Source organism: Sciurus carolinensis, chromosome 1 (genome assembly GCF_902686445.1).
Source record: "Sciurus carolinensis chromosome 1, mSciCar1.2, whole genome shotgun sequence".
In the NCBI taxonomy this organism is placed as follows: Eukaryota; Metazoa; Chordata; class Mammalia; order Rodentia; family Sciuridae; genus Sciurus; species Sciurus carolinensis.
The window spans coordinates 115,046,393-115,190,571 of record NC_062213.1 but is presented as its reverse complement, the minus strand read 5'-3'; positions in this window follow the sequence as shown (position 1 = coordinate 115,190,571).

Genomic DNA, 144,179 nt, shown 5'->3' with positions numbered 1-144,179 from the left:
AATATTCTCCTATCTGTGATGGGCTGAGAGATCTGGTTCCATGAGAACCAGACTCTAAGGGAAATGACTAAACAGACTCCATTTTGCTCTGAGACTCCATGTTATGTAGGAAATAAGTTTTTTCCATGGGAACACCCTGCCTCTGTACCCATCATCAGGTACTTAGTGTGACATGTTTAACAATACAGAATGATAATTCCTATGTAAAGAAAAATTGCTCTCTTTTGATTCCTATTGCTCCTAAACAATGTACCATGTGAACAGTGAGTGTGTGGATGTTAGTAACCCTTCTTTAGTTTGTACCTAGGTAAGTGTCATTTTGACCTACTTCTCCCTCTGTTGATGATCTCATGATGTTAGTTTGTAATTTTGATTCATAGCAACAGACACTTATGATTGATGTGATTTTTGGTATAAGAACCCCTACAACCCTGTAGTCGCGGCTGTTCTCCCAATAACCATTTTTTGGGGCATTGTGTGAGACAGTCAGCTGACCAGCTTAATAAAGACTCTCAAATTTGGACTTCTCAGTGGCGATGGGTCTGTTCTTAAGTTGTGCCTCATAACACTATCAAAATTTAAAATGTTTTTATTGGTGAAATAGACTAGTTTCTTTACTAGGAATCATATGTGAGAAAAATAACTAGTAATTCAGCCAAAATCTAAGCAAAATATCTTCATGTAACACCTTTTTGAAAACAAAAATAATGGGACCCAAGTCTAAACACAAAAGTCATTTACGTTTTATTATCACTTTATACTCATAACACAAAGGTAATTTTATACAACACTTTAATAATTTTGCACATGAAATAAGTTTCATTTTGTGGGACACTGATGGTATAAAGTGTAAAAATTAATCCAACATAGAAACAAAAAAAAATCTTTATAATGATAATTTGTCTGGATTTACCAAAACCCATAACAAAATTCATATTTTCTATTGAGTTGTTTTACTTGGATTATCTATGAGAAAAGTAAATAATAATCCAGCAAAAATATAAGCAAAAGAAATTGACATAGCACTTCTTTAGAATAAAAATTGTAAGCCAGGTGCAGTGGTACATACCTGTAATACCAGTGGCTCAGGAGGCTAAGGCAGGAGAATTGTAAGTTCAAAGCCAACTCAGCAACTAATTGAGGCCTTAAGCAACTCAGCAAGACCCTGTCTCAAAATAATTAAAAAAAAAAGGGCTAGGAATGTTGCTTAGTGTTGAAGCACTCACAGGTTCAATCTCTGGTACCACAAAATAAATAAATTAAATAAAATAAAATTACATAAAATTTAATTGACCAATAATAGAATCATAACTATGATATAGAAAACAGCATCAATGCATCAATACTTCAAATAATGGTAATATCAGTACTCATGAAGTTTCTTACCTCCTTATTTAACATTATAAACCATTTATAGAAAATATTTTCTGAGCAAATGTAAACTACGTTATGAACACTGCATTTATGCAAATCGTTTCCAATTTATTAATTATGACAAATCTACCTCTCCCTTTCTCTTTCCTAGTTGAGGATATACTGTCTTTTCTTTCCTAACCATGGTCACAAGGCTCTCCCGACGTCTTAAAGAAGAGGTCTAAGAGGAGGTCACTCATTTTTAAATAATTTTTATATGGGAAGAAGTTGGACTACTGCTGCTTAATGAATGCTCTGATTCTTCCTTTTAATAATTTATTTCTTATAAAAGACAAGGTTCTGTTTTATTTCTTAATCGAGGATATTATTTTTACAATACTGACGAAATTAGATTTCAAAGTACTTAGATAATTTGAGAATCGTTTTTCCAAAACTTTTGGAACTAGAAATGTTTCAGATTTCAGATGTCTCCCAGATTTTGGAAGATTTGTGTGTGTGTGTGTGTGTGTGTGTGTGTGTGTATATAACAAGGTAGCTCAATAATAGGACCCAAGTTCAAACACAAAATCAACTTGTGTTTCATAATCACCCTATATTCATAGCCCAAAGGCAATCTTATGTAATATTTTTAATAATTTTGTACATAAAAATGAGTTTCATATTGTTGAATTTCCTACCCATGAGCACATGAAAATGCTCAAAAAGTTTGATATTTTGGTGTATTTTTAATTTTGGATTTTTGAATTAGGGACACTGCATCTCTATAATATTATGGATGATACTTTATTAATAGTTTCATGTAGCTTAAGTGTAAGAAGTACTTTGGATATATAATGATAAGTTGAACAGGCAGAGCATAGTTGTAAGTATAGCCTAACCAGGGAAAATGAATATTAATTGAATACTGAATTAAGAAGTAAATACAATTAAAATTTTGAATTGTCAAACATGTGTGCAGACAACAAAAGAAAAATAGGTAACTGGAATATGTTAAAATAAAATATTCTTTATTACAAAGGAGACAACAGAATGAAGAGGTAATCTATGAATTGAAAGATATTTGCAAACCATGTATCTGATACAGGTTTAACAGAAGAACATATAAAAAAACTCAAACAACTTTATGGAGAGAAAATTTATACGATTTTTAAAATGTTCCAGTAAACGGACCAGACTTTCCTCAAAAGAAGACATACATATGGCTCACAATTAAATGAAAAAAATATTCAACATGACTAGTCATTAGGGAAATGAAATTAAAACCACAATGAAATGCTGCCTTACACTTTCAGAGTGACCATTAGAAAAAAAATGGAATAGAGTAAGCATTGGTAAGCATCTGGAGAAAGACAACCCTTGGGAACTGTCGATGGGAATATGAATTAGTATAGTCGTTATGGAAAACTGGCACCTCCAAAAACTATAAATGGAATGAAGAGTTGAAGCAGCAATCTCACCTCTGGATTTTCACCCAAAAGATTTGAAAATAGTGTGACGAAGAGGAAATGCCTCTTTCCCATGTCCATTTCAGCACTATTTATAATGGACCATTTATAGTACCATCCTAAGTTTCCATCAAGAAGTGAATGGATAAGTACATGTGTTGCAAACACACAATGGAATACTATTTGGCTTAAAAAAATCATTAGTGATGATGTGGCTGGAACTAGAGAACATTATGCCATGTAAGATCTGCCAGGCACAAGATGATCAATGCCACAAGAATTCAATATATCTAGAATCTTAAACTCAGAAAAGCAGAAAGTAAAATGGAGGTTCTCAGAGTTTGAGGGATGGGGAACAGGAGATGTTGGTCAAAGGATATAAGTCTTCCATTAGACAGGAGAAATAAGTTGTTTTCTTTGAGATATTTCACAAATACAGTAATAGTAATATACTGTGCATTTCAAAATCTCATCGTAAATTACCAATTTTCTCACCACAAAAAATAAGTATACCAGATGATGGGCATGTTGATTAGCTTGATTTAATTATTCCATATTATATTGATAAATCATAATATCACTTTATCCCCCATAAATATGCACAACTATAGTTTGTCCATTTATAATTAAAAATAAAATTGTAAACAAGAAAATAGAAGCATATACAACCAAAAGGCATTTTTGAAAGAACTACATATTTGTAATTATATTTCTGAGTTACCCATGTGCTTGCTGTCTCCCTTTATTTTTAATTTTTTTAACATTTGCTTTTTAGCACACATGAAATGTTGAGTAATGTTTAGTGTCTTCTTGTTTTATTTAATACAGTTCTCCTTCCCCTATTCAGAATCCAATTCTGCTGCTTCTTACTGCTGATGTGTGTCTTTCATCATAAGTTGCTTTTATCGACAGCTTTATTATTCTTCACATAATTGATGGGTTCCTAGAGAGACCAAAATCACTCCAGTAAAGACTTATCAAGAAACAACTATGTTCAACAAGCTATGCAGAAAAATTCTGAAAATTCTGAAATAAAATCCAGACTAACAGAGTTTATAAGCTAGTTAAGAAGTAATTACACAATTTTAATACATTATGGAAATGCTTTAAATAAGTAAAAATTCTTTGATATTGGGGCCATAGAATGTATAAAATATAGATGGAGTAGGGAAGGTTAATAACATTTTATGGGTGAATGAGTTTTGAAAGATGAGTTTAATTTTACTGTTCAAGAATACAATATAATGGGCAAATTAAGTATAATGTGCAAAGACATTCTCACAGAAAGAATGAGTATATTTAATGAGATACAAACTGTTCCTAAAACATAAAATTGAAGATGACAAACAAACAGGAAACTGTCAACTTATAGGGAACACAAATCTTATAAAAATAATTTTGACCTCTTGAGGAATACTGAGAAAACTGAATAATTTTAATCACATGATATAACTACTAGGGCTTGTTTGAAAAATGTCATGCCAGGTCACAGTGGCAATTATGAATGAACTTGAGGTGAATGAAGATTGGAGGAAAATATTATATAGGAGGCACTTACAAGAATTTAAATGGAAGATGATTCAAATTTGATTAAGATATCAATGGGATGACTAAACCAGAGTAGAGTGTAAAGATTGCAATAATAATAGTTAATATGTATAAAGTAATCACTGTACCAGGGTTTGTTCTAGGTATGTATGTGTATGTGTATATTATAAGTAAGTGAATGTGTGTATACACATACATATTTACAATATATGCATTAGATATGATTATTCTTCCCAAGATATGGATGAGAATGATACAGCATGTGTACATTAATTAGTTTGTTCAGGATCCCACAGCTGTAACATTCTGGAAATTTGATGACAGGCATTTTTGCTCCAGAGTCCTTATTCAATTACACCCTGCCACATTGACTTGCTGTTGCAGTTTGAATCTGGAATGTCCCCCAGAAGCTTGTGCTTTGAAGGTGTGGTCCCCAACTGGTGGTGCTATTTGGAAGAAGTAGAAACTTTAGGAGGTAGGGCCTATTTGGAGGAGGTAGGACGCTGGAGTTGTGGTGCCCTAGCCCTTCCTCTCTCTTTGTTTCCCCACGGTCCATGAGGGGAGCAACCTTGCTCTCCTACAGCCTGACCTTCATGATATTCTGCTTCATCCCAGGCCCAGAAACAATGGAGCCAAATGACCATGAACTGAAACCTTGAAAAGTATGACCCAAAATGAATCTTTCCTCCTTTTAAATTATTTTTGTCAGGTATTGTGTCACAGCAGCAGAAAGCTGAATAACACACTTGCTTAATAGACGAGATAAAGAATAGAGTCCAATCACTAATTAGAGTTAACTGTAAGGATCAGAGACAATGTGTCACACACATTGAGCATTGCAGAAAAAAATTATTCCATTTATTTAAGATTAGTTCATTTGTGAAGGGAAAGTCTTTTTACTTAAGAGTCATAGATCATAAATAGGGTATGAACCCTCTGGAGGCAATTTACTCCAACACCTAAAAAGTATGTGTGATAATAAAAGAAATACTCAAAGACTTGTTTTACACATTGAAATCTATTCATGTAAATACCCTTATTGCCTGACAAGTGACTATTAAATATTCATACTTTTTCATGAAAACTCTGAAAATAATTTACTCCTTCAAACTCTATATTTGCTATTGATTCCCAGAGAAATGACTCAAAAATGAAAAAAAATTATTTTTGTCATACTCTTGTTTTAATTCCTATAACCAATTGATGGCTAAAGGCTAGCACAAGTTTAATTTTCTGGTAAATCCACTTGTTCAAACCTGGCACAGATACATTTCAAATTTATGTTCTGTTTGCTGATGTTCTCACAGGTGTTTTATTTTAGCCTAAAGTGCTAATGTTAGACATCATCAACACCTACAATTGAAGACCAGCAAATGTGAAGTTCACCAAAGTACAAGATTTCTTGTAGTAATTTTTTTAAATGTCCAAATTCTTAAAATAGGTTGAGAACAAACTGGGCTATATTTGTACAACTGTCATCTATGCTATAAACAATGATGTCATAACCTGTTTCCAGAGGCCTCTGATTCTACACCCTACCTGTGGGCTGACCTAGATTTCCTGAGCATGTCTCCTGTGTGCTGGTTCCGCTTGCTGCTCCTCCCAAGTCTCTGAGCTCCTTGTTTATTACAATTGCCTACCTGCTTATACTGTTTTCTCTTCCCAGGTCAGTACTTTTTAGAGCGCTGGACTGGACGTAACATGTGTTATCAACTCTCTATGCAGAGAGCAGCAAAAAACACTAGTTTCCCACTGGTAGTAACTGTTTGCCATTTAATTTTAAATCTACCTCTGGCCTTCAGGACCTGTCTAAATCTGTCTGCCACAAAGAACATTATCACCTCTTCACAGCCTTCGTCACAGTCAGGAGCTGGAGGCCATGTGGATGTCGTACCCTCTCAGCCTGTCTCCTCCAAACCTAGTCTGCCTTTCTTGATTCCATTTTTTTCTACTTATTTATCTATCAGAGCAGTGTTGTACAGCATGTGGTTTGTGAGAGATCCAAGCCTGGGGCTTCAATTAGAAAAGGTTGAATGAAACTAAAAGCCCTGATAACTGTAATCTTCTCTACCATTCACATCTTAGGCTCCGAGTGTGTTCAGTGTTGAATAGGTGAGGGGCCTACAGGGGAAAATAAAAAGATTTGTTTAATCATTGTTAGTATGTAAAGTTAGGCAAATTCAACTACTGCCCGGCTTGCTTCACAAACAAGCTTGGGAGCAGAGCCTCCCTCACTGCTACAGTACTGCAAATGGATCTTTTGCTGTACTTCTTTCTTTTCATTACCAGTTTTATTTTATTTTTTAAAATTTCCTACAGTAATATCAATAAGGACATTTACTGGATGATGCAACACCTTGAGAACAATGGGAGACTTGAGTTTTATGAAAATGAACCCAAGTGAAACCTACTTAGACACTTTCAATTGTAATCTTCAAACTACACAGTAAGATGCGCAGACCAGGGTAATGTTTATTTTTATCTTTTCATTATTCTTTGTTCCCATGATTTTCTAAATTTCATGGTTATAATGCCTTAATATGATACTGAGCTGCCACTGTTACAGTCCAATTTCCTCTCTACCAGAAATGAAGGGAAAAAATGTAAAAACTTATTTAGTCAAGGCTTCTCCAGAAAAACAGAACCAATGGGATGTGTGCATGCGTGTGTGCGTGTGTGTGTGTGTGTGTGTGTGTGTTTGTGTGTGTGTGTGTAAGGACAGAGAGAAAGATTTATTTTAAGGAAATGGCCACATGCAGAGACACTTGACCAGAAGAATTCCTTCCTGCTCAGAGTGACAAGGCTCTCCTGAGATCTTCAACTGATTGAGATCCGCCCACATTATGGAGGACAATCTGCTACTCAGACTCTATTAACTTTATGATTATTTGCCTCCTCAAAACGTCTGCACAGACTGATCTAGAATGATGATTGACCAACTATTTGGTTACCGTGGCCCAGATGAATTGACACAAAATTAAGCATCTTACCAACATATACAATTTGAACATAAAAATAGCACCCATTAATTTGCCAGGAACCTTAATTACATTTATTGAAACATATGGTGCACTTAGCTTCCCCTTTAACTTATAGCCTTTTATCTGTATGGAGACATTTTTTGGTTATTTTATATTCTGTGGCTGTTTCAGTTCAATTCAACTAAATTAAACACATGCCCACAAGCAATATAGGGCAAAGTCAGAGCTAATATTATTCATTATCAGGAAGAAAGAAGATGTCTTTCTCTCTTTTTTTTTTTTTTGTAATTTTCAACAATTTGCCAAATTGCAAAATGCATTAAAACATACTTAGATACTGTCAAAAATCCCTAACTTACTTAGACCTACTAACTTTAGCTGAATCTTGATAATTTAAGTAAACTGGGGAGTAAAGCAGTTTCTTCTATGAGATAAATAAATTTCAAACACCTACCCCTTTTCATTTTCTGGAGACGTAATGTATATTGTCTGTGAACTTTTATCTTAACAAGGAATTTATAGAGAAATAAATGCATTAACTAAACATATATTCTTTAAACAAAACTTTTTCAATTCCATTTCATACTTTTCCTGAAAAGGAAAGGTTAAAATGGTATGTCTGGGGTCCTTTATACTCCTAGCATTTTGTGATTCCCTCAATACCATTAAATCACATGTCAGGTCAGAGAGAAAAACTGTGAGTCAGTCTGAGGTGTATGTGACAACACATCCTTTTTTTTTTTTTTTTGAGGACTTTAATAAATGTTTTAAATATGTGTCTGTGATAATCTGTTAAGAAAATTAACAAAGTACATATTATTCCCACTATCCAGTTCAGGACACTGAGGTATAGAATCCAGCATCATCACTCGGTTACCACTTTTGACGTAAAGCCATAATTAGTATCAAAGGTAAGTTTCATCTCTGAGGTTATTAAAACTATAGAATGTTTAGTTACTCTGACAGTGTGAGATTATTTATATAAGCTCTTTCTTCATATTGACACTGAATGGTTTGAATATTTAAGATATCGCCAAAGTGACTTCTCCTTTATCATTGCTAAACTATCAATTACATTGTGTAACAACATTATTTTTAGCTATTCTCAAAAAGATTAGTCACTGATGGATATTCAAGATTTTTAAAAATATGTAACATTTTATTTTGTCATGTTCTCTTACCCCTGACATAGTCAGATTGACATCTGCAAAATTAAGGAATATTAGGACCACATTTTATAAAAGAATTGAGGGTTATGAAATACATAGTAGTGAATATTCACTTGAACATTTAGACCAAGGTACATGGAATAAATTAAGTTTTAAACAATGATTATTCTTAGCTTAATAATTTTTTTACTAATAGAAAATGTAACAAGTTGAGAACTCACTTTTAAGCAGATCAACAAATTATACTTAGGGTTAAAGCACTTCAGAAAATGATAATATTTGGTTATATGGGACCCTTAGTTAGTAGAGTATCCTCTTATAAGGAAATACCCATTAAAGTTTTTTACCTTTTATCCAGAACCATATAACATCAGTTATCTATATTGATTGTTCTTGTATCTTCTACAAGGACTTAGATTTATATTTTCATCTAAAAAGAGAATAGAAATAAAAGAACTAGAATTTCCTGAAATCTTGCATTTAGAGATCATAATATGTCTTTAAATATAATTTAAAGAGAGTATGTATCATATCAAGTAAAAAATTCGAGTATATTCTAAATCATTCTTCCAGTGTCAAAGCACTACTTTCGGCTCAATCGCTAATGCCTCTGCTAAATCAGAATCCATATGTTCACTTCCTTAGAATACACTCACAAATCCTATAAACCACACATTTAAAATGGTCATCAAAATTATTTATGAAACACCCAGATTTACAGAAAACCCAATAATATCAGGTCATCATTCATCCTCATGCCTCATTACCTAGACACTCACCATCACTGGGCTTCCTATAGACTTAATATCAGACCCTCCTCAACCTGAAACCTTCCAGAATGGAGTGCACAATTTCTGATCAGTGAAATCTCTTCACTCACTAATTTCTATTTTTGTATTTATTTTTTTATTTTTACAGACTGCATTTTGATTCACTGTACACAAATGGAGTACAACTTTTCATTTCTATGGTTTTACATGATGAGCAGTCACATCATTTGTGTAATCATACATGTACATAGGGTAATTATGTCTGTCTCATTCCACCATCTTTCCTACTCCCATCCCCTCCCCCCTCCTAATTTTCCTCTATACAATCCAAAGTTCCTCCATTCTTCTTTTACTGGCCACCCCCCACCCCCATTATGTATCATTTTTCATTTATCAGGAAAACATTCAGCCTTTGGATTTGGGGATTTTTTTTTTTTTTTTTTTTGCTTACCGTGATATTCTCCAATTCTATCCATTTACCTGCAAATGCCATAATTTTATTCTTCTTATTGGCTGAATGCTATTCCTTTGTGTATATATACCATGTTTCTTTATCCAGTCATCTACTGAAGGGAATCTAAGGTTTGTTCCACAATCTAGCTATTGTGAATTGAGCTCTATAAACATTGAAGTGGCTGCATTACTCTAGTATGCTGATTTTAGTCCTTTGGGTATAAACTGAGGAGTGGGATAACTGGGTCAAAACGTGGGTCTATTCCAAGTTTTCTGAGGAATCTCCATACTGCTTTCCAGACTGGCTGCACCAATTTCCATCTCTATCAACAGTGTACAAGGGTGCCTTTTTCCCCACATCCACTCCAACATCTATTATTGTTTGTGTTCTTGAAAATAGCCATTCTAATAGGAGTGAGATAAAATCTTAGGGTGGTTTTAATTTGCATTTCTCTAATTATTAGAGATATTGACCATTTTTTCATATATTTGTTAATCTGTTGGGACTAATGACATGTTAACTAACTCAGACTGACTCCTTACTCCCTGGCAAGTGAGCAAGATCAAGGCCTCAAAGGTGGTTTCAAAAGCTAATGACGATAAATTGGACCACCATCAGGGATTGGTTAACAACAGTTCCGCAAACGTGATCAGCTCGTACTTGCCATATAGTCCTATGGGACTCTCGCCTGTGTGAACTCCCCGCACCTTGCTGACTTTTAAGCTGATTGGTTCCCACCTAGCCTTCACCCTACATAAAAGCTGTGTGACTTCCTCAATAAATGAGTTCCTGCTGTGACTGGTCTCCCTGACCTGTCTGATTGTCCTCCGCCTGGAGGGTTGGGGGGCAGTCAGTCAGCCCTACCTTTCCCAGTCTGACCTTATTGCGGAGTGTCCCCTTCCCTTGCCGCTAGTTGAGAAGAGCAAGGGGGTTTAAGACCCCGACATCTGGTGCCCAACGGGGGCCCCTCAAGGCTGATCCACAGCCAAAGCGAAGAGGCAGCTTTGAAACCGAAAGTACTGGCAGATCAGGCTACGCGAGTTCCAAGGTAAGGGAATCCCTGAAAAGATGGGGCAAACACACACCGCACATGGTGCTCTCAGCTCTTAGACTCATCCTGAAGAGTAGGGGCCTTGAGTTGTCTGATACACAGGCGGAAAAAGCCTGGGACAACTTTACTCGGGTGGCCTGTTGGCTTCTTGCCACTAATCTTTTTGACTGGTCCACATGGAATCATGTAAAACAACTAGTTAGGAAGAGGGAAATCAATTTAGGGGAGGGTCCCCCATTGGGAGTCTACCTTACATTATCTGCCCTTAAGTCCTGCTTCTCTCCAGGACCTCCCAAAGGGGACTCCAAGTTTCTCCCCAAAGAACTGATACCTAAAGATCATACTGGGAGAGAACTCACCGACTCTAACCTCTCCCCTCCCTGTATGGCCTTCCTGGTAAATGTTAAAATGTTAATTTGGGAAGGATTGACCACTGATCACAAATTGGCCTGTGCAGGGATGAAAGATTGCTCCATGGGAAGGTGGATTGTGGCTACTAAAGATATTGGCACACAGCTTCCGTGAGCGAGTGGGCAGATGGAAAGGGATTCCTTATCTTTAAGTCTCTTCTTTCTTGCACTTCTATGATCTTCCTCCAAACTTGAATGCCTCCTTCTTCTCCCCCTCTTAATCCCTCCTCCTCCTCCAACTTCGACTCAGTTGTTTCTGCTTCCATTCCCCAGCCCAGCCCACCTAGTCCTCCTGCCACGAGGTCCCACATACACCAGTGTGGAGGGAGTAACCAGCCCAACCATCAGTGGCATGTCCCAGTAAGAAGTATGATAAAAGCAGCCCCATTCCCAAGTAGTGGGAGATAATTGTTTGACAATTTTCTGTGTCCAAACCTAAATTGATTACTAACCAGGAAAAATGGTTAAAATGCCCTAGGTATCAAGTTTCTGCTAGAACATTTTAGCCCCTTTCAGATCCAGATCTCAGTCAAGGCTTACATTGAAATGTAAATGGAGGAACCAGAATGCTCAGTGGGAAACCAGTCTCAACCCAAGGAAAAAAGTGTCCATTTTAAATTTCTCCTGGGCTGCAACTCAGAATACTTTTTCTCTCCCTTTACCTCTTCTCTCTTTCTCATTTTCTCATGCTATAATTAATGACCATTATCATTTTTCTTCTAGGACTTTTGTTTTCTTAAATGCTTTATTTTTGAGCTCACAATTTTGATCCTACATACCTAGATTAATGATTTTTGATCAGTTATTTTTATCCAACTCTAGAACTATTTTTGAACATCTGTTACATTGCAATGAAGATTCACCTATAAAGTTACAAGGCCTTTGATTTTATGTTATTTGTATGTCATGCTGTCTGATGTCATATTTTGTCTGTATCAAAACTGAGCACTCCTAAAATTAAAATTTAAAAATGGATCCAGATACTTTTAATTCACATGATTTAAAAAGGTTTAATTTAAATTAGGTAAACTAATAGAAGTAAAATGTCTTGAAAATAACTTGCAAGTCTCTAGGAAGTCAAACTAATAAAATGTTGATGTTAATAAAATGTCTAATATCAATTGTTTCTAGGACTTTTCTTCAACAGGAAAGAGATAGCAAATACTGTTGGTACACTTGTCTGATATCTTGTTTTTTTTTTTTTACATTTGTCTGATATCTTGGTTGTTTTAAAATAAGATGAGTGAATTAGAGTTGACATGTATGGGATTACTCAAATGTGTTTGTTAGAGACATCTGATTAATTTACAGTTATTCCATGGAGTAATATACTTAAAAACATTATTCTATGTATATTAAATGTGTTCATATTTTCCAGGTATACAAACCTTTAAAGCAGAAAATTTATCAAGCTGCTATTCTTCAAATTAAACTTGTCCGTAATGGTAAACCTATTGTTTAATGTTCTATATAGAACCTGTCATCAATAGGGTATATGTAAAATTTGTTAAATGTATTTCTAAAAGTTATTGAGAGCCTGATTTGTTTAAAGGTTAAGCATGAAAGCATTTTACCACTTTGCCACACAAAAGGAAACTTAAAAGCTCTCTCAGTCTTTCTTTAATTCATGTTTTAGATATAATGCTAAATTGTGTTAACTAATGTTCATATAGACTCAGGAGTCAATATATGTAAACTTCTTAAAATGACATTTAAGAAAGAGTGTAATGTGCAGTAACAAAAATGGGACAACAGTGATTGAGATTGGGGTCTCTGACCTCATGACTTTGGACAGTGGACTTCCTTGAGAGCTACACAGAGCTCCTAACATTGCACTTTACAGCTCTACCATCTTAGATGTACAGGCTCAACTTGATTCCTTGGCCACTGTCATCCTGCAAAATCATCATGGTTTGGATCTGCTAATGGCGAAGGAAGGAAGGCTTTGCCTGTTCCTTGGTGAAGAGTGCTGTTTCTATGCCAACCACTCTAGCATTGTACAAGATAAAATCAAAAACCTACAAGAAGATCTGGAATGTCATAGGAGCAAGCTCCACTCTAACTTCCTCTGGACTGGGTTACACGGTTGGCTCCCCTACCTTCTCCCGCTTATGGGATTGTTAATCACCATTATCCTTGTGTTCACCTTTGGGCCTTGCATAATCAATAAGTTCATCCATTTCCTGGAAAGCCAGGCTAAGTCTGTGCAGCTAATGGTGGTCTGACAGCATTATACCGCCCTTCATAATGATGATTGGGAGCCCTATAGGATCATGGATCACTCATATCAGGACACTGGGGTCTAAGTGTCTCTCCCTTAAGCCCTGCTCCTCCTGAGGGGCCCGCCTGAAGCACTAAGGTGGTAGTCAATGGTGGGTAAGATCCTCAGAGGAGGACAACCTAAGACAGGCACACCTTTGAGTAAGGCGTACCCCGAAACTGCTAGGGTGATGTTCCATAACGGGTAAGACCCTCCCAGGGGCAACCTAAGACAGACACACCCTTAATATAAAACAAAAAAAGGGAAAATGTTGGGACTAATGATACGTTAACTAACTCAGGCTGACTCCTTACTCCCTGGTGGGTGAGCAAGATCAAGACCTCAAAGGCGGTTTCAAAAGTTAATGACGATAAATTGGACCACCATCAGGGATTGGTTAACAACAGTTCTGCGAACGTGATCAGCTCGTGCTTGCCATACAGTCCTATGGGACTCTCACCTGCACGAACCCCCCATGTCTTGCAGACCTTTAAGTTGATTGGTTCCTGCCTAGCCTTCACCCTACATAAAAGCTGTGTGACTTGCTGTGACTGGTCTCCCTGACCCATCTGATTGTCCTCCGCCTGGAGGGCTGGGGGGCAGTCATTCAGCCCTACCTTTCCCAGTCTGACCTTATTGGGGAGTGTCCCCTTCCCTTGTCACTGGTTGAGAAGAGCAAGGGGGCTTAAGACCCCGACATTTATCACCTGAATATCTTCTATGAAGTGTCTGCCCAGTTCCTTAGACAATTTATTGATCATGTTCTTTGTACTTTTAGTGTAAAGTTTTATAAGTTCTTTATAAATTTTGGAGAATAGTGCTGCAGCTGAAGTTCAAGTGGGAAAGATTTTCTCCCACTCTGTAGGCTATCTTTTCACATAATTGATTGTTTCCTTTGCTGAGAAAAAGTTTTAAATTTGAATTCATCCCATTTATTGATCCTTGCTTTCATGTCTTGACCTTTAAGAGTCTTATTATGGAAGTCTGGTTCTAAGACAACATGATGAAAATTTGGGCCTACTTTGTCTTCTACTTTGCAGGGTCTCTGGTCTAATTCCTAGGTCCTTGAACTGTTTTGAGTTGAGTTTTGATCGGGTGAGAGATACAGGTTTAATTTCATTTTACTGCATATGGATTTTTAGTTTTGCCAGCACCATTTATTGAACAGGCTATCTTTTCTCCATTGTATATTTTTAGCTCCTTTGTCTAGTATGAGGTGACTGTATTCATGTGGGTTTGTCTCTGTGTCTTCTATTCTTTACCATTGGTCTGCCTGTCTATTTTGGTGCCAATACCATGCCATTTTTGTTAGTATTGCTGTGAAGTATAATTTATGGTCTGGTATTGTGATACCCCCTGCTTCACTATTCCTGCTCAGGATTGCTTTGGCTATTCCAGGTCTCTTATTCTTCCAGATGAATTTCATGATTACTTTCTCTATTTATATGAGGAATATCTTTGGGATTTTAATTGGAATTGCATTGTCTGTATAGTGGTTTTGGTACTATGGCCATTTTGAAAATATTAATTCAACCAATCCAAGAACATGGGAGATCTTTTCATCTTCTAAGATTTTCTTAATTCCCTTGTTTAGTGTTCTGTAATTTTCATTGTAGAGGTCTTTCACTTTGTTAGATTGATTTCCAAGTTTTTTTTTTTTTTTTTAGGCTATTGTGAATGGAGTGGTTTTCCTAACTTCTCCTTAAGAGGATTTATCAATTATGAATAGAAATGCATTATATTTATGAGTGTGGAATTTACATCCAGCTAGTTTGCTGAATTCATCCATTAGTTCTTGAAGTTTTCTGGTGGAGACTTTTAGATCCTCTAAATATAGAATCATGTCATCATTGAATACTGATAGCTTGAGTTCTTCTTTTCCTATTTATATCCCTTTAATTTATTTGGTCTGTCTGATTGCTCTAGCTAGTGTTTTAAGGACAGTGCTGAACAGAAGTAGTGTAAGAGGGCATCCCTGTCTTGTTTCAGTTTTTAAAGAGAATACTTTCAGTTTTTTTCCATTTAGAAGGATGTTGGCTGTGGGCTTAGCATAGATGGCCTTTACAATGTTGAGGTATGTTCCCACTATTCCTATATTTTCCAGTTTTTTGAGCATGAAGGGGTGCTGTATTTTATCAAACAGTTCCTCAGCATCTATTGAAATAATTATATGATTCTTAAGTTTAAGTCTATTGATGTGCTGAATTACTTTTATTGATTTCCGTATGTTGAACCAAACTTGCATCCCTGGGATAAACCCCACTTGATCATGGTGCACTGTCTTTTTAACATGTTTTTGCATGTGATTTGCCAGTATTTTGTTAAGAATTTTTGTGTCAATGTTCATTAGGGATATTGGCCTAAAGTTTTCTTTCCTTGATGCGTCTTTGTCTGATTTTGTTGGTGGACTTTTCATGGCTTCTTCAATTTCATTGCTTGGAAATGATCTCTTTAAATTGTGTATGTCCTCCTGATTCAGTTTAGGAGAATCACATGTCCCTAAAAATTTGTCAATGTCTTTGAGATTTTCTAGTTTGTTGAAGTATAGATTTTCAAAGTGACTTCTAATTATGTTACGTATTTCAATGGTGTCTGCCGTGATATTTCCTTTTTCATCATGAATTCTACTAATTTGATTTTTCTCTCCTTCTCTTTGTTAGTGTGGCTAAGGATCTATCAATTTTGTTCCTTTTTAAAAGAACAAACTTTTTGTTTTGTTAATTTTTTGAATTGTTTCTCTTGTTCCAATTTCATTGATTTCGGCTCTGATTTTAATCATTTCCTGTCTCCTACTATTTTTGGTGTTGATCTCTTCTTCTTTTTCTAGGGCTTTGAGATATAATGTTAGGTCATTTAGTTGTTGGCTTTTTATATTTTTAATGTATGAGGTCAATGCAATGAATTGCCCTCTTAGTACTGCTTTCATAGTGTCCCAGTGATTTTGATGTGTTGTATCATTGCTCTCATTTGCCTCTAAGATTATTTTTATCTTCTCCCTGATGTCTTCTGTTATCATTGCATCATTCAACAACATATTATTTAGTCTCCATTTGTAGGAGTAGTTTCTGTTTTTTATTTTATCGTTGATTTCTAAGTTCACACCATTATGATCTGATAGAATACAAGATAGTGTATCGATTTTTTTATATTTACTAGGAGCTGCTTTGTGGCATAACACATTGTCTACTTTAGAGAAGTATACATGAGCTGCTGAGAAGAAAGTAATTTGCTTAATGATGAATGAAATATTCTATATATGTCTGTTAAGTCTAAATCATTGATTTTATCATTTAATTCTATAATTTCTTTGTTTGTTTTTGTTTGGAGGCTCTATCCACTGGTGAGAGCAGTGTTAAAGTCACCCAGTAATATTGTATTGTGGTCTATTTGTTCCCTGAAATTGAGAAGGATTTGTTTGACGTACATGGATGTGCCATTGTTTGGGGCATAAATATTTACAATCATTATGTCTTGCTGGTTCATGATTCCTTGGGGCAGTATGAAATGTCCTTCTTTTTCCCTTCTGACTAACTTAGACTTTCAGTCCACTTTTCCTGATATGGGGATGGAGACCTCTGCTTTTTAACTGAGTCCATGTGCATGGTATGTTTTCCCCCATCCTTTCACCTTTAGTCTGTGGATGTCTTTTTCTATTAGATGAGTCTCTTGAAGACAGCATGTTGTTGGGTCTTTTTTTAAATCCAGTATGCCAGTCTATATCTTTTGATTAATGAGTTTAGGATATTAACATTCAGGGCTTTTATTGAGGTATGATTTGTATTCCTGGTCATTTTGGCTTATTTTCAGTTTTTAACTTGATTTTGTTTCCCCTTTGATTAACTTTTCCTTTAGGGTATTTCCTCCCTTTGCTGTTTGCATTGCTGCTTTTCACTTCCTCCTCATGGAATATTTTGGTGAGAATGTTCTGTAGTGCAGGCTTTCTATTTGTAAATTCTTTTAACTTTTGTTTATCATGGAAGGATTTTATTTTATCATCATATCTGAAGGTAAGTTTTGCTGGGTATAAGATTCTTGGTTGGCATTCACATTTTTTCAGAGCTTGAAATATGTTGTTCCAGGTCCTTCTTGCTTTTATGGTCTGGGCTGAGAAATCAGTTGATATTCATATTGGTTTCCCTCATATGTAATCTGATGTTTTTCTCTGGCAGCCATTAAAATCCTATCTTTATTTTGTATGTTAGGTATTTTCTTTATAATTTGCCTTGGTGTGGATCTGTTGTAATTTCATGCATTGGGTGTTCTGTTAGTCTCTTGTATTTAATTTTCCATTTCATTTATTAGATTTGTGAAATTTTCTGATATTATTTCATTGAACAGGTTGTTTAATCCCTCTGTTCATATCTCTTCATTCCTCAATCCCAATAATTCTTAAATTTGATCTTTTCATGATATCTTATAATTCTTGGAGGTTCCATTCATGATTTCTTACTATCTTCCCAGTTTGATCAACTTTATTATTAAGATCAAATATTTTTTCTTTATTGTCTGAGATTCTATCTTCCAAGTGATCTATCAAGTGATCTATTCTGTTGGTGATGCTTTCTATTAAGTTTTTAATTTGGTTTATTGTTTCCTGCATTTCAAGGATTTCTTTTTTTTTTTTTTTCAGAATCTCTATCTCTTTATTGAAATGCTCTTTTGCCTCCTTCATTTGCTCTTTTAACTGTTTATTGAAGTGACCATGACCATACACTGCATGCATTTGTTCTCTTATCTCATCCTTTGCTTCATAGATTATTTTAATTATGTACATTCTAAACTCCTTTTCTGACATTTCTACTGCCATACTGTCATTTGATTCTATTAAAATAGCATCTTGATTTGATTGGGACACCTTCTTCCCTCATTTTTTCATGTTGTGCCTGTATCTTCCCCTCTAGTAGTGAGGATAGGAGGTATTGCAGTTCCCTCCATAGGTTTATTGTGACCCTGCAGATCTCCAATATGTCTCCTTAAAGGAGAAGCACCCAATAAAAACAATATGTAGCCCTAAACCAGATAGCCCCTATGAAGACATTAACAGTATTGTAATGAACCGGATGAGTTCAAATATTATCTACAGTATAGCCAATAGGTTTGCAATGGGATCTATAATTTCTAATGATGGACAAAGAGGATGGAGAAGGGCATAGGATGTATCTGCTAATGGGATAAGAAGTGAGTATACAGAGATACTAGATCATGGGAAGTGTGAGAGCAGGATCAAAAGAAGTTGGTTGTTAGCATGAGAAAAGGGAGAAAGAGACTCTGAGGAAACAGGTAAATAAAAGGAAAATAATGGAAGAAAAAATAAAGAAATTAAAAATTAAAAATTAAAAAAAATCTATGGTATAACATTCATATACTATTCAAACCTCCCAGGCTTCAGTATCTTGATGTAAGAGAGGTACCTGACAAAGAAGTTCCAGTCTCCAGCAGGCATCTCAGGATGGGAGTTGCCCCACCTAAAAGTAGTTTCTTCCCCTTTGGGGATAACCCAAGATGACTGCACTGGCTTCTGAACAGATTGGGAGATGGGAACCTCAGTGCAGACCCAGGGTTCTGAAGCTGGGCATGGTTTCAGGTGGGCCAGGGTCTGAAAGTACCACTTGGCCTTGGGCCAGGGGTCTCACTAATTTCTTTACTGATGTTTCACCTACTGTCTTTAAGTGAAAGCAAATTATGTCTTCTAAGAACTATTGATTCCCCCTTCCACTGTGGTATTCCTCAGGTCAACTTTTTTTCCCAGAGATAGAGGGTGGAGGTTTACTTTGTTCCCATGGACACTTCCCAATAATTTTTTCTGAGCTTCTCTAAAACCTTTCCATGTATTTGAAGTTCAGAATAGTAAACAAACTTACCAAGTTTTGGAGTCCTTTGCAAAATTCTAAATTCAACCCCATTTCTTCAATTTTATAGCAAATATTTTTTAAATCCTTTTTTCTTTCTTTCTTTCTTTTTTTTTTTTTGGTACTAGATGTTGAACTCAGGAATGCTAAATCACTGACCACACCCATAGCCATTTTATTTTTTATTTTGAGGCAGGGTCCTATTATGTTGCTTAGGGCCTCACTAAATTTCTGAGGCTGGCCTTGAACTTGCAATCCTCCTGCCTCAATCTCCCAAACTACTGAGATTATAGGCATGCATCACCATGCTCAGCTACTTTTCCTTTTTTTTTTTTTCCAAGCATCACTACCATCTTTTTTTATGATTTTCATAACTTGGTAGATGACACTTCCATTACCATCTATCTTCTCAACTCAGTCACTTTACTAATGAAACTCCAAATAATTTTAATCCACTACAATCTTTAATCCATTGGCTATACCAATTTCTCATTGACTATTTTCCTCCCATGACTTTAATTCATTCTGTATCTCTTTATATTGGCTTGAATGAAGCATTGTTTAGCATTCTATTATATACTATTTCATCTCTTTAGAGACTCATTCTTTCTTTTGTTTGTACTGACAAAACTCTAATTCTCTATTTCACATCTTCATCTAAAAAGTTTATTATGTGTGTATAAAGATAGGACTACATTGACTACTGTCAATTTTAATTGATAATCACTAATGTCAAGTGGACCCTTGGTGTTGACTTGTAAAACTGTTAATTTTACCCTCCCAGTTTACTCTCCCTCTCTTCTCAGTGACTATTTTGTACCTTCTTTCTTCTTAGAACTCACATTCTTTTCCTTCTCTCTCAAGCAATGATCTCACTTTCACTGGGAAAATAAGCTAACAGAAGAAAACACATACCACTCCCACCAATAAAACTGTCAACTGCCCCACACCTGTCTTCTCCTATTTTTCAGAACTCCTATCTAGGGACTCACTTTCCTTGTATTCTCTGTATTACCTTTTCTCTCACCTATTCATGCACTTCACTAGAAATTGTCTGCTTTTCCACCTAAATCATTACTTATCCCTCTCTGCACTCATCAGCATACACCAAATTTCCTCACAATTTCACATTCTACATTGCTCTCAATTCACCTCTAATTTTTTTCACAGATCTTCCAAAACAAAATGTATACATACCCACTTTTATGAAGTAGCTTGATATAAACAAAATAATCTGTATTTATATCCTAATACTGTAATGTCCTATAGAATAACAGTTCCATTTTGCCTATTGCTCAAGCACCAAATTCTGAATTCTTTGTCGCACTCCACGGGCAAGCTTTCAGCAAGTATTTTGGATTTAATTTTACAAATATCTAAAATCTGACAATTTCTCTCCAGTATCACTACTAAGCAAATTCAAGCCATCAGTATTTATCATATAGATGATTGCCATAATCTCTTCCCCTCCACAATTCACACAAGAATAATGACCTTTAAAACCTGTGTTAGATAATGACTTCTTGAATCTATTTAATGGTTTCTCATCTCAGGTAGACTAAATTTCAAAATTTCATGTGATCTAGCTGATCCCTGATTCTTCTTTATCTCTTTGACCCCATTTCCTATCAGTGTCCTTATTCAGTCATAGTAGTTTTCTTTCTGTTCCTTGAATGTATACATATAAACACAGTTCACCTTACAACTCTTGCATATTTTTAATCTGATTGAACTACTCCTCCAACCTATAGGAATTTAACTCACTTCTTTATTTTGTACTTGTTACCAAACACTTCAGGAAAAAAAACAAAAACAGACATTTGCTTACTACCCATCTAAAGCAATATTCCACTCATTACTCACCTTTTTCTTACTCTGATTTTTCTTCACTTATCTCCATTTATCACCACACAAAATAGCACATATATAGACTACAAGTATTTATCATCTATTGCTCTTTGTCACTCCACGAAGAATGAAACTCTTCTGAAAGCAATGTTTTACTACTATATCCTGATAAATATTAAATTTCCAATAGAAATTTAATTGCATGAATAAATATACAAATAAATGAATTTATTGAAAACTATTCTGAGGCCACATTGTGATTTAGTAAAAGAAGGCTATGGGTGTTGATTAGAAATGCAACAAAATGTCAGTTTTTCTTCTATTGGAGGATAGGAATGAAACTTATTTTGAGTATACTAAGTATTTTACAAAAGGGAGATTCAAGATGACAGATTTATGGCTACATTTCCAGTTTCTCGGTAGCTTAGGATCCTAGCAGTAGGAGTACTGCTTCTCAGTAAGGTAAGTGAAAGAGGGAATTCACTGAAATTCAATATCAGAGAGTCAGAGGCTCTTGGAAACTAAGAAATTTGTACATTGACTAAAGGACAAGATAGAAACATCAGAGCCAAGCCAGTTGAAGTACCAACAATGATGCTGGTTAACCAGAGAGTAATGATAACACAAACAGAAAGAGAAACACAATGGAAAAATTTGTCATGGCAAAATCTACAGAACTGAAAAGCAAACTGAACTTAACTGATCCAGATTCTGCATAGCTAAAGGGTGTTTGAAAAATGTTCTGTATTTCTTAACTAGTAAGTGGAGAGCTGAGATCAGAGCCAACTTGAAGAGGTCATACTGCAGTTTGCTGCTGCAGGAGCCTGGGATATCATAGCAAACATTGTCATGCTGTACTGGAAAGTGCTTATGATGTGACCTGGGGTATACCTAGCAGAACATGATGAAAATAGGCGTGGAGATTAGTGTTCCTATGTGGATTCAAGTCAGAGATATGGAGGAAAGTACAACTTGCTTTCCCTTTGAGTTTGACATCTCACATGACCAGCTAAAGATGGTTAGGAAACTGAACATGCAGGTATGATTACATTCAGGGAATAAACCTGGGAAGGCCATATTCATTGGTAGCTGAGTATGTGAGACATATGGAGGGTTGGTTCCTCTGCCCAAGGAACAGACTTCTCAGGAAGCTCCTCAGGTCCTGAATCCCAGCACAGATTGACATTTTCTTGGCCCTAGAGGTGTGCTAAACTAGTCTCTCCAGAGAAGATATCACCAAAGATCCTAAGGCCTGATTAGAGCTAAGTCCTAGCAATGGAAATAGCTTCAACACGTGGTAGTACATGTTGGTACCGTGGATGGCATAGTCAACACCTGACGTTTACTCTAACACCAGATCTACTTCATGACAATTTGCTGGTTTTATTGTTTGTAATTGCTGACCTCCCTTATAACTCTGAAGCAGCTCCATGTTGGGAATGTGTAGATTTCTTCCGTTTGGGCAAAACTCCAATTAACAGTACTTCACACTCCATCATACCTCATGCTGGTGAGAAATTGAGAGCTATTTCAATCAGTTTTAATTTTAGGCTACTACAGTTGGCAGCTTGGTGAGTAACATAAAATGTGTTTAACTACCACCAGCCCTGTGTGTATACTTGCTGTGTGGATTGGTTATTGGTTTATGTATATATATATATATATATATATATATGTGTGTGTGTGTGTGTGTGTGTGTATATGTATATATATATACACACACACATACACAAATATCTCATATATATAATATATACACTTTCTTATTATATATATACATATATAGGTATAGTTTCTTGTTTTATAATGGTTATTTTTCTTTGTCTTGTATTTTGAAAGTAAGGGTTTTTTGGTTTGTTGATTTGGGTTTTATTTTATTTTGTTTTGGTTTGCTCTTTCTCTCTTTTCCTCTCATGCTAATAGTCAAATACTCTTGTTTTTGTCACTCCCTTTACTTTGTGTTATAATTTTTATCCTCCTTCTTTATAGCTATCACTTGCTACATCTCTTATTTCTCTCAGTTCTCATTTTGAACATTCTAAACTTCCTCTACCTTCCTATGACATTTTCATTTCTCTTAATGAACTACATTTTTGCCATCTTTTAGAATTATTTGTTTTACATAACTCCTGTCCACACCATTCATGTCGTGGTAGTTATTAGTACTGTGGATGGCATTATTGACATCTGTGGTTTACTTTACTAGTTCATAATTACTTTTTGTTTTTGCTTTTCACAATTGTTTACCCCATCATTCCTGTCATTGTGATAATTAGGTTTGTAGATCTCATAGTAGGCACTGAGTATTTATTTCAATGCTGTATATTACTTGCTTTTGTGGTTGCTATTGTTTGTTTTCCCTTTTTTGGGTGGTTCTGAGAATCTTCCAGCACAATACAAGTTTACAGGATGGGGACTCTGCTGTTGAACTTAATCTAGCCAAAAGGTAGAACACCTTCTGCCACCCACAAACTATTCGTGCTCAAACTTCAGCAATATGTTAATGTAGAGCATAGTAGACCCTAAAACTAATGACCAAGCCTCAAGTAAGAAGAGTTAAGGATGGGGGCTGATATCCACAGATGGACATCTACTCTTACAATAAAAGTGAGTGCTCTCAATCTAGAACATTCACATATTACTTAACATTATACATAATTATTAAATAAAGAAGAGCAATAACAGTTTTAAACAACATACTTGCCAAATCTACAAGGAGAACACCATTATTTTGAGGCCTACAAGAAAAGTGGAATACTTAAGACCTAATACAATGTGTATTGTATCAAAATATACTAAACATAACCAAAGGGAAAAGTATACTACAAAACCCAATTGGATATACATTTAAAAACTCACAAAACCTGATGCTCCAGAATGCTTTGCCAAGAGAAAATTATGCTTTAAAAAGGTCCACACATAAGAGTGGAAGAAAAATGCACCCCCAATAGATACAAATAACTCAGTACAAGAATATAAAAATATGAAAAAATGGGGTAATATGAAAGTTCATGATTCACAAGTACCTAACTTCAGAGATACTTGAGTGAATAAAATATTAGATAAAGAATTCAAAAGAATAATTATGGAAACTATCAATAAATTCCAAGAGAAAAGAGATAAACAACTGAATGAATTAAAGAAGTCAGTACAGGATATAAAATAAAAAATTAAAGAACTAGAGGTGTTGAAAAAATATAGAATTCCTTGATGGAATACATAATACATTAAGTAAAATGTTGAATTGAAAGTATCTTTTACAGAATAGACCAAGCTGAAGATAGAATATCATAGCAGGAAGACAAAGTGACTGACCTGGGAAATTCAGACAGTATTAAAAAGGAAAATATGTAACTACTTATGCAAATATACTAGAACCCTAAGATAACATTAAGAGACAAATTTCATAATTATTAGAATCAAAGTAGGTTATGAGATGCAAACTAATGAAATGGAAAACCTTTATGGAAGTAATAATAAAACATTTTGATCAGTAAGGATGAGATGGACATCCAGATACAGGTGACATTCAGAACCCCAAATAGGCAAAATAAAAAAAAAAAAAGGTTCATGAGAAGTTATAATTAAAGTGCTTTAACATATAGAATAGGTATAGAATTGTAAAAATTCAAGAGAAAAATGTCAGGTCACATTTAGAAGTAAGTTAATCAGAATTACATCTAATTTCTCAGCATAAACTCTAAAAGCCAGGAGGTTTGAAATTATGTGTTCCAAGCCGTGAAATAAAATAAACATCAAAAATTGTTGCCATATCCATCAAAGCTACCCTTCAAATTCAGAAAAGAAATAGAAACATTCCGAGATGAATAGTATCTAAAAGAATTTATGACTTATACCCAGCACTATATAAAATACCTAAGAAATACTACACATAGAAGTACTAAAAAATCCAACCCAAGAATTCAGAAATGGAAAAAATATCATTTGAAGAGTAGCTAAGCAAATGAGAATCAGGACCAAATCAAACATTAGAAATAAACCAAAATGGTAATAATTAATAAACCTCTCTTTATAACAGCTTTAATACAAAAGGTCTCAACTCTCCAAGTAAAAGATGTAGGCTGGCAGAATGACTTCAAAAAAATGGACAACTTTATGGGGTTTATAAGACTAACCTTACAAGCAAAGACAGAAACAGGTTGATAGTAAAAGAATGACAATTGATGTACTATGCAAATGGAGCCCAAGAAACAGAAGTCTTATATCTGACAATGCAGACCCAAGTCAAAATTAATCATAAGAAACAAAACGGTCACTTCATACTTATAAACAGAACCATCAAATAAGAAGATATAATGCTAGTAATATTTTTGTCCCAAACTTTGGTGCGTCTAATTACATAAAACAGACACCTTTCAAATTAAGGACTCAGAGAGACCCTAGTAAAATAATGCTGGGTGATTTTAACACAACATTCTCACCAATAAATATGTCATCCATACATAAATTCATAAAGACTCTTCAGGCATAAAAAATATTATAAATCAAATGAACTTAATAGACATCCATAGGATAGCTCATCAAACAACACCTGAATTCACATTCTTCTCAACTCTTGATGGAACTTTATCTAAAATAGACCATATTTTAGACCACAAAGAAACTCAACAAAAGCAAATGATAATAATAATAATAATAATAATAATAATTCCTTACAACTCATTTGATCATAATGGAATGAAATTAGAAATAAACACCAAAAACCCTACAGAAATTATATGAACACATGAAGATAGAACCATATATTTTTAAATGATGAATGGGTGATAGAGCAGTTCAGTGGAGAAATTTAAAAATTATTACACTTAACAAAAATAGTGAGACATCATACCAGAATATCTGAGACACTATGAAGGTGGTTCTAAGAAAAAAAGTTTATAGTTATGAGTGTCTACGTAAGAAAATCAGAAGGATCCCCAATAAATAATCTAATAATGGATCTCAAAAAAATAGGAATAAACCAATTCCAAAGCCAGTGACAGGAAGAAAATAAGATTACAGACAACATCAATGTAACAGAGAAAAACAATAACAAAAATCAATACAAAGAATCAATGAAGCAGTGTTTTTTTAAAAAGATAGGATTAATAAATTCTTAGCTGAACTAAACAAAGAAAAATAAACAAAAATGAAATCAATAAAATTAGAGAAGAAAAAGGAGAAACCATCACAGACATCACAGAAATACAGGGGATCATCATGGACTATTTTGAAAACTCATACTCCAATAAGTTAGAAAGCCTAAAATAAATTAGCACATTTCTAGACAAATATTACCTGCCAAAATTGAATCAAGAGGTCATAGAAAACCTAAATAGACCATAGCTAACAATGGTATAGAAGAACTAATTATAAACCTTCCAAACAAGATGGATTCTCAGTTGAATTCCACCAGACCTTGAGAGAATTAATGCCAACCTGTTCTCATTAGTCAATGAAATAGAAAGGAATGGAGCAGTTTCAAATTCATTCTATGAAGCCAGTATCAACCTCATACTAAAACCAGATAATGGTGCATGAAGGAAAGAACACTACAGACTAATGTCCCTGATATACTTAGATGCAAAAATATTCTTTTTTTTTTTTTTTTTTTTTTTTTTTTTTGCAGTGCTGGGGATTGAACCCAGGGCCATGTGTTTGTGAGGTAAGCACTCTACCAACTGAGCTACATCCCCAGCCCAAATATTCTTAATAAAATATTAGCAAATTGTATTCAGCAACATAAGAGGATGGTACATCATGACCAAGTTGGTTTCATCCCAGTGTTGAAAGGATGACTTAACATTCAAAAATTAATAAATGTAATTCACTACATTAATAGAATTAAGAAAAAATGTTACATAATCATCTTAACAGAGGCAGAGGAAACCTTTGAAAAAATTCAGCACACATTCATGATGAAAATATTGAAGAAACTAGGGCTAAAAGGCACTTACTTCAACATCATAAAGGTTATATATGACAACCCAAAGTCAGAATCAGTTAATGGACAAAAACTGAAAGTATTTACTTTAAAATTTGAAACAAGGCAAAGATGATCATTCTCACCACTCCTGTTCAATATAATACTAGAAATTCTAGTCATAGCAATTAGACAAGAAAAGGAAATAAAAGGAATAAAAATAGGAAAGAAAGAAGTTAAATTATCACTGTCTGTAGATGATATAATCCTACATTTAGAAGATACCTAAAGCTCCTCTGGTAGACTACTAGAGCTAAAAAACAAATTTGGCAAAATAACCGGTTAAAAAAAACCAACATAATAAAGTAAAATCTTTCCTATACACTGATAATGAATCTACTGATGAAATAGGAAAATGCTGCCATTCACAATAGCAAAATAAAAGAAAATAAATCTAACCAATGAGGTGAAAGGGCCTCTGCAATGAAAATTATAGAGCAATGAAGAAAGAATTTGAAGACAACACAAGAAGATGGAAACACTCCTATGTTCTTGGATAGGCAGAAGTAGTATTGCTAATATAGACATACTACCAAAAGCAATGTACAGATACAATGCAATCCCCATTAAAATAACAATGACAATTTTCACCAAACTAGAAAAAATCTCCTAAAGTTCATTTGGAAGAATAAAAAACCCACAATAGTGAAAGCAATTCTAAAATAGCAAAAAGCAATGTTTGAGGGAACATAATTCCTGACTTCAAATTATAATACAGAGGTGTGGTAACAAAAACTGCATGGTACTGGAATAAAAAACAGACACAGACCAATGGAACAGAATAGAAGATGGTGGGGGGGGACCACATCAATACAATCATCAGGTCCTTGACAAAGTTGTCAAAAATATACATTGGAAAATAAATAAGTTCTTCAACAAATGGTCTGGAAAAACTGGTTATTCATATGCAAAAGAATGAGACTAGATCCTTATCTCTCACCATGCACAAAAATCAACTCAAAATGGATTAAGTACCTAGGAATTAGAATAAAAACTATGGAACTCCTTGAAGTAAATATAGGGTCAACACTCCAACATAAAAGTGCAGGCAACAACTTTCTCAATAGGACGCTTAAAATTCAGGAAATAATACCAAAAGTTAGTAAGTGGGATAGTATTAAATCATACAGTTTTTGCACTAAAAGGAAACAAGATTGTGAAGAGATAACCTACAGAATGGGAGGAGAATTTTGCTAGCTGCTTTTGTGATAGGGAATTAATATCCAGAATATATTAAGAACTCAAAAACTTAGCCCAGAAAAATAATGCTCAATTAGTAAATGTCCAAATGAACTAAACTGACAGTTCTCAAAAGAGGAAATACAAATGGTAAACAAATATATGAAAAAAACTATTCAACATTATTAGAAATTAGGGAAATGCCAATCAGTACTACATTGAGACTTCATCTCACTCCAGTTAGGATGTTAACCATCAGGAATACAAACAATAATATATGCTCCAGAGGATGTGGAGAAAAAGAAATACTTTTGCACTGTTAATGGGATTGTAAATTGTTACAACAACTATGGACATCAGAGTTTCTCAAAAGATTAAGAGTGGAAATAGCATATACCAGTCCTTGTTATTTTCCCTAAAGAATTAAAGTCAGCATACTATAGCAATACATGCATACCCACATTAAAGGTAGCATAATTCATCATAACCAAACTATGGAACCAGTCTAGGTTTCCATCAGTGGGCGAATGAATAAAGAAAATATGGTATAAATGCACAATAGAATTTTATTCAGTCATGAAGAATGAAATTATGTCATTTGTTGGAAAATGCATGAAACTTGAGAACATTATGTTAAGTGAAATAAGTTAAATTCAGAGTCAAGGGTTGTATATTTCCTTATGTATTTGGAAACTAGAGAAGAAAACACAAAGAAAGAGATATGGGGATCTCGGGAGAATTAAATGGAGATCAATAGGCTAGGGGAAAGGAAAGAGAGTAAGGAAGGAGAGGAGGTCAAAGTGAAATACTAGGGAATGATATTAGCCAAAATATATTGCTCTCTTGTGTGCATGTACAAATATGTAACATCAAATCTCACCATTATGTACAATTATAGTGCATCCATAAAAACAAGGGAAGTATTTTAAATTAGAATTCTTCAAAGTAAATCAAGTGGTCAATCAAGTTATACTATTGACAGTTACATGAAAGAAATTATACTCAGAATTGCTTTACTGGAGCATAAATTTGAAGTTGAGCAGTGACAAAGTTGAGGTGTAAAAAATCAACCAACGTCATAAATAGCTTCATAACTTCCATAACTTTAATTGCAGTTAGTTCAATGCAAATGCTTTCAAGGAAATCTAATTCCAGGTTTCCACAAGTAGTTCAGGACAACTCCTTTCACTAGTCAGGCTGAATTGAGAATGCGGGTACATGTGATTATAAGTAATGCTAATATAGATATCTCCCATTCGAATGCCAATGAACTTAGAGGAATTATGTTTCCTATTATTTTTATGAAAAACTGCATACAGCAAGCTTACCAATTATTCTGATGGGTAATTAAGCTTTTCATTCCCACAATTAACAATGCATAACATTCTTGGTAATGTGTTTTCATGATCATGGCTAATTGTAACCATCTGCTAATTTTTAATGAATTTGATGGCACATATGTAGAAATAAATTGGTAATAAAACATGTAAATTTATTATCTGAATTCAATTCAACTCTATTAGTTTACTATGCAAATGCATTTAAAACAAAATTGTTACTATTTTACCTACAGGTAGGCTCATACATCTTAACATTTCAAAGTAATATTATAAAGGAAATATTAAATTAAATACTAATAATATCAGCTTAAAAATCATGTAATGTCAAAAGGGTAATAAATATATTAAAACATGGTCCACCTAACCAGATAATAGGAAATGTAAATTAAAGTACTGATACACACATGCACTATTAATAGAACGCATTGCATAATTTGGGGAGTGAAATATGTCTGGTCACTCAATACAAATTTTAAGTTGTTCTTTTGAATCAAGCTTGTCAGTCCAAGGAAAGAAAAGGAGGCAAAACTGTTCCACTTAATAAGCCTATGTCTTGGGACATAACTACATCAACATAGAGAAATAAAGTGTGCTTTCTAAATTCCCATAAATGTCTATGTGGGATAGTGGGAACCCTGTGAATTTGAAAATATTGATCAACATTTTAAAATTTCTCTAATTTAGACAAGGACTTCCAAAAATATGCTTGCTGCAGGATATTTGAAAAAGAAATATTTTAAACAAAAACTTAAGGTGCAATTAAATTGCTCATTAAAAGAGGAATAATTTAAAAAGCTATGTAATACACTTGTGAAACACTATACTTTTAAAATAATAAGATAATTCTGAAAGTATTGTCAACAACAGTAAATGATATAATTATATATAAATTGATAAAAACCAGTTTCACATACATTGAGCAATAGTAAATTATATACAAATATACGTGTAAGAATTATTTTTCCTGTTCTAAAGAATCTTCAGTTATGCAGTCTAAGGTAATTTTAGAAAAAAAAGAAAAAGAAAAAGAATGAAGCACAATATACAACATTAAACTTCTCTAGGTAAATAAAATTTAATTAAGGTAAATATTTACTTATGGATATGTTTAATCTTTTAAATAATGTAAGATATAAAAATGGGTCTATGCAATTTTTATAGTCTGATAGAAATAAATAATAAAATAGAAGCCTGAATATGGTGAGTAATTATACTTGGACCTGGGCCCAAGATGATAAGAGATTAATGCTTACATATTGATACACTTACATATTGGATAAGCCTTCTGCACTTTTCACATATAGATTTCTAAATCATTTTATGTTAATAAATAATTGCAAATTGCTTAACAGTTTTAAAGGACTTTAAAATACATTCTTATAACCTTATAAGTAATGGAAATAAAAGTAATAATTAGTGTATTCTAAAACAATTTAGGTTAATGATGATAGGTTAATATTAGTATTGTACCGCTTATTCACAATTAAGTATATGAATATTATTTTATGAGTTATGATAATCTAAGCTCTCTCTTGAGCAGTGTAACCTAATGATGGATATGATTTAAACTTTTTTTATACTCATAAGTTTATCTATTACACACATAGTTATAAATTTTGTACAATTTTACTTCAAGAATTTATGACCTCCCAACAAAATAAGTGCTATATTATGCTTTCATGAGATCTTCAATGAATTTCCCAACGTAGCAGATGTTGAAATAAAATTAAAAATATAACAGTCAATTGAGAAATCAGTTCTATATTGCTGAAATTTTTCTGTAAAACAACTTACAAATATGGGTTGCTTCTGAAAAGAAACAATGCTTTTAGAACAGAATTTATACAGGAGTTAATAAAATGAGTATCTTAATTAGAGAGAACAGAGCTATAATGAAAATAATCCACTTATCAAATGATTTTTTAAATAAGACAGAATGAAAGTTAATGAATTAGAGAACACAATAGTCAGAAAAATTAAACAAAGCAAATCCTTACTCTCACATCATGACAAAAAAAAAAGTAGTAAAGTGGAAAGAAGGAAAAGAAGGGAGGGAAGGGAGGGAAGGGAGGATGGATGCAGGAAGGAATGAAGGAAGAAGAGAAGGAAGGGGAAGAGAGAAAATTAAGTATATGATCCTGTGAAGAAAAGGAAATAATAGCATTTTAAAATAGATTCAAGGATTAATTTATTGAAATGACAAGAACTTTTTGACATACTGTGAAAATTATACTGTAACTTTGTGTAGAATCAGAATAGTTATATAACTAGAGTTAAGAAAATTTTAGAAGGGAGAGAAAAACAGAATAAGAGATATAAAAATTACCACCAATATAAGTATCATGCATATGTTATGGAGTATGGATGGGCAATTTAAATAAAATGAATATTAGAATTTAAATATAATAAATAAATACACACACAAATCTTAGAGATGAAAAAGAATTTGAAATTGGAAAATAAGGCAATTTAATCTATCGACAGGTCAATATCACATGAATGTCTATATAAACACTAGTAGATCATTTGAAATTATGAATTATAAAATAAAATAAATTCCTGGGCTGGGGTTGTAGCTCAGTAGGAGAGTGAATGCTTGCCTCGTATATGTGAGGCACTGGGTTTGATCCTAAGCACCACATAAAAATAAATAAATAATATAAACGTTTAAAAAATATTAACAAATTTTCTTAAATGTTATGTTCTTAAAACATAGAAAATATCTTTAATAGGGTCACATTAAAGAATCATGTAAATATGTAAGTCAAAAATAACTTCACAATTATCACAGTATTTTCTGAAAGTTAGTCAAATGCAGTACATGACAAAATGTTATATATACATTTACATATATACATTTATATGCATATTTATCAGTATTATGTCTACAAACACACACAAAATAGAATATGTGGATGAGTATAGGAAATTAAATTATTATAATTTAGAAATGATTTCACAATTATCCTATAAAATATCTAACTGAAAAAAAAATTCAAAGAATTGAAAGAATTCAGGATGATTACCAGTTACAAAATAAATAGGCCAAAACCAGTAACTCCAATATTACAGTAAATATTGGTCAGAATATATGATACATTTTTTTAATATTAAACATAAAAAATAAAAATTAAGTAGAAATAAAATTATAAAGAATGATCTTGATTAGGATGATGAAAATTATAAATTTTACTGAGGTGCATTAATAAGAATTTATAAACAAAATACTTAATAATTTGAAGAATCTATATTTTAAAAATGTTAGGGAGTGATTTTGCCAAATTATAGCATTATCTTGATTGCATGTACAAATATGTAATAACGAATCCCAACAATATGTACAATTATAATGCCCCAATAAAAATGTGGAAAAATGTCAACTCCTTTAAATAAATTTATAAATTATAGTACATTCTTAATAAAATTCAGCAGAGGTTCTTGTCTTTTTAAAATTTTTTTTTGTTCACAAATGGGATACATATTGTTTCTCTGTACATGAAGTAGAGGCATACCATTTGTGTAGTCATACATTTACATAGGGTAGTAGTGTTTGATTCATTCTGCTATTTTTTTCCTTCCCCCCACCACTGCCACCCCTCTTTTCCCTCTGTACAGTCCCTCCTTCCTCCATTCTTGCCTCCCATCCCCCCTTCCACTATGTGTCATCATCTGCTTATCAGCGAGATCATTCATCTTTTGTTTTTTTGAGATTGGCTTATCTCACTTAGCAAGATATTCTGCAATTTCATGTATTTGCCTGCAAATGCCAAAATTTTATTATTCTTTATGGCTCAGTAATATTCCATTGTATATATACTACAGTTTCTTTATCCATTGGGCAATTGAAGGGCATGTAGGTTGGTTCCACAATCTGGCTATTGTGAATTGAGCAGCTATGAACATTGATGTGGCTGCATCACTGTAGTATGCTGATTTTAAGTCCTATGGGTATAGGCCAAGGAGTAGGATAGCTGGGTCAAATAGTGGTTCCATTCCAAGTTTTCTAAGGAATCTCCACACTGCTTTCCAGAGTGACTGTACTAATTTGCAACCCCACCAGCAATGTATGAGTGTACCTTTTTCCCCCACATCCTCGCATCCTCGCCAACACCTATCTTTGCTTGTATTCTTGATAATCGCCATTCTAATTGGGGTGAGATGGAATCTTAGGGTACTTTTGATTTGCATTTCTCTTATTACTAGAGATGTTGAACATATTTTCAGATATCTGTTGATTGCTTGTAGATCTTCTGTGAACTGTCTGTTCCTTAGCGCATTTGTTGATTGGGTTATTTGTATTCTTGGTGTAGACTTTTTTGAGTTCTTTATATATTCTGGAAATTAGTGCTCTATCTGAAGTATGAGTGGCAAAGATTATCTCCCACTCTGTAGCCTCTCTCTTCACATTGCTGATAGTTTCCTTTGCTGAGAGAAAGCTTTTTAGTTTGAATCTATCCCAGGTATTGACTCTTGCTTTTATTTCTTGTGCTATAGGAGTCCTGTTAAGGAAGTTTGATGCTAAGCCAACATGTTCAAGATTTGGACCTACTTTTTCTTCTAGAAGATGCAGTGTCTCTGGTCTGATTTCAATGTCCTTGATCCATTTTGAGTTGAGTTTTGTGCAGGGTGAGACTTAGGGGTTTAGTTTCATTCTGTTGCATATGGATTTCCAGTTTTTCCAGCACCATTTGTTGAAGAGGCTATCTTTTCTCCATTGTATGTTTTTGGCACCTTTGTCTAGAATGAGAAAACTGTATTTATTTGGGTTTGTGTCTGTGTCCTCTATTCTGTACCATTGATCTACCTGTCTATTTTGGTACCAATACCATGCTGTTTTTGTTACTATTGCTTTGTAGTATAGTTGAAGGTCTGGTATTGCGATACCTCCTGCTTCACTCTTCCTGCTAAGGATTGCTTTAGCTATTCTGGTTTCTTATTCTTCCAGATGAATTTCATGATTGCTTGCTCTATTTCTGTAAGGTACATCATTGGGATTTTAATTGGAATTGCATTGAATCTGTATAGCACTTTTAGTCATATGGCCATTTTGACAATATCAATTCTGACTATCCAAGAACATGGGGGATTTTTCCATTTTCTTTAATGTTCTGTAGTTCTTGTTGGAGAGGTCTTTCACCTCTTTTGTGAGATTGATTCCCAAGTATTTTATTTTTTTCAAGACTATTGTGAATGGGGTAGTTTTCCTAACTTCTCTTTCTGAGGATTCATCATTTATGTATAAAAATGCATTAGATTTATGAGAATTGATCTTATATTGTGCTACTTTACTGAATTCATTATGAGTTCTAAAAGTTTTTTGGTGGAATTTCCCAGTTCCTGTAAATATATAATCACGTCATCAGCAAATAGGGATAGTTTGAGTTCTTCTTTTCCTATTCATTTCCCTTTAATTTCTTTGGTCTGTCTAAGTGCTCTGGCTAGAGTTTCGAGGACAATGTTCATTAGAAGTGGTGAAAGAGTGCATCCCTGCCTTGTTCTAGGTTTTAGGGGGAATGCTTTCAGTTTTTCACCATTTAGAATGATATTGGCCATGGGCTTAGCATAGATGACCTTTGCAATGTTAAAGAATGTTCTCACTATCACTATTTTTTCTAGTGTTTTCAGCATGAAGGGAAGTTGTATTTTATCAAATGCTTTCTCTGCATTTATCGAAATGATCATGTGATTCTTGACTTTAAGTCTATTGATATGGTGAAATACATTTATTGATTTCTGGATGTTGAATTAACCTTGCATCCCTGGGATAAAACCCACTTGATCATGGTGCACTATCATTTTAATATATTTTAGTATGTGATTTGCTAAGGTTTTGTTGAGAATTTTTGCATCAATGTTCATTAAGGATATTGGTCTGATTTTCTTTCTTTGATGTGTCTCTGTCTAGTTTAGGTATCACGGTGATCCTGGCTTCAAAGAATGAGTTTGGGAGGGTTCCTGCCTCTTCTATTTCATGGAATACTTTGAGAAGTCTTGGAATGAGTTCTTCTTTAAAGGTTTTGTAGAACTCGGCTAAGAACCCATCTGGTCCTGGACTTTTCTTTGTTGGTAGGCTTTTGATGACTTCTTCTATTTTATTACTTGAAATTAATCTATTTAAATTGTGTTGTCCTCCTGGTTCAGTTTAGGTAATTCATATGTCTCTAAAAATCTATTTATATCTTCGATATTTTGTATTTTGTTGGAGTATAGATTATCAAAATACTTCTAATTAAGTTTTGTATTTTACTTGTATCTGTTGTGATATTTACTTGTTCATTCTTAATTTTATTAATTTGAGTTTTCTCTGTCCTTCTCTTAGTGTGGCTAAGGGTTTATCAATTTTGTTTATTTTTTCAAAGACCAACTACTTATTTTGTCAATTATTTTCAATTGCTTCTTCTGTTTCAATTTCATTGATTTCTGCTCTGATTTTAACTATTTCCTGTCTTCTACTCCTTTTGGTGTTGCTCTGTTTTTCTTTTTCTAGGACTTTGAGCTGTAGTATTAGGTCATTTATTTGTTGATTTTTTTCTTCTTTTATTGAATACACTCCATGAAGTAAATTTTTCTCTAAGTACTGCTTTCATAGTGTCCCAGAGATTTTGATATGATGTATCTTTGTTCTTGTTTATCTCTAAGAATTTTTTTATTTCCCTCCTGATGTCTTCTGTTATCCATTCATCCTGCAATATCATATTATTTAATCTCCAGGTGTTGGAGTAGTTTCTGTTTTTTATTCTGTCATTTATTTCTTATTTCAATCCATTATGATCTGATAGAATACAAGGTAGTATATATTCTTGTATTTGCTAACATTAGCTTTGTGGCATAAAATATGGTCTATTTTAGAGAAGGATCAATGTTCTGCTGAGAAGAAAGTGTATTTGCTCTTTGTTGGATGGTATATTCTATAAATGTTCGTTAAGTCTAAATTATTGATTGTGTTATTGAGATCTATGGTTTCTTTGTTCAATTTTTCTTTGGAGGACCTGTCCAGTGGTGAGAGAGATGTGTTAAAATCAGCTAGTATTATTGTGTTGTGGTCTATTTGATTTCTGGAATTGAGAAGGATTTGTTTGACATATATGGTTGAGCCACTGTTTGGGGCATAGATATTTATGATTGTTATGTCTTGCTGATTTATGCTTCCCTTAAGCAATATGAAATGTCCTTATTTATCCCTTCTGACTAGTTTTGGCTTGAAGTCCACTTATCTGCTATGAGGATGGATACTCCAGCTTTTTTGCTGAGTCCATGTGCATGGTATGTTTATCCCATCATTTCACCTTTAGTCTGTGGGTATCTTTCTATGAGATGAGTCTCTTGTAGGCAGCTTATTGTTGGATCTTTCTTTTTAATCCAATCTGCCAGTCTATGTCTTTTGATTGATGAGTTCAGGCCATTAACATTCAGGGTTATTATTGAAATATGATTTGTATTCCTGGTCATTTGACTCATTTTTGTTATTTGACACGACTTGGTTTCTCCTTTATTTGGGTATTCCTTTATGATTGTTCCTCCCTTTGCTGATTTGTATCGTTGTTTTTCATCTCTTCCTCATGGAATATTTTGCTGAGAATGTTCTGTAATGCCGGCTTTCCTTTTGTAAATTCTTTTAGCTTTTGTTTATCATGGACAGATTTTATTTCATCATCAAATCTGAAAGTAAGTTTTGCTGGGGGTAAGATTCTTGGTTGGTATCCATTTTCTTTCAGGGCTTGAAAAATGTTGTTCTAGGCCCTTTTAGCTTTTAGGGGCTGGGTTGAAAAATCTGCTGATATCCATATTGGTTTCCCCTGAATGTAATTTGATTCTTTTCTCTTGTGGCCTTTAAAATTCTGTCTTCATTTTGTATGTTAGGTAGTTTCATTATAATGTGCCTTGGTGTGGGTCTATTGTAATTTTGTATATTTGGTGTCCTATAAGCCTCTTGTACTTGATTTTCCATTTCATTCTTCAGATTTGGGAAATTTTCTGATATTATTTCATTGAATAGATTGTTCATTCCTTTGGTTTGTTTCTCTGTGCCTTCCTTAGTCCCAATAATTCTTAAATTTGGTCTTTTCATGATATCCCATAGTTCTTGTAGTTTCTGTTCATAATTTCTTACCATCTTCTCTGTTTGGTCAACTTTATTTTGAAGATTAAATATTTTGTCTTCAATGTGAGGTTCTGTCTTTCAGGTGTTCTATCCTATTGCTTATGCTTTCTATGGAGTTTTTAATTTGGTTTGTTGTTTCCTTCATTTCAAGTATTTCTGGTTGGTTTTTTTTTTCAATATCTCTAACTCTTTATTGAAATGATCTTTTGCTTCCTGTATTTGCTCTTTTAACTGTTGATTGGTGCGATCATTCAATGCCTGCATTTGCTCTTTCATCTCATTGTTTGCTTCCCTGATCATTTTAATTATGTACATTCTGAACTCCCTTTCTGACATTTCTTCTGCCATGCTGTCATTGGATTTTATTGATGTAACATCTAGGTTTGTTTGGGACATTTTCTTCCCTTCTTTTCTCATATTGCTCAGGTATCAGTGGAATGCTGAGATAGTGCTGATTTCCTCTATTGACTTATAGTGTCCCTGTAGATTTCCAATGTATCACCTCCTAGCCTTCAGTAGCCTGAAGTCTTGGAGGAACTTGATAATGCAGTGCTCCACAAGAAAGCTGTCCCTCTAGGGGTGGTGGCCTTCAGGTGGGATATATTCCCTGCTGGTGGGAAGAGACGCCTCCACTTGCTGACTGATGGTCAACCAAAGGGGAACTAGACTGCAGGCTGAGGCAAGTCTTGTTTGGGTCTGTGTCTCTGGTTCTATCGCCCTTGTGGGAAAGACTTGCCCATCAGGGGAGACTCACCTGGTGGGGATGTCTCGCTGGTCAGCTCCCCTCCTAGAAGTTCCCCTTAATCCAGAACTACTGCCTGGGCTGGGCAGCCCTCCTCTGCAACATTCCCAGGGTCCCAGACCTACCTCCTGGGCCTGGGAACCTCTCCTTGTGCCAAAGCATCTCGCTGGGCTGCCCCTCCTCCAAAAAGCTCCCCGGGTCCTGGAACCTTCACTCCACCCCTAAGTGTCTGGCTGGGCAGCTCCTCCTCCGAGAAGTCACCTAAGGTCCCGGCACTTTCGCTCCATGCCCCAGCGTCTTGCTGAGAGGCCCTCCTCTACAATGCTCCTGGTGTCCAAGTTCACCGTCCAACAGGGGTGGAGGTAGGGTCTCTTTGGGCAACTCTACTCCACAAAGTTCCCTGTGTTCCGGGACTACCCCCCTTTGGGGTGCCTCCCCAATGGGAGAGACTCACCTGGCGACTCTGAGTTGATTCCGAGTCCCTCAAAACCTCATATTCTTGAATCCTGAGTCCTGGGAAAGTCAGAGATCTTCTCTTATATTTTGCGTGATCAAAATTTAAAAAATCATACTGACTGGAGAAGCTGCCTCTGAGTCTCTATCAGCTTTTGAGACGCTCTACTATTAAATCCTGCCCTGGTGGCTTCATGACCTGGGGCTCCACGGCCTCCCCGGGAAATACGCTCAAACCTGTTCTGAAACTTTGTAGGTTCATGTCTTAAAATGTCTCTACAGTTTCACTATATAAAAAAAAATGTAGCTAAGATGCTATTAAAAGTAGAAATCATTTACATTACAAAATAACAAAATGTACTTTAGGATTTCACTAATGAAAATAAAGGAGGTCTTAGTTGTCTGGATTACACAGACTCTTAGTTGGGCTCAAAGTTGGAATTGATTCAACGTTTAACTGAATTGAATTTAGCTAAGGGTCTTTGGCGGGAAATTTTATTTTTGGATCGCAAGTTTTTTTTTTTTTTAATAATCTTAGTGATTAGCTCCTCAGAATTCAGACTATAGTTCTTCACCATCTGGGTTGCCAACTAGATTCATGTATCAGAATAATGGCATAGAATAAGTACAATTTTGGGGGGGAGATGGGGTAACTTAACTAGAAATAGCTTAGAAATGCAGTAACCACAATGGAGAAATTTTTATTTTGCCAATTAAATAAATTATGAGACATTTTAGGAAAAAAAGGGACCAGAAACCCTAAAACATCAGGTATTTTCATTTGGTACCTGGAAGTGTGTGAAATTCTGAATTAATACAAATTGACTCATTAAAAGATTCTTTAAAAGAAAGCCAAATGAAAAACTTAAGCAACAGACTAAGGACAAAGCAAAACAATACTACACTTTATTGCATTGAACTGATTATGTTTCTCTATAACCATTGTTTAATTTGATTCTTTGAGTCTGTAAGTTTTACCAAAATAGAGCCAGAATAATGGCTGGAAATCTTTTGAATCTAATTGGTATTTCCAAGGATTTCTGTAATAAGTTGATTTGTTTGTTATAAGATTTTGCAGACAAAAGAAGAGTGAGCCATTTTTAGATTGCACAGTGTATTTGAAAACATTGTCTGTGGGACATTCTGAGATAAAGAAGTAACAAGGAGAATTTCCTGCAGGAACTGAAACATTATCAACTTTCATACTTGAATTAGACACAGTAGCCAAGGTATAAACTAATTGTTTAAAAGCTGTTTCAATAACAGCCAACTTAATAAAGTTCTTATCTGAATTGAATTTGATGAATGAGATTTTTTTTTTTTTTGAGTTCCATATGCTGTGAAAGTCTATTGAATTCCAGTCAAACTCAGCATCTTTCAGTAAGCAGACTAACATTTTATGACATTCTTATTTTGTCCCCTTCTAATTTCCATCTAAAATTCTGAAGATTTCTTAAACCTACCACTTTGCAACTTCTGGCAGATGACAATGAGGCCCATCATTGTGTGAATGCAGTGTAAGAATTAGTGAACTTTAATATTGGTTTATAAGATATTCCAGTGGATAGTTACAAGCTAATACTTCCTGCTAATGGGTTTTATGTCAAAGACTCAGAAAGAAAATGAAAGGCAAGTTATGTGGTTATAGGGTGGATAGGAAGCACTAAGCATTTCTCTCTCTCTCTCTCTCTCTCTCTCTCTCTCTCTCTCTCTCTCTCTCTCCCTACCCCTTCTCTCTCATTCTCTCTCATGTAGGAGTGCTTGCATCTGCATGTGGTGAATGTGCCATTGCTCTACATGTCCTTTGCTCCCCTCCAGCTTCTTTCACTCCACAGAGTCAAGGTTCAACTTTGACCAAGAGCCCTATCTTCTATAGCATGTTCTTATCATGACATCAGAGGCAACAAGAATGGTAATGGGAATGGTTGGTTTCAGTTTAGGGTTCTGGCTCATCCCGAGATTGGACCTGCCTTTACGGTTCTCTTCTTAAAAGAGATCTCTTAATAAGACATTATTAGCTAGCTGCCCTGAGACTTCAAGGTGCCACGTCAGAAATGGAGGCAAAAGCCTTATAAACACTTCATAACTACAACCTTTAGTTGTATGAGACCAGTGTCCTGTAACAGAAATATATGTCTCAGTGGTGTTGCTTCTTTTGTTGAACACTAACTGATGGTAGATACAGTAGGATGTTGTTATTTTTGCCATAATGCTTTATTATGTAAAAAAAAAATGAAAAATGGCACAAAACAAAAACAGAATCGATGACTTTTTCATGTTTTTTTTAAAGAAAAAGCTGATATAACTTCAATTATCATATTGCATTTCAAGAATTTTCTTTGTCATGTTTCATTCTTGTAGTTTTTGGTAATAGGCACACACTATTTATAGGCATAAACAATAAGCCAGAAAAGTTACATTGCATTGAAACTGTGAAATACCAATGTCCACAACCAGATGAAGGTGACAATTCATTTAATATCAGGTACACTGCTCTTCTGTCACTCTTAAAATTTTCTTCAAAAATAGATTTAGCAATCTTTCACTGAAGATATACATATTCCCCTAAAGACTGTTCTTTAGTAACTTCTAAAATATGTAAGCAAAGAGAGAGAGAGAGAGAGAGAGAGAAAGAGAGAGAGAGAGAGAGAAATTAATACATTGAATTCAGGCAGAGGTTTTTTCCCTCTCTTTGTATCTGAAGAATATTTTAAACCCCAAAGAAGGAGTGAAGAAAACACTTCTAATTTATTTCTAACATCAAAGACTTCAAGGATTATTATGATGTTCCCCTATGGAGTATCTTTCCACTATTAATAATTAAAGAAGTGACAAGTTTTATTTTTAGAGCTCTTTACAATGTATAACACATTGTAATAAATATTCCCCATTCTAAAGTTTAGGAATGGAAGCCAAGATAATAACTTGTCCAAGTGTATACAGTGACATCAAAGTCAGAACCCTATCTATTACAGCATGTTTATAAAGTCCATTGGAATCTATTTTGGCTCTTTAGATTTTAATACAACATTATTCATCTAATGTTTGTGATGGTGAAAAACGCATTACCACATCTCAAAATCACCTTCTTGGACTATTTTTTTGAGCCATGTTTGTGCAGAGTGCTGGAGGGACACAGGAGGAACCAGGGGCTTTCTTCTACTGGTGTGCTTTATCCTGCACTTTGCTTCTGAAACTGCAGTTTTCTCCACCTGTGGGCTACTGCAAATCACACTTTCTCCAAAACTTGACTTGTGAAAGTGCATGGTTTTCTGCTCTCCTGAGTTGTAGAAGGCAGAACTTTCTCCAGCATCTGACTTCAGCTCAGTGTCAAGCATTTGGCCCCTGCAGATCTACCTTTACTGCTTTGTTGACAGCAGCAAGAAGTACCCACCAAACAGCAAATACTTGATGCAACTGCATTGGAAGCTTTGCCATGAAATACCATGGATAAAGTATTTTTCCATGGGCAGATTCCCCAACATCCCTGAGTTAACTATACATTAATATTTAAGGTATAGTCTCTGTGTGTGATTTGTTCTGGAAACCTAAAATATGGATTTTTACCAAGTCTTAAAATAAATTACCTCAACAATGTGTGTGCCATCCAGTGATTCACATACATGCCACCTCCAACAGAGTGTGAATTCCAGATTTCTTGTAGTGGGAAATTTGCTTCCTTAGGCCATCCTACCTCAACCTCATGGAAAGTGGCCAATCCCTGTATTTGTAATTGCTGTATTCTTTAAAGATCATTTTAGGACTCTCACCATCCAGTTCACTATTCCTTCATCTCGTTTCCATTATTCATCATAGTAAATGTTCTGAATTCAAATTACTTCATGTTTTTTCCTCCTAAATTAGTATCAATTTTTTGAACTCTGATAAAAAATTGATACAATCCCAGTTTATGGATTTACAAAGGTGGAAATTTGGGAATATTTGTGTTGTGTTCTTAAGTTTAGTGGAATGCTACACTTCACACCAGTGGAAAACGAGATACTAATTATCATGATACGTAATACTATCACAGTCCATCAAGTTACAATCTGTGATTGATTGTAATAATATACCAACTGAAGCACATGCTTCGGATGCCCAAATAGGTGCTTTCACTTAACCTTTATGATGGTACTACAGCCATCCTCCAGGTGGCATGGGATATACTCTTTGGATTGCACCTGAACACTTACAGAAATAAAATAACAAAATCAGGTCCATTAATGTTTAACTGCAGTCACAGTCTGAGTAGCTGAGGACTTTTATGACAACCAAAAGAAATCTTTGATTTCTTGTTAGCTGTAGAGCTAACAGTGCTAAAAATCATAAACAAAATTTAATGTCCATTCCAATTATTTACCACATTTAATTTCATAGTTTTTCCAAATCAACAATGAAAGTTAAGGCATAGGTTGCTTAAGAATGTGATCTTGAAACCTGGAATGGGACATCTGATTTTAAAAAATAAAATGCATACATAGATACTAATTTAGAGTGTTTCATGGTTTGTTTAGAGTTCATGCTTCCACCACAAATTTCAATCACAAATATGAAGTCATAAAATGTGAAAAGACTTGTGCATCATCAGCACCCTCTAATTGCACTGTCTCCTGCAAACCCTGATTCTCCTTCATGTGCTAAGGTACTCTCAGTTTATCTCCATTCAAAATTATTGCATATTTTATATAAGCACATGCTAAACATAGCAAATTTCTAAATTTTTACGTTGCTTTGACACCCATTTTTAATACAAGTTTAATTTTCTCATAGCCAAAACAGAGTTCAGTTACTCTCTTTACAGTTTCCAAGTTTATTCCACATCCAAAATGCCCAAGCTAGTAGTCAGAGATAAGAAATAAGGGACAATTCCCCTGCTTAGCAGGTAATACTACTTATTTTTATCTTTTCCATTAAATAACCATTGAACATTGAGGCATTTCCCTGGGAACTTAAAGTGACTCATAGCCGCTGCCTTCGCCTTCTTCTTCTTCTTCTTCTTCTTCTTCTTCTTCTTCTTCTTCTTCTTCTTCTTCCTTCTCCTTCTCCTTCTCCTTCTCCTTCTCCTTCTCCTTCTCCTTCTCCTTCTCCTTCTCCTTCTCCTTCTCCTTCTCCTTCTCCTTCTCCTTCTCCTTCTCCTTCTCCTTCTCCTTCTCCTTCTCCTTCTCCTTCTCCTTCTCCTTCTCCTTCTCCTTCTGAAAAAGGAAAAAGAAGGTTTATTGCTTTGCTAGCTAAAGAGAAACCCAGGGACTTCTGTCCAAAAGGCTGTAATTCTGCCTATCTATAGGAACAGGGGACTTTTAAAGAGGTGACTCAAAGACTACCTTCCATGTGTTCTCTGTTAGTAATTCACTTGTTAATTTGGGAGACAGTCATTTCTGAGATCTTCTGGAACTATCTCCAAAGTCTAGATTACTTTGTTCCTATGGTGTCTGTGTACTTGGGGACAGATAAATCTGCCTAGGATGGGGAAGAAAGATAATCCTGTTTCCCTTGCACTTAGGGAGGGGAAGAGATTAAGGAGAAGCAGGGAGAGAGGAAGAGAAAGAAACATGTCCGTATTAAAAATAAGTTGCAGTGGCAGAGCAGCAAGGGCTGTATTCAAAGCATAAAGTGGACCACTGTTACATTTCCCCACTGTCAACTTATACATTCCATTTCTATGGAAAAATGGGTGATAATATGTCCAAGCTGCTTCCTGCTGAAAGATGGCAAAGTTTGGGAAAGTAACCCAAAATCCTTGTTGTCTGTCAAGTGGGGTATGGACAGTTAATGGTATTCAGCATGAGAGCAGTCCAGAGGTCCACAGTGGTAGATGGAAGGTGACTGGACAAGGCATATATACGGCAGGGATTCTGCTCAGTCAACAAGAAAGACAGCAAAGAATTACTTTTTTTGTAAATAATTAATGTAAAAACAATTAGTATTTTAGCCAGTCTCTGAAAACCATGAGGACAGTAACTCATAATCTTATCAGTGAAGAACAGATCAAGTTCATCAATGTAGGAGGTAAGGAAGATTTGAAGGTCTATGAAATTAATCTCAAATTAACCGAGGACAAATTTGTGACTCTTGGGATCATTAGTAAGAACACTTCCTTCATAGCCCCCAGCTTTACTTACTTTGGTAGGGCTGACACAAGAGTACATTTTAAGTTACATTAAAAAAAAAAAAAAGAAACATTTTTTTTCTTTTTAAATGTCCATGTAGAACTGTGCTTTTAGTCTCTACTCTCCTGCCAGGTGTTTAAGACCAAGTTAGTCAAAACTGACCTTGTTCCTATCTACCCTTAAGAGTCAACTGAGATTCTTCAGAGCTCACTCTTGGAGTCATGTGCAAAGCCTCCTGGCTCCTTTAGCTTTCCTCTACCTGTGGTGCCATTTCATAGCCTACTCAATATATACCTATAGTCTCTCTGCCTAACTCTTCATTATTGAGTCTGTAGCTCAGAGACAGAACTGCTCTTCTGACATGTTATGTCCTCTATCTTTCCTGCCCAGGATCTGTAAATAATAAATATTTGAACTTATTAATTATTGGAGTGTATTGGATTCATGTCTTACCTTTGAAGCAGGGCATCCCCAGGCTATTTTTGCTTGTTTGTTGCCACAGTTTGGGAAACAGATGGTGCCAGAGTGATGGTCAGGCAGACATAATCTACTCACAGTCACAGATCAGACAAGAGCCACAAGCACGTACACCAGTGTAAATAAGTTTGTCATGCAAGCTATCTCCTGGTCCCTGTGTAGAAAACTAGGAATTAGGTCATTTGTCAGGTACTGTGAAAGGCACACTGTAAACACCCATGGCCTCCTCCCATCCATTTCCCACCAGGGCAGGTTGCTAGCTGCTCAGGCACTAGAACCCCAATTACCTGGGGATCTTAAAATCACTGAGTTTCAAGACTAATATATATATAAACACATGAAACTGTGGGAAATAGAAGGAAATGAGGAAAAAAAAACATGTAATAAAGAAAGATTAGTTAAATATATATGGGCCCTTGATTATATAACAAGTGAACTTGCTTTATAATTGACTAGAATCTTTGGGTATATGTAATTGATTTAGTTCACATTCTGACCAGAAGGCTTGACCTTATTCCAAGCCACAAGTCATACAGACAAGTAAATGTACACTGGCATAGTTTGGTTGTAGGTCTACATGATTTCAAATGGATGATAACTAGTGTGAACAAAACCACAAACAACTGGAACCACTCAAACTCCATAGAAGTATATCAAAAGTGCTAAGATTGGTATTTTCCAATTCCAATTTTGTATGAGTTAGTGTGATAAATGCTCTATTTTAATTGTAACTAATTTTGATGACATATTACACAATCTTAGTTCAGTCTTCAAAGGGCTGTTACCCTTTGTTTTCCAGAAACATATATTTCTGACCTTTGAATATTTAAAAATTATTCTCCAACCCCAATCTATTTAAAATTCTGTTTGAAAACAAGAGTAAGTGTATATTATGTAGGAACAAAGAGAAAGCTGAAATAGTTATTATAAACAAAGATGTAAATGTATCAAAGAATGAAAAATTATGTTCTTCATAAGGCAATATAGACCATATACAGAAACTAATAATAGCAATGTCATATTTTGTACACCTCATGCTCTTGAATAAATATGAATTATCCAGTGGTTATAAAATCAAGCATGTACTCAAATTTAATCTCCCTTTACAAGAATACTTGTGCATTTCCAAGAAAGATTTTCCAGAAACATACTAATATTCACAAATTAATGTTGTATGGCTTCCCGACCTCTATCCTTGTCATAAGATTATGAAAGCTTGATTATATAACCAGGGAGGGATGAGGTGGAGGAGGGATTTAATCTGAGCACTCTCAGAGAAAACACTGCCTTCACTTCTAATAACTTGAAATTTCCTCTAAGAACCATATATTCTTGGTGTATTTTCAAATACTAGAAGAGCTCCAAGGTGAATGTACTAAGGACATTTAGGAAAAGAAAAAGATAAAGGAAAAGAATCAGCGAATCAGCAACACATGAAACAAAGGGCATCAGGAGTGGGAAGCAAAGCCGACCTTCTGCTGTGGCTCTCATGCCCCTCTGCACTTTGGCCGGTATTCTTCAGGGCTGTCCCAAGTGCTCCCTTTACAGTGGAGCAGGTCTGAACCAGTGGCACATGAGGTTTCTTCTCTAAGTGAATTTTCTGGTCACCAAGCAGGTGACCTTTGAGACTGGTCTCAGCAGGTCGTTTTCTTTAATATGCAACAGATACTGGAAATGCGAAATGTGAGGAAGGGAAAACTTGGGTTTATTTACTCGAGTGACAAAAATAATTCACAACAAAATTAGTTCTTCTTTTTATATCTTCTCTTCGTTGACCACATTTCAAATATAAAAGTCATCATTTTATTCCTAAAAGCACCTTCTCTTATCTTCCTTTTCATTTACTCTCTACTTTTTGTTTCTTCTCTTTAATAGTCAGCACATAAATATACCATATAGTTGGGTCTGCTTCTGATCTGACCCAGAAGGTTTTTAATGAATGTTATTCAGAAATCTATAAAGAAATAAGAAGCTTAATAAGTCAATTAATTGATTGGATCGCTATATGCCAAATTCATGCATGGTATGTGCCTAAATAATGATAAAAAGAGAAACACAGCTTATGAGCCATCCTAGAGTTCAGAGATTGAAGGAAGGACAGACTAGTCAAATACTTATTTAAGGAAATGCAAGGTTACAAAGGTAACTATTGAGTACCACAAAGCATTTATTAGGATACAATGGCCACAGGGAAGGCAAGGAGGATTTCTTTTGGGAAGTGATGATTGAATTAGGATATGACTATAAAGATATTCATTTGAAGAAGACAGGCTAGAGACCCAGAGCTAACCACAAGTGCACTGTACCTGTAGTGAAAGGGACCTGAAGTGAAAAGAGAGAGCTTGGAGAAACCAGTAAATGCGAGCTCTTGCAGAGATTTTTTGAGTTGTATTTTTGAAAGTTCTTTTTCTTCCAAAAAGGAAATGGAAAACCATGGGTGACTTTTAATAAAGTACCAAATGATTTTGCATGTGTCTAAGAAAGATGTCTCTAGCTTCAGTGAGGATGAAAAATTGAAAACAGCAAGAATTGATACTATTTGATCACTTAGAAACTGTGAGGTAGTCTTAGAAAAGTGATGGTAACTTGCAGAACATTGAATTACAAAAATGGAGAGAGATACAGATTTGAAAAATTTCTTTATGTGTGACTACAGTATTGATATTTTATTAATTCGAGTAGAATTCACTTATTTATTATCATATGTGGCTTCCTTCTACAGGTATAATCCATATTCTGAATTAGATGATGCGTGAAGTCAAGTCAAAAGCAAAACTCTTTGCTTCACTCTAAGAGGTAGTTACAGAACTACCTGTGTCAGAAGACAAATCCATTCAGAGAATCCACATGAAAACCAAGCAAACCTGCCTAATACACCATCAGAACAATTCCTGTCAGGTTTCCTAAGTAGTTTATCATCCCTAGACCTTTACACATGCTAATCTGTCTCCAGTTCTCTCTTTCCAGATCCCTCTGGAATTCACAGTCTATCTTTAGCCTGCTATCTCCAATATCTTCAGACTTTTCTCTGAAAATTTCCAACTTGTCTAATTGAAACATGAACAACTGAACAAACTGTCCTTCAGCCCTATGGGTCCCTTGCCCTTGATCTTGACATTGGAGAAGGTATCCTATTTGTTGTTCCTCCTGTTTATTGTTCTTTCCTTCTCTCTAAAATTCAGGAGATTTGAAATTCATAACTTCCCATTATTTTCAAGGTGAATTTAATTATAACTCTTTCCGTATTGATTAAGAAGAAGTCCCCCAAAGGTGCATATATTAAGGGCTTAGTTTGTAGGGTGATAGTACTGGGAAATGATGTGGAACTTTTAGAGGTGGGACTTAGTGGGAAGTCCTTAAGTCAAAGTTAGTGTGCCCTCAAAGGAGATTGTGGGACCCTGAAACAGCTCCCCCCATCTTTCTCTCCCCCTCTTTCTCTCTCCCTCTCTCTCTCCCCCCTTTCTCTCTCTCTCTCTCTCTCTCTCTCTCTCTCTCTCTCTCTCTCTCTCTCTCTCTCCTTTTGGGCTAGATTATGAATATGAAAATATCAATTTGATATATCCACCCATTCCAACATGTACTCCTACTATTACCATCCACCGCCCTCGAGCAAAGGCCAAACAAATGGACTTCTGATCTTTGATTTGAACCTCCAAACTGTGAACTCAATAAACCTTTTCTCTTTATAAGCTAATTGCCTCAGGTACTTATTTGTAGTAACTCCAAGCTGACTAATACAAGTACTGTGCAAAATAACATTTCAATAGTCTGACCTCTTGAAAATTTAATCTCTCTTTTGGTCTTATATCTATTTTCTCTCTCCTTGGTTATAATGTAGACTTATTTCTTACAATTAAAAACATTCCCTCAAAAATATAATATCTAATGATTTCTTCCACTGAAACCTTTCTGGTGTAGCTGTGTCCTTACCCTTCGATCACTTGCAATTTTCATCCTTACCTTCTTAATATCACTTGTATTTTCCATCTGTTGACTTGGTGTTCCAGGGTTCCTTTGCCCCTTCATATCCTCACTTTTATCCTTATCCAATCTATATCAATGGCTATTATTACTATAATTTTTTTCTTTGTTTTGTTTGCGAAAAATATTCAACTATTTAAATCTATATCCTCCTATTTCCTACTCAAGATCCCAGGAGCAATTTTTGTTTTTCTATCTCCTTTGTAATTAATTTATATTTTCTACTGGATTATTTTGATCATCACATAAATAGTTTATAATATATGTCTTCTTTAAGAACAGCTTCTATACCTTATGTAGTTATTGCTTCAATTCTGTACTTTCTAAAAAAAATTTTGTACTGCATATTGAACCCAGGAGTTCTTTATCATTAAGCTACATCCCCAGAACACCCCCCACCACACACACACATACACACACACACTGTTAAAATTTTTAGACAGGGGCTTATTAAGCTACTCTGGGTAACCTCAAATTTGCAATCCTCTTGCCTCAGCTCCCAAGTCACTGGAGATACATACATTGGCCACCATTCCCAGCCCATATTAACTATTAATACCTGTGTGATCATGAGGAAATTTTTAACTTTTAGGAGACTGATATATCTTATAAGTAAACTATGAATACTTGTGTTTCATGGTAATTATGAGAATTATAATACACAAAATTTTACTGAGACACAATTTTAATGCCTGCCATGTAATGAAGACTAAATAAAAGTAATCATTATTATCAGTATGATACTTTGATAATTTGTCCGATATTTTTCCAAACTATACATTATATGGTTGTTCAATATTGTCATCATTGTTGTGAAGTGTAAAATGAACATACAAAATGTCCATTGACACACTGGAAATACTAGAGCACCAGGCAAGATCTTGACTGCAAACTCATACAAAACCTGAACTAGAGAAAATAAACACAGCCATTCCAGTATAAAACAATAAACGATTGTAGTTTTTAAGTCACTAAGTTCTGAGGTAATTTCTTATGCACCAATAACTAAAATTTTGGGTTCTAGGGGAAAGGGTCAGAGGTCAGAGTTTTGCTTTCAACAATGTAGCAGAGGTGAGTGACCCACCTCATCTTGACCCAAGTTACTTTAGTGCAGCTGTAGTGAATTTTGGTACCAGGGTACCATTCAAGAATACACCAGAACATTATTTCACTGCTTCTCTTAGTAGTTTTCCTGATGCAGCTAAAGCATTCCCAGTTCTTTTTTATTTGTGTATTTGTTTTTAAATTTTTGAGACAGGATTTTTGAAGGTGCTGAAGTCCTCCTAAGTTGCTGAGGCTGGCTTTGAACTTGCAATTCTCCTATCTCAACCTTCCCAGTCACTGGGATTAAATGGGTGCTCCAACACACCCAAGAACTTAATTAACAAATGATGTAGACAAAGTTCAAAAATACAAAAACTAAGAGTTTACTTCGGACTGTGTTTTTAAAAGTACACAAATTAAAATATTATGTGTGAAGTGCTAGATAGATATATAAGTCGTAATGATGAACAGGAAGTTGGGATACATTTGTAATTTAAGAAAAAGATTTGGGTTATGGATAAATTTGACAGTTGTTGACTAATATCTATTTTAAGTAATAAAACTGAATACTTCCCAAACAAGTAATTCTAGGTAAATGATATCAAAGTTTAAGAACTTAGTTATGAGATACTCCACAATATAGATTAATCCATTTTTGCTTCTTAATAAGCTAGAAACTCTAATATACTTATTGATTCAGCACTGTCAAATAATTTGCATTACATTAGTGTATAATAAAAAATTAGAGCTCTCTAGAGAAACAGACCAGAAAGTTGGGTGGATGGAAGAATAAATGGATAAATAAATATAGATTTTAAAGAATTGGGTCAAATAATTATAGAAGCACAAGTCTCAAGATATCCGAGCTGGAGACCCATGAGTTGATGCTGTAATTTTAGCTTGGCAAACGTGAAACCCAGGTAGAGCTGATGTTTCGCTTTAAGTCTCAAATTTGAAATCCTAAACCGAAGACATTCAGGGGAATATTCTCTCATTGGGTAGAATATATTTGCTATATTCAGATCTTCGTCTACATGAATGAAACCCTTTCGCATTAGAAAAGACAATTTGCTTTACTCAGTTTAGCAATTCCAATATTAAAATGCATCCCAAAACATCTGTACAGAAACAATAGAGTTTGACCAGATATCTGGGTACTGCATGACCCAGTCAAGTTGAAACATAGATTTAGCCATCATAATGTGTGTGTGTGTGTGTGTGTGTGTCCTTGCAAAAGGTTTATTTACTTATAGTTTTTTTGTTGTCATTGTTGTTTTTTTTTGTTTGTTTGTTTTTTTACTGAGTATTGAACTCAGCAGTGATTTACCACTGAATTACATTCCAGTACTTTTCATTTTTTATTTTGAGATGGGGTCTTACTAAGTTGCTCAGAGTCTAATTAAATTGCTGAGGTTGACCAAGATTTTGCTATTCTCCTGCCTCAGTTGCCAAGATTACAGTCATGCGCCACTGCTACTGGTTTCCAACAAGCTTATGTATTTCTTCTGTACTTCTTCAACCTCAAAGTTTTCAGTGTTAGGTGCTTAAAAGGCTAAAAATTGATACAAACTTTTCACTTCAAAATTAGAATGTACATTCATAACTATATTTTAAAAATAACCTCAACCTTTTGAAAAGCTACAAAACCAAGTAGTTTAAGAAATACCATGATTTTGTTAATTCATGGTCACTTATTGTTAACATTTTGCCCCTTTTGCTGTATCACTCATTGGGTTGCTGACTCTTTCTCCCTGTAGACTTATATTTACATAATTGTTCAAATGTTTAAGGATAAGTTGCATATATTACAGGCATTTATTCATAAATATTCTATATGCATTTCTTAAGAATTTCAGTGTTCTTTTATACAGTACATTGAAAAATTGTATTAACTTCATGTTTTGTACAATTACTCTTATCTAATTAACCCCACATACTTCAAATTTGTTGATTGATTTATTGATATCCTTTATAACATTTCTACATCTTCAGTACAGTATCTAAACTAAGGTCAGGATTATAATTAGTTAGTGATTTTTTTTAGTCCATTTAATTTGGAACATTTCCACAGTCCATATCTATCATTTGACATTGACATTTTTGAGAAAAAAGTACTTTACTACTTATTTTTATAAATAGACCATTTTTCATTTTTTGTTTGTCAAATGTATCCTTATAATTAGTTTGAGATTATGCATTTTTGATCAGAATACATGTAGGTGATTGTGCCTTCTCAGATATCACTTCTGGGAGCAAATATTGTCCATTTGTCACTCACAATTGATGCTCATTTCAATAACTTGGTCAGGGTATTGCACACTATTTTGCACTTTTTAATAAATTAAATACTGTTCTGTTTTCTTCCTTTCAACTACAAAGCAGTCTTTGGAGAGACTGGAGTATCTTGACACCCTTTCAACCCTCCCCCTAGATTGATCATCCATTCTTTACTGTGATGGTTGCAAAAGTATGTAGCTCTCAATAACAGTTCCCCTCCCCATATGCAACTGACTCTTGGCATTCTACTGTGAAAAACATCCCTAATTCTGCTGTGTGTTGTGTGTGTGTGTGTCTGTGATATGAAAAGGGTGATAGAGTTACATGTATATTTGATATTTAAAAATATTCTAAATAAGCAAACAAGTTGAATAGATAAAATAAATGTTATTTTTTCAATATTTTAGAATAATTTACTTATTCAAGTTGATCAATGGCCTCTATTAGCCTAATAAATTCCCTTCAAGCAAGACAACTCCTGTTTCCTTGAGACTTGCTCTAGTTCTTACTTTCTAGCATAAACCATGAGTTAAGTTTATCTCACACCTAACCTGCCTCAGTCTAAGAACAAGGTAGTTTCCAAGAATATAAGTTATTAGAAATCAAGATACAAATATTAGGAGTGCTCACACCAATGGGATATATTTGCTTTTTTTTCCCTTTCTTTGGACAGAGCTAGGAAATGAAGGCACACACATGCACATATACATACACACACTTTATCAGTTTTAATGTCTCTTTTAATTTTGATATTGTTTATTGATTCTTCTGTATTTTTCTGTAAGTCATATTAAGGACTTTTTGATTTTGTTTATCTCTTCCAAAAAGTTTTGTTTCATTTACCTTCTCTATTTACTAGAATCTATTTTGCTTAATTTTGTCCCTTGTTTTACTTTGCTATTTTCTTCATTCTATAAAATTTGGGCTGGCCAATTCCCCACTGCCCACTTCCTTGTATTAAAATGTTGGGTTGCTTATTTGATATATATATATTTTTTTTTTTCTTTTTAAAATGTAGCCATTCATTTTTATAAGCTCTCCTCCCAGGACTGCTTTGTTGCATCCCATAAGTTCTGGCATGTTATCCTTCAATTTTCATCTTACGATATTTTTTAAATTTCCTGTATAATTTTTCTCTGACCATTGGTTGATCAAGAGCATTTTTAAAAATTTTTCACATCTGTGTGGGTTTTGCAAAATTCTTCCCATTATTGATTTCTACTTTTCATGGCAGTTTGGTAAGAAAAGTTAAACACTTTTTTTTTTTGTAAATATAGCAGATACAGGTCCATTTTCTTACTCTCACACCTTTTTACAAACAAATCTATATATAATATATATTATCTGATACTATTTTATTTCCACTGAATAACATTTTCTGAAAATCACTCCAAGGCAATTTCATACAGCTCTTTCAAGTTTTGTTAAACTGTATTAAGATGTATTTCAATCACCAAATGCATTCCTCTTTAATATCAGTTCCATTGAATATTCAATAATCATTTCAAACACAATATTTGCAACAGGGGTAACATCTCGTTCTTTTCCAACAAAATAAATCCCAAGTCAAATTCAATTTTTGTTTGTAACTATTTAGGATACTAAAAAATTATGCTTTCAATTTGCTGCTTGACATTTAATTGTCATCAAAGTCATGTAATTATATTTATTTTAAAAATAACATCAACCTTCTACTTTTATTCTTATAATACTTTTCACCTTATTACTGTCCTCCCACTTCTTTTTTTAAATGGGAAAGGAAAAGTCACTTTTCTTATGAAACATATGCAATTTATTCAATTTTTCTGAGATTCATTGTTATGTACTTCACAGTTCCAAATTATATCTGATAGTTATGTTTCCAATTGGAGCTAGCATTCCTCAGATGTTTGTACATCAGATATTGCTTGCTCTAAGGGTTCAATTATAGTACATGATTCTTTTCTTCCCCCTCCCAGTTCTTAACATTTCTAGTTTGTATTATTTTCCTTGACATATCATTGCCTTTAGAAATCTTTAATTTTAGTATGATTTCTGCTCACTGTCAATCTAAAATTTCTAGAATATTGCTTTCTTCACATTCATCTGTGTTCAAAAATGAATAATAGCTCTTCACTTTTTTATTTTGATATATTTAATATATTAAATATGTACCAAATCTTTCTATTTGGGTTTCTTGTCTATGACAACTCATTTATAATTTCTCATATCCTAATCATTTATTATGGGTTTACGTTTGCCTGCGTACGATTGCTTCCTTTAAATTTATTTTTAACCATTACATGAAAACATCAAAATTGCACATATTGATGGGGATTCTTGTGAATGTTGATACATAGTCATAGAGTAGTTGTTTTAAACAGGAAAGAACTCCTTATCCAATTATCTAAATGTGTTGTATTTAAGGACACTCCTTCAACTCCCTGTAACCACACTTCTTTGACTCTAAATTGCTTTGATCATAATTTTTAAGACATATTACAATTACATGAAAATAGTTTGTACATATTACATTCATCTTTGTAACCTTATGACATGAATAAAATAAAACATTACTTCATATGATTCACAAGCAAAGTGTTAATCGTTAAACTTTACCAAGTATTTCCTGCACATTAAAAAGAAAACCCTGTTTAAAATACTATGTTATCAGAGTTCTATTTCTTTGCAATATTTTGCATTTTTTTAACTTGTACATTTTCTTTATGTTATTTTTAATAACATCTGATTGACATCAAGGTCATCTTGTACAATTCCATGCAAAAATACTGGCATTTAGGTCTTATTTTAGAAATTACATTGAACTCATTATAAGAGTGGTTAATATAAAAATATTTTCCAGAACTGATGGTCTTTTAAAATATTTTCTTTCATTAAAGTTGTGTTTAACATTATGACTGAGAAAGACATTAAGAGCAACCTAGCTACAAATTCAGTCATTCTATTTCAAATTCATAAAGTAAATGGTATTTCTGTTGTGCATATCATTATGTTTACTTTTGAACTAACAGGAACTGAAATCTTCTTTAAGGATATCAGTTTAATATTCTTATTGTATAGATATGTAGCTGTCCACACTTTCTTTTTCAATAAATAATCATGATTTATTTATTTGAGTTAAGTTCATTTAGATTCAGTAATAGCTATCATCAGTGTTTTCAGGAAAAACACAAAATTTATTAGATCCAAGACCTTGAAAGGCCATTATTTGCCTGTCCTACACAAGCTATACTTTGCTTCCTTTGACTTGTGAGAGGAAAAGAACCTCAAGTAGTGTTTATTTAATTGCAAAATATGTTTTTAAGGTCTGACCCACTCACACACTAATGTCTTTTACTCTAGGCTTGGACTACTAACCCAGTATGTACAATCTTTACTACATTGTAAGAATCTAAAAATGTATACAAAACATGCAAAATGATTGATTAATCAAGATAAATACTATTGGACTTCAAGGAAAAGCATTTCTTGTGAGTCAAATTACAGAGTATGGTCACTTTGGGGAGACCATAGGAGAAAACTTTACAAAAACAGATTTAGAGAAAGATCTGAGAAATGCATATTTATTCATGAAAGTCAAATTCAGAACTGTGGACCCCAATATAAGCTTTCATAACTGATATGGAATAATAATTTCATATAATTAATGTCTATGTAATTACAATGAATTGTAGTGTCAATAAAGCAGATAAGAATCAGCTGAAGCATGTATAAAATATGAAATGCCTGGAATCAGAGTATGTGCTAAAAGCTCAGTACAGTTGCCAACTCAGACTTCATCTTTATTTTTTACATTGATGGTGAAAGCACAATCTTATTGCATGTGTAAAAGTGTATTAATCAAAACTACTTTCCTTTCAGTGTAGCTATTTGTAATAGACAAACACTAAGACCTTAGTTCTTTTCCTTTAAAAAGGTCTTGACCACCAGATAAAATCCATTTAGAAATTCCACTTATACTGTACACCATGTTGCCTCTTCAGGACTGGGGAAGTGCAATAAATCTAAAATTCTCTGTACAGTAATTACAACTTCAGGGAAATTCTCAGACTGGATAAGGTAACAAAGTAACTTCTTATCATTTTTGGATTTTGAACAAAGGACAAAAAGTTAATTGACTAAACTGACAGAGTTTACCCTTGGAACGAAAGCACGTTAACCTGTAAAGTCATTCTATTTCATTCTGTTTTCACTGTAGAAATTATGTGTGGGAAAGAATTATTATTAAACCATAAGATGTGAAGTTTAACAAAATTCATTAATACTGGCTTAATCAATCTACTTTTATGGCATCCATCCAAATGTGGCAGGGATATGTAAATGAATGATTATCTTAGACCTGCCAGGACTTCATTCGAAGTGGACTTCATTTGAAGTATATATTCACATCTTCTTTCTATTCTATTCTGTGGAGCAAAGAACTGTGAAACATTGAGTAATTAACAGTAAAGGGGCATGGACTAATAAAATATTAATACCTAATGTTTGTAACTTTGACTACTATGAAAACAGATGTTTTATAATATATTATCAGATTAATCTTCAAATAAAGAGTAACTTTCTTTAAAAATACATTTCAAATCACTTAAAATGTATTGGTAAATGCAAGGATTACTTCATTATAAACTTTAGGTAGCAGTAAATTTAAAAAGAATTTTCTATACTACTGAGCTTTGCTTAACCAATGTATAGGCCACATTCCAAGATTGAAGTTGGCATAAGGTTTGATGTCAATATTTTATTTTAATTGTCTGAAAGTTATACTTAACTCAAAGGAATATGTTAAAAAGAAGAAAAGTTTTTCCAATACATTGGATAAGCCCATTATTTCCCTTGATGTCCAGCTAAATGATCTTACGTATTATCTCTTAACCTGTATGAGTCTCAGTTAGTAATATGAGAATGATAATAAACTAATTTACATGGTTACCAGGGTAGGTATTAGGAGATTAAGTATAATAATCAAGGAATTTATGTTTTCAGATACTGAAATTCAGATTTAACATGTTAACTAATTTGATCAATCACAGATCCTGAGAATTTCTCTAAACTTTTTTGGACAGGATCAGGGAAGAGCAATTCTTAACAGTATAAGAAGCATCTCTTTGGTGTGAATTAAATGATATTATGATTTGCCCCCACATCACTTAAGACATTGAGAATTTTGTTAAAATAATCTGCTAAGAAGGAGATAGTATTAATCTTTGATTTTAGCTACATATTTTTAGAGCTCCTAAGGGAAAACCAGAGGCTAAGAGAAATGAGAGGTAGACAGCTCTTTGGTGAAACAAGTGAAGAGAATCTTGGCATTTACAGAGCAATATACTCACAGTGTCCTGGTGATATCCCAGGTAGCCTAGTACAAGAGGCAGATAAATAGTGGAAGTAAGCATTATGTCTTCCTTATTTGCTTTACTGGGCTTTCTTATTAAATGGTTTTGGGAAAATATTTACTCAGGTAAAAATAATTTAGAAATCATAAATTCAAAGGACAGAATGGAAGCCATCAGGAAATTAGTAGCCCAGGTGGGAACCACAAAAGGAAAGGAGCCAGTTTGCTGGTATCAAAATTTTCTTTGATCGAGAGTGATAGAAAACCCATATTCCATTCAGAAGAGAGGCCTAAACACAGCAAAGAGATTTACCAAAATTGAGAGTTTTAAGTAACAACTCTGCCACACCAATCAAGTTTCCTCCTGTGGTGTTTTCTTCACTTACCACATCATGCGTGTTCATACATTCCATCTGCTAGTGTGCTAGGTGTCACAGGAGCATAACTGTTTAACACCCAACCAAACAAAGCTAGTTTACAGTCCCTACTCTAGAAGCCCAAAGATCTTTGCATAGGTTGTGTAAAAGATGTTAGCTCAGAGGACAAATAGGAGTTGAAATTCGGTTGGCATTCAACTTACCAACGATTACTTGCTAGGAAGAGGCACCTTCTTCCAACTTACCAAGGGGCACAATGTGGACTCAGTGCAACCCTATCCTGCTCATCGAACCCCTCTGCGGCCCCAACTCTCCAGCACCAGCACAGAGACTGCAGAGGTCAGTTGCTCTGTGACCTTTGTTTATGGCACTTTACACAGTGGCATAACTGCTTGTGAACATGATGTTTTGTTGGTCTGTTTGTTTTTACCATGTGGTAGTATAAGTCTGCTGCATCTTTGTGCTGTTGATGGCCCACAGTATATGCCCCTCTACTTGTCTTTGGAATGATTGTTGAGTGAGTGTCACAGGTGGTAAAACTGGTTCACAACATTTTCAATATCAAACTTTACAGCCATTGTGTGTGCTTATGGATTGAGGACTTTATTTTAAAATCTGTATTTGTTCCACCACATGAATTACATAAGTCATATAAGACATACTTAATTCATATGAAATCCCAGCATCATATTCAGTTGTTTTAAAATATGTTTTGCCAGTGTGTTCAACACTGTGCCCTTCCTTATCTTAATAGATAGTAAAATATAAAAGCCATAGGAATGTGATTTATTCAACATATCTGACGAAACAAAATAAGAGACCGTGGTCTGGGAGAAGGAAGAGGAAGTTTCTGATATGTGATAGAGGTCATGGTCCCTTACAACCATTCTATTTCACATTGAATTTAGTATGGCTCTTTGAATCAGATACTTTATTCCCTTGTACAAATGAGACAACTGAGTATCAGAGACCTTAAGCAAATTGCTAAAATTCACTCATTTTATAAATGCCAGAATTCAAAGTCCGGAGTTCATATGGGAGATTAATTTGTGCGGATGATATTTTAGTTACACTGACTATGCCTTCAAAATGATGAAGTGTTTTGTTTACTTGGGAATTTCAGCTAATTATATCAATACTTTTTTTTCCACATAATGAAAAATGACTAATTTGAGTGATTGTATTTTTCCCTAATAAGGTGATATTTTTCATTTAACTGAATGTTTTGACATCATTTTTACATACTTCAGAACCAGCCCTTAACTTGCCTTCAAATTCAAGTATAGAAAGTATTACGAAAAAAAATTCAAACAGGATGAGGAAAATTTTCAGTCACCAAGCATGTGTGTGTGTGTTTGTGTATATAAAAGAAATATATAAATCTCTTTTAAGGAAAACAATTATTTTACCTTGATTCATGCAGAATGTCAAAGTTTACATTATTTAAAAATGTCTTGTTACTTCAAACATATATTAGGGTTCTCTAGAGGAACAGAATCAACAAGAAGTATGATTATAAAAGGGGATTTATTAGATTGGCTTACATGACCAGAAGCTGGATAATCTACGATGGCTATTGTGTGCAGCTAGAGAGCTGGAAGAACCAGCAACTGTGCAATCCAAGACCCAGAAGCCCCAAAACAAGAAAGACCAACAATACTACCCTAACCCAAGACCCAGGCTTCTGTAAACTACCTGGAGAATCACTGGCAGAGTGCGCTTTGGAAGAGTGAAGAAGCGAGGGTCTGATATCCTCAGACAATTGAAGCAGTGATCAAGAACCTGTTCAAGTAGAACTGAGCTTGCATCTGCATCTGCCTCTTTGTTCTTCCAACTTTTATTCCATCCTATTGGTCAGTGCCACCTAGGCTTGGAGAGGGGCTTCACTTCAATTCAGTATCCCACATTCCAATCAATCCTAGACACACCACAATGACACACCCAGAAGCCTCTTAATCATGAACATCTCTTAATCCAATTGATTAAGCTAACAATTCAAATTAGCTATTACAAAGTACTTTTTCAATTATTGTTATTTTTCATGCATTCTGAAAAATTCCACTGGATCATTCACAGTAAACTTGTATATTATCTACTTTTATATTAATACTTAATATTAAATAATATGCAGAATGTGTATCTAAAGTAACAAAGATACTGAAGCATATCAGATGACAAAGTACATCAAGTTACAAATATATTTTCATATATAAATTTTAACATACACAAAGAAAGACAATAGTGAGAATTTAAACCTCTCTTCAGAGATGTCTATGGAAAATACTATCTACTTAATTTTTATGTAAGAAAATGTTTTGGTTTTGATAAACTCAGTCAATTCCCAGTCTTAATTAGAGATGAGAATGTTTCTTCTTCAAAAACAGTAAAATGGCAGCTTGGGAGGCTGAGGCAGAAGGATCATGAGTTCAAAGCCAGCCTCAACAAAAGAGAGGTGCTAAGCAACTCAGTGAGGCCCCGTGTCTAAATAAAGTACAAAATAGGGCTGGAGATGTGCCTCATTGGTCAAGTGCCCCAGAGTTCAATCCTAGTACCCCCTCCAAAAAATAAAATAAAGTAAAATGGGATTTTGGTTATGTACCTGGGCAATATTCATAGGTTATATTATTTTTATCAAAGGTGGTCATTAGCAGGTAGCTTACCTATGAGCAAAACCTGATTTCATGTACAACTGATAAAAAATTTTTTACCTAAAATTTCAATTAAACATCAAACCACCTAAATCATTTGTATTTTCAAATTTAACAATTATTTCTGCAATTATATAAGACTATAGGAAGTGATTCTTAGCCAAGTATTTCCACAGTTTTTACTATGTCTTTGAATGAAAGAGTATTATGTTTTATTTTTTTAAAAAGATGACAATTTGTAGATAGAGCTACAAACAAAGGTTTACATACAATATTGATATACAGATAAAGACATAGATGCACAGATTACTAATCATCCTAAAAGTATCCCAGCTACCTGAAGTCATTGGTCATGATATTATTACCTGGAAATATTTTCATACAAATTATTTTTTCTATTTCAAAGATCAATAAGAAAGAAAAGTGAGAAGTACTCTCTGTAATTAAGATAGTTATCTATTAGAAGAAAACTACAAGTAAACTAATACTTTAATTCAACAGATAATCAAATAACTACTATTAAAAAGATGTGAAGTACTATGATCCAGAAAGTAAAATAAATCAGCATTTCAGTATTCTCCAAATCAAGAATTTGGCAACTTATAGGTAGACCCAGAACTACCATCAAATCATTGATTCATTTGGTACTGAGTTTTCTGGTTCAAAAAAATAAAAAATAAAAATAAATAAACAAAACAAAAACAAAAGCTAAAATAAAAAACCTGGTTAGTCCTGTGATCCATTCAGTTTCTACTTTTGATGAGAAAATTGCCATGGCAACTGAATCACACTTTCATGAAAAACATATTCTTTGATGAAAAACATAAGACGTTGCAAAAAAATAAAAATATAAAACACACACAGAATATCTATAGGTAAACATAATCTAAATTGAACTGAATAAATCTAAGCAACATCAGACATATAATGGGACAAAAAAGAAAGATGTTCTTTAAGTAAACATATTGTTCAGTTCAGTTAGTGCACAGGTACCTGTAGTTCACTGATAAGAAGCAGCATGAGAACTGGAGATCAGTGTGAGAATTTTGAATGCCAGAATGTTATTATGCTTATACTTATTTTGTTAGGCAGAGGATGGTTGAATGTAGTTGAATGTGATCAAAGCTGCTCTGGCAGATTAGTGAGAAGGACAATTTGAAAAGAAAGAACCTAGAAAGAAGAATAATTAGAAAGTTATGCCACGAATTCAGGATCGAATTAATGAGAATTCAAATTAACAGGACAATAATAAGCAAACAAAGGAGGAAAAGGGAACTGATGTTAAAAAGAATGGAATAGGTAGGATTTTTGTTTGTGTGGAGAAGTAAGAATAAAGAAAGGGTTAACATTTGAAAATCTAAATGTGATAACTGGAATAATTTGTAGTATAATTTAAGAAGAAAATCATGAGGAACTTGTCTTTACAGAGACCAGACTCAAAACAAACCTCTTACAATCTAAAGGCTCAGAGAAAGACTAGAAGTCACCTAGGGTAATTTGTTGATTCCATATATTAAGGAACCAAGTTTCAGAGAAGGGAACTGTCTAAAACAAATTATAAATAAGGAATAAAATTTTGAAACAAGCTGAGTTTGAAGTACCAGTAAAGAAGCAGGAGAAGATACTAAGACAGTAAAATACAACTACATGCAACCATCAAAACAGGACAAAATTGTCATCTCACTATAGTAATAACTTTGAAAGAAATCTACAGAACAACTTGCTAGTAATATGCCAGGAGTGGCAAGAATATTGCATTACAATTTTAGAAAAACTAATTTTCTTATGACATCTTCAGATTACATATTGTAAGAAATTGAACAAAAAAAATCATTCTTACACCTCAGAAATATTTTCCTGTTGCTCTGTTACACTGAGATTAATTGCAAGTCGCACAAGTTAAACAGTACAAAATGTTTTACAGATCACATGGAAGGTTTCCCATGTCCTAAAACAAAGGACTATAATGGGATACAATTTACTTTACTTGATGAATTTCTGAACATTTTCTATTATAAAGTAATTTTCTCCTATTTCAGCTTCCCTAGGAAAGTGACAAACTAGAATTGATTTCCAAAACCATCATTTCAAAGAATAACATTATTATTTCACCTTCAAATAGAAAAGAAGCAATGATGTTGTTAGTAGCTTTTATGTTTCAAAAAGGATCCGTAAACTTACATATTATTATTAAGCAATTTTTAAAAGGGGCAAATGGAAAAAATTTGTAAATAGTAAAATTTACCTTCAAAATGATCAAAGAGTTCTCTTTGCAGCTATATTTTAAAAACATTTATTTGCCTTTCTTATATTTTAGTAAATATAATCACTACATAAATAATGAGGTATCAATTTTCATTTATTTGTGATGTAGTTCATATAAATTAAATCAAATATATATTTGAAATATACATCTTTATTCACAATTACACAGACTTGAAATCTACAATAGCGTATTCACTTTAAAATGAGTGGATTTTTCTGCTACCTTTAGAACTGGAAACAAAAAGTTTAAATATTCTATACTTAAATGTGATATATCTAGGTCACATTTAATAAGCCCTAGTGTCCATAAACTTTTTTGGGGGGTGTACCAAGGATTGAAGTCAGGGGCCACATCCCCAGCCCTATTTTGTATTTTATTTAGAGACAGGTTCTCACTGAGTTGCTTAGAGCCTCAATTTTTCTGAGGCTGCTTTGAACTTGAGATCCTCCCATCTCAGACTCCCGAGTTGCTGGAAGTACAGGTATGCACCACCAAGTCCAGCAGTTTCCATAAACTTTCAGTTATGATGGGATTCAGGACATGCCACCCCAAAATCTGCCACTTTGGCATTTGAGAATACAGCAGAAATGGGAAGACTACTCTCTCTCCTATACCCTTGTTTACTACAGCAGATCACAAGACCTTCATTGGAGAGGTGTCCTTCCTGTACCCAGAAAAAGGATGTCCTTGTCTTTGAACCCAGGAAACACAGAGGGTTCTGAACAAATGGGCCTTCCCAACATTCCCTCAGTTTATTGTCCTTAGATCATATCCCTTTGTCCTCCCATCCTCTTTCTCTATGATTTTTCACTCGTTTAACCTAAGCAGAAAAATACATGTTTATGAATTTCTGTGGATCTTCATTTCCAAAGTCTCATGTCATGTAAACTTTATATTAAATTAATTTTTACTTTTCTTTTATTAATCTGACTTTTGTTATAGGAACCTCAGCAATGAGTCTAAGTATAGATGAAGAAAGATGTTTCTTTTCCCTTAAAATTTAAATAGATGATCCTGCCCAGAAGTATCTAGGTATAAATATAATGTTTAGAGACAACCACTCGAGTGCTCAGACATCTTTGAATATTGAAAACCATCTCAAAAAAATTAAGTAAACAAAGTGAGAGAGGAAGAGAAGTGAAAATGAAGGAGAAGGAGACAGATGAGGAGGGAGAGGAATGAAAGATTATGTAAGGGAGGGAAAAGGATATGGGAAGAGAGGGGAAAAGAGGAAGGAATAAGCCACCACAAAATCTGGTTTCTTTTCCCTTTTGTTGGACAAAGCAGGGTAAAATTCACTCAACATTTAACCAGCCTGTTTCCTCAAACATACTGAAAGCCTGAAGGGGAAGGTTCCCTTCTGCCCCACATTCTGTGCCTGCAGTTGGACACATGACTCTTCTAAACGTAATGGACTTTGGAAGAGGAAAGCAGAATTGGGGGATAAATACCTGAATTGCTTGTTCTGGAGAATCTCCCCAGTTATCACCTTGTTATGGTTTGGAAGTGAGGTAATGCAGAAAAGCTCATGTATGAGACAATACAAGAAGGCTTGGAAGTGAAATGATTAGTCTATGAGGGACTTAACCCAATCAGTGAATTAATCCTCTGATGGGGATTAACTAAGAGGTGACTGAAGGTGGTTAGGGTGTGGCTGGAGGAGGTAGGGTATTGGGGGTGTGCCTTTGGGGTATACATTTTGTAGTTGGTGAATGGAGCTTCTGTCTCTGCTTTCTGATTATTCTGTGAGACCCTTCCTCCACCACACTCTTCCACCAAGATGTCCTCCCTCACTTGAAGCCCTGAAAAATGGACCTGGCTGTCTATAGATTAAGACCTCTGAAACTGTAAGCCCTAGAATAAACATTTCCCCCTTTAAAATAGTTCTTGTCAGGTCTTTTGATTACAGCAATGAATAAGCTAATGAAAACACACCTTCTGTGCTCATGTTAGGTATTGACTTTCTCTTCTAAGCACTTACCTATATGTACCTGTTTTGATTTCAATCATGAATTGTTATCAAGGAATTCTGGTATAAAATTATGTGCTAAATAGAAAAACTACAAGTATGTTTTTCATTACACAAACATTTTTTATTTAAAAATACATATGGAAGGACAGATGGTAGGATCTTGTGAATTAAACATGTTATTAAATTGACACCCACCTACTTTACCTTCTGACAAGGTCATTTACGTTACCAGAGATGATATTAGATAATTGCTCAAGGTAGCATGAGAAGAAATTGATGACAAGTCTATATACTTTAGCTTTATATGTATTTATTTTAAATTATGAACTCATTTTCTTTAAGATTATTTTCTGTTAAACAGCTTTAGAAATACAAAATTGGTAAGCAAAAAGCTGTATATATGAAATGTCTTCAATTTGACAAGTTTGGACATATACGCATACCTTATTAATGGTGGTAGTTTCACAGGTATGTATGTCCAAACTTATCAAATTACTCAGTTTATTGTTGATAAGTCTTTTCTATTCCTTTTAACTTTATGTAATCAAATACAAAGCATAAAACTGATTACTGATTTTAGTACAAACACTAGATTCAAAAATCATTGTTTACAAATAGATTAATTTTTTATTTGTTCTTATTAGCATACAAGATAATACAATGCATTTGACACATTATAGATATATGGAGTATAAATTCTCATCCTGCTCATTGTGCATGATATAGAATTACATCGGTCCTGTAATCATATATGAACATAGGACAGTAATGTCTGATTCATTTTACTGTCTTTCCTACTCATATTTCCCCTCCCTTTCCTTCATTCCCCTTTGTCTAATCCAAATACTTCCAGTCTTCCCTACAATCTTATTGTGAATTAGCATCCACATATCAGAGAAAACCTTTGGCCTTTGGTTCCCGGGGATTGGCTTATTTCACTTAGCATGATATTTTCCAGTTCCATCTTTACCCCAAAATTTCATAATTTCACTCTTCTTTAAAGCTGAGTAATATTCCAGTCTGTGTATGTACCACATTTTCTTTATCCATTCATCTATTGAATGGTACCTATGTCAGTTCTGTAGCTTAGCTATTGTGAATTGAGTTTCTATGAACATTGATGTGGTCATGTCAATATAGTATGCTGATTTGAAGTCCTTTGGGTAGATACTTAGGGTGGGATAACTGGGTCAAATGGTGGTTCTATTCCAAATTTTCTGAGGAATATCCATACTGCTTTCCATAGTGGTTGCACCAATTTGCATTCCCACCAGCAATGTATGAGAATGTTTTTCCCCACATCTTCACCAACATTTATTGTTGCTTGTCTTCTTGATAGTTACCATTCTGGAGTGAGAGTGTAGTATCAATATGCAGTTCTCTAATTACCAGAGATGTTGAACAATTTTCCATATATTCATTGACCAAGGACTTTTCTTCTGTGACATGTCTGTTCAGTTTCTTTACCCATTTCGTGATTGGGTTATTTGTATTTCTGGTGTTAAGTTACTTGATTTCCTTATATATACTGAAGATTAATGCTCTATCTGAGGTGCAGGTGGCAGTGATTTTCTCCCATTCTTTAGGCAATCTCTTCACATTCTTGAATGTTTCCTTCATTGTGAAGAAGCTCCTTAGTTTGATTCCATCCTATTTATTGATTCTTGATTTTGCTTCTGATGCTTTAGGAGTATTGTTAAGGAAGTTAGTTCCTCAGTTGACATGATGTACATTTGGGCCTATTTTTTCTTCTATTAGGCACAGGGTCTCTTGTCTAATGCCTAAGTCTTAGATTCTCTTTGAGTTGAATTTTGTGCAGGGTGAGAGATTGGGGTTTAATCTCATTTTGCCAGATATGGATTTCCAGTTTTTCCAGTATATTTGTTGACAAGGTTCTTTTCTCCAATATATGTTTTTGGTGCCTTTGTTTAGTATGAAATAATGGTATTTATGTGGGTTTGTTTCTGTGTCTTCTATTCTGTATCATTGATCTACCTTTCTGTTTTGGTACCAATACCATGCTGTTTTTGTTACTATAGCTCTATAGTATCATTTCAGATATGGTAATTGTGAGGTCTCCTGCTTCACTCTTTTGGCTAAGGATTTCTTTGGCTACTTTGGGTCTCATTTTTCAAACTGAATTTCCCAATTGCTTTTCTTATTCTTTGAAGAATGTCATTGGGATTTTAATAGGAATTGCATTAAATCTGTATAGCTCTTTGGTACTATGGCCATTTTGACAATGTTAATTCTGCCTGTCCAAGAGCATGTGTGATGTGTCCATCTTCTAAGGTCTTTAATTTCTTTCTTCACTGTTCTGCAATTTTCATTGTAGTGGTCTTTCACCTCTTTTGTTAGATTGATTCCTATATATTTTTTATACTATTCTGAATGGGCTGATTCTTCTAATTTCTCTTTTAGTTGATTCATCACTGATGTATAGGAACCCATTTGATTTATGGGTGTTATTTTTATATCCTGCTACTTTGCTGAATTCATTTATGAGTTCAGATTTTTTTTTTTTTCAATACTGGGGATTAAACACAGCCCTTTTAAAAAATATTTTATTTAGAGACAGGGTCTCATCAATTTGCTTAGGGTCTTGCTAAGTTGCAGAGGCTGACTTTGAACTCATGATTCTCCTGCCTCAGCCTCCTGAGCTGCTTGGATTACAGGTGTGAGCCACCTTACCCACTGAGTCCTAGATGTTTTCTTGTTGAATTTTTTCATTCTTCTAAATATAGAATTATGTCATCAGGAAACAGGGATAGTTTGAATTCTTCTTTTTATATTCTAGCCCTTTAATTTCTTTCTTCTGTCTAATGGCTCTGGCTAAAGTTTCAAGGAATATGTTGAATAAAAGTGGTGAAAGAGGGCAACCTTTTTTAGAGGAAATGCTTTCAATTTTTCTTTATTTAGAATGATGTTGGCCTTGGATTTAGCATAGATAACTTTAACAATATTGAGGAATGTTCCTACTAACCCGAGTTTTGCTAGTGTTTGGAAAATGAAGTGGTGCTGTATTTTGTCAAATGCTTTTTGTGCATCTGTTGAAATGATCATATGATTCTTATCTTTAAGTCAATTAATGTGATGAATTACATTTATTGATTTCCACATGTTGAACCAACCTTTCATCCCTGGTATGAACCACACTTGATCGTGGTGCACTATCTTTTTAATATGTATTTGCATGTGATTTGCCAGAATTTTATTAAGAATTTTTTGCATCTATGTTTACCAGGGATATTGGTCTAAAGTTTTCTCTCCTTGATATGTCTTTGTCTGGTTTTGGTATCGGGGGATGCTAACCTCATGAAATGTATTTGGAAGGGTTCCTGTCTTTTCTATTTCATGGAACAATTTGAGGAGTATTGGTGTTAATTCTTCTTTGAGCATCTTGTAGAACTTGGAGGAGAATCCTTCTGGTTCTAGGCTTTTCTTAGTTGGTAGATTTTTGATGGCATCTTCTATTTCATTGCTTGAAATTGATCTGTTTACATTGTATATGTCTTCCTGATTCCATTTGGGTGGAAAATATGCCTATAAAAATTGATTTCTTAAAGATTTTCTATTTTATTGGAGTATAATTTTTCAAAATAGTTTCTTATTATCATCTATATTTACATAGTAATCAATCCAATATTATTTCTTTTTTCATTATGAACTTAAGTAATTTGAGTTTTCACTAGCTTTCTCTTCATTAACATGGGTAAGAGTTCATCCATTTTATTAGATTTTCAATACCAACTTTTATTTTGTCAATTTTTTAAATTATTTCTTTTGTTTCAATTTCATTGACTTCAGTTCTGCTTTTAATTATTTCTTGTCTTCTACTGCTTTTGGTGTTGATTTGTTCTTGATTCTCTAGGACTTTGAGATGTAATGATATGTCATTTATTTCCTGACTTTCTTTTCTTTTAATGAATGAACTCAATGCAATGAACTCTTCTCTTAGCATCCCAGAGATTTTGATATGTTATCTTGCTAATCTCATATACTTCTAAGTATTTTTTTATTTCATCCTTGATTTCTTCTGCTAACAATTGGTCTTTCAATAGTGTATCATTTAGACTCCAGGTGTTAAGAGTAGCTTCTATTTTTTATTTTATCATTGAATTCTAATTTTATTTCATTATAATCTTATAGAATGTATTATCTCTATTTTTATGCATTTTCTAAGAGTTGCTTTGTGGCATAAGATGTGGTCTGTTTTAGAGGTGGACCCATGTGCTGCTGAGGAAAAAGGGTATTCATTCAATGGTGGGTGAAATACTCTATATATGTTTGTTAAGTCTAAATTATTGATTTTATTATTTAGTTTTATAGTTTCTCTGTTCAGCTTTTGTGTGGAGGATATATTCAGTGATGAGAGAGGCATGTTAAAGTCACCAATATTATTGTATTGTGGTCTGTTTGATCCTTGAAACTGAGACTGTTGTGTAATGTACACAGATGCTCCATTGTTTGGGGCATAAATATTTATGATTGTTATGTTTTGCTGATATATAATTTCCTTAAGTAGTATGAAATGTCCTTCTTTAACCCTTCTGATTAACTTTGGCTTGAAGTCTACTTTATTTGATATCAGGTTGGAAACCCCTGTTTATTTAAGTACTCCATGTTAGTGATATGTTTTTCCTATCTTTTCACCTTCAGTTTCTGGATGTCTTTGCCATGAAATGAGTCTCTTTGAGACACCATATTTTGGGGTCTTGCTTTTTAATTCAATCTGCCAGTCTTGTCTTTTGAATGATGAGTTTTAGGCTGTTTATGTTCAAAGTTGTTATTGAGATATGATATGTATTCCTAGTCATTTTGGATTATTTCTGGGTTTAATTTGAATTAGTTTCTCCTATGATTGACTATTTCTTTAGTGTAGTTTCTCCCTTTGTTTGTTTGTTTTTTTAAAATTTCTTATTCATGGAATATTTTGTTGAGAGTGTTCTGTAGGCTTTCATGGTTGTAAATTGTGTTAATTTTGTTTATCATGGAAGGTTTTTTATTTATCTTCAAATCTGAAGCTTATTTTTTCTCAGTGTATTATTCTTTGTTGATACCCATTTTCTTTCAATCTTGGTATATATTATTCCAAGACCTCCTAGCTTTGAGCATCTGGGTTGAGAAATCAGCTGAAATCTGAATTGGTTTCCCTTTAAAAGTAATTTGATATTTTTCTCTGTCAGCCTTTAAAATTCTGTCCTTTTTTTTTGTATATTAGGCATTTTTACAATAATATCCCTTGGTGTGCTTCTATTGTAATTCTGTATACATGGGTACCTATGAGTCACCTGTATTTGATTTTCCATTTTATTCTTTAGATTTGGTAAATTTTCTGATATTATTACATTGAAAAGATTGTGCAGTCATTTGGTTTATATCTCAATGCCTTCATTTATCCCAATAAATCTTAAATTTTGTCTTTTCAGGTTATCCCATATTTCTTGGAAGTTCTCTTTATGGTTTCTTAACATCTTCTTTCCATGGTCAATTTTATTTTTAAGATTATATATTTTATCATCATTGTTCAAAACTCTGTCTTCTAAGTGTTCTAGTCTGATGTTCATGCGTTCCATTGAATTTTTTACTTAGTTTATTGATTTATTAATTTTGAGGATTTCTGCTTGATTTATTTTTAGAATCTCTATGTCTTTATTGAAGTAATCTTTCACTTCCTGGATTTTCTCTCTGATTTTACTCCATACGTCGTTCTTTACCTCCTGGATCAGTTTATGTATACTCTAAACTCCTTCTCTGACTTTTTTCCTCTGTGGTGTTAATGTTAATGGATTCTATTATTGGAGCATCTTGGTTTGTTTGTGGCAATATGTTTCCTTGTATTTGTACATTGTTTTTGTGTCTACCCATCTAAGAGTGTGGATCTGAGACAGTAAATTTTCTATCTTGTAGACTTATAGTATCCCTGAGGCTTCCAGTACCATGCAGTTAAGGGGGAGACAAATAATAACAGCACCCAATGCAAACAAAAGCCTTAAACCAAATAACTTATACTAAGATATTTACAGTTTTGTCATGTTAAACAGGAATGATATGTCAGTTATTGCCTACAATAAAAACAGAAAGTTTGCAAGGGGTTTACAATTTGAAATGGTGGACAATGAGGAGGAGAAGTAATGTAGAATGTGATGTTTATGAGGGAGGAGAGAAGATAGTAGTAAAACAAAGAAGGAAGAGTGAAAGAGGTTGGCTGTTAGCAAGAGAAAAGAGAGAAAGAATTGAGAGAAACATATAAATGAGTGAAAAAATATGTAATTTAAAAAAATTAAAAATAGAAAGAAAACAGTAAAAATAAAAGAATAGAAAACAAAAATTAAATATACTAATCAGATATCTTAGTCCTCAGTAAATTGATGCATGAAAAAGAATTGCTTTCCAAAATGGTATAAATGCGAGAGAAAAAAGAAAAAGTAAACATCTTGATGAACAATTGAACAATTGTTTTCTTAGGAGTTCAAAAGATTCTCAGCTTCTCTTCTCAGTAGTTAGGTGGGTTGTCTGTAGTATGATACTTGCTTCACTCTCAGGGTTGGGTTTTTAGGGTGAAAGGGTTAATACTGAAGGTAGAACTCCCAGAAGGAGAAGAAGGGGTTAGTCTTACATATACTCCAATGTCTTTGCCGGATGCCCATTGGTCTGGAGATTTTAAATCAGGGCACTTCCATGACTCAACAATTGCTGGTTAACTCTGGAAGACTCCACCTCAGGAATCTCTTTTGGGTTCCACTCCTGTGGTGTAAAATCCAGTTATTAGCCCACTATGTTGCCTGTGGACCCCATGATTCCTAGTGTCTGATTCAGTCTCCAAACTTGATCTCTCCCACCCCCACCCTTTCAAATTCCTGGCCAGGTGCTTCTCTACCAGTTGGTCCTGCAAGCAGTCAGATTGGAAGGGAAGGGGGAAGCTAAGTGGGTTTCTGCAATCAATATTTCCCTGTGTAAAACTTTTTCCAGGTTTGATTTTCACCTGATCACTTTACACAAACTTTCTGTGGCACACTATGGGTTTATCTGGCTTGTTTTTCAAGCCAGACTCAGTTCTGCCAGAAACAAGCCCAGTTGCCAGCCTCTGCAGGGAGGTTGCAAAATATTTCCTTCCACTGTCTTCTGCACACCACTAGGAGAGATGGCAACTTCCTGAGAGTGGTGACAGAGGATGGGAGAGCAGTGACTGAGACTGGGAGTCTCTGATGCCCTCATGGCCAAGGCATGCCTGGTTCCTGGGAATGTTTCTGTGCAAGGGCACAGGATGCCTAGCTGCTGTAGCAATGCCCTGCATGAGGAGTCTCTGTGCAAGAGCCCTATCAGCTCTGTCCTTGATCTCAGGCACACAGCTCCCAGGAAAGAAGGAATTCTTTTCTAGACAACCACAATGTTTCACCACTTCTCCAGTTCCTGTCTGCCTTACGGTAACTTTAAACAATGGACTTCTTGGAGAACTACACAAAGCTCCTAACATTGCACTTTGCAACTGTGAATTGCTCATTCACCCACCTTTCAAATGTGGAAAAGCTACATAGGATGTCCTAGCTTCTGTAACTTTCCTGAATACAAAGAATAATGACTGTATAGTCTTTAACCTGATAATGAGACACATATAAATAAAGATTGCTGGCATAACTCTTTAGACCTGCCTCTCCATCAGAGAGCAGAGCTCCACCTGATCCCAGCTTAATCTTCAAGATCTGTGTCTGTGAATCTTTATTTTCCAATCCCCCTTTGCCCCTTGCAGACCCAAGAGTTTGGTTGTGCTGGTGGTGACACTTTTCTGTACAAGGATATTGTGCAGCACATCTTACTGTTTTAGTCAGGCAATGACTCCAAACTCTATATTCTCTGTACCCCAAAATTCCTCAGTCCTCCTGAGAGTGGAGATTCCTTTGATTCCCTTACTGCTTTACTGACTTCACGAAAGGACCATTCTGGTTTATGCCTCCAGTCTCTGCTGAGGTTGTGGTGCTGGAGATTTCTTGTTTTATTGTATTAATTCTCTGGAGTTATCTATCTTTTCTTGAGTGTCCAGAATTAAATTCCAGTAAAGTCACCCATAATTTTTGTTCATTCACCCTCCTTGCTGAAAAGTTTCCTCTCTGTTTTTCTTGGTTTTATGCCATGGAGCCACCAGGGAAAGCGACCTACCTATTTCACCAGCTTCCTCTGTAGTAACAAATAGATTGATTTTGAAGGCAGTTCCATTCAAAGAATGTTTCAAACTAAGTCCTCTTTGGAAATTTAAAGTAAATTGAAAATTTAAATATTATGACCAGAAGTACTGCTGCATATCATATACAAGTAATTCTTGTGTATGATAACTTCTTATTTGAATTACTTTATATATTTCATACTTTCACATTGCAAATATGAGCTAAATTACTTAGAATGTCATATGCAGTAAGTATTTATAAACTTATAGACAAAGAGTAGAAATTCACAGTAGAATTAGTTGGAAAACAAGTATGCTTTGCTCCTTTGTGCCAATTTGCTTGTCCTAGTCTAAATTTAAAATAATGATAATAACTACCATCATCATCATCATCATCATCATGTCTCATTCATGGGAGTAGGATCAACTTTAAATTATTTATATTTTTTGGCATCTGGAGAATAATAGAAAAAAGACTATTCAGTAATAAAAATGCAGCCAAGATAAATAAGGATATTTCATTCCTCTTTACATGAGATTTAAGTTTGTTTAGGTGTTGAGACTTCATTCTCTCAGCATTTTCCCCATCAAACACCCAGGTTTCATCTTCAAATCACACCTATTTGTTTCTGTACAAGTACTTGTATATATTATGTATATTGAAATGATTAATCTGAATCTTATGTCAATACCTCATTAAAATTTAAGAGGGTCCCTAATATTACATTAATATATACTGTATGCTATTGGAAATCTATGGTTTAAACTGTCAGCTTGAAATCTTTCCTACTTGTTAAATTCTTTACAACCCTGTAAACAGTCATACAGTCTTCTGCATGATTTGCTTATTTTCTTAAAAAAATATTTATCATACTTGCTAAGGAACACATGAATCAAATACAAAAGCTGTAGCTAATTGATTCAATTTTGTAATTTTTGCTTTTCTTTTTGTTTTTGTTTTTTCATTTCCAGCATATTCTTGGTGTTCTCTGAATAAAAGCATTGATTAGCAAATGACTAGCATAGCTAAGTTCCATTTCAGGAATCTTAATATCTGAATGTAAAGGATGATTTGTTGCAAAATTACACCATTATACTTCTGTTTGTAATAATGCATTAAATTCACTTACCCTAATCTACTTCTAAATTTGCTTTCCCTATGACATTTTTCACTTTCTTACATACTTTCAATTTATTTGTTTGTAACTTCTATTTGCACCCAGTTCTCAAAAGTAAGTTGCAAGGAGATCTTCGTATATTTTGTTCACTGATGTTCTATAAGCATCTAGCAAAATTACTGGCCTAATAATTGCTATATCTTCATTTTTGCTATACAAGTAAAAATGTAGAACTATACTACTTCACTGTATAAGCCATTAATTTACTTTTATTTATTATCAACATATGACCCTAAAAATTCTCCTAATCATATAAATTATTTTATCTGCTGAATTGTCTAGCTTATGATAATCAAATGAAGGAAATTTTGGTTGATATGCCAATATTTATGCAAATTACTTCATTTGAATGAATGCATCCACAATAGAGAGAAAAAGCAGCAATAATAGTCAACATTCTAGTAATTTTCTCAACTTTAAATAAAAAAAAGTAGTTAATACTCAAGAATTTGAATTTGTGATGCAGAATCCATCCAGTAATTTTTAAGGGAAATAAGGTATTAGTTTGACTGGAGCAGAGTACAACACAGATGTGATTTAGATATATTTGAACATGTCATGCTGTCTCTCAACTACTCTTCTGTGTTTTATAAATTTTTCTGTTGCATTCTTTTGTTTAAATGTCTTTGGTAAAAATTATTTATATTGAAGTTCCTAAAGATTTTTTATTTTATCTCTTCATTTTCACATGGCATCCTAAATCTTTGCTTATTTCTGCCTACCAGAAAAAAACCCTCTGTTTCAACTTTGTGTTCATAGCTTGCCCTGAGAAAATTGAATGTAACTTTTTAACATGATTGTTTCTCTGGAATGTTAGATTGAGTAGTATTCTTTAACTTCAGATATTTTTGATCCAAAATAAATGTTTTGAGGTTTTTTTTTGTTTTGTTTTGGTTTTTTTTTTTTTTTTTGTGTGTGTGTGTGTGTGTGTTTTGATTTTTTTCTATTTTCTCACAAGGTACATTTTGTCTTTGGCAAATGTCCCATCTTATATGAGATGAAGATTCTCATTTACCTAATTAATATGATCAATTTGCTCTATTATGAACAAACAAGAATAGTAACAAGCCCAGTTAGTGGGTTACTGAAGTATTTTCAGCCAGAATTTATAATTTACATCAATTTCAAACTTGCCAAACTGGAGTTATTAGAGAATTATCATATTTCAAAGGCAGGACCAAAAAAATTTGCTGATAGATTTGATGAACTAAAAGAAAGGAATGACAGAGGATTGCAAACTTTTGGTTTACTGAGAATTTGAACAAAAATATAAATTTGATGGTTGGGATGTTAGTAAAGAATAAAATTGAAGAGAAATGTAGTGTTTCATTTGGGATTCTATCCTTACTAGAAATTATCCAAGGGCAGTTATCTAACAGATAGTTTGATATACAAGCCTGTAATTCAGAGGAGAGATTTAGATCTAAGATACCATATAGATGGTATTTAACATTATAAGACTAGAATCAACTAAGTGGTGAATAAATGTAGAAAAGATAGCAGAACATAGATCTACAAAGACAAAACAACAATAAAAACAAGTCATTCAAATTTAGAAATGGATAAGAGAAGAATTTAGAAAAGGAGATTAATATCCACTGAGCATAAAGAAAATTAATTAAAATATGTGAATCCAAAAGACATGTAAAAAATATTTTAAAAGAGGGAATGATCTAGCATCAAATATTGCTGAGAAATTAATTAAAATGAGGAATAAGTTTGTCAACAAATTAAGCAACATTGACATTGTAGGTACCTCACTAGTGTTTTATTATTGGCTGAAGGTTATCTGTACTGAGTTAGCCCTAAAGAAAATCAGGTGAAGTAGTAGGTAGGGAGATATTTACAGGAGTTTTTCCTCTAAAGAACAACAGAGAAATATAACTAAATCTGAGAAGTAAAGGAGTTAAAGAGACAATTTGTCGGTTGGAAAATAATAACAACATAATACTGCTGCAGGAACTGACTCTATAAAGAAATAAAATTTGATGATTCAGGAAAAGAAGCATAATTGAAAGAGCAAAGTCTTCAAAGTAAAAGAAGATCCAATTAGAATGGCTATTACGAAGGATACAAGCAACAATAGGTGTTGGCAAGGATGTGGGGGAAAAGGTACATTCATACATTGCTGGTGGGATTGCAAACTGGTGCAGTCACTCTGGAAAGCAGCACGGAGATTTCTTAGAAAATATGGAATGGAACCATCATTTGACCCAGCTATCCCACTCCTTGGCCTATACCCAAAGGACTTAAAATCAGCATGCTACAGTGACACAGTCACATCAATGTTTATAACAGCTCAATTCACAATAGTTAAGCTATGGAACCAATCTAGATGCCCTTCAATAGATGAATGGATAAAGAAACTGTGGCATGTATACACAATGGAATATTACTCAGCCTTAAAGGAAAATAGAATTATGGCACTTACAGGTAAATGGGTGGACTTGGAGAATATCATGCTAAGCAAAATAAATCAATCCCCAAAAACGAAAGGCTGAATGTTTTCTCTGATAAGTGGATGATGATACATAATAGAGTGGAGGGTAAGGGAAGAATGGAAAAACAATGGATTGTGTAGAGGGAAATGAGGGATGGGGAGGATGCAGGGGAAAGGAAAGATATTGGAATGAGACAAACATTATTACCCTATGTACATGTATGATTACACAAACGGTGTGATTCTACTTTGTATATAGCCAGAGAAGTAAAAAGTTGTATCCCATTTGTGTACAATGAGTTGAAAAAAACTTTTTTTTAAAACAGGAGATATTAGACCAAGATGGGAATGAGATCCATTCATATTCTATAATGAGAAACAAATGCAGCATATGATACAGTTGCAAGTAGGTAGGTGAGAGATTTCTGTTAAAGGTGACTTGAGTTTTATTCAGATGCATTCTTTCGATGAGACGAAGAACATGGTTACTACAATGGTTTGGGTATGATCTGAGTGTCCCACAAGGGCCCATCATGATGAGTCTTGGTCCCCAGGTTGGCACTATTGGGAAATATTGGAATCTTTGGGAAATGAGTTCTATAGGAAAGTCCTTATGTCATCGCGGCCATGAAGTGCTTTAGTGCCAGACCTTAGTAGTTTTTGTGGGGCCCCTTGAATTCTTGCAGAAGGACTGTTATAAGAACAGCAAGACCCTCCTTTCTTCCTGCTTCTTGGCTTAGATATCATCACTTGCTTGCCCCTCCATGTTCTCCTGCCATTGCTTTCCTCCATGAGTTGATGCAGCAAAGAACTGAGCTGATGGAAGCACCGTGCACTTGAACTTATTCGAGCTTAAAATCATTTTCTCTTTCTAAAATAATTTGCCTAAGGTGTTTTGTTGTACTAATTCAATGACTAATATATTTACTGATATTTTAAATAGAAACTGTTGTGTTTAAAAAGAATATAAACTAAAAATTAGTTATCTAAAAAACCAGAAAAATATAATGATTGCTCTTGACAATAAAGGTACATATCAGTTTCTTGGTGATGAATTCAACATCAGATTGGACAACATGACTTATCTTTTCTCGTCACAATGTGAGGGTATAATGAATTGTGTTAATATATTTTAATCACCTTTACATTCCTGGAATAAAATCTAAAAGGCTTTTGGGACAGAAATTGATGTCTACAATTAATTTATCTTCCTCATCTTCCTTCTGCTTCTTATCCCTTCTTCTTCTTATAATAGAACCATAAGGTTTAACTGCCATCTAGACAAACACTACATATTGTTTAATCCCTCTTTCAGATAACTGTAACTTTGTGATAGTATAATCACTAATGGACTATGAGTGAAGTGGTATATCAAATTTTAGATCATTTCATTAAAAATCAAACTTTCTGTTCTTGATTCTTTCTTAACATACATCACTAGTTGGAAATAGCAACAGTTGGTAAGTCCCAAAAGCCATGCAACATGGAAGGAATAAATGTCCTGCTTGCATGAGTCACCAGAGGACCATGCATAATGCAGGATTTAATAAAAGATACAGTTATGCTTTTGAGCTATTGCATTTAGAATCTCTTTTATATAAAAGCTCATCCTAATAAAATAATAGATTATTACTTTTATCAATTATTTCCTAATATTGAATTAAAATATTTGTATTTGTAGCCATAAGCAAAATATTACTATTTTTCCTTTTTTAGAACTTTTATTACCTGCATTATTAAGTTGTATATGGGTTTCTTAGATTGAATGGAGACTAAGCATATTTTTCTTTCCTGCATCATTGAAATGATATTGAATTATTTTGTCTTTAGTCTTATAATTGGAACTCAGTTTTGGAAATATCTTTTCCAAATACTTACATGAAAACACTGACTTTTAATATTTTATTTTTAAATCTAATTAGTCAATTTAAAGGTAACAGCATGTTAGGGATCTAATTTGGTTATATGTATATTTTGCTATGATATTGACAATTTCCTTAGTTTTTCAAATTGGTTACCAAAATATTTTAACCTAATTCAAATCATTATTAACATTCTTTATATTTATAATGTATACTTTGCTATCTTTACACTTAACACAATTTAAAGAATCAGGTTTAGAATGTATTTTCCCCATTTTATTAATATTATATATTTATGTTTTCTTTTAAATGTATGCCATTCCTTTTCTAGTATCTAAGCAAATACTTCCAATTAAAAGTTATATTTTTATAAATTTTAAGCCCCACAAATATGTTTATGGATTTATCTAGTGACTCATAAATTATCATCTCTTCTGTTTCTTGTGCTGATTTGTCATCTCTTATCTGGGAGTATGTACATATTCTGTTATTAATATTATGTACATTAATAATAACTAACAGTTATCATTTCATCATTGAGTTCCTCTGTAGCATACATTTTCCAATAAAAATACTCAAAGATTCATGGAACTCATGTCTGTGGTTCACCCCATTTTCCCAAGTTTCCAGCTTTCTTCAGATTTTGAAACATTTGCCTGCAGCTGATTAATTTATTATCATTTGCAAAGAAAGAAAACACTCCTGGGCCAAGTTTCCCAGTTGAGGTGAACCAACAGCATCCACATTGCAATAGCTCTAGATTTGACACACGTGAGGCAGTTGAGCTACACTTTGGGAATACGAAAGAATAAGAATGGATGTATAAATGGCTTCTTGGATTAGTGAACAGATCCCTAGGCCTAATCCATCACCTTTGGTCATTAGGACTATCACCACCTAAAATCAGCTAAGTAGTTATAATAGTGTTTCCTTAAGGACCAATAAAATTAAAATTCAGTAAAATTAGTTATATTAATGAAACATGTATATTTAATGATATAAAGCATCTCAATAAGCATTCAAGAAAACAAAGGTTTATAACAGTAGTATAAAATTTATCTTAATTCTGAAAATTATGAAAAACCATATTAAAAATTAGGAAGAGCATTTTCATTAAATTAAAATTCAAACACCACTAAAATTTCAATGTGAATAAAAGACAATTTCAAAATCACATTCATAATGTCACTAAAGTTTATTATTGGTATAATTTTTTATTTTATTATTTATTTAAGTTTATACAATGTTGTTTTAAAAGTTTTCCACGATCATATAAGACAAAATTGATAATTATAAATACCAGGGATTCTAGAAAAATCTAGAAGCTTTTTATCTAAGATGTATTTTGAATCTTTCCATTTTGCATATATAGGGAAGTACTCATATATATATTGAAAATAATTTTATTGAGCTATAATGTTTGTAGAGCTATGATTTATCACTGATTTATCACTGTATGTGTTTATTGCCTAACTAAATGCTTTTTTCCCTTGAAAGATTAGCAAAAATATTTCAAATAACTTAAAATTTGATATGATTTGATGTGATCATTGGTTTGTTAAAAATTAAATGAGTTATACTAATCTACCTTGACTACTAATTTGATACAATATTTGTTTTCCTATTTTTCTCACTTAAGAATAAAACAGAAATGTATCATTTAGATTCTTTTTAAGAGGTTTATCTCTGACATTATTTGGTAAAATAATACAGCTGGGAGCATAATATATTTTTCAAATGCTTAATGTGATTTTATAACCAGTTGCTTTTCCTGGATTATTAAAAATGAAAGTTATAATATATTTTGGATGTGATAGAAAACAGAATTTTTTTATCAGACTGAGATTGTGGGAATGACATAGTGAAGTAATGCTTTTAGGAATCAATGTGGTTAGTGTGTGTGTGTGTGTGTGTTTATTGTTTAGCAAATAAAGTTTAAATTTATATGCTCAGTACATTTAAATTATTTTTAAACTACAGTATTCCTCCTAATTTTCTAGAACTTAAAGAAACCAAATGGTCTCTACTCATTTAACATTTTTATTTTTCTTTTCACTTGTTTAAATCTCAAATTACATTTTAAAAGTATATAGCATTTAGATGTATGGTTATACTATTGAAGTAGAACTTTTCCAACCAAGCATATTCATTTGCAAATAAAAGTGCTATATAATAAAAATGTACAGATAGAGGACTGAGAAAAAGTATAGATCTCCAGAAAACATAGTATATGTCTTTTAGATCAGATCATATAGAAAAAATAACTTGAGAATGATCATGATGGAAACATATTTCAAATAATTAAAAAAAAATCAATCCATGATATAAATTTTAAATCAATTAGATCTGTGTATGCACACACAATGTACACATACACACACATACAATGAAACAATATTCTAATAATATAAAAATTAGCTTTTACAATTATGTCAGAATATTTTCTCTTGATTTATGTGAAGGTCTATATCATATTCATAGCTTTCTGTATAACAATTAACTTTACCTTTCCTGCTTTCCATTAAACATTTGTACGAACACAAAATTTGAAAGTGCAATTTTGGGAAGTGATTAGGTCACAAGTGTAGAACCTTCATAAATGAGATTAGTGATATTATAAAAGAAATTTCAGAGAGCTGTGCTTTCTCTTTTACCGAATGAAGACATGGCAAGAATAGAGTTGTGTGAACCAGAAAGTTCACCCTCACCAAACAGTGCCTTGCTCTTGGACTTCCCACCCTACAAAAGTATAAGAAAGTTATTGCTGGTGTGCATAAGCCAATCTGTGGTATTTTGTTATACCATGCCAAGTACTTTGCCAAGTAAAGTACTTCTTAACTTCCTACAGACCCAGGGTTTCAAGGATGCCTAGGAAATGGAAAATCAAGTTTAATAGGTGATACGAATAGTTAGTCAGTTTCAAAATGACTCCCTATAATTCTTTCTTCCTATTATGCATGCCCTCATATAATCCACTCCACTCATATGGGCCAGACTTAGTGAATTGTTTTTCTTTAAAAAAAAAAAAAAAAAATACTGCAAAAGTGTCACTTCTGAGATAACATCTGTAAAAATATGTATCTTTATCTTACTTATATTTTTGGGCTCTTCATGTATGCTTTCTTTGAGGAAGTGAGTTTGTATAGTGAGAGCTGTTCTATGAAAACAAGCAAATTGAGAAACTGGGTCCTTCAGTACAACCCGGAGGACCAACATCTACATGAATGAGATGTCTGTGTCTTCCGGTGAGATTGTAGCCCAACCAACATCTTAACTCTAGCTTTGTGAGAAACTCTAATGTAGAGCTGGGTTGCTAAGCCATGTGTGGTTTCTTGATTCATAAAAATGGGGAGAAAATAAAAGTGATTTATTTTTAATCCTCTACATTTTGGGTAAATTTGTTATGGATAAACAGATAACAAATACAATGCTCCTTTAACTTTGACTTCCCCATTAAACCCAGTAAAATCTATAGCAAAAGCTTAGGTGGGTAGCTGAGATTAGTTTTAAAATAGGGTGGAAGAAATTTCAGTATACAAATTTCACTCTTTTGCTGTAATTCAGCATAGTCTTCCTTCAACCTCACGCTTAAAGCAAGATTAATTTATGTTGCTACCAGTGTCTGGTGGTCCTAGATACAAAACCAGTGATTGTATAAGAAAATCATTCTCTACATGATTTTGCTCGATTCTAAAGAGGCCACTCAACTTTTGTTAACACTTTAAGGATCCATTTGCTCTGTTAAAACAAATGGGTTATTTCTAAGGTGTCCATTATGTATATACTGTATGTAGAATACAGTCAACTCTAATTGTTCTCCTATTTTAAAAATAGTAATTTCTGTAAGCTTGAGGGCGAGGGCGGGTGGCCAAACAGGAGTGGGCGAAAGCAGCCCAAGCAAAGCTTTATTGGATTTTGACTCTCTGGGGAAATTCCCAGCCCTCTTACAGGTCAGGGTGGAGCCAGAGAAAATCACACGTGGCCCCAGCTGCCCAGGGTCTTTATAGGCCAGAATAGGTGGGAGAAGGCTTGACGGTTTAGTGTGCCCCTGGGGTTGGCTGGGGACTCCGTTGATTGACCGGAGGTTGCAAGATGCCGCCAAGATTTATCTGCCAGCATCTGATTTGTTGTTCCTTAGCGCCCACGGGCTGCTTGATGCCCTGTACTCTGCGCTTGCAGTAGGTTGCTAGTTGTTTTGCTCCCTCCCGGGCAGCTGCTTAAATCCCAACCTGACAATTTCAATATTGCCAGCACCCATTTGCAGGTAAATGGATGGAGCTGGAGAATATCATGCAAACCAAATAAGCCAATCCCCAAGACCCAAAGGCCGAAAGTTTTCTCTGATATGCAGATGGTAATTCACAGTAAGGGGGTGGGGGCTAGGGAAAAATAGAGGTAATTTGCATTAGGCAGACGGGAGTAAAGGGAGACAGAGGGTGTGGGGGGAGGAAGAATAGTAGAATGAATCGGACATTATTACCCTGTATGCATATATGACGACCTAACTGGTGTGATTCTACATCATGTACAACCAGAAGAATGAGAAGCTACACTCCATTTATGTATGATGTGTCAAAATGCATTCTACTGCCAAGTCTAAATAATTAGAACAAGTTAAAAAATGTTTTATCTTTTCAAAAGAATAGTAATTTCATCTGAGTTATTTGCTTGAATTTCTTGTAATGAACAATCTTTTCATTCATAAATTCCAGTTCTATTATGAAATGTTAATCTACCAAACTCAAACTCACCAATAAATGTTGGCATGTCATTAGATCTAAGCTCACTATGGTAGAAAGCATTTGAAACACAGAAGTACTATTATAATTTCAGTTGAGTATAACATTTTAAAATTTTGTGCTCATTTATTACTCTTACCACAATCTTTAATTTTATACAAGTCATATGGGGGTTTAAATTTTAAGATTTTACTGAAAAATGTGTGTGTATATTAATACCTGAAAATCCATCTATGTAGTTCAAAGTAATCCGGTAACTCTAGGATCTGCTCCAGATTTCATTAGTGGGGAAATATTGACACACTGTATTTGAAGGTAGTTATATGAGAATAATGCAGGATTATTGAAAGAACACTACTGAGATAGATAAATGGATGGATATAAAAACAGAGAGAAAGAGAGAGAGCATGTGAGGGAAAGATTTAAAATCTTTGCATGTCTAAATTATCTTTTTGTTTGTATGTTTTAATTTTTTTATCTTTATTGAAATATAACTTACATACCATAAAATTCATTAGTAAGTATATCGTTTTTAGTAAACAAAGTTATGAAAACATCTCCATAATTCATTTTTACAATATTTCCATCTTCCAAAAACACTCACTCCTTTGTAGGCAATTTCTAGTTTGGGTCTCAACCAGAGGGAACTATTAATTTTCTTTCTGTTTATAAGGATATGCATTTTCTGGACATTTTATAAAAAGGTAAACCATATAATGAATTGTCTTTTGCATCAAGCTTCTTTTCCTTAAAATGTTTTTAAGTTTAGTTCATATAGTATAACATATGTATAGTTTGTTCCTTGTTGTAGCTGAATAATATTCCATCATTTAAAAATGGAATATTTTATTTAGACCTTTACCAGCTAACAGACATTTGGAAAATTTTCAGTTAGGAGACTTATGACAAATAATGGAATAATGAATGTTGACATACAAAACTGTTACGTGAACATCTATTTTCATTTCCCTTATGTAAATACAATCAAAAGAAATGACAAAGCTACATGCTACATTTGTATTTAACTTTTGCAACACACTTCAGACTATTGTCTAACATGACTGTAGTACCTCATACTTCCATCAGTAATGCCTGAAGGTTGTGGTTTTCCTGTATCACCCTCAAACTCAGGTTTGTCTTTCGTAGGATATATAAGGAGAATAGGTCTGGTGTCTCAATCTTGTGGTTATATCCTGCTAACTCATTATAGTTTAAATTTGACATTTTCTTAATGACTAATGATATTGAACATCATTTCACATGCTTATTAAAATTGAAATATCTTCTCCAGTGAACTACCTCTTTAAGCCTTTTTCCAGATTTTAAAATTGATTCTTTTTCTTACAGTTCTCTGAAACACTGTTAATTTTTCTTTTATTTTTTTTTCTCTTTGTTCTTCAGATTTTCATTTCTGTATTTGAAGTATAATGATTCTTTCTGCTACCATTTTAAATTGATTATTGTGTGCTGTAGAGACTCTTGTACTTTGGTCTTTATCTTCTTCAACCTGAGAATTTTCATTTATGTCTCTTAATAACTTATTTTATTCATGGACATTTTTAAATGTTGAGTTGTCCTCATGTGTTCCTTTAATAATTTGAAAATGTTTTTCATTAGTTTTAAAAACATAATTATAATAGCTCTTTGAAAATCTTGTCTACTGATTCAAATATTAAAATTTTCTATTGACTACATTTTACTCAACTGTGGGCCACCTATTCCTCTTTGTTTAAATTGACATTTTAGATGTTATTTTAGTGAGTTTGGATTCTGGATTCTCTTCTAGGTGTTTGTTGTTTCTATTTTCTTTTCTGTTGTCATGATTGTTGGTGTTTTTTAACACCCTAATTGATTTGAACTTAAAGAATATCATGGGGTTTATCCATAGAGATCTCCAATCACCCCAAGATTAGGAACCTTATTGACAATCTCATAATTCCTACCTACTCCTCTCCAAATCAGCTGAGCTCCCTGTAGTTATAAGGCTGGTTTTCATGGATAGTTTTGCTTTGGCAGAGATATTTCAGTCACTGACACTGAATTGGAAGGAAGAAAGCAGACTCAGATTACAATGCCCTATCTCACTCTGTACATACCCAAGGCTTAGTAGTGTTGATCAATAAATATTTCTCAGTTGGGTGTATATCTTTGTTAATTATGAGATTTGCTCTTTATATTTGGAGGAGAAGATTTACTGAACTTCTCATTTCATTGTGGGCAAATGTCCAACTAAAATCTGTCTTTGTTTCTTTCAAGAGCTGTATGCTATTTCTGATGAGTGTAGGGTTCTGGCACCACAGTTTTTCTTTTTACTCAATAGCCAATAGATGTTATTTCATAATTTCCTACATTGCAGTACTGCTGATATATTGAATGGTTCTATTTTCTTTTCTTTTAAAAATCCTTGTTTTTCGACTCTGGAAGTTTGTAATTTATCTTCTCTGTCCCTAGAGTTTAGCAGCTTTACCAGAATTTAACTCATGGGTGTCCTCTTTCGTAAATATTTCAAACTCCAGAGAATTCAGCTGCTTCTCTAATGACCACATCCTGTTCATTGAGCCTCTTCATCTAAAAGAATCCAGTGGTATCTACTTGCTTCCAATTTCAAATAAAGAAAGGCAATATATTTTATATGGCCATTTGTTCTAGCATGCTGCCAAGGGGTACAAAGTCACCCACTCTCTACACAAATATCTCAGAAAATTGCTGCTTCTCTCGTAAATTGTGGTTCCACCACTATGCTGACATTTACTTTCTCCAAGGAGGAAGCTGGAAAAGAGACAAAGTTAAAATTATATACTGAAGCTATATTTTTGTTTACCCATATAATTTAAAGTATCTCTGACCATTTACATATGTGATAATAGTGTTATCAAAAATCCAAAGAATTTTATACACGAAAATTGAAATGCAATGATAACATACCACTTAGGAGATACATTTGAAATGTTAATTTTTAAGTGTGTACATTTTTCAAGCTTTCTCTTTTTTCTTTACATTTAATGTTGTTATACCTGTGCACATTTTTAAAAAGTCTTTCCTTAGAAGCAGACCTAAATGCCTCACTTGTTCCTTAGAATCTTCTACTATTGCCCAAACTTGATTCTCTGTTAAATTGTTTGTTATTCACACAGTTACAGAATTCTAAAAAAAAAATCCACATATTTATCTACAAAGAATCCAAGATTATACTCTTAACACAGTGTTTCAAAATATGCTTTTTAAAATATTTAAGTCTTCCCTTTCTGTCCCTGAATATGGAGTTAAAGCAGGTTTGTTAGCGTTCTTGTCTGCGGGCCTTTTGCTTCCCCACGTTCTTAAACTAGGAGTGGCCAGATACTTAAGAAGTGGCCCCTGATTTACCACCTTTCTTTTATCTCCAGGTCTACAATATTCCAGATATGGGCTGCTCTGCCTGTCACAGACATGGAATAAAGACAACATGAAATAGCAAAAACTAACCCATAGTAAACACTCAACATGAATGACAAATGTTATGAAAAATGTTTTGTAATTTTATAATAATTGGCAACATTATTACCACAGCAAAATTTAACTTATCTTAGTCAATTCATATTTTTAAAAAATTAATTCCTCAGACTTCACTTAAAAGAATAGTAAATGAAATGCTGTAGTTTTCAGTAAATTCTCTGCAAAATTAATCACAAGAGAAAGAAGGTATCATGGTAGAGGAAACAACCTTTCTTATGAATATTTCCATTACTATAGAAATATTCCACTACTGAGTTATTGAATTTTATTTTTCAGTTCTCATGAACTGCATTCCCAGAAAAACCACAAATCACCCACCAAGGATTTTATTTGTGTCTACTTACTTAGTAGACCTATCATTACTCAACTTTAATGAACCCTATTCAGGTCTACAATCTCACTTATTTTCTGAAATAAGTAAGCCCAAAGCCTTAGACACTGGGCTACTCAATTACAAATTATGAAACCCAAACAATAAAGGCACAATGAGAATATGCTGAACAAATGAAATAAAATAAAATAAATATTAAGCAACTTGGGAGCTGCCAAGTAAATTATCTGGCCAAAGATTTCTTTAAAGCAAAATGGAAAATATTTTAGGTTTTTCAGGGCATGCAGTATCTACTGTTGAACCTTTAAATTAGCTGTATATCTGCAATTGGTTATAAGTGAATGAATGAGGACATTTGCCAATAAAGCTTTATTTTAGATAACTAAATATTTCTTGAATTTAATAACATGATTCTTTTATTTTGGATGCAACCAAATCTATACCATTTTCAATTCCTATTTATTTGGTGATGTGAAAAAAGCTTTTATTTTGACTCATATTCCATTTGGTTTGAAGAATTCCCTTTATGATTGTTCAACATATTACAATAATAATTCTTTTATTCATTCAGGATTAAATAAGCAATTTTAACTGCTTATTTGAAAACTGAAGCATAAACTAAATCTGAAAAATAGCTGAGTTGAAAACTGAGTTGAAAACTGAAGCATAAACTAAATCTGAAAAATAGCTATCACCGTTAAGAGTAAACTATTCTTCTGTGAAGTTATTTTTGTTTTAACATTATAAATATATATAAAACATAAAAATCTAAATAATACTAAAATATTTCTGACCATGGATTAAATTGCTATTATCAGTAATGACATTTTTATAAATGGGCATATCTTCATTAAAATTGTAATTTAATTAAGGTTGTATGAAAATAAAAGGTCTAGAAGCACAAAATAAATAAAATATTAAGCAATCACTAATTAGGTAATCACTTACTTATTTAATTAATCTTTTCAGTTACATATTTTAAACTTACTAACCATAAATTACTTATATCTTACATAACTCATTTATAGTTAAGCTTCATTTAATCATGTTCCTTATCTACAACGAATTTTTGTTTTATGCCCTTGTTTGTTTTGTTCACTGAAGTTTTCTTGGTAATTAAAAAGAATTTAATAATAGTTTATAAATTATATAGTAAAGTGTTATGCACTTCATTAGTTTTCAGGTTAATTTTATTTTAAATTCTTAAGTTATATCTACATTTAAACTAATAACTACATAGTAGAATTTTAATTGATCAATTTTTTATTAGCTCATTATAGTTTATATAATATTGAGGTTCATTTTGACATAATTATACAAGCATGTAGTAAAATTTGCTTCAATTCAGTCCCCATTTTTCCTTTCTTTCCTCACTCTGTCTCTCTTGTACCCTTTCTTCTATTTACTTGATTTTTTAAAAATTTAGTTCATTCATTATTGATATACATGTAGGTGAAATTCACTGTGGTGTCTTCATATTTGTACATAGGAAAGTTTAGTCAGATTCATTCCACCATTCTTCCCTTTTCTCACCTTTCCTCCCTCCGCTACAATCTGCTTCCTCTTTTCCACTGATCTCTCTTCTATTATCATAGGATTCCCCTTCCCTTTTTCTTCTTTTCCTCATCTTTATTTTGGTCTAGCTTCTGTATATGAGAGAAAATATTTGACCCTTGACTTTTTGGGTTTGGATGATTTCTCTTAGCATGATGTTCTCCAATTCCATTCATTTACTGGCAAATGTCATAATTTCATTCTACTTTATTGCTGAGTAAAACTCGTGTGTGTGTGTGTGTGTGTGTGTGTGTGTGTGTAGCACATTTTCTTTATTTGTTCATCTCTGTATAGAAATCTGGACTGGTTTCATAACTCAGGTATTGTGACTTGTGCTGCTATAAACACTGATGTGGCCATATCACTATAGCATGCTAATTTTAATGTTTTGGATATATACTAAGGCATGGGATAGCTGGACCACATGGTACTCATTCCTAGTGTTTTGAAGGATCTCCATAGTGTTTTGACGAATGGTTGTAATGATTTTCAGTCCAACCAACGTTTCTGAAAACATTTTTCCCCACATCCCCACCAAACTGTATAATACTCTTAAAGCACTGTTATATTTCTTTTATAAATGACATACCATTTTTCTTAAAGACTGTTTATATGTAATGTCACAAAAAATTACCCCCCCTTCTGAAATATCTCTTCCAGTGGATTAGTTTTACTTAATAAAATTTTATCAAATAAAGTTAATAATAAAACTTAATAAAAAGCTTTATTATGGAATTTGAACAAATGTTCAAAAGTTCCCTATAATTGAAGTTATGGAGTGACTGTAAAGGGCAATAATAATTATATAACAAATTATAAATCTTGGGGAAAATTTAATTTGTTAAAGCATTGAATATACAGAAAATAGATAAATTGAACTTTAGACATGAAAACTGTAATATCTGAAATTATAAATGCATTGCATGGGATTAATTATAGATAATACATTTCAAAAGCATGACTTGTGAACTTGAGAACAGAGCCATAAAAATTGTCCTAAAATATTAAAAAATTGAAAATAAAATTAACAGTGTTTCAGTGAGCTCTGTGACAATATCATGAGACTATTACATATGCAATTAGAATCCTCAAAGGAGAAAGGGAATGGGTATACAGCATTTATTTGAAAATATAATGTCCAAAAATCTTTGAATTTAGTGAAAAATTTAAATCCACATGTATAAGATCAAAGAAGTCTGAGCACAAGTAATGTGAATAAAACTACACCAAGACTTACAACAATGAAAATGGTTTCAACAAATGATAAAAAGAAAAATCTTTAAGGTAGACACAAAAGTAGAGGTTTGATGTAGTGGAACAAAATTAATAATAGCAGTTTATGTCCTGTTAGGAAAAAAAGTAAGTGAGAAGGCAGTGGAACTATATAAGGTACTGAAGAGGAAAAACAGATATGTCAACCTACAACTTTATACTCAGCAAAAATATCTTTTAAACCTTAAGATGAAATGAAGTATTTTCCAGATATAAAACCCAAAGTATTTTATCACCAGCAGCATTGATTATAACAGATATTAAGGGAAATCCCTCACAAGGCAAGAGAAGATACTAAGGAAAATAATTATCTCTATAAAATAAAGAAAAGCTCTCAATATGGTAGCTCTCAATATATGTAGAATATTTTTATATTATAGAAATCTAATTGAAACTCATTATATATTTCCACAAAATAGTATCTATGTTGTGTGAGGTTCAATATGTATATGAGTAAAAGTTAGGGAAACAAGACAAAAACCAATACACTCTTTTAATGGTCTTACCCTAGGTTTGAAAAGATATATAATCACTTGAAGGCAGACTATGACAAGAAAAATATTAGAATATAAATTGTGAAGAAAAACTAAACTATAAAATAATGACTTTTAATTATGAAAAATATTAAATCCTTGTAAAGGTAAAAATTTTATAAAATAAATGTGTATCAATATTTCACCCCCAAAATAGAAGTAATAGTGTGGAGACAAAGTGAGAGAGAGACAGAGATATTTTATTTTATGGTGTGGCTCAAGAGGTGGTGGGGTCTGGTAAGCCTGATGTTTGTAGGACAGGCCAGCAGGCTGGAATGTAATTTACTATATGTATGAATGTGTGAACATTCAAGAAAGGGTGAACACACGGTATTTGCATTGCTTGATGTCGAGAACTACTAATATAACAGGATTTGGAGTGATGGTAAATGACTAGAAGAAGCAAACATAACTCTAAAAAATATTGGAATGATTGATAGAGGAGATTCATTTCTCATAGAGTTGAGGGGAGAGTCAGCCTACCAGTTCAAAGATCTAGAATGTGGTGGAAACACTGTGACTTTCCATATAACAGAGCAGTTGTTGTGGGAGAGGGGTTCCACTGCTGAAATTTTCTGCAAATCTATCCTCTAAAACTTGCCATAAACTTCTATGATGTTGAAGAGAATACTTCATATTGAATTTTCTAATGGAAAAATTCTGTTGCTGCATATAAAATGAAAATATAAAGAAGAGAGAAGAATAAAATGGCAATATATGCAATAAATACATAGAAAAAAATAGAATATATTAGAATATATGAAAAGTTCTGAAACTGTTCACAGGGACTTAACTGATTTATGACTTCTTTCTTTAACTGCTAAGCTTTTCTCTGCCTTTATGCAGAACTTTATCTGGTCAGGGTTCTTTGTATAGTAACTGAAATTTTTTATTCTCAGAAAGTCTGAAACCCTCGATATTGTGACTTTTTTTCCAACAATATTAGGTATGGATATATTAGGAAAGTGTCCAGAGAAACCCTTGGGATCAAGTTATAAGTCTAACTTGACTTCCCTGGGAGAAGTAATACATTCCCACTTAAGAATTAGGGTCCATCACCTTAACTGGTAGAATATTCCCTTTTTTGCCTGTTAGTTTAGTGATATAAGGGGTCAAAATTTCCAGGACATAGTCTCCTTTTTCAATACAGTGGAACAATTATTGAGTTCCCTGAGTTGAAATAGACCACATTGAGCTTTAATATCTTTGAAGAAGTAGATCTCAAACTTATAGATAGGAAACAAATATTCCAATGGGTTTTTATGCGCAAAATGATGGAATCTACTCCCCATACCTTTTCTCCCAGACCCAAAAATTCTGGCAGTAGAAGAAATAGCATTGGGTAGTGAACTCTGATTTAAATCATATATTTTAACCTATAAACAGAACTTCCTTCTTCAAGGTGTCTCTCTCTGATATCAAAATGATTTTTCAATACGCCATCCTATCTTTCAATTAGGCCAACTTTTCCATGTCATGTAATGTGTAGTAAAACTGAATAGTTACATAAGTATGAGCCCATTGCTGTACTTTCTTTGCTTTAAAATGAGTTCCTGACCAGACTCAATACTGTGTAAAATGACATGAAGCTCAGGTACCTTTGTCACCTGAGGTTCCATTGTTAGGCTTGCATTCTTAAGTAAAAATGTATTTCTCAAAAGGAGAATAGCTATCTACTAAAGATTGCATGGATTTTATTCACGATCCTAGAGATTTTCTTCTATGATTTTCCTATTTTTGTTTTCTAGAGACCATTACAGCATTCACATAAGCTATGCGAAATCATTATTAAATGGGTTCAATTATAAAGCCCAAGTCACAGAATGGCTTATATTGCAGCTTGAGTGTGCTGTGAAATGTTTTCTTTTTCTGGTCCTGACTCATAACTGGCAGCCTTATGTGTAATTATGTAAATGATTCAAAGTAGCCCACTAACATATGTTATTTTACACCTCAAATTGTGCTCATTTCTCATAGTAGATGGCTAGAGTTGCAACAACTCGATTTTTTGTTGGAGAGGATATCTTAATCTGCCCCAAACCACCCAAATTCCAGAAATTAGACTACAAAAACAAATAAAATTTTGTAGGCTCTATCTTTCTGTCTTTCACATAACACACTTGATCCTTACAATGTCCTCAGTGATATGTACTACTCAAATACTTTGTGAAGTGTTAAGATGACCAAGATCTCTACAGACTCCAGTATGATTCATGGAAAAGAATAATTGGTGTAGCCACAAGATTTCTTTCTAGAACTACACTGTTGGTCCTATCGAACAAAAGCAAACTGCTTTTAATAATCTTTGAGGACTATAACGGGTCAAAAGGGATGTCATATTAGTGACTGCATAGTAAGCGCATACCAGGATTGTGATAAAGTGAGTATGGACTCCTGAAGATGACTATATCTTAATACAAGAAGCCATGATTATACTATACCTTACATGACAAAAGAGATGTTGAATAAGTGATTACATTAAGGATCTATTTTTTTTAGCAATAAAGCATCTTTTAATTAAGATAGGTACATATTTTTAGACAACATTGTTTCACATTTAATGGACTGCAAAACAGTATAAATATAACTTTTAAATACACTGGGAATTTAAAAAATCATGTGACTTTTTCTTTATTGCTATGGGCTAGAAATGAACCCACAATGTCTCTGAGTTATGCTGATGATATTTCTGGATCTTGACATGGGGAGATTATCCTAAATCCAGGTGGACCCAATATTAATCATATGGGTATTTATAAGTAAAAGGAAAAAGGATCAGAATCAGAGTCAGAGAGAGGGAGTGAGAGAGAGAGAGAGAGGTGATGACAAAAATAGAGTTTAATTAGAACAGAAGAGGTAATGCTACTGACTAAAGTTGAAGGAAAGAAATCATGACCAAGAAACATAGGTGACCACTAAAAACTGGACAATGAAAGGAATGGATTTTCCCCTAAAGCCCCCGGAAAAACTTGTCAATACAGACCTTGATTTTAGCATATTTATTCTGAGTTTAGACTTCTGACTACCTGAACAAAAAAATGATGTATTTACATAGTTTTTATTAATGAAGCTTTTGATAAATTGTTAAAGCAAAATAAAATTTAAAATTGTGCTTGTGTTGACTTGTTCCAACAAAGATACCATATCTGCACTTGAAGATGGGGTAGTAAATGCAGGTCAGTTGTCCTATTTCCCTGAGCCTTTACGTTCCCTTCCATGTGTTATACCATAGCTGATCTGGCAGTTCAGTCTCATGAACTTTACTGAGTCCAAGTTTCAGTCAACCAATCAATTCACAGTATAATGTGCTTATTCCAGAATGGGTAGTAAATTCACTGACCATAGGAAACACAACTCAAGAGAAAAGTTATTGCGTATAGTGCGGACATAGAGGTCTCAAGGAACAGTATCCTCAGCCACACATATGGATCTTATGAGATCTCCTTAGAAAGAACACAGCTACCACCCACTAAAGACAGAGTAGTGGCTGTGGTCAGAAGTATGCTGTCTGTTATGGTTTGGATGTGAGGTGTCCCCAGAAAGCTCAAGTGTGAGACAATGGAAGAAAGTTCAGAGGAGAAATGATTAGGTTTTTAGAGTCTTAACCTAATCAGTGAATTAATCCATGATGGGATTAAATGGGTGCTAACTGGAGGCAGGTAGGGTGTGGCTGGTCGAGGTAGGAATTGGGAAGTGACTTTGGGATATATATATATACATATATATATATATATATATATATATATATATATATATATATGTATGTATCTAGTAAGCAGAATCTCTCTCTGCTTCCTGATCACCGTGATGTAAGCTGCTTCCCTCCACCATCCTCTCCCTCTTTGATGTTCAACCTCACTTTGAGCCCCAAGGAATGGAGCCTGCCTTCTGTGGACTAAGACCTCTGAAACCGTGAGTCCTCAAATAAACCTTTCCTCCTTTACAGTTGTGCTGGTCAGGTCCTTTAGTCACAGCAGCAAAACAGCTGACTAAAACACTCTCCAAGGAGTGTGGAAAGCTATTCACAAGGAGCCTTGCCTCACTAGAGGCTTTGGTACAAAACCACTTGAACCAGGTGTCAAGGTAAAGCAGCTGGTAGCTAAATGTCCCTGGCCTTGGAATACAAAGCAGGAACCAGGCAGGGGAGAAGCTGTGAGCACTGAAGGAGACTGCTGCTGGGAAGCTGGGGATAGTGCAGGGGCATGACAAATTAACACAATGACAGGAAACACAAGTTTATTCTGTGATGTCTCTCCACATTCCTATACTGACAAAGCTGCAGTGTGAGGTGTTAATTGAAAAGTATTTAGAGGGGTCAGATTCATTTTCACAGAGTAGGCAAAAAGGGTGAATTTATAGCTGAGAGACAATAAATCAATAACTGGCACACCATCTCAAAAAGCTAAAAATGAAAACCATGAGATCATCTCAATTCCTAGTTTATCCAAACTCAGTTTCTGCTATTTTTCAGCATTTCACTTGCATGCTAAGTAAAAAAAAAAAAAAACTTCTGGAATGATATATTCCAGATTTATATCGGTTTCATTTAATAAACACATTCTGTCCACTCCTAGTATGATCTTAAAATAAAAATATTGCCAAAGTATTGTCATTCATTTTCTTAGCTATGCTATTGAATTCACAGCATTTATAAATTCATAATGATATTTCTTCCATTTGTTCTGCTATTTCTAGCTGTAAACTCAATTTTAAATTGGAAAAAATATGCTTATATAAGTGTTATGAAATTGCACTTGCAGGTCTTCTGGCACATTTTTCATAAATAAAAATAAGCATATTTCAGGCAGAATTCCAAAACATAGAAAAATGATTGAATTTGATCATGAGGGGAAATCTCCCTTGGCTAGAAAGAAACTAATCACACATTCAGAGAAGAAATTTACATAATTTATATATTTATTTTTTTAAATGATTCATCCCTAAATAATGCAGAAAGCAACAGTTAGAGAAGATATATGATTTATATAGCATATATATAAACTGACCTACAAAGGTAAATAATTTCTAGCAATATTTTTATCTTGTGAAAGCATTACAGGTTAAACAATGCAAAGTTAAAGTTTTCCTAGCCATAGGAGCTAATTTTATGACAAACATTGTATGCATCTTAATTATATTACTTTTAATTTGAACATAAAAACCTTGCTGAGAAACATATTTATGCCCATAATGCCATTTAATATCATTCTATCGAACACATAGAGACAAGTCCACAATAATACAGTTATCTCATACTAGACAAAGATGCCAAAAACATACATTGGAGAAAAGATTACCTCTTCAACAAATAGTACTGGAAAAACTGGAAATCTGTGTGTAAGTAGAATGAAATTTAACCCCTATTTATCACCCTGCATAAAACTCAGGTTAAAAGTAGATCAAGTACCTAGGTATTAGACCAGAAAACTTGCACATACTAGAAGAAATAGTAGGTCTAAGTCCAACATATTGGCTCCAGAAGTGACTTCCTAAAAAGACGCTTAAAGTGCAAGAAGTTAAATCAATAATCAATAAATGGGTTGACATCCAACTAAAAAGTTTCTTCATAGCAAAAGCAACAATCAAGAGAGTGAAGAGCAAGCCTACGGAATGGGAGATAATCTTTGCCACCTGTACCTCAAGAAAGAGCATTAATTTTCAAGATAAATAAGGAACTCAAAAAACTTAATACCAAAAACAAAGCAAAACAAAACAAATAACCCAATTAACAGATGGGTAATGGAACTTGTAATTGTATAAAGCTGCTTCCCTACCCATTCCATTGCAGCCATTTTCCCCGCCTCCCAACCACTTGTCAATCTGTGAACATCCTAGCTAGCTATTGGTTCATCAGTCCGCTTGCAAATATCCTTCTCCGTTATTGGTCCCCTGTTAGCCCAGCGGAATTCAACCGCCATCTTTCCAATCTTGCTTCACTCTCCTACACACTTGCTTTTCCTCCTCCTCGCTTTCCACTCTCTCTAGTGCATGCCCTTTCTCTTTCCTTTCTCTTTTCTTCTCATTTTCTCTCTTACCCTGCAGGGAGACACTCTGTTTGCTTAATAAATTCCCTTATGTGATTTCCCGTGTCCCGCATGGATTTCTGGGAGCTATTGTTGAGCCGCAACTGAGACTGGGCGTAGGAGCGCCAGTTTCGTCAGAGGGGCTGGAGCTACCTCAGGTCGGAGCTGAGCTGCATTTTTCCTTACAGAACTGAACACACACTTCACAGAACAACAAATACAATGGTCAACAAGTATATGAAAAAATGTTCAACGTCTCTAACAATTAGAGAACAGCAAAACTAAAATTACACTGAGAGTCCATCTCACTCCAGTCGGAATGGCAGTTATCAAGAATACAAGTAATAATAAATGTTGATTGGGATATGGGGGAAAAGGTGCACTCATACATTGCTGGTGGGACTGCAAATTGGTGCAACCTCTGTGGAACACAGTATGGAGATTCCTCATAAAATTTGTAATGGAACCACCATCTATCCTAGTTGTCCCACTCCTCAGTATCTATTCAAAGGATTTAAAATCAGCATATTACAGTGAGGCAGCCACATTAATGTTTATAGCAGCCCAATTCATAATATCTAAGCTATGGAACTGACCTACGTGCCCTTCAACAGATGAATGGATAAAGAAAATGTAGTATATATACACAGTGGACTATTACTCAGCCATAAAAAAGAATGACCTTATGACACTTGCCAGCAAATGGATGAATCTGGAGACTATCATGCTAAGTGAAGTAAACAAGTCCCCCAAAATCCACAGTTCAAATGTTTTCTCTGATACGTGGAAGCTAACCCACAACAAGTGGGGAAGGTGAGGGGAAGAATAGAAGTGCAGTAGATTAGATTTTGGAAAATGGAGGGAAGGGACAGCATGTAGGAAAAGGAAAGACGGTGGAATGAATCTGACATAATTTTTCCATCTATGTATATAAAAATAACACAGTGAATCCACCACCATGAATATCCATAAGAATGGGACTCTAAATAGAATAAGATATATTCCATACTTTTGTAATTACATCAAAATGGATTCTGCTGTCTTTTCTAACTAAAAAGAATCAATAAATTTAAAAAGTATATTGAATGATTGACCCTAAAAAAAGTCATTCTATTATTTCATATAGAAATAATCTTTTATTTAAATTTTAATTTTGTAATTTTTTTTTTTTTTTGGTACTGGGGATTGAACTCAGGGGTTCAACCACTGAGTCAATTCCCCAGTGCTCTCTTGTATTTTATTTGCTTAGCACCTCGCTTTTGCTGAGGCTGGCTTTGAACTCAAGATTCTCCTGCCTCAGCCTCTCAAGCCACTGGGATTACAGAAGTGCACCACCATGCCTGGCTGTAAATTATTTTTTGACAAGTACCATGAATTTAATAAAGTTCTGAAATATAAAAAATATTTTCCCATAGGATACATTCTTATACAATGTCACCTACAATCTAATATATAGTTTTCAGATTTTCTCTTTGTCTTTCAGTTTTGAAAAGGGGGAAAAAAAAACTAAAAGTATATAAAGATGAAAGAAATATTGTCTGTTTTGTCTGGAAAAAAAAGTAATAAGGAAGCTAGTGGATAAAATGTTCATTTAAAAAGATGTTTTTTACATCATTAAAAGGCCTTTCAAGCCTACCATTGTGTTTGAAAATCTCTAAGGGAAAATAGATAAGAATATTCTTTTCTATTTTAATTTAATTATCTGCCATTGCATATTTTTGCTAAATGAGTTTCTTTATGAATAGATCTGTCTACATTTATGTTATTTTCCTTGTAAATAGTATGGAGGCCAAACATTTTATATTATTTAAGGAGCCCAGCAGAAACTGTGAATGCTGCCGGAATTAGAGATGATGGGAACTGTGAGTACAACTGCCTTTATTTTAAAAATAAATTGTGAGTCAGACCACTAGCTAGTTCACAATGGGATGAAAAGAGTATCCAAGTTGAAACCTTCTTCACTTTCACCAGGCAGGGCTGAGTCACCACCACCCAGGCAAAGACTCAGTGCCACTTGATATTTGCTCTTCTATAATCGGCACAATGGAAAGAAGACCCAGCATCAGTGAAAGTGTGCGGCTTCCATTTACTTTTATATCCCCATCTGTAGTCTGCGCTTGCTCCCTCTACCATCATCATGTTTACGATAACAATATTAGTGTAGCAGGAAATTCCATCTTCTGTCTAAATTTCAAAATCAATCCTATAAGAAAAATGTCATGGTTTTTCCTAATGGTAACTACATAAGAAAAATAATTTTGCAGCTATCATGAAACCAATGAACATTTCTGTTAAGAAATCTTGATTACACTTGATTTAACATAACCTTCTTTAAGAAAATGTGAACCCTTTAAAGAGTTTGTAAATATTTTATTACTATGACAGTTTTGAATTGATGTTTTTCTGAACCTTAGAAAAAATTCACGTCTTAGAAGAGAGACTCTGGGTGTTATCTACTTTGTGATAGAATTTAATATATGGAGTTAAAGTTCATAATATTTAAAAATATGAATATCTTAAGAAATATGTACACAATTTTCAAAATACTTCTTATAAAGATAAGCAGAAATACTCATGTGTTTTGCTTTACATATTTTCCCCTTTATTTTCTACATTACAATCAAAATAAAATGTAAGCTCTAAAATGAAATTTAGAGCATAAAACAGTGTTTTCTATGTAATAGCCTCACAAACCTTCCTGAAGTTATATGAAACAACAGACCAAATTAAAGAAAAATAGCCATTATCCAATGTCAAAAAATAATTTTTATCTCTACTTTAGTTCCAAGATGAATTTCAACTATGGTGAAATCCAGTGCTTCAAAGAAGTAAAAATCACTGAAATTTCAAATCAAAACTAGGGGGAAATTATGACTGCAGAAAAAGTAATTAGAATGTAAGTAAAATACATTTATCAAATTCCTACCAATAGGTCATATCTTCTAATTTATAGACTGTTTCATTTGGGATTATATTTTAAGCATAAGAATGTGAATTATACTCATTCATTTCAAAGAAATAATTTTTATAAAACTATCTTTTGTAACTTAATGAAATGATAATAAATGCTTGATGATCACTTCAGATTCCAGGGGCACTTCATACTATCTTAATAAATATTAGCACAGACACACATATATATGTAATTTAAAAAAATGTGATGCGGTGGGGAACTGAAAGTGATATTTTAACAGATACGTGAATTAATTTAGTGAACATCTGGATAACGGGAAAGAAAGTATTTCAGGTAAAGAAAACCAAAGGTTTTGAGGTAGGAATCTGCTTGGTAATCATCAAAGGGAGGAGGTCACAGTGACTGAACACCTGAGATGAAATGAAGTAAAAAAATAAAAATTAAAATAATATGATAATCAGATTTTAGATCATTTTGTGCTTTATTATCATAGCAAGGACTTTGGGTTTAATTTTGAAAGTGATAGAATGTTTCTAAAGGATTTAAAACATGGAAATGGTGAAAAGACATGTTTAACATATTTTAAAGTATCACAATATTATAATCAACAGATACGTAAGTTAGAAAGTAAGAGAGAAGTAAGAAAGCTATTTCCATGGTGATTTTCACTAGAGTGGTAGTGTAACTGAACACTATCCCTTCACTTCTTAGTGAGTGCAAAGCTGATGAAGCACAGCCCAGGAGACAAGAGTGAAGTCGGGTTTGTTGTTTGCACTATATAAGGAAAGCATGTGCTACCTCCCAAAGCAGTATCTCTCCTAGCACAGATAGCAAGGGGGTTACTCGAAAAACTTCATACTTACCCGTATAGAAACACTGGAGAGATGGACCCATTTCTGAAAATGCTCAGTTGGAGGTCACACTTCTTCATACATTGCATATTCAAATATTGGTAGACAGGGGTGGAGAATTCAGTATTATAATGAGCAACATTTACTCTAGGTCACCTAAGAGTGGGTCAGAATGACTGAAATTTTGGCTGGTTTCTTCTAAGTTTTTCTGGAGTGCCTTATCTGAAACAAGAACAGAGATCTTTGAAGGAACATTAGTAGTCATTTAAAGGGACAGCAGCTTTCCCGTCCTTAAGCATAGGCAAGTGCCCCTAAAAGTACCAGCCTAACTGGTAACTGTAGCAGTGGAGAAAGTAACAGGTGGTCAGAGTCAACATGTATTCATGTATTTGAATGATATAGCCAATATGTTTTACTGATACTATGTGTGATAGCAGTTGAAGAGTAAAAGATGACACCAAATTCACTTACCTGACAAACTTGTTTAATAAAAATGCTTTTTTATGATTTAGGAAGAACTCAAGGAGGAGCAGATATTAGTTTTGGACCTGATAAGTCTGAAATCTCAATTAGATATCTGAACAGAAAAAGAGATATCATCAGATATTATTGGCAGTATGCCAACTGTTTATTCCTCAAGATTGACTTTATACCATTTCTCACTTTTTTCTGTGCCCCAAGCCCCTTCACTCTATTTTTCATTGGGTTTAACCAATGGAGAAACTAAGTGAGAGAAGAGAGGAAGTAGAGCAATTATGGGTATTTGTTGTTTTTGTTCCACCTGGGATCATATCAGGTTTAAGTGTCCCTTGAACAGAGGTTTCTCTTAAGACAATTGTTTAAATATGATTTTATCTAGCATTTGGACACTGTTACCTTTTCTAAAACCCTTTGGATTCAGGGATATTCAAAAACTATCATTTTAACTTTTATCTGTTAAATTATCTTCTGTGGTTTCTCTATTTTCTGTCCATACTTACTGAAACCTCAAATCATCCTAATATATATATATATATATATATAAACACCTCTCTAGATAGAATTCTTGGATTGGGATGCTCTTATTTTAAAGGAGTTCAGAGATAAACACTTGACTGGGGGAAAATGGAACACAGGATTCAGTGGTATACAATGCAATGATTATCAATGTAATTATCAACATTGGCAGAATAGGTATATGTATAGCATAAGTTGAGGCCAAGGTATTATGAAAGCAAGTGCATATGATAGTTGTTAAAATAGTGTTTATAAAGTTCAGAGTGACCTGGAGTTTTGGAAAGTTGCTAGAACATGTACACAAAGGGGAAAAGGAAGTTAAAAGAGAGGAATGTACAATTAATAAATGCCATAAAAATTTCAAAGGAGATTCTATTCTCCTGCAGCAGCTGGGACTCTCAGAGTGAGTCAGAAAGTAAGAGATGTAGAGTTAAATTGCCAAGTTAAATGTTCTACATTCCACATGTCTCATGTTAAAGTAAAAACACTGGTAGGGAAAAAATAGGACCCTGAAACATAGGAAGAAGAAATTTAGGCAGACATAGAGAAGATCAAGAACTTCAAGTTCCACATTTTCCTAATCCTCTTTTGTCACTGGAGAAAAATTGCCTTTCTCTTTTCAAAAAATTCAGATTCTCCTCTGCATGAAGGTCTTTATATCTTCACCTGAAGAAATTTGTTTTGAAAATTGAAGCTGACTTTCCTCAAAACCTACCATCACCAATGACTACTGCCATCTTTTAATAAGATTCACCCAGTACAGCCTAGCATGAGTGATGAATGTCCATCCCCATCACTGTGAGGAGATAGCCATGGTGGAAAGATAAAATTTACTGCACCCACTTCTGCAGAAGCCTGGGGAACACAGGTGGGAAGTATAACTCAGATGATTGAGCAAGGTGGACAAAGCATAAGACTCAGCTGGTGGCCAACCTTGTCACAGGTATGTTTTTCCAGGATTTAGATTTAATGAGTGATCTTAAACAACTGGAAGAGAAGTAACTCAGTCTACTAGGTTAGTAAATTCAAGCTTGGACTCAGTATGACCTATGGTTACCGAGATAAAATTTGGAAACTTCCTGGCATTCTGTAGAAGATTCCTAAGGCTAAGGGAGTGGTTTCTAACACTCATTGTTATTCTGCCTCCTCCCACCCCAGGTTGTGGAGGGACCACAAAAAATCCTATTTTTAGTATGCAGGAAAACTAGAGAGTTATTTCATTATGCTGTTAGAATTAACAAAGGAGCACTTTCTACCACTTGAGGCACAGGGACATGTGTTTACATGAAATAAGAATTACATAATGAGATGAGAAACCACAAATGAGGACTTGTGATTTAAGGGAAGGTTGTTTACAGCAAGCTAGACAAGTTAATAATGAGAGGTGTGGGAATGAATATTTGATATCAGAAATTATAACTGTTTTAGAATATAATATCACTGCACCTGTTGTCTTATAAAGTCATGCTTTCTCTTTTCTTCCAAACCTCTTCCCAGTACTGATTTTCATAAGCGACTTGGTTTATGAACTTTAATGTTCTATTTTTCATTGTGATTTGTTTTATTCTTAAATACTGTATCTTAAATCCAATCTAAATGGGGATAACAATAGTCCCTACCACATGAGGTGCTTGTAAGGATTAAAACCTTCATACCAACAAAACACTTAGAACAGTATATTCAATGAATCTTAATTCTTACTAAAACTAATAAGATTATGTGTTACAAAAACTAAAATATCAATTTGATCTGTTGATCCCCTGAATATATTATTTTACTGTTTTTCCACATTTGTATTTATGTAGTAGTCTACACTTTTTCAAAGACATTCTATTCTTGACTGCTTTATTTTCATATTTGACTTTCTAGATTCAAATAAATTAGCTCTAATTCAACTAACTAGTACTTATTTTATATTACACATTTAACAATTATCCTTTATATTTCAAAAGTCATTTGTGTATTTATGTTATTAAGTATTATAGAAAACCTCGATTGGACAGTAAAAATCAGAGTTCATTCAGGAAACATTGCAATAGAGGGAAAAAGAGCTCATTATATAACTGAACACAGTTGGATACAGAATGGACAAGTCAAACAGCAGGGAAGGGTCACTGGATGAAAAATTAATAAAAAGAAATATATGACATAGGGGAATATTCTGGTTAGACAGACCTAAAGGCATCATTGCTGAAAACAAACAAGGATGACCAAATATCACTTGTGGGGTGGCAGGAGAGGAGGAATTTGATTAGATATTGAAGATGAGCAGATATTAAGGGCAAGGTATTCTTTCTCAAATGACCTAGCAGGATTATGCTAAAATTGGGAAATGTAGATGTGATAAAAACAGATGCCAAGACGGCCTAGTGACCCTGACTAGAGTTTGGTCAAGGACAACATCTTGTCATGTGTGGTTGGAAATGCGTATTGAAAAATGTCCTTTTATCAGCATGTTACATATACTTAAGAATTATACTTAAACAAATTACATATTATACTTAGAGACATATTTGCATGATCAAAGCAAATTTCTAGCAATGACCCTCAACATGTACCATACCCTTATCCATATCACCAACCCAGTGAGGAAAGGAACACACAGACTAGAGGGAATTATGGTGAACAAATCAATACAGTGTATATAGGAGGCGAGACTTTTTAAAACCTAGAATGATCAAATTTGAAAAGGAAGAACAACATTTGAGGATATTCAGTGCCACATGTCAGAACTCATAAATCCACAGTAATTTACGTAGTGCAGAACCAGTTCAATCATAGACGAAAATCCTAGAGAAACAGGAAAACCAAGAAAAAACCCAATCCCCTATTTCTACTCTAACTACCTGTCCTTAATTCTGGTTTCAGTAGTACATGGGAGTTACCCTGGTCATGTATTCAAATACAACATTAGTAAAGTTATCCAAATAATTTCACTGTCCTTCCTATTTCCCTCCCACTCCCTTCCCTTCATTCTCTTTTAACCCAATGGACTTCTAATTTTTAATACCTGTTCATTCTAGTCTCCTGGGAATTGACCTAATCATGCTGTGTATGTATGAATATACCACAGTGAATTTCACCTTTTTTATGTATATAACACACCAATTAAAAGTAAACAATAAATAACCAGAAGGAAGATCAGTATGTGGAGGAAGGGAAATAGGGGAGGGAGCAGAATAAGGAAAGAGGAAGTACTGGGGACCGAAATGGAGCAAATTATATTCCATGTGGTATGATTATATCAAAACGAACCTCACTATGTGTGTACACTCACTATGTGATAATATCTCACTATGATACACTTATAAAATATTTTTAAATGAAATAAATATTAAACAGCAACAAAAAAACAAAATTGAAATTTAATTTTTTATGTTGGTGTGACTGTCATTTTAAGAAGTTATGGCAATTTTGTTCTCTTTCATATGTTAATAATTGCATTCATGGAAGTTTTTTTTTTTTTAGATTTGCAAATTCCTAGCCAAGTTGACTATATAATGACTGCTTTGTGATTAAAAGTACTGTGTCATTGCAACCTTTCAGTTTGTTCTAACCGCAAATGTAGTTACTGAACATACATATTCATTCACTATTCAGATCTTACAAATTATTATTCCTAAAATTTAAAATGCTTGTTGAACTAAGGGTTATTTCTAACTAGAAAAGAAATTGAGGTAGTTTTTTTAATTACCTGAATTATTTTATCTAGTAAATGCTTCAAAATTTTTTTTTTTCTGGTTCATACTTGAACACTTGAAGCCTAGCGAAATAGGATTAAGTTCAATGTTTGTTTCATAGTATCACCTCTGAGAATACAATGGTCTGACTTGGTCAATTTGAGATCACCCCCACATTTTTAATGTGCTTTCTTATATTTCTGTTGTAGGCAAAGTATAGCCATGTCACCAAATATGAACAAGAAACTGAATGGGAGACTTGAAAATGTATAACATTATTCATTAGTTATTCTGTCAGCTCATGTGGAGCTCTAGTATGCAGGTATTACATGATTTAGAAAATATTTATGTATAACCCAATCATAGCATTAAGTAGCCTTCTTAGAACATATTTTTAAAAATGATTGTATTTTTTTCAAATCTATAATCTGTCCATGTTACTACAGTGGTTTCATGATAACAAATTGATCAAGACACAAAGGTACATAAGAATATGTTCACTGCTTGATGTTTTTAAGTTAAATGTGGTTTTGCAACTTTCCTTCTTTTGGAAGCTACTCTAATTAGAGCATATGGCCTGTTAGCCTGCCTTGACTTAGGAAAACACGGGAGGTAAAAATAAGGAATCCCACATGATAACTGTCTTTGTCTGTGATGTGTCACTTTCACTAACAGACATATTTAATACATAAGTATATTTCCATAGGATACTAATACCAACATAAAAGCAAGTCATCATGGGAAATTCTGATGGTGTGTATTTACAGTGAGGAGAAAGTACTGAGGAGTCACATAGACAATGAGCTCAAATGACAAATGGAATTAACTGGTAGGGTACTATACATAAGTAATACACTATATATTTCAAAAAGCTAGAAGAGAGAATTTTTTTAAGTTTTTACCATAAAGAAACGATAAATGTTTGAAGAGATAGATGTGTTTGATCAAATTTAAATATTATACATTGTATACATAAATCAAGACATTACTTGTTACCTCATTAATATATAAATTGTTTTGATGTGTTAATTACAAAGAAATAAAAATAATGAAAAAATGTAAAAAGAAGAAAATACCAGAACTGTGATAATTTGCCTGTGGTTTCTTGGACAATATTTTTCCTCTCAATTTTAGTCAATTTGGGCTGCTATAACAAAATCCCTTAGACTGGGTGACTTATAAATAACAGAAATTTATTTATCTCAAAGTTGCGAATGCTGGAAAATCCAAGATAAATGTGCCAGCAGACTCAGTATATGGTGACTTCATAGATAGCTGTCTTTTCACTCTAAGGGTCACATAGTTAAAAAAAAAAAAAATTGCAAGAAAGGAAATCATTATAAGGGCCTTAACATTATAATGGCTAATTCTTCATGACCTAATGACCTCCTCAAAACCCATCTCCTAATCCCATCACTTTGAGGGTTAGGACCTCAACTATGAATTTTAAGAAGACAGAAACAGTCAGACCATACAGTATCTTAAGAAGAATTATCACATTTATAATAATATGTTACTAATAGTAGTTTTAACAAGTAATTGAGACTAACCACAGTAATATGTGCAGAAATAATGTTTTATAATTATTAAGTGTAAAATTAATATTTCTATGATTCTCTTAAACACTAAGCTTGCTGATACCAATGGCTCAAAAACAAGTGAACATTTTCAAATGAAGGCAAGATCGGAGAAATATAAAAATTTAAAGGTGGATTTATACTTACTTTGCATATCCATTCATTCATTCAGTAACTACTAACCAAGAGAATACTCTGTGCCAGTAACTCTCATAACCACAAGGCATTTTTCTTAATAAAATAAACAAGATCTCTGCTTCCAAGAAGCTTAAAACTCTAAAGTGTGAAGATGGAGTAATATCATAAAATAAATGTTTATTTTGTTAAAAACACCAAAGCATGTGTGTAGGAGAATGAATCGGAGAGTGATTAACATTGGGGATATCTACTTAGGTTAAATAAGCTAAGGACCTCTTTGATTTGATACTTCATTGAGATGTTGGTGATGACAAAAGAAGAATAAGACATTGGCCACCAGTGGGGCCAGGATTGTGAGCAGATGAAAGTAAGCCCAGAATCTTTGTGGGCAAAAGATTGGTATGTACAGGTCTAAAAAAGGGCAGTGTGGCCAGAATTCAGTGATTAAAGAGGGAGTAGAAGAGGAAAAGGACAAGAAATTAGGAACAGAACAGATTACACAATGTATTGTAGACTGCGGTAGGACTTTGGATTTTCTTCTAAGTAATTTGTGAATCCACTAGAGGCTTTAGAACAGAGGAGATATATGCTTGAGTGGCTGTAGAAAACAAATATTATAGAGGAACAGTATAAAAGATACTCGTCTGTAAAATGGGTTCAAGATTGTAGCCATTTTAGAAAATTGCATAAGTATCTGATAAATAAATATATGTAATACCCTTGGAATACTATCTAATATCTAGTGAGAGTTACAAAAAAGAAAACTCCAGTAAGTAAATTTTAAAAATGTCTTACACTAAGGTGTTTTAAGAATTGCAAAAAGTTCAAAGCAAGTGGTACAGCACTTGCCTAGTATTTGTAAAGTCACCAAAACAATGTACTATCTTTAGGGAAGAGAATAATGAGCCTTTCCATGTGTGATTATTGAACTCATTCTTTATTCAGGCCTAATTCAATTGTTATCTGCATAGAAAAATTTATGAACGATATCTGGAATATAACAGTTACCATACCCAGAGTTGCATAGAAATGACTGTTTACATGAACTTTCAGGATAGGGATCACTGTCACTTGGTGTAGCGCCACAATTTCTACTCAGGTGCTTTTTATGTAGACCAGTACCCAAGAAGGCCTGGTATCAGAAGGAAGGCATTACAATGGAACATATTGGGAAAAGTAAGTTTATGGGGATTGGGAGAACTAAGTGAAAGATTAGAAAGAAATCACAATAACGGGAATCATTTCTGCACGAGTAATGCATTCGACAATCTTATAGAAATTATATCACGAGATTCTACTTTATTCTGAAACATTGAGACTTTTGTAGTTAGATCAGTTTGTAAGTACTCTTTTTTCACCAATTAAGTAAAAAAGTCAATAGACTTAAAGGAAAAATTGAGCTATATATATATTCTGATAAATCTTCTAAAATCTCTCGAAACTTAAATCTTTGCAAAGCTCATAGATGAATTCCATTAATTCAAATGGAAATTTTGCATATAATGTACATCAAATACACATGAAGTTCCTTTTAAGTTCAATTTTATAATTCAGCACTCTTCATTGTTTTGATATATGATATAAAGACAACGCTTAATGTACAAAGCCTTAAAAGATATAAAAGGAAAACTGAACCTTATCATCTATATTCCCTTAAACAAAAAGGTGAACACAGTGAAGAGAAAAAATATTCACATTTCACATATGTTTAAGGAGAGCATGTGTAAAGTTTTGTATAAAGAAAGAATTAGGGTAATGATGAAAGAGGAGCCTGGAGCTTTCTTCTAGGAAAATCATTTTTGTTACTTTCTACCTGCTGAAAACCTCTGAGATATTACCTGTTTCCTCCCATTTAGCAATGAGAAGGTTTTATTTTTCCATTTCTCAATTCCTACAGATTGATTGATGGTGGTTATAGTCTGCAACTCAAAACTTCTAGCTATTCTCCTTGCGTTTCCCCCGTCCATCTATTGGCAGCCAGAAATCCAGGGCCGCACAGGTAAAGGCATGCTATTACTCTCCTCAAAATGCACAGATCCCTTTGCTCACATTAAGGCTAAAAACCAAAGATCTCACATTGTTTTGTAGAGTCGTAATCATTCAGTCCCTCTTTCCCCTCTGACCAAAGCTCTTGCTTCTCTGAGCATACCTCACTCTGCTCTTTCACAGTGGAAACGTCACTGCTTTAGAGTCATTCTTTCTACACCCACTGCCTGGTCATCTTTCCCCGTGGATAGAGTATGACTCACTAAGTACTTCCTTCAGCTCTTTAAACAAATGTCACTTCAAAGGAGGCTTTCCTAGCTCTTCTATTTCACTATATAATGATTCAACTGCCCACTTCTCACTGTCCTGCCAATCTCCACCTTGGCCCCTGCTTTCATTTTCCACTGTAGACTTACCACCTTTAGACTACATATTTTGTTGATTTTATCTGTTAGTGTTGTGTTATACAATCACACACGGGGTGTGTATTCTCAAATTAGATTTTAGAATATATGAAAATAAGATATGTGGTTTGTTCTCTGAAGCATAAAATCTTTCATATATTAAGTGCTTGTTATAAATGTATTCCCTTCTTATAATTCATATTTTTGTCACTTTGGCTAAAAATACTGTTTCCTCTCTTTCTCTAAGTTCTATTTCTTTTTCTGCTTCTTGGATCATAATGAAATGTTTATGGTATTCAATGCTGAGAAAGAAATCTGAAAATGAGCTGACCTCTTAGGTTTATAATATCTATGTTTTTTTTTTTCTGACTTTGCAAAATGTGTCCGTGTGAAGATGCAAGATTAGGAAAATTTTTTTCTTTTCCTTTTTTGATCTGGAGCATGATTTCTATTTCCTGTAATTTTGTTAAACTGATATGGTTGAGAAGTCACATGAAGGATATGATGTGTGACATAAGAAAAGAGTAAAACTATAGATTCAGTTTGACTGACAGGTTGAGCAGTGATGTTTCCATAAGAGTTTTGAAGGAGGCAGAGAAGAATTGATCTCAAAAACTGTCTTCCATGATGAATAAAGTATTTGGATGCTGCTTAAAAATAATTTTAACTATGTCATATGTCTGTGAGAATCCACAATTGTCTCAAAATAAATTTTATTTTACTTCAATTTTATTCATTCCTATAATGTTTCTGACCTGCACATGAGGGTGTCAGATAACTATGGTCTTGAAGTTGTTCATTATGATGGTGAGGAAACAAAGTCTCATTAACCCCCTGACCTGAAGCTGAGTCTTTTCATTTGGAACCCAAGGTTACAACATGTGAATTACAATAATAATATTTATTGTCATATTTCTTGAAAGTTATTGATAAAATGCATTTTATTTCCTTCAGTCCCTACCCCAACCTTATCATGTGGATACTATTAGTATCCCCATTTTGTATAAAAGGAAACTTTGACAAAGTAAGATAAAGCAACTTATATAACTCCATTTGTTTAATTACAAGACAAGTTAGATCCTGCCATCTGATTCCATAACCTATATTTATAAACCTATGCTGCAAAATGGGCCAGAAGATTTCACTTGCAAATGACAAATATCCCTAGTCTAATCCATTTAGAAAAATCTAAAAAGCAGAATTGGTTTCTGGCATACTTAGACCCTTTCGGAGGGGTTATGATGTCCTAGGTCAAGGGTAGGCTAAAGTTCAGGAACCTGTGGAAAAATAATCTTAGCCAGCGTTTAGTTATTAAGCATTGTGTTCTGATTGAATAGTGGAGAATAAACAGTTCAGGAATCATTTATTTGGCAAAGGGTGGGCATTTGGACATCTGCATCTGGTCTTACTTTAAGTGCACAAGGGGACACCTGTGAGTCTCACATGACTCATATGGGGCAGGACGACTATTTGTAATAAGCCATCTCCCAAGACCCCAAAAGGAGGGGTATGTTGTTATTGTTTTTTTCAAGCACCATGGGGCTTAGGTTCAACAGTACTTGAGAGAAAACTGGTTTGTGGACAGGAGAGAGTGTTCTAAGTAGAACAAAGTGTTCAGTTGATGAATTATTAGTACATTGTCTTCATGAATGTGTACTATAAATGGTTAGTGAAATGAACCTTATTGGAAAGAAAAGGCTTGACATATCTGGAGCTATTACATGAAGACTAGAATCATACTTGACACTTATTTTCTTGAATAAGTAAGTGAACAAATAAAAGTAGATGATGTCATCACAGGTGAGAAAAGCAAGTATAGTCATCATCTTATCAATGATAATGTAGACAGAGAATGTTTTTATCTTATCAGCTTTTCTAGTTAGATGCCTAATAGATATCTCCAAAAGCTATTTTACATACCACCTGCCCACATTCAAAAAAAGTAAAGCTGGTTCACCTCTTCTCAGATCAGGAAAAAGGGAATACCATTCACCAATGTTTTATGTGCTAAACTAATATTTATTCTGGCTTCCTTTCTTTTCTACTCCATACTCAATCTCTCAACAAGTACTTTTCAGATTGCCATAAAAAGTTCTCAATTTATTTCCTTGCATTGCCTTTTCCTGTCACCACCTGCTTCATACCATCATCTGTTGCTAGCACTACCACAGCACCTGACTGGTTAGCTTGCTTTCAACCTCATGTCATTAGACTATTTCACACATAGCGGTCAGAGGATCTTTTTAAAAGTTTAATCACATTAGCCCATGTTTTAAGCCGATTTATGAATTTCCACTGATCTCAGTGTAAAATTAAACCTCTTATCGTGGCCTAAGAAGTTTTACACAATCTCTCACTGCATAACCATGGAACCTAGTTTTAGATTTTTTTCCTCTTCCTCCCTGAGCTTCAGCCCACATGATCTCCAAACTATGCCCAACTCCCTGCAGGTGTTTAGACTTGCTTGATAGTCTCTCTGCCTAATAAAACTTTGTCCACATATTTTTTTCTTTTGTGCATTTTTCCTCTTTGACACAGTTATGTATTGGTGGTAATGTCAGCATTAATGGAAAGAAAATCCCTTTACCCTGTTTATTATTTATCACTTCCCTCAGTGCCTCATGTTCTCATATGTAAAGTGGAACATACAGTACCTATAAGAATGCTAATTAAATGTAGGGATAACCAAAAAAATACATAGATTCTTTCTCAGCACATGAGAATGTTTATTACCATCACCAACATCATACCTACCTGAAGAGTATTTCACTTATTTGCAGGTATTCCAGCAGATTATCTTTATGCTGCAATTGAACGCACTTCTGTGAATGCAAGTAGACTATCAGGCATGTACTGATGAGTCAGTAAATATTTATTGAATGACTGATTTGTGTAAGATAGGTAGTCCCAAATCATATCTCACCTCTATATTAGTGCTTCAAGTTTTCAAGAGTCCCAGATATTCTCCTGTCATTCAGGTGGCAGTGCTCATCTTAAGAGAATACAGAAAAATAAGGAAAGAAAAAACCAACACCGTATCAAAAGGGCATGCTATCAAAGAACAATGGAAAATCATTTGTCACCATTCAGAACATAAAAGTAACTCCAGTCACCCATAAACAACTCTAATGACCCAGAAAGTAAATATGGCAAGCCAGTAATTTTGTTGTTGCTTTGCATCAGATATCTATTGCTTTTTGATGTAGTATCCTGCCACACTTGTGACTCTTCCTTCCCTTGTCTGCTATTATTCCTGGGTTTCATAATTCTTAACTACACTTTCCACTGTGTTGGCAATTTGCCCTTACATTTAAACTCTCCAAAATAGATAAACTGATTTGACTGCACAATGAGCATCTGTGGCAGGTGATGACATCCTTAGCATCTACTTGATAGCCATAGCCAGTATTCTTGCTAATAGAAGCTCTGCTTTATTTAGGTGACAACGGGCAGCTCTGGTGATTACTTGGGGTTGTTCAGGTCAGCCATGCATGCATGATTCATCCTGAATTGGTTGTCAATAAGAAACTAAGGGTTGTCTATTAGAGAGATTCTGGGAAAGGATTTGTTTTCTAATAAAAAAGGGTATCTTGAGGAGAAAACACACTGCTTTCTATTCCCTTCCATTTTACACTACATGCTGTCTTGGGACCACATAAATGCCTGAAACTGTGACAGTCTTATTGAACTAAGATTCAAGCCAGGAATTTGAAGCCAATGTACTGAGAAAGGTAGTGTGTAATGATCATATGTCCCCAGTGCCATTCCTGAATGACTATACTAGTTTTGGAATCACATACAATTAAGTAAACAATTCATTTCCTTGGGATTCCAGCAAATTTTAGTCCTGTTTCTGCTACTTCCACCTGTAGAAATCCTGACATGCCACTCAAAATATAATAACCCTAAAGAACTGATTTCTCCAAATGAGACACCAAAGACAATACCGAATGCCTTTACATTCTGGGGGAAATGTTTTGACTGGCATGCTGTACCCATGACAGCAAAGTCACACAGTTCAAACATGGCCAGCAGTGTAAAATGGACTGTCTACATCCTCTATTTTCAGAAGCAGCTGTGGGAAGAGTAGAAACTTAGTGATGCTCCAATTCATTTTCAAGGCATTCTGAAACATCATGTTTAAAAGATGGAGAAACTAACTTTGTGAAAGACCTGAAACTGATCACAGAACAGTATACAAGTCATAGAGCTTCCTCATGGAATCTTTGCCCTAAGTTTCCTGACCTCACGCTCCTTCACCCAATTTCACGCAATCCTTGAGTATGAAAAGGTGCCTCAGAATTTACATGATATGGAAGAAAGACAGAATGTTAAAAAGGCAAGAGTTAAAGAACTGCAGATGACTGCTTGTGAAGTTAAGCCATGCACTCACCTCAAAGACCGCAATACAAATATGAGAACCTATTACAGGGTGATTTGTTGACAGTATGTGTGAACATTTACAAATACATCTTTTATAAAACCCAATTCACCAATATAGGCCTAGCCATCTACTACTCTTTTCATAAATACATATGTAGTTTGTTAAAGAACCACGTGTAAAATAGGTCAATAAGTACCTATTCTACTTTAGAAAATTTTTAATTGATTTAATTTTGTGTTCTTGAATGCTCACTTAAATGCATTACCTTTCTTCTTCATAAGGAAGATTCAAAGCAGTCATATAGAGCAAATTTGATTGTCCTACTAGATAATGTCTTCACAATATACTTTTGTGTGTGTCTGAACCAACTGTTTGTAGTACTCCCTTGAAAGGATAAAATCACCAAAACTCTCAACTAAGCTGAATTATTAGCATTTCCAACAATTGTGTTTTAGGTATGTCAGAAAGTGACATAAAAGTACTAGTCACAGTCAGTCATGAAGACACTTTTTATAAAGCAGCCTATCACATTTCAAACCCTCCGTTTTGTCATTCTTAGAAGTTGTCTTCCTCCCTGAATATTAGGTAGCGCTGACAGACTGAACCTGTCACCTTACCCCTACAGCGCTGCAGGCTGAAAGCATTTTCTGAAAGATCCATAGTGACAGTGCAAACTTGTATAGACCCGCATTTTCCATGTATTTAAAATGAATAGTTCAAATTATTGTATTATAAAGCACTGGGTAAATTCTTCTAAGGAAGTATCAAGTAGATATGTACTACCTGTGATAATTTATTAACACATAATCATCAAGATTTAGAAAAATGGCTATTTCTCAGTCATTTCTGATTAAGAATAACCTTCAAAAACATGAAATTAGAGTAAATTCATATACTTTTAATATAAGATCTTCTTTTTGCATCCATATTATTACACCTGTAAAAGTTTAACAGATTATCACACCATTGTGTTTAATCCCATAACATATCCTTCCTCCATTGAGTTTCAGTCCTACTAATGGGTTTATCCATTATAAGAAATAAATATAGGAAGTCTGTTGATTTAATCAATTTTATCTACTACTATTTATATATGAGAAATCAATTCTCCTGAAGAGACTGTCCTTTCCTCAATGTGTGTTGTTAGCACTTTTGTCAAAGAGAAGTTGGCTATTGGTATGTGGTTTACTCTGGGCTCTCTATTCTATTCCTTTGGTTAATATATCTGTTTTTTTGGGGGGTTTTTTTTGTTTGTTTTTTTTTGCCAATATCATGCAGTTATGATTGTTACACCTTTGCATTACATTTGAAGTCTGGTACTGTAATGCTCCTTGCTTTGTTCTTTTTGCTCAATCAATTCACAATAGCTAGATTGTAGAACCAACCTAGATGCCCTTCAATAGGTGAATGGATAAAGAAACTGTGGTATATATTCACAATGGAATATTATTCAGCCATAAAGAAGAATAAAATTATGGCATTTGTAGGTAAATGGATGGAATTGGAGAATATCATGCTAAGTGAAAACAGCCAATCCCAAAAAACAAAAGGCTGAATGATTTCTCTGATAGGTGGTTGACGATACAAAATGGTGTGGGGAGATAAGGGAAGAATGGAGGAATGATGGATTGTGTAGAGAGAAATAAGGGGTAGGGAGAGTGTGGGGGGAGGAAAGATAATAGAATGAGAAAAGCATCATGGGTACATGTATGATTATGCCAATGGTTTGACTCTACTTCGTGTACAACCAGAGAAACAATAGTTGTACCCCATTTGTGTACAATGAATCAAAATTAAAAACCAGAGTGTTTTGGCTATTCAGCATGTTTTGTGGGTACATGTAAATTATAGGATTGTTTTCTTCTGTGAAGAATGTCACTGGCATTTTGATAGGGACTGCATTGCATCTGTAGACCACTTTGGATAGTATGGACATTTTAACAATATTGATTCCTTTAGTCCATATATGTTCAGCCATTTTATTTATTTAATCAATTTGTTATATTTTTTGGTGGGGTTAACTATTATAAGTAGGATTTATTTCTAATTTTTTTTTCAGATAATTTGCTATTATGTAGAAATGTTGCTGAATTTTGTATATTGATTTTGTATCTTGCAACTGCTGAATTTATTCTAAAATTCTAATAGATTTTTTGGGGATGAGGAAGTTCTTGGGTTTTCAATGTATGAGATCATCTTCAAACAATGACATTTTGACTTCCTTATTTCCTGGATGAATGTTATTGATTTTTTCCCTTGCCTATTTGCTCTGGTTAGGACTTCTAGTACTGTGTTGAATAAAAATAGGAAAAGTAAGCATCCTTCTCTTGTTCCACAAATGGTAAACAGGTAATATGAAAAATGCTCAACATCACTAATAACCAAGAGAATGCAAATCAGAATTATGAGGAAACATCACTTCATTGAAGTTACAATGGTTATTATCAAAAGAAAAATGGATAAAAATTGCTGATGATAATGCAGAAATGAGGAGACAGTAAATACTGTTGGTAGGAATGTAAATAAGTACAGCCATTATGAAAATCATTATGAAGAGCTTGTTCTTAAACTAAAAATGGAATTTGATTCAACATAGCCATCGCAATGTATATATCCAAAGGAACTGTAATCAGAATGTCAGAGAAACAGCTACACTCTCATGTTTATTGCAGCACAATTTGCAATAGCCAAGAAATGAAATAACCTAAGTCCATCAGCAAATTAACTGATAAAGAAAATATGGTGTGTATGTACAAATAGAACACTATTCAATCATGAAATTCATAGAATACTATTCTGTCATTTGCTCAGTATGGGTAGAATTAGAGGTCATTATGGTAAAATAGGTTGGCACAGAAACACAAATACCACATAATTTCAGTCACATGTGGAATCTGAAACAGTTGATTTCATAGACGCTGAGAGTACAACAGGGGTTTCCAGAGGGTGGGGAAAGAATGGGGCTAGAGGGATAAGTCAAGATCATTCAGCGCATGGGTACCAGGTTGTAGTTCGTTAGGAAAAGTGCATTCTGGTGTCCACTATATAGGAGAGTGACCACAGGTATAGATGGTGTTCTGTATGTTTCAAAAAAGCTGAAAAAAAAAAAGGATTTTGAATGTTTTTACCATATAAAGATGATTGATGAGAAGATAGATGTGTTTACAAGGATTCACACATTACACAATGCATACATTTATAGAAATATACATGACACTCCATAATTATGTAGTTTGTGTGATAATTAAAATATCAGTTAAAAAGAGAGAAAGGAGAAAAATGCATGACACTAAAAAAATTTAAATGTATGGCTTGTTAACTTTATATATGATTACTCACATGGAATAACTAAGATTGAAATACAGAATGTTTTCAACTAAATATGAAGTCCATTTTGTTGAGTCTCAGACAGTAAGTCTCCAAATCTATTTTGTCTTCTATTCCTATAGTTTAAATATTTTTGTTATTCTCATTTTTCTTAATACTTCTGTGTATATATTTTGCATTGAGTAGCCTTTCAGATTATGATTACTATTCATATAAATACTGCTGTTAAAATAGTTGTGCAGTACTAAAATGAACATTTGTTCTTTTCATCTATTGCAATTCTCTCTTGAAATTCTCTATTTTTATTAGTTTACTCCCATCTTTTCCTCTATTTTATTTAACATACTAATCACATGTATTTTAATAATCCCTCTATGCTAACTCCAGTGTCTAGATTTTCTATATATATTTTTTTACCTTTCCTGTGATTTTTGATCTTGTTTTCCTAAACTTGTGCATATATCATGATGTTTTCGTTATGTGACCAAAGAACCAGAAAAGCTACAAATCAGGTCCTTCACCAGAGATGGTTTTCCTTTGTCCTATTATGTAGATGGGCAAAGGGTCTGGTTCTTCCAATCAAACAGAGTCAGACCTGGTCCACTTTTTCCCTCCAGTTGACTCCTCTGATAAAGTCACAGGAAGCACCACTACTAGGTCTCTGATGCTTTGAGCCTGAGAGAGTATGGGAGCCTTTACTCTGTTCCTGGGGATTTTTGTGTTTGACTTTTCATGCTCATGATCTCCACTGTTTTAAAATCTGGCAAAAGTCATTAAGGATAAATGTTATTTATGGCCAACTCCTACCTTCTTTTTAACTTAAATTTTTATGGAGGAAATAACATACAATATGATACCTGCCCTCTTACCAATCTTTAAATACAAAATTGTTAACTATACTCATAATAGGGTGCAGCAGATCTTTAGTACTTATTCATCGTGCCTACCCAAAACCTTATACCTTGACCAACTCATTTTTCCCTCTCCTTGGTTCCTGGCAGCCCATTCTATTTTTTACTTCTGTATGTTTGACTATAACAGATTCTACATATAAGTGAGATCTTGCTGCATTTGTCATTCTGTGATTAATTCATATTACTCATCATAAAATTGCCTATTCCTCATCCTAGAGCAATTACTCAGTTTGTCACTGTTGAGTACTGATGTTAGCAGTATACTTTCATGTATGAATATTCTTATGTTTAGGTACTGTACTCCTATCCCTACTATGCTGAGAGCAAACCCCTTCTATCTAAAGGGAGTTTGTCTTCTAAGTGCTGTCAGACAGTGGGAGACTTTGCTTCACCCTGAAACCTCAGACTACAACTCTTCTCTGCTGCCCAGAAATCAGGAAATATTTTACAGTGTAAAGTCTATCTAGTTTCTTCCAACCCTAGTAGTTCAACTCAACTGTCCAATCTTTATTGCTTTTTTCCAACAATAAGATCCCTCTGCCTGGGCCAAGAAATGCCGTCAGCCTATGCATAGAAATGGCAAAAGCTAATAAATGTTAAGTTCTTTCTCTCTAGATCTTATAGCTCTTCAGTTTTTAGCATAACATTTTAAAACCAAATTGTATTTTGTAACGGTCACATTAATAGAGTTGATTTGCAGTGAACTTCTACATTTTAACCATAATATGAATACTTGCCATGTAAATACTAGTACTGTAGTAGATCATGACTTTCTTGTTCTAAATCCTCCCATTTAAGCCCTCACTTGCTCAGAATGGTGCTTAAGAAATAGAATTTTTTAAAAATGTTATAAAAGTACTGAGTTTTAATGCACATGTGTCTGTGCAAGTGTGTGTTTATGAAAAAGGATATCACCATTTGAAGATACTCTGAAAGAATGCCAAATCCACTGCTCTCAATCTAAAGTCTTCTCCATCTCCACCATTCCCCACACATGACAGTTACTTTCCTTCATATTGCAATGAGTAAAGATCGTTGTGGCTATATAAGGTAGAAACTTGAAAGATTATCTGTCTTCCACTCAAACAAAATTTATAAAGCAGTCAAGACATGCTAAAATTGTTTCCCCTTTCCTCTATTATGACTTAATTTCAGATCATATTTTCCTTAAGTATTCTTTACAATATTCTTCCAATGCATCTCCTAATTCCAATATGATTATTTCCTAATATTCTTTTTTATTGTTACTAGAGATGCATTTCTTGAAAAAAAAGTCGATATTTTTGCTTAGACCTTCCTTGTGAGTTTTCCACCAGTAAGTGAAAATACATTGGATTGACTTATAGGGTGCTTCATCAACTCATTCCTCCCTACCTCTGTATTGCATGCTTTGCTTTTGCTTTATATATGCTTCATTTCAGAGTATCATGTTTCTTGAGCTTTTCCAAATGTGCAATGACATTCTCACCTCCACATATTATCATGATCTTCCCTGTACTAGAATACATTTTTATTTTTCTTATCTAACACCCACTGTTCCTCTGAAATCACCTACATACGCCATGTGCCTGTCTTATTCCCTCACTAGTGAGAATGAATTCTTCTCTGCTGTGTTTCTAAATTACACTCATGCACATATCCATCCATTGTGACTTTTTAGAGTCTTCTTTAATATTTGCATCACATCTCTCACCCCAAATAGAGAGTAAATTCCTTGAGAATATCAACCTCATTTATTTGACTATATGTTCTCAAAATTTGCCACATCATCTCTTTTAGAACAGGGATTTAATTTTGTGTGCGTGTGAAGAGTGAGATTTTATTGATGAAGGATCACAAGTTCACTTTTGTGCCTTTGTCCATCTTGTGAATTCCTCTTCTAAAACAATAGTGGAGATACTTCAAAGAGAAAAGATTTTACAAAAAGAAAATCTATTCTTTGCAGTATTCCTTTTTCTTTAATTGATTCTCTTTTTCTCAATGTAATTTTAGGATGTTCTGCTATGCTATGTTTGGTCTTTCAGAAATGTTTAAAATTCAACATTCATAAAATAAAACAATTAGTATTAAGTCTTTTCTTTAAGAGCTAAATCATTTTTATAAGTTTATCCTTGCTGGTTATGGATAAATATTGGTCAGTTGACAGAACTAATGTCAGAATATCTTGTTTATTCAACATTTTCCTCCAGATCAGCATCTGCTTTTCAAGTTCTAATCTGTAATTGGAATTAGCCAGAAGGTTTGATTTCAGCTACAGAAATTTATAAAAACAGTTAATATGAAATCATCCTGATTTAAATAATTTGTTAACTTTTCTCATAACCATCATTTTCATCTTATAAAAGAGAAAATAAGCCATACTTTTCTTTAAAAAAAACTAAATTCAACTTATTTCATCCTTATTCCTTGACTTTTCACTGAATTAAATATTAGAAGCTGGTGATACACTAACTGAAGCCATCTGCTGTGATGTTAGAATTTCAACATTGTGACAACAATGTCATAGCAAATACAAAGACTGATAGATTTTGGGGAAATGAAAATGTAGAAAAGTGAAATGTTTAAACAATTAGTAAAATGTGTTAGTGAACATTTATTTAAAATGTGAAAGGTAAATGGATCTTGGCTTTAAATATGATAGAGTTTTGATGTCTTGGCTTTCACTTCAATAGAAACTCGTAAAAATGTGTTCACTACTATCTAATTTGCTGTAGTATTATAATCAAAATGAAATCATTTTGCTATGCAATAGATTCTTTATCTATACCTGCTTTTCTTTACCACTGTCTTGATGTAGCCCTGCTTGTTATTCATTCACTGAAGGTTACCTTGACTTTAATTTTGCCAATTATAAATTAAGTTCTTATAAACATTTGTTTGCAGGTTTTGGTGTAGACATAAGTTTTCAAATGTTTTGGGTGAAGAGTACAATTTCTGGATTATGTGGTAAGTCTACACTTAAGAGCCAGGAGGGGTGTGGCACATCTTTATTCCAAGAGGCTGCTGAGGCAGGAAGATCTCAATTTCAAAGCCAACATCAGCAATTCAGTGAGGCCCTAAGCAACTCAGCACGAGCCTGTCTCTAAATATAAGAAAGGGCTGAGGATGTGGCTCAGTGGTAAAGTGCTCTTGGGTTCAATCCCTGATTAAAAAAAAAAAAAAGTATCAGTTTTGCAAAAGGTTCATCTTTAGAACTATGCAGCAATATATTTCTGATAAGTTACTGAGTTGTGGTACATTGATATAACACCCCCTAAGAACCTAATACACTGGGTGAAGGAGCAGCAAATAAAGAAGAGATAAAGTTTGTTATTGTACATTAAGCTTAAAGTATGCAAAGTGATAATTGAAAAAAACTGTAATGCCAAATATTTACATATCAAACTTTATAACTTTTCTCCTTGTTCTATATTTTCCATCAAAACATATATTCCAAATACTTTCCTGCACTGTAAACAGTCAGTAATGGAGTGCACATATGATGATAGTTCCACAGGTTTATAATGGAGTTGAAAAATATCTACCACCTGGTGATGTCATGGCCACTGTAATATCATGGTGCAACACACTATCCATGTGTTACTGGTGATGCTGATGTAAACAAACCTACAGCATTTCCAGTTGTATAAAATTACATACACATACATTTACGTACACAGTACATACTATTTGATAATAAATGAATGTTACTGATTTATATATTTACTATAGTATATTTACCATCACTTTAGGGTGCACTACATCTACCCATAGAGGAAATAAAAGATATGTATAAACAACATACTGTGTTATGCCAGAAGGAGTCTCATATGTCCTGTGTTCCCTTTATCTTTTGATTGCATCATTTTCTCTTGTGCTCAACTTAATCTCATGTTACTGTAGTCATTGTGGGCACTCAGCATATAAAACATTACCAAATTTGCCAGTAATGGATCATGTCAAGTGATTGACCTGGAAACAAAGTTAAATTCATTAAGAACTACATACAAAGTTGGAAAATTAATGATGATTACTGCTCACTAGTCAAGCATATGCCATTCTGCCATAATTATGATCTTGAAGATCAAGCACAAAGTGCCAGAGGCTGTTAAAGTGTAGTTTCACTGAAGGCAATGAAACTAACCTTTGAGAAGGACCTAGCATGGATACGGAGAAACTCCGGATGACCTGTATTGAAGACCAGACATAGAAGCTTGCTCCTCCCAGCCCCATGATAATCATGGCCAAAGCAAAACATTTGCTTAGGATGTTGAAAGAAAAGGCTGGACCTGACTATGATGATGAATTTACTGTTAGCTCTGGGTGGATTAAATGATTCAAATATCATCATTCATTATATAATAGGAACCTGAGGGATTAGTCTGTGACTGCTACTATGAAGGAAACTCTAGAGGAGCAGATTATGGAGTAAAATTCCTTGCTAGAATAAATGTGTTTGAGAGCAATCTGGCAGAGGAAATAACTTTACCTCAGTCTAGGTGTGTAGTAGGCTATGCTACATAGATTTGTGTAAGTACACTCTGTGATGTTCAGACAACAATAAGGACACATTTCTGAGTATATTCACATTGTTAAGTGACATCTATTTATATTTGGAAATGTTGGTATATTCCTTACAGAAACTATTGGAAAAATTTAAGAGACATAATAATATTTAAATAATTGTGCTACATTTTACCTGCTTCAGAAGTTATCATAATTTCTTACAACCCAAATATATATATATAAAATATGCAACGTATTTGAATATTATATATTTTATATATGTTCATAAAATACTTATATATTATACATATATAATTTTGGTGTGTATTAACACCAAATAAAATATATTACACACCATAATTATGTATTATATAAAAAAGTAAAATGTACAAAAAACATTGATATTATACACATACATAATATATAATACATGCAAATGCACATATACATTATATATGCATATATAATATATATACTATATCATAACATAGCCATGATGGTAATCAAAAAGTTAAAAACCAAAATAATTTCAAGATTACATTATTTTCTTCAGCAATATAGCAATGTCTTTAATAACATAGAGACACTACCTATTTATGAAGATGCTAAAAATATCTAAGTTTATTCAAGGATAATCAAGTTATGTGTAGCTTAACACAAAAATATTATTAAAAAGGGAAAGAAAATTACTTTCCCATTGTAAGAAGTTTTCTTTCTGCTCTTGGCTAATGCAGAATCAGAGACTATGTGGAGGTAAACCACACTAACTAGATGACAGCCAGCTAACCTCCAAACAGATGATTAAGAAATTAAAGACTGATACGTGAAAAATCAAAAGCTATTACCCTAGGTAAATGTATGATTACAAAAATGGTATGCCTCTACTTCATGTACAAACAGAGAAACAAGATGTATCCCATTTGTTTACAATAAAAAAAAAAAAAAGATAAGCTAACTGAGAAACAGAAGCCTACAGCTGACCAACAAATTTGTGAGCAAAGTAAATGGTCTTTGTTTTTTCTTTAAGTCACTAAGTTTTGGGGGAATTTTCTTTTTCTATACACAGTAAAAATTATCTAATATAATTCAGACTGAGAGCAGGAAAATCATGAAAATTATAACAATTTAATGCAATTACAAAATAATTTTATAAGCAGTTATATACTAATGAATTTGAAAATATAGATACAATGAAAATGTTCTGACAAATACAAAGTGCTAAGGTGTCATAAAAGAAAAAGACTACTTTAAAAAACTAAAAGTAGTAAGTACATATGAATTAACCCAGGCCAAAATGATTGTAAAGATAGTAATATGGGAAAAATCAAAACCTGATTTTCTTTATTAATGTAATTTTAAAACATCCATATATAATTTTAAATATTTTTATCACAGTTTGTTGAAGGGATTGAAAAAAATGATTATGCAAATGATGTATGTACCACAAATGCAAGCATATCAATACACTACCAATATGAAATAAAATTTTAAATTTGTAGATAAATAATCTGAATTTTAAAAAATCTAATTTGATTAAAATTTTTTAAAGCATAATTGGTAAATTTGAATTTATTGCCCTATAACAAAACTCAATGGGTTTAAAAGAAATAACACCATCTCTTTTAAGATCAGAAATTAAAATGAATTTCTACTTTCACTTTGTTATTCTTTTACAGTACTAGATGTCTCACTTAACACTTTAAAGAGGAATATAAATAACTTCATTAGTTTGCTAGTGTGGCATAACAAAGTGCCACAAACGGGGGGGGACTTAAATAACAAAAATGTTTTATCTCGCTGTTCTGTTGGATTAGCTGTCAGCAAGTTTGCTTCCTTCTATGAGGAAGTTCTATGAGGGAGAATTCATTCAAACTCTCTGCCTGAGCTTTTGCTAGTTTACATTTCTGGAAAAATAACCATTTTATATAACAATAATATAATGCGATAACCTTTACTTGTGCTACAAGATTATAATTACATTCATGCATTAAAATGAGTAAATAATGTAATTGTAAGCTCTAATTTATCATATTCACTGTATAAATGCTATTTAAATTCATGACAACTCTCATTTTGCATTGTACGCTACTCCACATAGCAATATTATAATATAGCTATAACATTATTAAGATTTATTTTTAAATTTGCATTTGTTTAAAACATGCTAAATAGTTATAAAACCAGAAAAAAAAAGTCATTCATTTTATGAATCCTGTTAAATAATGATGTGATCTCATGTAAGGTAAGAAAACTTCTTGTTGCTTTGCATTTCACTGACAAAAAAAGCACAACCAAAGAAAATAGTAAGGAGTACATTAGTCTTGAAAAAATATTAAACTAATTTATTTTAATTGAGAAATTGGCTTAGATATTTAATTTAAGTAAATAAAAACAACTAACTCTTTCAAAACATACCATGGACAGCTAAAAAAGAAAAAAAGGAAGAGAAGCAGAAAGAGAAAAAAAAAATGAAAAAAACAAACAAATAAACCAAAAAACATTATCATAGACCCAGAAACAAATATATCAGTATAACTGAAGAAAATGGGGTAGAAAATGTTTTGAAGATTTAAATAAATAAGCAGTTTGTCACATAAAATGTCTTTTAAAGCTCTTTTCTTCCTTGCAATCTCTTCTTTAAATTTCACTCTTTTAACTATGACTAAAAACCTAGACACTACAATTAATCTTTTAATTATTGGAGAAATTCTTTTAAGTGGATTTTGGCGAGGGATATTGGATCTTGTAAGGGTTAATTTGAATTCTCAACTTGATTGGATTAAGAGACTCCCATGAGTAAGAGGCTTCTGGGTGTGTCAATGAGGGTGGGTCTAGGAATGATTGGAATGTGGGCTAGTAAACGGAAGTGGAGACCCTCCCTAAGCGTGGGCAGCACCACCCAATAGGGTGGTGGCTTGGATAGAATAAAAGTTGGAAGAACAAGGAAGCAGCAGTAGATGCAAGCTCCACTCTTCTTGAATGGGTTCTTGATTGTCACTTCAGTTGTCTGAGGATATTGGACTCTCGCTTCTTCACTCGTCCAAAGTGGACTCTACCAGTCGTTTTCTAGGGAGTTTCTAGAAGCCTTCAGTCTTAGACCAGGGTAGCACTATCCATCCCTCTTTCTGTGGGGCTTCCGCTTCTTGAATTGCATAGCTACTGGTTCCTCCAGCTGTCTAGCCTGCATATGGCCACTGTGGACTATCCAGCTTCTGGTCATGTAAGCCAATCTAATAAATTCCCTTTTTATAATCATACTTCCTGCTGATTCTGTTCCTCTAGAGAACCCTAACTAATGCAGGTCTCAATGATTAATCAGCAAAGAAATAATATATTGAGTGTTATAAAAAGGTTCAGGACAAGGTTAACTTACTACTATATTATAAACAATTTTTCCAAGGTAATATTAGTTCCTTTACTTAGTACTAATAAAAAATACTGAAGACATAAAATTCCACATCTATTAGTCCTGTACATAAGCAACAGTACCAGTAGAAATACAGAAGTGAACATCTCATTAAACTGACTTTTATACGTACTATGATATTCCTAAAGTCACATCCTACTGTTTTGAATGTGTACTACATGGTCTTCATGTTTTTTAAAACATTCATATCTACAAATAGAAATTTCAATGCCTCCAGTGTTTATTTCTTTGACAACCAAAAATTGCAAGATTATGTGGTATATAGCATGATATTTTGAAATATGTATACATTTTGGAATGGTTAAGCCAAGTTAATTAACATTTCATTACCTTATAAACTTACTTTTGATGCAGAGCACTTAAAATATACTCAGAAATTTTAAATATGCAATATAGTGCTGTTATAGTCACCATATTGTGGAATGATCTCTTGTACTTATTTCTCTAATCTGAAATTTTTCATCCTTTGACCACATAAAAATTGGAAATTTAAAGGAGGAATTTATATATCCCACACCACTCATCAGGTATTTTTAGTAAGTCTTCTTTGAGAAACGTCTAACCATTCCCTTAATCTTGAATCTGCTGTGGTCCTAATATCGCATTTGTTGTCATCTTGTAATAATTACTTAAAATAAAACAAACACTAAAAAAAAAAATAGTGTGTCTTCTTTGAGTCTGATCTATTTACAAAAGCAGTGGTCCAAAGGGATTCGTTTCTTTAGTTTTTTTTGTTTGCCAGAAAACATAGAGATACAAGATAAACCATGTTTCAATTAAATATCAAAGAAAATCAAAGTCATTAGATTAGTGTAGACCACACAGAGTTCCTGTGAAAAACTTTTGAAAAGTGTGTCATGATAAATCTCCTAAAATATATTGACTTTGCCAGCCTTTGTCCACATGGCAATTCTTCCATTCTGCAACCAGTCTGTTTCATGTACAGATTAACCCAGTGATCCTGCACTTGAAAGAGAATGCTCTAGGACTTCATTTATATTCAAGCCTCACTGTTCTTCAGGGAAAGGCTGGGTAATCCATACAAACTGCCAACTGAGGAAACTACAAGCATAAATAGAAATGACAAAAACTGCCCTGATTTAACTTTTTCTGGAAAGAAAACTAGATAAATAATTGGTTTAAATAAATTTGCTTTTGCAAACTCATTAAAAGTTGTGGCTGAAAATAATACAACATTCTTGTGACAAGACAGAAATTTTTGGCTGCTAAATTAATATTTTCTGATCATAGTCACTGAGGACAAGACTGCCCAACTTAAATGTTTATAATTATAGTTATAAATTTAAACAAATATACACAGAAATATTTTAAAGCTACATAATGGGGAAAATTCCCCTGAAGCAACCATTAAAAATCAATAGCATATTGTAGAAATACAACAACAATGTATAACTTCATGAAAGTCATCTTATAATGGATTTTTTATGTAGGTTTATGGTACCTACTTAATATATATAATATGTAGATTCAGGGATATTTTAAAGCATAAATCTTTAAAATTTGATGAATTATAAAAAATGAAAAACAGGAATGGGTCTTAAAAATTTTAGCATGTGAATGTATGACTATATCTACATATACATATAAATGAATATACACACATACGTATGTATGTAAACAGTGATTTTATGGTTCTCCTTTTCCTAAAATATCATTTTATATGTGATTTATACTTTCAGTGCTGAAATTTCATATTAGCGAATTTAAAAATATATTTTGAGATACTTATAAACTTTGAACAAACATAAGCCAGGTGTATTGGCCTGTCATAGAATGACAGAAAATAACTAATCCATCATGGATCACAAAACATAGTGGAATAGAAATATGTGTACATGATAATCTACAAATGATTAGATAATAGAGATGAGAAGAACATAGCAACAGAAAGGGTGGCTAAAAATTCCAGGCTGAGGGAAAGCTGCAGAGAAGGAAAAGAGCTCACTCCTGTGTTCTGGATTCAAAGGTAACTGGAAACTGGAGTGACTTCATTTCGATTTCTACATGTGTATGCATAATGAGCTCATAGGTGCTTAAGAAAGTGAGATTGGTGTTAGCTGAGGGGTGAAAAACTTGGTTGAAACTGTGCACTTTCCTGTAAGTCAGTTTCTGCAGAATGCATACCAGGTTGCCATTCTTGCCTTCTGTGAGTTTATGGCTCTTGCACATTGAACAATAAATGGTGATTTCTTCTGGACAATATGGATTGTGTCATGCTTTATTAGCCACATCTCTATTTTCTCAGAAGCTAGCGCTGAGTAGACTATCTCAAGATGACATAAATAATTTGTGTACAGACAAGAGGCACAGACAAGAGGTAAACAGAGTAGAGCAGGCCACTCTGGTTCTATGAGTCTGTCCCCATGTAACAGGCCAAGTTCAGAACTTTTCATATTCCTCAAATGGTAGGTACCCAAAAAGTTGTAAGTAGGCAGTAAATGGAAATCAGTCCATTTTGGTTTTTTGTTTGTTTGTTTTGTTTTGGTTTGTTTTTATTTTTGAAATGGATAGCTATTACTCTTTCAAACTTGCTTCAATGAATTGTTATTTGGGCTCTTCCTTTGTTGAAATATTTACCAATTATTTTTGATTTATACATTATTATAGAAAACTAGCAGTATTTACTGAGGTTTTACTTAAAATAATTATTAATCATTTTTAAACTTTGAACTATATTTTTAATTAATAACTTCTTAAAAGGTTAAGCTTCTTATAAATTTTACTTATATATTTTAAAACCTACTTACTATACAGTTTTTTATATGAATAAAAACTCTTCCAGCTACCTGGATAGTTCATAGGATAAGTAGTTTAACCACAAATCAATACTTTAATGTTTCTAATACTGACCATCTGTTCTGCATCTTACAATCTAGATTACAAAAACACTATTTAAGTTTCTAGACTTTTAATAGAAGAGTGTCTTGATCATTTTAAAAAATGTACCTTATGATGAAATTGCTCAGAAAAGAGGTCATAGAGATAAAGGAGTACTATAGGTTGGAAATGGGGTGTCACCAAAAAGTTCATGTGTGAAACTGCAAGAATGTTCAGAGTGAAAAGATTAGGTTATGAGAGCCTCAACCTAATCAATGGATCCATCCACTGGTATGGATGAACTGGTTGGTAACTATTGGCAGGTAGGGTATGGCTAGAGGAAGTAGGTCACTGGAGTTGAGACTTGGGAGTTTATATTTTGTCCCTGGTGAGCAGAGCTCCCCCTGTTTCCTGATTTCCATGTCCTGAGCTGCTTTTCTACACTACACCCTTGTTCCATGATGTTATGCTTCATCTCTGGCCCAGAGCGATCGAGTCGGCTGACCATGGACTGAACCTCTGAAACTGTGAGGCTAACAAATTTTTAAACCTCTCCTTCTCTAAATTATTCTTGTCAGGAATTCTGGTTACAGAAGTACAAATGCTGACTAAAATAATATGGTAGGATTTTTCTTCCATTATGGAGCTTATATTCTGTCAGGAGGAAGAATTTATTTGCTTTATGTTAGTTCAACACTATTCTGGTGTGTGTGAGGTATACTTCTGTGTGTATACATACATTAGGTAGGGAGGTAGGTAGGGAGGTAAAGTGGAATATAAATAGAATTAAATACCAATTCATGAAGGTTATTTCATCTAGTAACTTTCAACAACACAATTTAGACTAGTTAGCATAAATTATGGGAACTTTTTTTTAAACTACTATTTGTTTTCATTTTCCTTTTTTTTTCTTTTTCTTTCTTTTTTTTTTTTTTTTTTTTTTTTTTTTTTTACATAGCCTTTCAATTCATGTCATTTCATTAAGCATAGCAACTTTGGTGTGTTGCTCCAGAGGATGTCTGCTTTCTGTGTTGCTGGACCCATAAATATCTCTCACTTTGAAGATCAGTTCAGATTTCTTTGAGAAATTATTGTATTCTTCTCATTCCCCAACATAGTTCATATTTATTATGCTTTAGAAAGCCTGCTTTTTTCAATCAAGTTTTTAGATTATCATTTCTCTAGGACTAAAGCTTAGGCTCCATTAAAATTCTCTTCTCTTTTAGTTTTAATTAGTGTGGAACTAAAATGTTAAGAGATTTTTCAGATTGGAATTCTGCCCAATAATTTGTGCTTAGTCACTGAAAAAAATTAAAATCAACATCTTTGCAAAATTAATATGAGATAGACCAAATATATAATTTTAGAAACATTGAAGCATGTAAATTTCTGAAATAATTTCAATGAAAACAATATGCAATCCTACTATGCTTAAAAGAAAAAAAGATGTGTAGATCTTTAAACTTCTTACAAGGAAAATTAAATACTTCAAGTAAAACTATCAAAAGTATGAGTTAAAATTTTAATTTCTCCCAATGAAGGTAAAACAGATAAATGTAGAATTTAGTTCATTTCATATGTAGAAATGTTTCCATACATGTTATGTATTGTACTAAATGAAAATATTACAAATGAAATATTCAAAATTCAGTGCAGTGAAAATACCAGTTTCTATAAAAACTGGTTATTAAATCTAAGATCTATTATTTGTTAAAGAATGTGAGCAACTAAATCATTCTCACCCCTCACATATGCCTACATAGAATTGAAGGTCAGATATAATAGAGGCTAGTTGATTTACTTCTTATCTTATATATTTCTTCCTTCCCCATCATTTAAAAACATTCAAAAATTCTCTCAGGAGAGGAACCATGAGAGATTTTGTTCAAACTCTATGCCCAAAATTTACTATGTTGTCCAAGTCCAGAAGTATCCAATAAGCCATTTGGTAAATGACTTATTGAGCCAATTAATTCAGTAAAATGAATCAATTCATAGAGCAAAGTGAATTAATTTGCTTATCCTTGCAAAAGAAAATATGATCAATATAAATTTCCAATATTGTATGAAATATGAAAAGAAAAAAAAAGTTCATTGTGTTACGTAAAAGTTGTTATTGATGATGCACAGTGGAATTGCTTTCTTCAAAAACTTATTATTCAAGATGTCTAATTGAAGAATTTGGTTAAAATCAGAAAGATTTTTAAAAAACTTTGAAGAGACATTTTGCTAGAAATTATAACATATAAATGAGAAATAAGTCCCTGATGGTATTTATGAGTAAAGTGGAGTAACATTTTTCACTTTAACACTGATGCAAGACAGGGCATAAGAAAGGTTGTGTATACACCTCAGTATACACAGATGGGGAAGATAAACAAAAGACAACATATGTGCTTGTGTATTCAATTCTTGATATAAATTAAATCAGGCTTAAATTTTTACATTACCATAGACGTTCCTGTTTGTCCAAAAAGAATAAAGAGAAACTGACCAATAAAACTCCAGAATCTAGATGTTTTTTATACTTATACCAATCATTGAACAAAGAATTATGATTATTTGCCTCCGGGTGATCACAAAGCTAAGATTTAAGACAATTTTTCTTTTTGTATTACTATGGGTTAAGTTATAGATTGAAACTGAGTGTAAAATATAATAAATTAAGTAATAAATACATATATATTTACATAAACTATATAGTTTAATACTGAAATATGACTGAATAAAACTTTCAGGTGTCTTAGATAATGATTCTTATCTCATCATTTTTTTTAATCGATCATCTATTGGGCTCCAGTTCATTAAATGTCATTGAGTCATTATTTTGCTCACAAAGGTTTTAAAGGTATAGCAAAGTTCTAGAAAAAGCAAGTTTTGAAATTTCTGTCTGAAGCAGTAAAAGCATGTATGTACTTAGGAATTTTGATGCCCAATAATATGCTGTTGACATCATTGAGAAGAATCTATTGAACTATTGTAGCAAGAAGTTCTTTTCATGACTGATTTGATATTTCTCTTTGAACTACATAACTATGACTATTTTTTAAAGAATTACAAAATCCAAGGAACAAATAAGAGAAACTTAAACAAAAATTAAAAATACTTTATTGTAAAGTAGGTTATAATCTAAATAGTACAATTTTTTTAAAACTACAGTCCTCTGAAATAAGACTTTTGCAATTTGTTCTGAATGTCTGAGCTTCCATTAAATCAGGACAAAGCATTGACTCTACTTCAACAAGAAAAAATTTATAAATATGTGGAAATGATATGGAATCATAACAAATATTTAATAAGAGCAATAATACATCATTTGCTCATGAAAGGACATATGTGTAGGTTATTCGATGTGCCATTAGGAAAACAAAATAGCTTAAAACATTTATGTTACAGACATGTATGTTGTGGACATTTTTTTTTTGTAGTAATGTTTTTTTCAAAGTGTGACAGCTTGAAGTAAGATAAAGTGTCTCTGTTGAAAAAATTAATATCACAAAAACAAAATATATACTCTTAGTGTAAATATTGTAAATTAAAGTCAAACATATAGTGAATCAGCAACATTAATGAATCAGTCATTTTTAAATACTGACTTCAGCTTTAATTGGAATTTCCCAACTGAATGATGACAAATTACATACTTTCTCCATTTAATGAAATTTTATCGAATTGTAAAAACCTTTCTTCCAGAAAGCAGTGATTAAGGAGTAATGAGTTAATTCTATATTTAGAAAAATTAAATGTACCCTGCATATGTATCACTTATGTGCCATTTTATTCATGACTTTTTGAATATATAATTATGTATGTATACTACAGGGGATATTGAAGGCTTTCTAAGTTATAATTTATATTATTTGCTTTTCTTAGTTATTTAAACCAAATTACATTAATCATTAGTTTGAATAAAATAAGAAAAAGCAAATTAATTACCAAAATAATTGTATTAATGATCAAGTGATGCAAAAATCACATTAATGTATGTATCAATTTTTTAACAAGAACACTTTGACATGCTTCCTTTTTCCATAAATACATGTAAATATTGTTTTTTTTTTTTTTTTCTTATATTGCTTGGGATCAAACCCAGGACCTTGCCCATGCTAGGTACCCACTCCTCCAAGAGCTGTACTGCAAGTCATATTAACATAATGATATATACATCATAAATATTGTATTTTATGTTGACATTTATCTTTATGTAAAATGAATATGATGTTTGAGGAGGCAAGTGTGAACTTATTAAATGCAGATATGATTTTTGTCAGTAATTAAATATGATAACATCTATTCATCCTTCCCATTATGAGTTATTCTTTGACTTCAACCATACATTTTCTATCTAGGACATCACTCTGTTCATCAATGAAGACTACCAAATCTTTGTTTTCAACCATGCTTTCCTTTGGATTCTTCAAATACTTATATCACATATCAACATTAGAAATATTAAACATATACTGGATTTTTTCACTTTGACATCTCACAGGTACTTCATAATCATCTTTTCTACATATCCACTGATATTCAGTCCAGGTCATTTTGGGAAACACATTCTCTAGATGATTATGTCTATTGGACAAATGTTACCATTTTTTCTGCTTTCTGGTCCAATAGTAGTATTGCTTTTCTGTGTCTCTTATGGAATATTATAATTATATGACTAATTACGGCTAATAAGAATGTTACTTTCCAATTGAGAATTTAATTACTTATTCAATTGTTTCTTAACTTTTTTTTCTTCTTTGCATAGCAACTAGCAATGTCTAAGATTATGGTTACTCCCATCATCTTAAGAGAATTTTCTACTTATCTTTGATGAGTATAATGTATGTACATGAGAAATAATTTTTTGTTAATATAAGACACTAAGATTTTGAATTTTTAAAATTACTAGTGTGTAACTCATCCTACTTATAGAAGTTGTTACCTAGATAAGGATGATACTATAACAAAACTCACTTTCTGGCTATGTGACAAGAAAAGGAAAACTGTAAATAAAAGCTTAAAGAACAGAAATCATGTAATGCAAGTGCAAAATACTTGGTAAATTGTTGACTGCAGTAATGTTACAAGCAAATAATGTACTTAAGGAGTTATAATTTGGCAGAGCTGTGAAAAGAGAATGTTAACAGTTTTGCTTATTATGATTGTCTATATGTAGCACAGTGCTCCAAGGAAGCGATGAACATGAAATCATTGGCTGTTGTTACAAAGAGGAATGAAAAGAAAATCCAAAAATTTGGCAGCTATAGATTGGAAGAGGAAACTATTTCTCACCTCCAGTTTCTAAAATACAAAACTATGAAAGTTTTGAGAAAAAAAAGCCTACTTAAAATGTATATTTTTCCATGGGTGAAATCCAAAGCATACTACTTATATTCTTACACATTGTGAAAACCTCTTAATTGTTTGAGGTGGTGCCCAGCAAATTCTTTCAAAGGAAGGATTTAGCACTTTCATTCTGAAGACTGAAAGGCTGAGTTGATCATTTAAATGAAAATAGAGTCATAGTTTGTGGATGCACAAATATAGAAATATGAATTTAAAATGACTGTGATTTTTAAAATTTAAAACAAACCTGTGATCGATATTTTGGGCATAAAATATTACCCAGAACTCATGAACAGAATAGCATGCATCACCCTGACACCAGGGAATAGGTTAATAGTGGGAACTGGTGGGACTTCTGGGTGTTTCCCTTGAAGAGAAGGGAAATGTTTTCAGCATAGGAAGAAGGGTGAGTAGAGTTTTTGATAGCTGGAACTCTAATTGTTGTTTGTACTATTTACCAGGTATTTCTAGTCCCTTCTTGTTGGGAAGAAATGATAATATTTTACTTCTGGTACTTCTTGTGTTTGTGTGGGAATATTCAACTTGTGGTCAATGAGTGAAAAACAAAAGTCATGCTTGACATTTCCAGGCCAATCATTCACTTGATATTTGGAAACTTAGAAATTATTTGCTATGAATAGCACCCAAAAATATTTGACAGAGGCTTCACCAACAGTCTGGTTCCTGGGTGACTGGTTCTCTTCCACTCATTTCTGACTTCCAATGAACCTGTGTCATTAGGAAAAAATATACTTTTCTCCCCTTATGTCATTGTGATTTGGTGAAGCATGAATAAGCCTTTGGTGGGTGATGCAGCACAAGTGTTAAGCTGGTCAATTTTCTAATCTTAGAAACTCAATCTCTCAAAGGTTCAAGAAGATTATGAGAAACAGGGTCTTATATGGTATCACACATAGTAGAGGAGATGAACTGGGTGGGATACCAGAATTTATGCTTTGTTCCCAGATGTGGTCTGGTGACTTATTACAGCTGGAAAGTCAAATGTTTCTTCTCATATTATAGGAAAGTTCTAGTAAAGTCCAGAATTTATAGAATAAGGGAAAAAGAATCCCTATAATATTTGTGATACAGTTAATGAAATTCTGAACAGTCACTTCCTAATACAATTACTATGAGTTGGATTTTGTAGATCTGAAACTTCTGGTATTGTAACTGGAGAGATGTTCTCTTCTTCCCTAAATATTGATCAAACTGCAGTGTAAAATTGTAGAACTAGGATAACATCAATTATAGATCTAAACACTCTAATCTTTATAAAATTACTGTTAAGTCAGAAAATAAATTTAAATGAACAGAAAAAAAAACATGTTCCGAATTCACAAGTGTTTCTAGTAGAAAACTGTCCTACTTCCCACATGTAACTTAGAGAAATTCCAGGAGATTATAAAAAAACAACAAATAGATTAACAGTAAATCATAGTGAAATCAAATTAAAATAGCCTTTTCATCTTTGGTGATATTAACTTTTGTTAAATTTAAAAATAATATAAGATAGTGAAAAAAAACAGGCTTGAGTTTGATTAGAAAACCAGCCTACTTTACTTTTATCCTTTGGTCTGCTTAATGAATAAAATGGCAGGATGTTTCAATTGCACTATAAAAGAAAGATAGGGTCATGGATCTTTTTAGAAAATTCTGAAAAAAACAAAAGTTAGATCACCTTTTCCAACATTTTTTTCTTAAGGAAACCATATCTTGTCAGGTCACCGACCACAGTGCTGGCCCAGTTTTGGCTAATGATTTTCACTCCCATCTGGACCATTATTACTATCAAAGTGTTATAGAGGCAGTGGACAAGATCTCTTAATTCAAATCTCCCAGTCACCTGAATAGAAAGTTAATGTATTGCACTATTTGAGCAAATTTCTCTGAAATGAATTCCACTGAATGTAATGGAAGTTAAGATTTGTTTTTATTCTTTGATGATAAATAAGCATCTTATGATGCTTATTTCTTATGAATTATAGTGTATGTGTATTTGCTATACAACCAGATACATCAGAGACATTGGTAAAATGATAATTGCTAAGCTAAGATATTAAAACTCTTTTCATTCAGTAGTGGTTTACATAAGCTTCTACATGTTTTAAATAGTATCAGCAGTATTTCCATTAATTCATTTAACATTAATAAAATACATTGCAAAAACACTATTCCAAATCCATCTGCAGGGTAATACAGTAAGTCTCTTAGCTTACTTGATGTTCTACTTTTCCTTTGCCAAATGGAAGAAGAAATGTGAAAGGTCAAGAGCCTTTTCTGTATAGATATCCAGTGGAGGTGTTTTAGTCAGCTTTTTCACTGCTGGGACTAAAGATCTGAACAGAACAATTTTAGGGGTGGAGTTTCATAGGTCTTAATTCATAGAAGGCTGACTCCATTCCTCAGGGTTCAAGGTGACACAGAATATCATGGTGAAGAGTGTGGCAGAGAAAAGCAGCTAACAGGATGACCAGGAAGCAGAAAGATTCACTTGCCAGGTATAAATATATATCCCAAATTCACACCCCCAATGAACCACTTTCTCCAGTCACACCCCATCTGCCTTCAGTTACCACTCAGTTAAACCCACCAGGAATTAATTCATTGATTAGTTTAAGACTCTCACAACCCAATCATGTGGTTTTTGAACCTTCGTGCATTATCTCACACGTGAACTTTTGGGGAACACCTCATATCCAAACAATAACAGGAGGGTGTGGATGATGTCTCACTGAACGTAAATTTTCTACAAGGAAGGTAATAACTTGTAAACAGGACAAGATTCATGTCTGATTTTCCAAATACATACATACATGCATACACTTAACCTCTTAAGCTATGGAAGGACAAAATTCAATACAGAAATGATAAAGGCACACTACCTGTGGGTATTCAGAATTCAGTCATTCAACTGGCAGGAAAAAAAGAGTTTTGGTACTTGAAAATGATCTAAAACTCCAAAGACCAAATACTACACATGTGAAACTTACTTAAAAACAGAAAACAAAGTAAAAACATTGGCCAGCAGGACAGTCTCAGGAGTGAAAGTTCCTATTCAGAGAAACAGAACTGCTGAGTTTAACCTTGAAAGGATTTGGCTTTTAACACAAAGATAAAATATAACCTTTGATATCCAAATCTTCCAACTACCTGAATAGAACATTAATGTATTGCACTATTTGAGCAAATTTCTCTGAAATTAATTCACTGAATATAATGTAAATTAGAATTTATTTTTATTCTTTGATTATAAGTTAGCTTGCATGATTCTTATGAATTAAATCTTATGTATATTTGTTATGCTGTCAATACATCAAAGACATTAGTAAAATGCCAAATGATAAGTGCTTGGAAGTCCAAGGAAACTAAGTCTTTGTAAATATGTGAAGAGCTAAATTTACAGAATAAAAATATATTATTCTTTGCAGCCAAATATATATACGTGGTTAAAGTTTGCATGTGTTCAGGGCAGTAGTCTGTCAAATATGCAAGGCTTCCTTTGTATGAAGTAAAATTTGCTAGAATATTCATCTAATAATTCAAAATTCCTTTTTGATACAAAAAAATCATTTGTTTTAAAATGTTATTTAGAACTCTTCTCCTGATTCAAAATTCTAAATACGTTATTATATTTTGGAGAGTTCAGAAAGGGCATTAGATATTTCAATTAATTCAATCATTTTAAATGTTCTTATTAAAGGCAAGGCACTGTGCTGTATTCTGGAAAAATCAGTCTTAGTAAGAAAGTCATGGAACCTGTCTACTAGAATTTAAGGACCAGTAGAGGACATAGGAAATAAATGGATAATAAAGAACAAGCAAACAATCACACAAATGTATACTGACCTGTGATTAGGTAAGAAAAATACTACAGGAAACTCCCATGATGGAGAGGGTGAGTTAAAGGATTGTTAAGGGAAAATTTCATTTATGCTGAGAACTCAGCATAGACTTTTTTTTGACAAAGAAACATGGCATGTAGCAGAAAATGAGACTGCCACGTATCAAGCACTTGTGGTGGAAAGAACACTGAAATTATACACGGTGAGTGAATGGCGAGTGGCACAAACTGAATCTGGAGATAGGCAGGTGACAAGTCATACAAAGCCGTGACTGAAAACCAAACCGAACAAACTCACACAAATCACACAGGTGTAAATATAGTATACAGTTCAGCATGTGTACATATGTGTAGCCCAAATCTACACTTCTTCCAGTGTTGACATTAGCCAAAACCAAGTCAGTTCCCAGAAATTAAATAAATCTTGAGAGTATTGCTGTAGAAAAATCTGTTTGCCTTGTTAGGAAAATAGGTAGAAAAATAAATTGAATTGATAGGAAACTAGAGAAATCAAGGCGTTTGTTTCTTCCTTTTAAGCTGGAAAATAAAAGAAAAGGTGCTTTGAAAAATATTTCCTAATGAAGTGTTAGTTTTCTTTCTACTCACCATAGACCATCTATTTGCATTGCCAGTGAAATATTGCTGAGGACTCATTTCCCTTCAGAATGGGTTGCATAGTGACCTTATTGGCATCTTTAACTATTGTGGAAAATAGAAAAGCAGATGCAATTTTAAGTCACTATTTAGACATCTGCTAGATTAGCCTTGTATGTCTAGATGAAGCATGACTATGTGCATCCTCACATGCAAAGTTCTACACACCATGGATTTGGGAAGGAGGTTCCACTACCTCTTCTTCCTGGATGCTGAGCTCTATTTCACAGAGATGTACAGTCAGGACTTCATGAGATCAACTAATCCATCAAGTTACTTCTAGTAGTGAATCATAATTGTAAAACTTATAAAATTGAAAAAAATTCATCTTTTTGGTGAGCTAGCAAAGAACTTTCCAAATTGGTACATTAACTGGGTCTTGAAGAAATAAGGAATTATCCACTAAGACAATGGCAAAGGAATCAGGATATCTATACTGAGCTGTTACCGTGTGTGTCATGTGTCATCCAAAGTCATTTATTCTCAAACCTTATGACATAGGAAATATTATCTGCATACTTGTTATGGGACAGAAATTTGAATTAAGTATTCTCAACTCTTATATGGTCATGTACAAAATTCAGAAAGGCATTATGCCATTGAGGACAGACTGAAATCTTTTTCACTATTTAAATGACATGTTATATCCCACAAAGTGTCTACAACTGAACATCAAATAATGTCAATTAATCTAAATTACATACTTTTATTAGTTCCTATTTATTAAGGTTTATATGTTAAAAGTACTTTGAGAACCAAAGTACAAAAGAACAGAAAAGTATTTTAAATAAAATTAGATGTAATATAAACAAATTCCAAGACAGGCAGCATTAATGCCCCCCCAAAATTGTTAAAATATGAGCTCAGGAGTTCCCTTTGATTCCATAAACTCATTTTAATGTTTTATTCCACTCTGGGGTTGGAGAAGTTTCTTATTCTCACTCTGATTCAGCTTCCTTGTCTCTAAAATGGGCACTGTGACTCCACTTAACCCACCAGGGTTTTGGTAAGAATCAACAAATTCATTGGTATACAGTTCTTGGAGTCAGTCCCAGAACATTCCAAGTGCTCAGTAAATAATTTCAAGTCATAAAAATATTGATGATGATTTTGAAGATACATTGAAAAATTAAAAGATGAAAATTATTTTGTACCTTTAAACTCTAGGCTTCAAATAATTTTCTGCAGAACATTTCTCTCTGCACTCGGAACTTCCCATCTCACAGTTGCTCTCAGTTGCGCATCACCGGTTCTCATCTTAGCTCTTCATCTACCTCTGCCTCTGCCACTGTTTTTGTAGCAGTCATACACTGTGTGTCTAGTCTCCATACAAAGCCCAATCTCATAAAAGTTGGGGTCTACACCTTTTATTCCTTTTGTCAACATAAATTATAGTACTCATCTCATAGTTGCTTAATAACAAGTCAAGATAATGGGAATAACCCCAATGTTTGTCTATAGCAGCTCAGTCATTTCAGGTCATCTCAGGTGAAGAAGTAATATGCAAACAGATGAACTTTATGTTTTAAACACTATGACTTTACATAAGCACCCAGAACATAACCTGCCTGAGTTTCATATATCTTGAAAAATCAGGCCAACTGATACTTATTTTGAAATACCACAGAATTTAAGCCCCAGTGAATAGCATTTCAGAAATGTTCACTTTGATTGGGCACAGAAAAGAAAGGGCATAACTTAGAAACAAAATCTGCAATTGAGGTTAATCGTGACTTTAAGAAGCTGGTCCATAAGTAAATGTCTGTTTCATACTATTTTATATTATCTATTCTGGATGTAGGAACTGTGAGTTTTAAGTCAGGTCAAAAAAGAAAAAGAAAGATTTCTTAAAAGAAAAAATCTAGGCCACATTTGGCTTCAAAAGATTCTTTGCTCATTTATTTGATTGTTGTCCTAAATCTAAAAAGTCAAATTTCAAATAAAATAGTTTGTCTTTGTGTCAGTTTTTGGACTTACAAATGAGGTCACAAAATAATAAATGTTAGAGTTTATGTTTTTAAATCTCTACCATATCTCTAGTGATTTTTTTTCACAAAATTGAATCTAAAAATTGTGTGTCCAACTATATATAGTTCAACACCTTTGGTTGAGAAGTACCGAATTTATGCAACATTTATTGATGCTGTATTGAAACCATACATTCCATTCCATATACAACTTGACAATGGGACTAAAATGTATTGCCTCTTAAATAAATTGACAGAACTTTATTTTACTAAAAAGAGATTCTGAATAAGTATGTGCTGAGTAAACCAATCAATTAATAAAATGTTACAAAATGTCTTCATTGTTGTTGCAAAATAAAGAAGACTGAACACATTAAGTATTTAGTAAAAGGAAATATGTTAAGCAAAAAAGCTTTCTACTTTCTCATTTTTCCTTGAGAAAAACTTCTGGTAATTTTTCACCAAAAATTGAAGACATAAGATACAACATAGAACATTGAACATAAATTCTGCCACCTAAGAGCCTATAGTTTCCTCAATGAGGACAAGAACACATGAAATATTAAATAATAAGAAATATCACAGAAGTTCATTCAGTAATAAATACATAGCAACCGATTCTTTATTGAAAAATACGAAATTTTTTTCTTTTAAAAAGTCTGTGGAGTTTACATGACATGATATTAAAAATAAGCTCTTCTTCTTTGACTATCTGTGCAGTGCAAACAAATCTCAAACTGAAGCAAGAACTAAAATCATGTAGCTAATATAATTGAAAAGCCAAGAGTGAGGAAATAGGCACAGATTTAGCAAAAGGATCAGATTTGATTATGTGTCTTAGTCTCTGATTAGAAAACATGTGTAACAAGTTCAGAAGATGGCTGTTTCTCTCTCTCTCTCTCTCTCTCTCTCTCTCATGCACACACACACACACACACACACACACACACACACACACAAAGCTTCCTTTCCAAATGTGGGATCTGAACATCCATGCCTACTTTATGAATGGCATGACAAGCAGGAGTTGAAGTACTTGTGTTTATATTCTACATGTGTCATTTTGCAAACCTGAGCTCGTTTTTTAAAAAAACAAACTTACATGAGGATTTTTTTTTAATAACTATAAAATGAGGACAATTATAGAACCTACATCATAAAATTGTTTGAAGAACTAAGTGAGAGAATTCAATTAGAAACCCTGGGGCATGACCAAAAATAGTAAACAATAACTTATTTTCATAATTCACATGATGATGATTCCCTATACAATAAAGAATGGACTTTTCAATGCCTAAGGAAGAACAACCCTATGTCTTATCATGTGCTAAATCCTAAGCTGATGTCATGGACAAAAGTTCTCTGAATCCAGAATGTTTGTCCTCAATTTGGGTGTGGATGTAGTTCCTTTTTTTCCAGACACTTGGATAAACACTAACTTGAACCTCACAAAATCATAATATATGATTATGAAGAAACACCAACAATATTGACAATGGACAAGATGGAAAATTATAACACCAAAGATAATTTGATGGTACATAAAAGAGATACATCTCACAACGTCCAGTATTCTGAAGTATGTCTCCTATTTATGTGGCGTGGGGATTAACTTCTATCAGGATTGACAGTGGTGTTAATTCTGGGTTCCATATGTGGTTGCCTCTATTTCTGTTCTCTGAAATGATTTATTTTGCTCAATTTATATATATAGTCATATCTGAGGGAAGTAAAGTGGGGTCCATAAATTTTTAGCAAAATTCCTCTTATTCTTAAAAACTTGGGTTTTCCTTAAGGGTAAGCCCATGTTCTCAGGTTGAATAATCTCCAGAAGTATAACTTCCTTAAAATTCAGTAATATAAATTTCACTTGGATTATTGAATACTTTTATGCTTTGGATATGAGCTACTGAGTTAATACACATACATTCCCAGAAGAAATGAGTGGATTGTAAGAGGTGTAACATTATCAGTCCATCCTAGTTTGAATGGACTGTCTTGGTGGCAACTGTAGGCAGCTGGCGTATGGCTGAAAGAGGTGGGTCACTGGGGCTATGCACCAGGAAGTTTCATCTTCCCTGCATCCCACTCCCCTTGCTTTCTCTGCTTACTGGCTACCATGAGGTGAGTAGTTTCTCTTCTATGGCTTCCTTTCTGCATAATGTTCTGGCTTACATTGGGTCCAAAGAAATGGAATCAGACAACCATGGACTAAACTTCTGAGACAACCATTAGCCCAAAATAAACTTTTCTTCCTCCAAGTTCTTTTTGGCAGGTATTTAGTTGCTGGTCAGCAATGTAAAGCTGAATCAAACAGAAACAAGAGGAGCTAAAAATATAAATTTGGAAACTTGATAACATTCCCTGTTCTATATAGGATCTTAACCAAAAGACAAAGAAATGATGAGTCCTTGTTCTAAAGTAAACTTTGCCTGAGATTGATATAAACACTTCAGTCTTCTTTGAAATAATACCATGTTACATCTTTTCACATCTTTTAACTTTTATCCTAACTACACTTTGTAATTAGTTGTTCGAAATCTACTTTCAAATGACAGATTTCAATATAATTTAATCAAAAGATTGATTTGTTTAAGCTTAATTCTATATGTTGTTAAATATTATTTTTTATTACCTATTTATTCTTTAGTGCTTTCTGCTCCTTTTCTGCCTCATTTTTATAAATACAGTTTATCTCAACTATTAATTTTTAGTTGGCCTTCCTTTTACCTTAGCTTTCTGTTTGTTAAGTTTTGTTGTTTAGGTAGCTTAGGGGTAAACAATACACATCACTAAATATCACTACTATCAAGCTACAAATAAAACAGTATCATTTGAAGTACAATTTAAAGACTTTACAAAGCTGAAATTCCATTTTTCCCTTCTATTTTTTATACTGATTGTGTGTTTGTGTGTGTGTGCGTGTGGTGTGTGTGTGACAGAGAGAGATACACAAACACACATGCATGACTATCATAGAGAAAAACCTTATTATATTTTACTGATATGCTATTCTACAACTGTATTAATTTCACTTACTAGTTATACAACTTTTTATAGGTACAAAATGATTGTGTGCATATAGAATCTTAGCACTAGCATTTATGAGTAAACTCAGCTTACTTCTTTGTTCACAGTGTGAAAAATCATCTCTGAGGTTTGAGAGCCTTTGACTATTTTTCTTACACTTAGCCTCTGGTTACCACCATTCTAGTCTCTGCTTCTCTAAGTTAGACTATTTTAGATTTCACGTATTAGATGTGCAATATTTGTCTTTCTGTGCCTGGCTTATTTCACTTAGCATACTGTTCTTTAATTTCATCCATGTTGCCACAATCATAGAATTTCTTCTTTAAGGGTGACTTGTATTCCATTGTGTATACATATCACTTTTTAAAAAAAAATCCATATACCTGCTGATGGACACTAACAT